This window comes from Chenopodium album, chromosome 24 (genome assembly GCF_948465745.1).
Source record: "Chenopodium album chromosome 24, dcCheAlbu1.1, whole genome shotgun sequence".
NCBI lineage: Eukaryota > Viridiplantae > Streptophyta > Magnoliopsida > Caryophyllales > Amaranthaceae > Chenopodium > Chenopodium album.
The window spans coordinates 31,110,803-31,254,981 of record NC_137857.1 but is presented as its reverse complement, the minus strand read 5'-3'; the positions used below and the strand labels follow the sequence as shown (position 1 = coordinate 31,254,981).

The window sequence follows — 144,179 nt, the reverse complement described above, 5'->3', positions numbered from 1 at the left end:
AGCGGAAGCGGGACAAGTATGGGGCGCGTTGCAAGGCTATTGGCTATGGTTTTCTTCCTTTCTCCTTATCTTCATTGGGGGAATTAGAGAAGGATGCTATTGCATTACTAATGAGCGGGTTCAGGCGTTCGCTAAGACTCGGGATATTGGTGCTCGTGCAGCTGCTCACATCTTCAACAGGATCGAGTTCGCTATAGCTAGAGGGGTGGGGGGCCAGATTGTATCTCGGCTCCTCACCAATTTCTTGTAAATTGATTGACTTTGTAGGTGTTTTGAATTATTTATAATAATAATAATAATAATAATAACAGTAACAGTAACAATAATTATAAGAATAAGAATAAAACAAAAGTCATACAACCTACAAGTGTCATTGTCTCGTGGCCTTGCAAAATTTTTGGTAGATTATTATTTTTGTAAGGAAATTTACATAATCGGACTCCTTAATCTTCACAATTTGAAAAATCTATATTTTAATCCAAAATTATATTCATAAGAAATATTGTTTGAATCCATTAACATCAATCAAAAAAAATTAAATCAATATGATATAATTTTGAATCAGTAATATACAAATATTAAAAAAAAAAAAAACATAAATTAATCTAAATAAATTCATTTCTAAATAGTTTGGACCTAAAATTATTCTAGAATCAATATGATCTATTGGATAAAATCTAACCAAAACTTTTATGCAAACTAATATGTCAAGGTTTTTATTTTTATTTTTTATTTTTATATAAAAAAATTATATAAATTAGACAAGCAAATAATAAAGCTGACATTTTGTCACTTGTTTTTATACTCTGTATATAATATATTGATGATTGATTGATTTGACATTAACGTGTTTTGTACTTCATATTAAGCTTTAACTAGCCTTTTGACCCGTTTGATGAACGGGTTATTACTAAGGTTATTTCTTGAAATGTGCTGCATGGCGTGTTATATGGAACGGTGTTGTTTTGGAATTTAGTTAGGTATATATACGAGGTGTTCCGAACGGAGGATTGAGAGAGATTTAGAAACGTCTCACAGGGACAGGTTGGTCATTTTATGCGGGATTTAAATTTTGTCATTGTAGATTCAGTCGTACAAAATACACTCTCAGTGGTACAATATGTAATTTAGTGGTATTTCAAAAAAGGTTCAAATGTCCTATATATTAGGCTATCAAATAATACCATTAGAGCTTAGTGATACAAAATGCACTTCCAATGGTACTCAATATAGTTTTAGTGGTACTTAGAAAAACACCCAGTGGTACAAAATATACTCTCAATCAATAGCCGTGGTCTCAATTTTTGTTTTTGTCTTCTTTGCACGTGAAACCAATTCTAACGAAAAGGTGGGCCTAACCCCATCCTTTTTTCACTCTCTCTATATCTCTCTTCCTTTCTCCCTCTTCCTAGTACATTTGTTATATTATTTTATGTTGTGAGACATTTTATTTTGTCTCACAACCCTCCTAATATACTTACTCGTATATATACATAGTTATTATGGGGTATAAAATGATGTTAGTTTAAGTTATATTTTAAGTTTAGGATATGAATAGACTAATTTATATGTGTACTAATTAGTTTAACTTTAATTTATTATATTGGAAATGAAACACTATTTTTTTACTTATTGCAAGTTTAAATTCAGAATGCATAAAGGCTTAAGAAGGGAATATAAAAAGGAAATATTAAGGGGATGACACGTGGCATATGAGTGATTATGGTGACATGTGGCTTAATATAGATTAATGGTTTGAGTTTTTAAATATTAACTAGTTTGATGCCCGGGCAATGCCCCGGGTCATTTTTTTTATATAAAAAACTGTAGTAAATTGTTTTAAAAATAACTTTAATAAATTAAAGGGAAATCTATTTATGGTTTTATAATTTAAAAAAAAATTAAAAAAAAAAACATTTTTTTATAGAATTTATTGAACATTAACAAAATTCATTATGAAATATGCAGTAACCTAACTTTTATACTTCATATTAGTTTGTTTTATCTGTTAAATGAATTTTTATCTACCATTATAAATTTTTTCAAAGTATAGATGAGCAAACAAAAGAATGAGGATTAAAAAATTAGCATTTATGAGCATTAATTTTTTGTGAGGGAAAATTGATGATTAGTTTTAATATGACATGAATCACATGACCTTACATCATTTATCAATTCATGACGACATGTGGCAAAAATGATGACACGTGGCATGATTACAATTCTTGCCTTGGGTTTTAATATATATATAGATATAGATTATAGATATTGATTATAGAATAGATGTGTTTCCTAACATGGTATTATTAATGCTTTAACATGTTTTCTAATGTGGTATTAATTATTATACTACGTATTAAGCTTTAACGTGTTTTCTTGTTATGTGGTATTAATTAAAACTTTAAGCGGGTCTGGTTTGTAAACTAGTATATGGTTGAATTGATATCAAGCAAGAATGAAATTAAACCATAGTGGTATGAGTTTGGAGCTTAATTCTCGATATCATATGTTTGATAAAAGTGTAGAATGAATTTTTTTTTTCTTTTTATTGATACCTAAAAGGTTAGGAATTGAATAAATCAAGCCCATCTCCTACCCTAGGTTTCTATATCCCACACCTACACGCTTGAGGTATGAGTTTGAAACTCTTAAAATCATAAAACAAATACGGAGTACAAAATATGAGTTTAAACCATTCTAATAAACCCATACCTTATATTTAATTAAATTGTAGGTGCCAAACATCCCCTAACATTTCCTAATGTCAATACGTCATTAATTTTTGTGCTCCGTATTAAGCTTTAACGTGTTTTCTAACGTGGTATTAAAGGTTGTGAATTTATGAAATGTCACATTATTTAGTTTCTAGCTATGACTATTACATGTTTGTTTAATGTTATGGTTTCTATTCACGTAATCATATATCGTACGGGGATAATCTAGTTTGAAAATTAAATAAATATATGAGAAATTATTTTGAAACAAAGAGAGTAGGTAATAGCTTTAGGTACAAAAGCAAGAAAATATTGTTGTTTTTGCATTGAATGAATTATGAATACTATGTATGGACTATTTAGTAGTCACCAGTCAGTAGTCTTTAATTACAAAGTCAAGTAGTTAGTTGAGGCGGAATAATAAAGGGAATGATTTAGATATACTTCGCACAAAGTATAAGCTTACAAAATGCATATATGTTTGTGTCATATAAAACGAATTACGAGTATCATTTATCAATTTAAGTTTTATATAGAGTTTCATATCGTATGTATATACTCTATACCCAATCCATACATTGACAAAGTGATTAATATAAAAACTTTGCTCAGGAGATCGTACTAAAATTGGGATCATAAAATGTGGAGATTGAAGGTAGGAGAAGGTGCAAATAACCCTTACTTATACAGTACTAATAACTTTGTTGGACGTCAAATTTGGGAGTTTGATCCCAACTATGGCACACCCGAGGAGAAGGAAGAGGTAGAGGAAGCACGTCGTAACTTCTATAACAATCGGTTTGAAGTTAAGCCATGTAGAGATATTTTATGGCGTCTTCAGGTACATTTTATTGTTTGATACTCTCTCCGTGTTTTTTTAAGTATTACAGTTTGACCGACACATAGTTTTAGGCAATTAATTGACTTAAATAAAATAAAAAATAAGTGGGATTGTTAAAATATTAAAAAATTTAAAAGAAAGATAAGTAGGGTTTATAGTTTATTGAAAAGTAATGAATATGAGAGGAAAGATGAGTGTTTTCCATAGATAATGTTTAAAAAAGCTAAAATTCCCAAATTACACCCTTTTACAAAATATTCCCTCCATACCGTCCACATAAGCAAGTTTGTTGTGTTTTTATTTTTTTTAAAAAAATATTCAATCAACACAAAACCGCTAATTCAATTAGCGGTTTTATAAATTGTGGAGATTATTAGCGGTTTATATGTGTATAAAACTGCTAATTCAATTAGCGGTTTACTAGTAAATGGTGAAAAATATTAATTTAAATGCTGAGTTGGACGATATGGGGGAATTTTTTGTAAAATGAATGTAATTTGGGAATTTTTTAATCTTTGAACAATTTTTATGGAAATCACTCAAAAAAGATATAATTAAAAAAAGTAGTAGTGGGTTTGGGTGGGGACTATAAGAGGAGAGCGCTATAATAATTTAATGTAGATTTTTGCCAAAAAAGAAAGTGTAACACTTACTAAAACACAGTCAGATTTGTTAAGTATAACACTTACTAAAATACGGAGGGAGTAATAAGATTGAAAGAATTTATTTATTTGGACAATTTTCAAATGACCACAATTAAATTTTGGTCATTGTAATATTACATTAAATCAAATCACAACTATTTATTTTTATTAACTAATATGCACCGTCGATATGAATTATTTTGTATTTATTTTTTATTACAAAAAAAAAAAAAAAAAGAATCACGTTCTTATCAGTTTCACTCTTTGTTTAGTTTGTTCACTCAATACTTTTTCCTCTTTAATAATCCTATTTGATCTTTGTTCGTAATCCAATGTGTTGCGAATCTTGCGATGGGACAACGAAATTGCCACATACAATGCTATTGTGGATCCGCTGGTCTGTTTGTTTTCTTTGTTGCGATGGGAAAGCTACCTTTTGCTTGATTACAAATTTACAAGTACTTGATACATTGGCAATATTGAAATTTGAAAAGATACAGCAAGTTTGGTCAATACTTTAACTAATAGACAATTAATTTTCAAAAGAACAGTTTAAAGTACATTTCTGAGTAAAAGATTATACTACGTATATAACAAGCTAAGAGGTACACGCTATCAACCATGTGTATTAGCAAATCTAAGAGGTGATTTTCCCACCAAAAAAAAAAAAATCAAAAGCAGTTTTATTTTTCTATGGGGAGTGGTGCAGTTATTATAGAGTAGTTATGATTGGTATTTTTTAAAAAAAATAATTTTGCTTGGATTGGGGGTAAAACATTAAGGGGATAATAAAAGTCAAACTTGAAAAAACAAAAGTAATTAGAGGTGTTGTTATAGGAGACATGATGCTTACAAATGAAATTAACTCGTTGTGCCATGAGGAAAAGAGAGAGATGGAGGAATTATTACTCTCATAATGAGGGTAATGGTTACCCACCTTCCCCCTAATGTAACTATTACCCCCAAAATGAGGGTATTGATTCCTTTTTTTTCACTTCACACCATACCATCACTACATAATCTTCTTACAATCACACCATCACCATCTCCTTCTTCCCTATTTTCACATTCATTTTGCTTAATTTGACTTTTATTACCCCTTAATGTATTACACCCAATCCAAGCATGCCCTTAATCTTTAATTGTAGATAAGAGAGGTGATTTTGCAAATTGAAAGGACATTTTGGGAAAAAACAAATTTATCAGCCAAGAAATCCTTTCTCTTTATATAGTACTATAGTATAAATCCAGTTCGGATCAAAGAAAACAAAGAGGAAAGATTAAAGAGAAGTATAAAGGAAAAATAAAACTAATAAGAACGTAGAAGTTTTCTATTTTTTTCGTTTTTTTTGTTTTTTTAAATAAAAAGTAAACCATATCGACGTTTAAAATTAGTCCATTAAGATAGATGAATGTGATATGATTGAATACAATGGCCACAATTTTACTATGGCCACTCAAAAGTCATCTTTTTACCGAACATGAAGTAAGAAAATAAATCACATACTAAAAGGTAAAAGAAGATAAAACCGAGCAACGTTGAAGCCGACACTAGTTAGCAATAAGGTGAGCTTGATTAACTTCTTCATTCCTTGTTGACTTTCAGAATAGCACAGTATTGGAATGAGCAGCCTATTTTTCTGATTCCGTCTATCGTCCAATGCATATCCATACTTCCCTTTTTCTTATGTACGGAGTAGTAGGGAGTGAACTAACATCGCTGAGTCGGTGAAGATAGTTACCGAGCGAAGGCCACACTCCAAACTCCACTTTAAAGCAGATAGACATGCTATACCTTCCGCATGGAGGGCCGAACTTGCTATGCCATAGTTGCCCGGTTGCCCCCTGCATCTCCAAGATGCGTCTTAGAACACACATATCTTCATTTCCATACAAGTAAAATTTATAAACACGTGATATTAATAAAATATGCAATGAGCCAAATCTAACAAGATCATTCATGACTATATTATCTCTTATTGATTAGAGATAATTTACAGTGAAAGTTATAAAGTTTGACCTAAAAAATGACAATGAGCAAAAATTAAGGAACATAGGAACCCTTTTATTTATACAATAACTACTACTTATGCAATTAATCATATGAACAATAGTTCCTAAGGGAGAAAAACTTCAAGCAAACAATACCTCAAGTGAAGGTGGAAGAAGGGGAGGAGATCACGTATGAAACCGCGATGACAACATTAAAAAGAGCAGTGAATTTACTCACAGCCCTGCAGTCTGACCAAGGCCATTGGCCTGCTGAAATTGCTGGCCCTCAATTTTTCCTTCCTCCCTTGGTTAGTCCCCTAACAATACATGTACATCTCATTTTTTATGTAATTCCATCATTTTATAATGAAGTTTTCAAGAGTTATAATGTAATAACATGTACATAAACATGTAATGTCATGCAGGTTTTCTGCTTATACATTACTGGGGATCTAAATTCTGTTTTCGGGCCAGAGCATCGTAGAGAAATTCTTCGTAACATCTATTATCATCAGGTCGGTGTTGGTTTGAACATGGAAATAAATATAACTTCTTAAGAAAATAATGGACTAATCATAAAATTTATTATAATAGAACAAAGATGGAGGTTGGGGATTACATATTGAAGGACACAGTACCATGTTCTGTACTGCACTCAACTACATTTGTTTGCGAATGCTTGGAATCGGACCTGATGAGGGCGATGACAACGCTTGTCCTAGGGCTCGTAAATGGATCCTTGACCATGGTAGCGTTACTCATATCCCTTCTTGGGGAAAAACTTGGCTTTGTGTAAGTCTAGCAAGTCGATCATATAAATACTACATCTTATACTTTCGCATAAGTCATAACGTGACTATTTTTTTAATATGTGTGATTCATTCACTAATGTGATTGGCAACAACTAAAACATATTTCTACCATTTTAGATACTTGGCTTATTTGATTGGTATGGAAGTAATCCAATGCCGCCTGAGTTCTGGATCCTTCCATCTTTCCTCTCTATGCATCCAGGTATTATGTTTCAAGATACATGCTAGATATCTTATACTCCGTAAGACCGTAACGTTATGTACTTATGTTTAATGCTAGCCAGTGATTATAAATATAAAGCATTTTTTTGTGAGAAACTACCTTATGTAAGTCAATTTTTATGAAAATATATCTTATTAAAAAACTTTGTAAGAAGCTACCTTATAAAATAATTAATGTTGTAAAAAGCTAACATTTGCCAAATTATTGTATTGTATAAGAGACATTTAATGACCTATATTCAATCATTTTTTCTCCTTTTTCCACCCAATTTCTCCATTTAACCCCTAATTCCGATCCCCTTCTCTTTCACTGTTAAATTAAGCACATGATGACAACTTAAAACATTTAGTTTTTATAAGGTATTTTCTTATAACAATTTTTTTTATAAGGTAGTTTTTCACAAAATTTAATATATATAAGGTAGTTTTTCATAAAAAGTCCTAAATAAAAATTAATTTCTTTACGATTTTTTTGTACCAAATTTGATGTTATGCAGCAAAAATGTGGTGCTACTGTCGAATGGTTTATATGCCACTGTCATACTTGTATGGGAAGAGGTTCATAGGTCCGATTACACCTCTCATTAAGCAACTTAGAGAAGAGCTCTACAACGAACCCTTTGATCAGATTAGTTGGAAGAAAATGCGTCATTTGTGTGCACCGGTAAGATTATATGGCTTGGCCTTTATGCATGATTTTCAATATATTCGTAAAAGTTTTGTGTAACTTACTCTTAATAAACTAATTAATTACTATGGCGATTACAAAATAATAGGAGGATCTCTATTATCCTCATCCATTGATTCAAGATTTAATTTGGGACGCTCTTTACATCTTTACGGAGCCTCTCCTTACTCGTTGGCCTTTCAACAAGTTGATTCGAAAGAAGGCACTCGAGGTTACAATGGAGCACATTCATTATGAAGATGAGAACAGTCGTTACATAACCATGGGATGTGTTATGAAGGTATCAATCGAAACATACTTATAAGTTATAATTAATGTACAAGTAGCTAGCATAGTAGCATGGGTGTGATTAGATAAAATAGTACTTAAGATATCAATTAAACATTGTAGGTTTTATGTATGTTAGCCTGTTGGGTGGAAAATCCTAAAGGGGATCATTACAAAAAACACCTCGCTAGAGTCCCGGATTACATTTGGATTGCTGAAGATGGGTTGAAAATGCAGGTAATTACCATCAAAGAGGTTTTATTGAATAATACATGTACATGAAATTTAAAATTAGTTCTCCAAAATTATGTTACATAAAAAAATGAAACGTGATAATAAAATATAAATGCAGAGTTTTGGAAGTCAAGCATGGGATTGTTTGTTTTCTATCAAAGCATTACTAGCTTCAAATCTTAGCCTCGATGAAATTGGACCTGCTCTTAAGAAAGGCCACTTCTTCATTAAAGAGTCACAGGTAATTATTTTCTATTGTCAAGTGAAATTTTCATGTGTACCTACCAATGGCTCCCTACAAGCATCGCGCGCGCAATCTGTTGGTAAAATGACTATTACAAAATATTGGTTCTAGAAATATTTTTTGTAAAACGACTTGATTCTAATTAAGCCTATTGTTGATAATGTATAATTCACCACAATACGGAATAAAGAGTTAAGTGATCAATCTGTTAGGAATTGATTTTCCTTAGTTGTAATACTGTATGAACAAGTATATATATACAACCTAACGAGAGATTAGAGCCGATAACATTGGCCCATTAGCTATACAATATTAGGCTTAACACCCCCCCCCCCCTCAAGTTATTGGAGCATGCAAATCACAGATGTCAAACTTGCCAAGTAAATACAGAAATTGGTTTTTGCTCAATGCCTTTGTGAAAATATCCGCTAGTTGATCCGTTGTCTTCACATACGACGGACTAATAATCCCTTCCTAAATTGCATCCCGAATATAATGACAGTTAATCTCAATATGCTCAGTGCGTTCATGGAAGACCGGATTCTGCGCAATATATAACGTAGATTGACTATCACAAAACAAGCTCATCGCACGCGGATGCAAAACTCCCAAGTTGCTGAGTAGTGCCTTCAACCATTTTAACTCTTCAGTGGCCTTAGACATCGAACGATACTCTACCTCAGCAGAAGATTTAGAAACAGTATCCTGCTCAACCACCAAGAAACACCAACCAACCAGTAATCGAACGTCTCCTCAAAGGATAACTAGCCCAATCCGAGTCACACCAACCTGTCAAATGTAAATCGCAAGCTGAAGTCAATAGAATCCCTTGGCCCGGACAACCCTCTAAGTAGTGAACCATACGAAGGGCTGCCTCCCAAGTATCTTGACGAGGTTGTTGCATAAATTGGGATTGAATATGAACTCTATATGCTAGATTAGGTCTTGTGAAAGACAAATAGATCAAACGACCCACAAGACGCCGATACATTTCGGGGTCTGCAATAGGATATGGTTTTGCTTAATTGAAGTACCTGCCGTGCGTGCCCCTAGTAAACCAGACTCTGCAATAATATCAAGAGTATATTTCCGTTGGCACAAAAATATACCCTCTGGACTACGTGCAACCTCAATACCAAGAAAGTACTTCAATACACCCAAATCTTTCATATTAAAACAGTCACTCAAATATGATTTGAATTGTGAAATTGCAGAAGAAGTATTTCCAGAAACAATCAAATCATCAACATACACGAGAACACTGAGATGAACCGACCCTTGATTCAGAGTAAAAAGAGAGTAGTCAGAATACAATTGTGTAAAACCGTACCTTTTGAGAGAGCCAGCTAATTTTGCAAACCAACATCGTGGTGCTTGTTAAAGACCATACAAGGATTTCTTTAGACGACATACCAAGCCAGGTCGTGAGCCATGGAATCCAGTGGAGGCTTCATGTTCACCTCCATTTGATGCAATTCCCAATTTTTCGCAGCAGCAATCGCTAAGAATGCCCGAACTGTGACCATTTTAGCAATGGGAGCAAATGTTTCATTATAGTCAATACCATCAACCTGATGATTGCCAAATATAACAAGGTGAGCCTTTAATCGTTCAACTGTGCCATCATAATTATGCTTCACCTTGTAAACCCATCTACACCCGATAGCTTTCTTCCCTGGAGGTAATTCTTCCATTAAGCAAGTCTCATTATCTTCCAAGGCACAAATTTCTTTTTGCATAGCTTCTTTCCACCCTTCGTGTTGCATTGCATCTTTTAAATTACGAGGCTCAACTGTCATGTCTACTACTGCAATAAATACATGGTGTTGCATAGAAAATTTATCACGATTTACAAAGTGTGCTAAAGGATAGAAAGTACCTGAGGAGCGCGGAAGGAGTGGTGAGCTAGGAGTGATAGATGGACTCGAGAGAGAGATAGTATGCGCAACATAGTCACGGTGCCAGCCCGGAGGACGTCGATCACGTTGACCACGACCCAAATCATTAAAAGAAGAAAAAAGAGACCCGGATCAGACCTGGGGCTGCTGTTTGGAGGAGCACCAGCAGCAGTAGCGCTGGCAGAAGCACTAGCAGCTGCACTGCTGGTCGCTGTAGCAGTTGTAGGAACATTGCTGGCAGAAGCTAAGTAATAGCTGCAGTGTTGCTGGCAGCAACAGTAGAGGCAGGGACAGTAGTAGCAAGATTGGCAGAAGCAGAAGACGCAGGGGCAGCAGGTTTAGGGGCAGTGGCAGCCGCAGCACAGCTGCGGTTAGAGCTGGGTGCCACATGGTGGCTGCGGTCTAGCCTGCCACAAGCAATATAAGTAGGGGAAGCAGTAGCATCATGAGCAACAGAGGCAGTAGCAGAACTAGGAGTTGCTTCGTGGGGATCGGTGTGAGCAAGTGATGTCTCACCAACCTCTAAAACAAGCTCCAAGTCATCCAAAAAATCATAATCAACTTCATTATTGTCATGGGACACTTCGCCATTACCCACATGAGAATTATCCGAACCACCATTAATCACAAACAAAAATTTATTCTCATAAAACTTAACATATTGTGAGACAAATATTTCAGCTGTTTCGAAGTCATATAACTTACAACCCTTCTTACCATAAACCATAAGGATATCCCACAAACACACACTTCCTACTCCTAGGTGCAAACTTATCACCCTTAGCCTTTTGATTGTGAGCAAAACAAAGACAACCGAAAACTCGCATTTCATAAAAAGTAGGTTCTTTGCCAAACAAGACCTCATACGGTGTTTTATTGTCTAGTAAACGGGAGAGTATGATTAATCAAATACACCTCGGGCGTATCTAGTTCAATTGGCAAATTGCCTTGAAACATTAGTGCACGACTCACATTTAATATATGTTGGTGTTTACGCTCAACCTTGCCATTTTGTTGTGGAGTACCAACATAAGAAGTTTGAAATAAAATGCCATTTTTATCAAAGTAGAGAATCATGGGTTTATTTTCCGTACCATTGTCACTCCGGACACAATTAACAGACACATCAAATTGAGTCTTAATCATAGAAAAAAATGAGCAGGAAGAATAATAAACCTCAGTTTTATCATTCAACAAATATACCCAAACACCCTTAGAATTAAAATCATCTACAATAGTGAGAAAATAGTGTGCACCACAAGTAGACAAAGTTCTATACGACCACCACATATCACGATGTATCATTTCAAAAATTTAACTAGCACGACCATCACTTATAGGGAAGCTATCTCGAGTTTGTTTAGGTTGAGGACAAATTTCACATGCCTTATGTAAATATTGACTATGAGAACCTCGAATAGTAGGAAGTAACTTGACAATTCTTTTTGACGGATGTCCCAAATGGCGATGCCACAACTCAGATATAGAGACCTCCGTCCGAACCCGTGACCGCACATACTTTTGGAAGACGCCGGAATTAGTAGAGTCCATCTATTCGTTCACCTCCACCAATCAAGCTCCACGAATTTTGATCCTGTATAGCACATAAAGAATTAGTGAATTGTACATAATGGTGAATGTCATCAATCAATTTAGACACCGAATTCAAATTGCAATTTAATTTAGGAACAAATAGGACGTGTTCAAGAATAATTCCATCCGCTAGGAAAACACGACCCTCCTTTGTAGCAACTACTTGAGCTCTGTCGGGAAGACCAACGGGGAGTTTGAGAAACGCTATCAAACTAACGATTGATATTACGAGTGTTTGGCAAAAAAAGCGGTTGCAATACTAAAATATATCAAAATTAAAAAAATATTAATTAAAAAGTAATAAAAAAAGAAATTTTGATTTTTTACCACCTCCAAATAACCACTAATTAGCTTTTATCACCTTCATAAAAAAAGTTTTATTTTACCACCATATAAAAAAAAAAGTTGGCTTTTACCACCAATCACCCCCAACTAACAAAAACCGTCCATAAATCCGTTAATGGGGCCTACCATGTACACGTATCACCATATTATTGGGTGTAAACAAAGAAAAATAAATAAAAATTAAAAATTAAAACCTTCCAAACCAGCCACCGTTGCAGGTACCCCTTTCGCAGCGCCCCCATTGCCAAACCGGCTCCCAAGTGCCCACACAGCCGGTCTGTTTCTGGCATCCCTTCTTCTCCTCTGACGGCCTCTCCTCCTCCCTTTCCCCTTCCTTTATATGACCACCGACCTCGCCTCCCCCTTCTCCTCCCTTTTCTGACCTCAAACTTCGATCCCCTTCCTATTCCAACCCCTTTCCAGCGAATTACGACCCTAGCTCGCCTTAGCCCCAACATCGAATTCCGACCCCTTTTCTACCTACCGAATTCTGTACACTTCTAAAACCCTAGCCACCACTAAATTTCAACCTCCTCCTTAGCCACCACCTAATTCCGACCTCTCCATAGCCCCACACAAATTCCGACCAACCGAGGTAGGGTTGTTTTCGTTTCCGGCTGATTAGCATGGAAGATCGAGGGGGATGAAGAGGAAATGTCAAAGCGTGGGCCCTACTAACGGATTCTTGGACGGAATTCGTTAGTTGATGGTAAAATCAAATTTTTGGAAAATTTGTTGGTGGTAAAATACAACTATATTTTATGGAGGTGGTTAAAGCTAATAAGTGGCTTTTTTTGTGATGGTAAAATAAAGTCAATTTTTCCTAATATAAATTTGTCAAACTCTACCCGCTACTTCTATACGCTACTATTTTTAACGCTTGAGAAACACTACCTCTATCGCTAACCTCTACTAGAATCGCTACCTAGCCAAACACTTTTAAATTTTTTTCTAGTAGTGTTTTGACTAGTCAAAACGCTAATCGCTACCTAAAACGCTCAACCAAACAGTGCCTTATTCAACGTTGATTCTCACAAAATTTCCTAAGTTGCCTAGAATTTTATATATAGTGGAAGATCTACTCTATCACTGCCAAAATTTTCAATGAATAAAAACTGTTTTTTTTTTTTTTTTTTTTTTATATAGTGTCCTGGTCTACTGATATTTTTACAGTACATGTGGTCATTTGAAATATGACAGCCATAACATTTTAATAATAAAACAATATGATCGGTTCACTATTATAATAGGGATACTATTAGTCTTTTAAAATCTACAATACAAATATATTTTTTTGAAAATTAAAAGGAAAAATTGCGGAAAATAATACAACCTTTAGCCGGTTCTTTTTTAATAATACAACCTTTCAATTAATTATTAATATTACAACCTTTGGGGGGGGTGTTGAACTTTAACAGGCAAAACAACTTGTAACTTATTGGACAGGTTACCCATGACACGTTTTGTCATGTAATTGGTTTAAATTTTATTTTAAAAAATAAATTTTAATTAAAATTGTTTAATTAACTTTTAATAAAGTAATTTTAATTTAATCTTTCAAAAAAAAATTAATTTACAAAAAAAATCACCCACCACCTTGCACCACCACCTCTCCCCTGTTTTCTTCACTCCCCTACCATCACCACCCAACCAACAACAGCAGCACCAAACCACCCCCGCATCTCCCTCACAACCCCACGTCCCTACTCCCTCACTGCCACCATTGGGCCAGAATTAACACCACCTCCAAGCACCATCAATAATCATCTCATGAATCGCCTCGCCAACCACCACAACAACTCCCACCATCTTCGCCACACCAACAACAACAAGTAGAGCAGCCACCACGACTGCTGCCTCCAATCGCCACCAATCACCGCCAACAACCACTAACCTGAAACCACCTATCCCCAGCATCAGATCATAGCAGCTCCACTACTGCACAAACTTGCATCTACCAGCCACCAAATCTTCTCCCTCACTCATCCAACATCGACCACATTAATTGCAACTAGCCAACAACAATTCTCAACTATCGCTGCTCGAACACCATTGCAGCCGCATAAACGAACCTCAATTAAGCCCCAATTTGATTGGAACTGTTTGCGGGCGCGCATCCATACATCGCAGCCTTGATTTGATGCTCGATGATTGCTGTTGAGGATAAATGGTGGTGATCCAATGATGATGATTGATGGTGGAGCTCGGTGAAGTGCGGTGGAATCGGGGTTGTGGTGGTCGATTTTCGCGATGGGTAAGAGGAGGTCGTGGTAACAGGGGGTAGGTCGGTGGTGCAACAGGTAAGGGGAGGTCATGGTGAGCTGGACGCCGGCTGTCCAGTTTCTGGGCTGGGGAAGAGGTTAGTTGCGTGAAGGGGAGGGGGAGAAGGAATGGTGGTGTCGGGGTGAAGGTGGTGGATTTTTTTTTTTATAAAAGTTATTTTTATTACTTAATATATATTTTTAAAATAAAAAATATTAAATAAATTTTTAAAAATCAAATTAAATTAACAAAACCAATAAAATAACGACACGTGGCATGATAACCTGTAAAAACAAGTTACCAACCAGTTTTTGCCTGTTAAAAATGATGAACACCCCCCAAATGTTGTAATATTAATAATTAATCGAAATGTTGTATTATTAAAAAAGAACCATCCGAAGGTTGTATTATTTTCCGCAATTCTTCCAAATTAAAGTCTAACATAAAAAAATAAAAAATAAAAAAAAGATTTTATTGACTTTTACCACAAAAAAAATCAAGGAATTATTTTTACCACAAAAACTTTGATAAATCTAACGGTGATAAAAAAAATCTTCAGTTTTCGTGTGCAAAACATGTTCTTCAAAGGTTTAGGATGGCATTTTGGCCCTATCAATCCAATTTAAGGTTAAAATTGACAAAATTGATCGAAAATGCCTCATTTCGCGTGTTTCATGCAATTCAAGGTATCTTAAACACGAAAAATAAGGCATTTTCGATCATTTTTTAATCGATTCTGGCCTCAAATTGGACCCATAGGACCAAAATGCTCCCCTAAACCTATGAAGAACATGTTTTGTGCACGAAAATAAAAGAACTTAAAAAATTTCGTTAGATTTTTTATGACAGGTGGTAAAAAACAATTTCTAATTTTTTAGTTGGTGGTAAAATAAATCTTTAAAAATTTTGGTGGTAAAAAACAATTTCTTGATTTTTTTTGTGGCAAAGTAAAAAACTTTTAGAAAAAGTTATTTTTTAAGATTTTATAAAAAAGAAAAATTAAATAAATGAAACTAAAAATTGGATAAATATAAAAATGTCGAAAATAGTATTTTATACCAGAAATACAGAAATTTAATTTGAAGGAAAAAAATAGTCAAATATAAATTATACACAAATTTTTGTATTCGGTCTGTTGTGCCGTGCAACATGGGTTACCCGAGTTTCCTACTCATGGGTTACTCTAGTTGGCGGGGTTACTCGAGTTTCTCGGTCAGGAGTTACTCGAGTTGCCGGGGGTGCTTAAGTTTCTCGATCAGGGGTTAATGGAGTTGCTGAGGTTACCATAATTGAGTTTCTCGGTCGGGGGTTACTAGGTCAGGGGTTACTCGAGTTTCACGGTTAGGGGTTATTTGATCTGGGGTTACTTAGGTTGTTGGGGTTACTTAAGTTACTCGATCAGGGGTTACTTTAGTTACTCCTAACCGAGTAACCCCTCAAGTAATCCCTGCCTGAGTAACCTATTAAGTAATCCTTGACCAAACCATTCGAGTAACCCCTCAAGTAGCTCTTGACTAAGTAACCCCTCAAGTAACCTATGACTGAACCCTCAAGTAACCCCTAACCGAGTAACCCCTGATTGAATAACCCCTCAAGTAGCTCCTGTTGTATGTAGTCTTCAATAAGTAAGTTTTTGTGGGAGCATTGTCCCACATGGAAAGAATATGAAAGGTTGGTCTTGTTTATTAACTAGTGTGTACTATGTGTATTATGATTTGTGAGCCTTTTGTGTGGGCTTGATCATGGGCTTGTTAGTAGATGATTAGTAGTATATTTATCAGAATATTTACTAATCATAGACTAGCACTTAGCACTTTGGCACGCGCGTGACGGTTAATTAATTATGACTAACATGTGCTAATTAATTAATTTTTATTTATTTTTCGGATAATATAGGGAGGCAGTTATTTTTGGGATAAAATAACTGTCATGCTTATCTCTATATAATTGTTTCATTGGCAGTAAAAAAGATTATCAGTTTCATATTCATTCAAAAACGTTCTTCCCAAAAACATGTCCATGGAGACTGAAAATTATGCTGTGTTTTCATTCAAAGAAATAGGATAATCCTGGGGGTAAATTAGCGTAGGAATTCCCATCAGCATCTTAGTGGGGGGCTAATATTATCCTAAGGACAGAGATTAATCTCGTCCTATTCTATTTTGTATTTTCATTGTAATTAGTTTTCTAATTTTCTGTAATTGTAATTTCTAACAGCTCCTGATTGAGTAACTCCTCAAGTAACCCATGACTGAACCCTCAAGTAACCCTGACTGAGTAACCCAGGACCGAACTCCTTAGGTAACCCTTGACCGAATCACTCGAATAACCCTTGACCGAGTAACTCGAGTAACCCTTGACCGAGTAACCCCTAACCAAGTAACTCGAGTAACCCATGACCGAATAACCCCTCGAGTAACCCTTGATCGAGTAAACCTCTCTAGTAACTCCTGTCAGAACCTCGCTCTCAAGTAACCCATGACCGAGTAACTCGAACAACTCCTGACAAAAAAAACTTGGGTAACCCCTAACAAAAAAAAAAACTCGAGTAACCCCTGCCGCACCAAAAAGTTGCTATAAATTGTATAATCATTACTCGTAAATTATTATGACAGTCATATTTCAATCGGCCACCATAAACTTTTTAAGTTTTTAGTAAATATGATACGTACGACTTAGCTAATGTTGTTCATGTTTATGTACTATATAAAATAGGTTAAGGACAATCCATCGGGCGACTTCAAATCTATGTACCGCCATATCTCCAAGGGATCTTGGACTTTCTCTGACCAAGATCACGGTTGGCAAGTCTCTGATAGTACAGCTGAAGGCCTCATGGTACGTATGACCCCTAAACAATTCAAGTCATACTAGTAAATTATAATTTAAACAAAATTTAATTTGTATATGATGTTTTCTTAGTTATATTCAATTAGTTATATAATAACCTCGGGTTTCTTCTATAAAATATAGTGTTGTCTAATGTTTTCAACATTACCCCCGGAGATTGTTGGAGAAAAGATGGACTCCGAGCGACTTTATGATTCGATCAATGTTGTGCTTTCTCTACAGGTAAAGAATGTTACTCTGTATTCTACTCAGTATAACTATAATTACTACCTCCATTACATATTATTTACAACGATTTGACATAAAGTAGAGAGGGAAAATGTCTAATCGTTGCAAATAATATGTAACGGAGGTAGTAATTTGATTGATATGAGGGTTTAACAATGTAATATGGCAGTATTATAATTAACTGTCAGTCTATCACACACCTAACTTTTAATTTACTTACAATAGTTACATATATAAACTTTTCCAAAATACTACCTTGAAATCTAAAAGGTATCTTATAGGCTTAAAATACTAACATACATATCACTATTTTTCGTCTATTGTCAAAATTCTAAAAGCTATGAGTACTTTGAAAAACTATAAGCATTTAGATCACGGTCAAGTGGCCAACAACTAAAACGTTACACCACCTCGCTAAATATATAAGTACATTTGTTTTTCTTATGCCATAATTCAATGTTCCTTTTTTTTTTCTTCTTTTTTTCACACAGTAGCAAGTGCATAATAATTCAATGTTACTACGGAGTAAGCAGTAAAAACCGTACGGAGTAAAAATTATGTGGGCATCAATTATTTATTTATTTATTTATTATTTATTTTAATTATTCTCAGAGTAAAATTGGTGGGGTAGCTGCTTGGGAACCGTCAGGGGCTCAAGAATGGTTGGAGGTGAGTACGTTATTTTCAAGCAACTAAATACTGATTGATCCAAGTACTAACAATGTTGATAAATTTTCCAATCATTAAATATGATCGATCTTGATATGAATTGATTTGTACAATCGATCTCCAGATTTTGAACCCAACAGAATTTTTTGAAGGCATTGTCATTGAATATGAGTGAGTATTACCTGTAAATCTGTAATTTAGTGTCACAATTTCTACACTATTACTATGAGTATTTTTCTTTCATTATTATGAAGTGATTTTTTTTCTTTCTCTTTTTTAATCGATTAGTATATAACTAATAAAAAAGAATTATAACAGTTATGTAGAATGCACGGGTTCAGCAATTCAAGGTATAGTTATGTTCAAGAAGCTATACCCAGACCACAAGAAGAATGAGATCGATGATTTCATCGTAAATGCAGTCCGGTACCTTGAGAACACCCAACATCCCAATGGAGGATGGTATGTTATGATGAAACTTGATTACAAAATACTATACAAATATTAATAAATCTGGATGATTCTAGCGTAGTCGTCAACTACGGACGACTACAGACGACTATAGTCGACTACAATAAGAGATTAAATCTGAACCGTTGATATTATTTATTGCTTAATCTTAGCCTTCGAATATTACATTTTTAAAAAAAATAAAAAAAATCTAAGTTACACATCATTTAAATCATAATAAGTCATCGACCAGTCAGCAAAGTGTTGTTTGGTTCATTACTTGGAGAGGGTAAATTTTTTTTTTTTTTTCCCAAACTATAATATTATAATTTAATTATAAAAAACCATTCAACATTATAAAATTGAAGTAAATCGTCCAAAATAATAATTAAAAAAAATACATTTGTATTTCTTCATCCCCATTAAAAGCTTCATCCCTATTTTGATAGCTTAACTCATCTTTAATGGCGCACTTTACCTTTAATCTATTTTAATGGGGTATTTCAGCTTTAACCTCCCATCCTTGTTTACTTGTTATTCATCCAAACCACATCAAAAAATTAACAAATTTATATATGGAATTAATAAGATTAATGTTTTAATCACAATTATGCTTCAAAATAAAATTACCAAATTTTATATATATTGTATCTGATTTACCATTGATAATCTTTGATATTCTCAACGATCATTTTAAGCCGATTATTTAGCAATTATACATCCATTTCAAATGACATTATATCCAATTAATTATTTGTTATTATTTGTTATGTATATTGATTTGTGATCTAAAAGGATGTTATTGATTTTTTTAGTTTGTATCACCGTACCATTGATAAGCTTTGAATATCTCAAGTATAAGATATGAATTTGTGGTTAAAAAAAAAAACGACAATGCAATGTAGTGTTTTTTTTTTTGGTAATAAAAATAAATTTATGGTAAAAAAAAAAAAAAAAATGAAAATACGCAGAAGAAGAAAAAAAAAAAAAGTTCTATCTCTTCAATCCTTCGTATCAATCATTAACTTCAGTGATTGATTCCAATAAGTATCAATCTTATTCCTTTATCTTTAGTAAATAATTTCTATTAGCTGTAAATTATATCTTTGACTTTATTCTCCTAATTTGTAGCTCTTGGTAACAAACGTAGAAGTTACTCATTGAATAATGGTGATATTATTTTTGTTAAAAATTATTTGTTAAAATAGTTTAACATATTAACATATACATATACATATATATATGTATATATATATATATATATATATGTATATATATATATATATATATGTATGTATACATATATATATGTATATGTATACATATATATATATGTATATACTTGAATGCACATAGTATGTAACAAAGGGCGGCGTAACTAGGCGGTCCCAAACAATGACTAGTTAGTCCCAAAATAAAACATTAAAGATCAATTTGCCTTTAATCGAACGATAATTATCAATATTCATTATACACACAAGAATCCTAGTAATTTTGATTATTAGGGCTTGTTTTAATTGACTGGACTGAACTGAACTGAATAATTTATGAGAGAAGAAATTAAGATAAGAATTGAACTGAACTGGACTTAATGAAACTGAACTGAACAGAACTGAAAATAAGCTGAAGAGAACAGACCCTTATGTTCAGTTCAGTTCAGTTCAGTTCAGTTCACATTCACTTAATTTCAGTTCAGTTCAGTTCAGCTCCAATCAGTTCAGTTCAATTCAGTTCAGCTCCAGTCAATTCAGTTCAGCTCCTAATTTCCTTCTCTCATAAAATATTCATTTCAGCTCAGTTCAGCTCTAATCAGTTAAGTTCAGTTAAGTTCAGCTCAGTTTAGTAAATGTGAACAGAACTGAATAATTAGGGTCTGTTCACATTCACTTAATTTCAGTTCAGTTCAGTTCAGCTCCAATCAGTTCAGTTCAATTCAGTTCAGCTCTAATCAGTTCAGTTCAATTCAGTTCAGCTCCAATCAATTCAGTTCAGTTCAGCTCCTAATTCCTTCTCTCATAAAATATTCATTTCAGCTCAGTTCAGCTCTAATCAGTTCAGTTCAGCTTAATTTAGTAAATGTGAACAGGCCCTTAGTCTTATTTTTCGCAGATAAGTTCTTCTAACACGCTTTGCATCATGAGGTGGAGCAAATTAATGAAAAAAAGGGAGTAAGATTAATTTGCTAAGGGCCTACTTTACTGTTCTCTTCAGCTTAATTTCAGTTCAGTTCGATTTAGTTTAATTCAGTTCAATTCCTAATTTCCTTCTCTCATAACCTTCGACTATTTTTTTATTGGGCTGTATAATACTTAATTAGGATTGCCTAATTTGATTGTAATAACCTTCCTATTTTTTTTTATTGGGACTCTATAATGCTTAATTAGGACTGCCTAATTTGATTAAATTATTTTTTATTGGGACTCTATAATGCTTAATTGGGACTGCCTAATTTTATTAAAATAACCTTCAATTATTTTTTATTAGGACTCTATAATGCTTGATTGGGACTGCCTTATTTGATTGTAATAACCTACGTATATTCTTATTTGAGACTACATATCACTTCTTCCATTCTTTTCATCATCTTATATTCTGTTTTGCTATATGTTCATTTTTTCTCTCTCTTCCTTTTTACTCTTTATTCCTTTTACGATACAATTTTATTTAGTTTATCACTTCTTATGTCATCACGCACGTAGCCCACACAAAACTCTATACGTAATAATACCAATGTATTTAAATAACTTCTCTCTCCTATATAACAAGTAAAAATATATATAAACTCATTTTTAACTTACTACTTCATTTCATATAAATAGTAAATGTTAATATAAAATATAAATTTTTTTTTTTAAAAAAAAAAAAAAGAACAAAGGGAGTACCTAATTTGATTGTAATAACTTTCAAATATTCTTTATTAGGACTCTATAATACTTAGTTGGGAATGCCAAATTTGATTGTGACAACCTTCAAATATTCTTATTAGGACTCTACAATACTTAGTTGAGAATTCCTAATTTGATTGTAATAACTTTCAAATATCCTTTATTGGGACTCTATAATACTTTATTGGGATTGCCTAGCTCGATTGTAAAAAAGTTCAATTATTTTTTATTGGGACTCTATAATACTTAATTGAGACTGCCTAATTTTATAAATTGTAATAAACATCAAATATTATTGATTGATACTAAACATTACTTATTGGAACTAACTAATTTGATTATTACCGTATAATATAAACCATCAATATAGTTCTGATAAAGGTTAACCAAATGTAAATTACAATTGAAATAAGTTTTAATAAGTTCTAGTAATAAGTTGATTAAAGTAAGTTCAGATAAGATAAGTTCAAATAAATGAAAATTAGGTGAATAGAACACTTTAAATATTTTTTTAAACATTTTACTTTGTATTATTTTTGCTCGATACATGTAAATGTAATAACCAAATAATCATCACATTAAAGAAGAAACTAAAAATAAATGTTTGGTGTTATACAATTATAATTCAATAAATCACATACACAATGTACACGTCAATTATATAAGAAAATAATTATATTAATTTCTTTTAAATTGTCTGTTATTAAATATTAGTATAAATCAGAAAATTTGTACGTGAACCGTCAAGATTACCAATTTATGTATTTATAATTCTGTATATGTTATAACTACTATATACCACTAAGGGCCTGTTCACTTCAGCTTAATTTCAATATAGTTCAGTTTAGTTAACTCCAATCAGTTCAGTTCAGTTCAGCTCCTAATTAGTTCAATTTAGGGCCTGTTCTCTTACGTTGAAATTCAGTTCAGTTAATTTCAGTTCAATTCAGCTCAGTTCAGTTCAGCTCCTAATTTCCTTCTCTTATAAAATATTCAGTTCAGTTCAGTTCAGTTCAGCTGAGTTCAGTCCATGAGAACAGACCCTTAGTTCAGCTCCTAATTTCCTTCTTTCATAAAATATTCATTTCAGCTCTATTCTGTTCAATTCAGTTCAGTTCAGCTACAATCAGTTTAGTTCAACTCAGTAAATGTGAATAGGCCCTAAAGTATCGTAATGCAAAGTACCACTATTAAAGTTAATTTAATTTAATTTTTTTTTTTTTAACTATTAAACTTTAGCTAAGATAGTGTATTGTTATCAATCTTTATTTTAAAAAAAAATGGTGTATTGTTTATTGATTTTATCAGAGGATCTTGGCTCACATCTTATTTCCCACAATATATTTATGCCACTAATGTAATTTTGCAACTTTAAAAACTTCTATTTTTCATTGAAGTAATTTCAATTATATTGCTTTTTGAATTAATTCATTTATTTTTAATAATTTTTCATTGATATTTTAAAATTGAATTGAATAAGTTCAAAATTACAATAATTATACGAATGCAACCACTATAACAAGATCGGACATATTTTTTATTGAATTTCATGCTAAATTAATAACCATAACCTTTACATATGATGACCATTAGATACTCTATGTACTCGGTATATATATATAGTTGGAATCAGTTCAATGAGAAGGTTGAGACGGATTAATATATATAGTACAATTTGTTTTTTTACCAAATATGTAAATTGTTTCAATTTTTAAGTGAATATGCAAATTGAATTTTGGAGTTAGTAAAAAAAAATAGTAAGAAAATAATATAAATTAACTACCCAACTAATATTTTTTTAAATGAAAAACTACTTAACTAAAACCAAAGATTTAAAATAAATTTAAAACTAAAAACAAGAAACAACGTATACTTTTTTAAAAAAAAAATAAAAATTAGTGAGATAAAAAAACTGCCCATAAAAAAAAAAGATAAAAAAAAATTGAACAAATGTAGTTAAATTGGATAATTTCTTCAAAAAAAAAAAAAAAAAATCTTTAGCTGAATAAATTTAATTAAATTTTGCTGTACAAAAAACGTAATTAAATTTGAACTAATAATTTTTTTTGTATTACTTTAATTGAAAAAAAAAATTAGGAAAAAATATATTTTTTGTGGAAAAGATATTTTTTGGTTTCAAAAAAAAAAAGGAAAGATAATTTTTTATGTAAATCGGTTAAATTTAGTTATCAATTACATTTAGAAAAAGATTATTTTTTTTTTTTGAGTCTTCCCTTAAATAACGCTTCCTCCTAATATATAGGTTTCTTTATTTTTTTTTTCTTTTTTTTTGGGGACATATATCTTTATTTCAAAAAAAAAAAAAAAAAAAAAAACGCTTCTTTTATTTTTAAAAATAAACACTTCTTTTTAATTTCGGTTTTTTTTATCTTCAAAAAAATGAAAAATCATTTTTTGTTTTTTGTAATTAAACAAATAAATTAACTTTTTTATTATTTATTAATATAATTGTAACAACTAAATTTAATATAATATCTTTACCTAAAAAAACACCCCATAATCAATACAGTATAATATTTGTTTCCCAAAACACGCACCTAATAAAGGTTTCTTTTTTTAAAAAAAAAAATTATATAATATTATTCATCTTCAACCTACAGTTATCTTCAACCTTTAGTCATCTTCAACCTTAATATTTAACAATGGTGGGTTGCTATTCAAAAACAAAAAAAAACAAAAAAAAAAAAAATTGCGGATGAATCATGAAATTATATCAAAATGAAGCACAATGTAATTTTGACTAATACTGAAATAAATATTATTCGAATCTTTAAATAAATATTTAAGTGAATTTTTAAACAATGATACAAATAAATAAATTGATTATAATTTATGAAATTAAACTAAATATAAGAATTTAATTAATTTGAGCTAGAAGAATGAATGTTGTATGTTGAACCTGAAGGTTTTAGATGATATAGGTTGAAGATGAATATTTATTATTTGGAAGTTTTTTTTATTTAATTTTTTTTAAAAAAATAATAATAAATAAATAAACATTTGAATCAAAAAAAGTTAACCAAACAAGATTTAATGACTAGATTGTGAAAATAAAGAATTGATGACTAGATTTGATGACTGTTTATTTGAGGTGTCAAATTGGACGCCTAAGATTAGTCAATTAATAAATAAACGGTTGAGATTTAATCTCTTATTGTAGTCGTTCATAGTCGTCCGTAGTCGACGACTACGGTAGAATTTTTATAATAAATCTAAGCTATACATGCCATTTGTGTATTAATGTATGTATATAGATGGGGTACATATTTAATGTTTGTGCACATTGTGTACGCGTTCTTATAGATAATTTTAATCTGATTAATAGCACTAATGATACGCAGGTATGGAAAATGGGGAATTTGCTTCATATATGGGACGTGGTTTGCTCTTGGAGGGCTGGCAGCTGCTGGTAAAACATACTATAATTGTGTTGCTGTTAGGAAGGGTGTCGAATTTTTGCTTGCTACACAAAAAGAGGATGGTGGATGGGGTGAAAGTTATATTTCATGTCCCAAAAAGGTATGTTATTAACCTTGTAACTACGTCTAATGCAAATTAGTTGTCACGTTGTTAGTATAAAACTCACTACTTAAATGAATTGTCTTTTTGCACATACATATAAAACAGCCTATAGAAGACATATAGGGCTCGGTGTGCTAGTGTTGCGACCTTCATGCTAAACCCTTGCCTTATTTTACAATTGCACACATGTTTCTAAAGAGTTTAATAATTCGTTTGAACTTGATAACACACAAGTCAATACTTTTTTCATTCGTTAACTTGATTTTTGATTAACGATTTTGATTCGTAAACCACAGGAATTTGTACCAATAGAAGGAAATTCCAATTTGGTTCAAACTGGATGGGCTTTAATGGGTCTACTTCATGCTGGACAGGTATTTTCATAATTCTATTAATATAATACTACATCAAACCTAGCTCTTCATACTTTCATATATATTAAAATTCGTTCCCTAAAGTATTACTATGTATTAATATGGGAATTAATGACGATTCACGTGTCGTTCAACTTCACAACTATTATATTTTTACTTATTGGCTCTTAAACATCGGATATAGACAAATAATCCTTAAGACTACACTTAATTTGCCTTTTAATTTCATTTTTGTTTTTTCATCTTAAACTTGTATATATTTTCATTAACAATTACAATAATTAAGTAAAATAAACAATTACATGAATTTATTCAAATTTCCTAATCAACACTTCAATATTAGGCGGAGAGGGATCCAACTCCTATACATCGTGCAGCAAAGCTTTTGATCAACTCACAACTCAAAAATGGTGATTTTCCTCAGCAGGTAACATAATCAATCTCCTACAAAAATCATAAATTTAAATTTTGTCATTTCGCAAGTTACATATTAATTAATTTAATTACAATATATTATATGTTAATTTATTCAATTTTACTCTTGTGATTAAAAATTAAGGAAATAACAGGGGTGTTCTTGAGGAATTGCATGTTACATTATCCAATGTATAGGAGTATATTTCCATTGTGGGCACTTGCAGAATACAGAAAGCGTGTTCCATTACCTTCTATTAACGCTGCCTAATCGAGTTTATTTATTCCTATCAATATTGAAATTAATGTTACAATAACTTTGCCCAACAATAAATTTTTTTATTTAGTATGTATAATATAAAAGTTGTAAACTTGTAATTACATAAAGTTATACTTTAGAATAATGAATAGATTGAAGAAATGTCTTGTTAATCAAATGATACGTGGAAAACAAATGCAAGAGTATAGTACTCGTCTGTGGATGCATTATTTATAAAAGTACAATTGTTTTTACGTACATTTTTTTTAGTTGACACTGTTTGATTATTGCACTATTCACAAACTTCACTTTGACTAGCTTTTGTGATTTATATCTACGATGAAACATAGTCATGTGGGTTCTTTTATGAGTCATCTCAATGTATATTTTATTAATATCCCCTTTTATAATCTTACAATGTTTATAAGGGTCGTCACCACCAGAAGAATGTTGGTTCTCTAATTGATTTAATAAGGCCCTTTGGGCAATATCTATAATAATAATAACAGTACCGACAGTAAGAACAATAGTAACAATAATAGTAACAACAATAACAATAATTATAACAACAATAACAATAGTAATAAAAAACATTAATAGTAACAATAGTAACAATATTAGTAATAATAATAATAACAATAAAAAAAATTAATAATAATAATAATAATGATAATAATAATAATAATAATAATAATAATAATAATAATAATAATAATAATAACAACAACAACAATAACAATAATAATAATAACAATAATATTAATAATAATAACAATAATAAAATTAATAAAAATAATTGGACATGCATTCCTTCCCTTCTCATTTTCTTCACTTGGAAAGGAGGTTGTAGCGTTACTGAAGCGGGAGTTCTCGACGACTCAAGACATCGGGGCTCGTGCTGCTGCTCATATTTTTACTAGGATATGCTTTTCTATAGCTAGAGGAGTGGGCCCCATATTGTATATATCTCGGCTTCCCACTAATTTTTTGTAGGTTGTATGACTTTTGTTTTTGAGATATAATAATAATAACAATAAAATAATAATATATATATAAATATCCTAAATTTGGCAACTACTTTACAACTGATTATTATTATTTTTTTAAAAAAAAGGATAGCTTTACAACGTAACTTCCCCACTACTATCAGTTTTCTTTCACCCACTACTATCTAATTAGCAGTGAACTTCCTTCTAAAAAACAAAATCAGAGAAAATCATTAAATGTTCGACCTTCCCTCATCAAACTCTAATCTTTTCACTCTTCACGTAAAATGAGATCTTTTCAAACTCTAATACAAGTATACAACACAACTTTAAAGAAGAAGTTTAAAGTGGGTACAAGCTAAGGTAATTGTTTATTTTTTGGTTTTCGTATACAATTTTGATTTCGATAAATAAAGACTAATCATCTGATCTTCATCTTCTTTTATATGTAGGATGTCGGTTGCATATGCTTCTTTCATGTATTTGAATCCGTACTCTAAATTTTGGAATGTGAAGGCAAGGATTACAAGATTATTCAACATGTTAAAAATAATAAAAAAAAATTTGGAAGATGGTTCTTCAAGAAGCTACGGTATGTAAAATTTATTTTATATTTTTCTTTACCATGCATTCTTATTTGGAAGTTTTGATTTTTACCGCCTCTAAAAAATTACTTAATTGATTTTACCACCTCCATAAAAAAAAAAGATTTACTTTACCAACACATAAAAAATTAAAAGTTGGCTTTTACCACCAATCACCTCCAACTAACGGATTCCGTCCATAAACCCGTTAGTAGGGCCTACCTTGCATACGTGTCGCCATATTATTGGGTAAAATTTAAAAATAAAATTAAATAAAAAAACAAAAAAAATTTAAAAATCCCCATCCATCGACCGGTGGTTGTTGCCACTGTCGGGACCCCCACTGTCAAACCGGCTACGACCAGCCCTACCACCTAACCGTTACGACCAACCCCCACCACCTAACCACTACCAGCCCCCACCGCACCACCTTACCGCTACGACCAGCCCCACCACCTAACCGCTACCACCGCACTGCACAGCCACAACCACCGCACCGATTTCGACCCCTTTTCCACCAATTTTCGACCTCAAAATCCTAGCCACCAGATTCCGACCACCCATAAAGCCTCTCCTAATTCCGACCACTCTAAAAACCCTAGCCACCACCAAATTCCGCAATCCTAAAACCCTAGCCTCCACCTAATTCCGACCACCTCCCTAACCCACACCCAAATTCCGACCAACCATAAAGCCCCTCTTAATTCCGACCACTCTAAAAACCCTAGCCACCACCAAATTCCGCACTCCTAAAACCCTAGCCACCACCTAATTCCGACCACCTCCTAACCCACACACCAAATTCCGACCCCTCCTTAGTCCCACACGAAATTCCGACCAACCGAGGTAGTCGATTTTGTTGCTGGTGGAAGATGAAGAAGAAACGTCTAAAAGGTGGGCCCTACTAGCGGATTCATGGACAGAATCCGTTAGTTGGTGGTAAAATCGAATTTTTGGAAATTTTGTTGGTGGTAAAGTAAATCTTTTTTTTTTATGTAGGTGGTAAAATCAATAAATTCATTTTTTGGAGGTGGTAAAAGTCAAAAATTCCTTCTTATTTTATTATTTTATAAAATATAATATATGATTGAGTGGTTAAGTCAGGATCTATGAAGTTTTACCGTTCATTTATTATCTTAAGATAACTATCTAAGCTTTTTGATCCATATCATCAAATAATCTATCAAACCAAGTTTTACCTTGCATTTGTTATATTAATCCACAATTACATACTTACTCTTTTTTTTTTTTTTTTTTAAGGGCGTTGATAATTTTATTGGCAAATTACAAGAAGGTTCAGTGTATTGTTTTGAAAGGGTTCAAGTTATTCCAGCGGATGATTACGAATAGTTCAAAATCCGTATCAACTCAACATAACTACAGAAACAGAAATATCCATTGTTGATACTGACATCGAAGACTTTCCAAAGTACTCTTACAACTTGGTACTTTACATGGTGTCAACTCATTCAAATGCACCGAAGGAATTGTGATAGGTTTTTATACTACCTTTCATACTATTTTTTTTATTAAACTATTAATTTTTGGGTTTTTCTACATTATAACCCTCCAATTTTCCGTTTTCTACGATGTGCCTTCCCTTTTTGAGAAATCTACACTGTAACCTTAAAATACATTTAGTTTCTATACGGTAACCTTGCCGTTAACAAATCCGTTAGTGGGGCCTACTCACCATTTTATAATATTTTTTTATCAATTTGCGTGCTGAAAATGGTTCCGTTAAAGGTTTTGGGGGGTATTTTGGTCCTAAAGGGTCCAAACTGAGCTCAGATTTAGCAAAATAATAACACAAATGCCTCGTTTTGCATATAAAAAATGTCTCCATTTGCGTGTTTACGTATTTAATATGCAAAACAAGACATTTGCGTCATTTTTTTTGTGAAATTTGAGCTCAATTTGGACCCTTTAGGGTCTTTAAGGGACAAAATACCCCCAAATCCTTTAACGGAACCATTTCTAACATGCAAATCGATAAAAAAATATAACTAACGGAATTTATTAACGGCAAGATAACGGCAAGGTTACCGTATAGAAGCTAAATGTATTGGTTACAGTGTAGATTTCTCAAAAAGGGGGGCACATCGTAGAAAACGGAAAGTTGGAGGGTTATAATGTAGAAAAACCTTTAATTTTTTTTTAAAGAATATATTCAATAATATTGCTTTAATTAATATTTTACCCTTTTATGTTTGTCTAGAAAATAGATGTTGTGGGACTAATCATATATGCAAGTGAGATTCATCGAAATGAAATTACCGGTATCATTAAACAGGAGATTATCTAATAGATCAAAGGTACGTAATTCACATTTATCAAACTGGTATCAAGCAAACAACAACAATAATAATCGGCTCACTAAGGACCTATTCTCTTTCGTTCACATAATATTCAATTAATAGTTCAATAAAAATAAGTTAAGTTCAGTAAAAGTAAGTTTTATAGTAAAAATTAGTAACTCTAATGAGCATGGGCGGATTTAGGGGGGGGGGGGTTCATTGAACCCACAGATTTTTTGGAAAAAAATTATAAGTTTTAATTTTTTTTTTTTCTTAAAAAAAAAAAAAAAAAAAAACAGGGTTAAAACAGTTTTTGTGAGGTAAATAATCTGTTGAGTAAGTTTGGCGCATTGGTTAGAGCTGAAAGTTAGAGCAGTGAGATGCTTATAATTCCTAGGTTCGATTCTTACTGGCCCCATTTTTAAGTTTTTTTTTTTTTTTTTTTCAGACAAAATAACATTAAAAAAAAAATGTTTATTGGGGACTTGGGATTTTTGTTTCATGTGAAGTATAATTTTTTGCAATAGAATTATACTTTAAAAGTAGTAGATTTATAAAAGTAGTAATGTTGTAACTAGTATAGACTTTAAAATTGAAAATAACAATTATTATATTGTTTATTTTGTGTATTATTGTAGATTGTAGAGCTTTTGTTACCAACTTACCATGAGTTTAGAGTCATTTTGGTTGTTTTAAAAAAAAAGTCTTTTTTGGAAACGTGCCGAGGATTTGCAAAAGTCCACTACTAGTTCTTCACCTAGTTCAAGGAATCCTCCGATAGAAGAAGATATTTTGTCTCCTATTGATGATGCGGATATTGAGTCGCAAAATTTGAACTTACGTATTGAATATTTAACTAATATATTATCATCGGTTTTTTTTTTTTTAGATTTCGAACCCACGGTTCAAAATTCCTGGATACGCCACTGTTAACGAGCAAATACAACATAGAATTAGTTTTAATAAATTTATTTCAATATTAAAAATTTAAGCTCACCAATAAAATTTAAATTAAGCAAAAAAAATAATTTATATTTATTTTTTGATAAAAATAAAGTTCAACGAAAAAAAAAAGGCGAACAGAAGATGAGCTTTTGGAGGTAATAAACAATGTGTGGACTCCTCAGAAATTTGATTACACAAGTGAATATAAAGCAGAGGAAAAACAATAATAATAACTGGATAAGCCCCGTGCGACGCACGACATAAAAAAATTCATTGAAATAAATATATATTTTATATATGTCCCTTATATGAGATAAATTATAGAAACATAACTATTAATTTCCATTTGCTATGATATATAGATCTTATTAATTTTGAGAAGAGTAAAAACTTAAGAAAACTATGCATTACAGGGTACTCTATAACCGAGAGTAATTATATTTTGAAGTCAGATAGTCACTCATAAATTTATAATATAAAATATGGAGTATAATAATAATAATAATAATAATAATAATAATAATAATAATAATAATAATAATAATAATAATAATAATAATAATTGTGTTACAAAAATATTGTTATAATTTATGGTAAAAAAATAAATAAGAATATGATGTAAGCAATTAATTTAGGCGGGAAAAATTTTAACAACAGCTTGACATGTATATAATTTTAAAAAGTGATGATGTTAGCGGTTGTTATTTTAGTTTATTTATAGATTAAAAAAAAAAGGTAATTAACAATCTCCAGTCACCAATGAATCAATGATAACAAAAAGGTCATATTGATTTAATGCATTTCAAAACATAAACTCGATTGACGTGACATTGAAAAAACTCCAAACAATCGAAGACAACAATATCGATCAAGAGACTATAGTTCAAGGGGTGGAGAAATGCATAAATGAAATAGAGAAAGCATTATATTGTCTACAGTAGGACCAAAAAGTATTGGCAAATTTATTTCATTTTCTGATGTTCTTTGTACTCGAGTAAGTTTGCTTGATTAAAAATTTATATGAAATTATAATGGGCTGTGTATCCTCTGAATATAACACCTTAATGCGTGTCTAACACTATTTTTTGCAAAAATATAATATGTTTGATATCCTTGATTATACGAAGAGCTAGTATATGTTAAAAAAGCGTTCCTAAGGAAAAAAAATACATGCAATGTCAATCTTTCTTATGGACCATAACATGTCAATAATACATCCACACAACTACTACGTAATACAGTAAATGTAATTCTTATATTCTCTAAACTCATGACCAACCGTAATTAAGTTAGAAATCTTACACCATTTTTTTTTCTCAAAAAAATTATGTAGATATAACTCAGTTTACAATTAAAAATCTAACCTTAATTTGGGATCGTTTTATTTTGTATTTTTATAAACATAATGGATTAAAGGTGTACAAAATATGTATTCATACACTATGTATTGTATATCCAATATATTTAAAATTTGTCTTTGTACAAATCTTATCATTAAAAATCATAAACTCCATAGTAGCACTAGTTGTAAAACCGATAACATAAAATAGTAAAATACCATGTACTAATGAGAATGACTATGATGGCGTAATCCAAAAGAAAGATAATATAAATGAGTCAAAATTTTGGTAACGATTGAGGGACGCACGCCTATGACTAGAAACTTGAAATTAGTGAGGGATAATAGTCAACAACAAGATGCACAAATTATTACTTAATCATAGTTTTATAATTAAATAATTAAAATGAAATTCCAAAGGTAATTTTAACTTAGATTCCACCAAATACAGTGATAAATTCGCGGGAAAAAGGCTACAAATTCCCTTCGACGGTGACAGTTACAACCGGTAAAAAAACGCCGGCGGCAAGACGTGGGTGTAGGGCCCACCTTACACCTTAAAGATTGGATTTTTTAATAATTTTTTTGATAAAAGGTTGCCATTTGGAATTTTGGACCGCCAAATTTAATATTTTAAAAATATAAGTAGTTGGCATAAAAAGGATTAATTATAAAATAAATAAACTAAATAAAAATGAAAAAATAAAAAAATAAAAAAATGGGAAAATAAGGGAAAAACATGGTAGCGACCTGAGATTGTTGGAGGATGAGAGAGAAAATCAAGGGAATTAGAGAGAGAAATAAGAACAAGATTGAGGAAAAAATTTAGCCCTTTCGAAGGCTCATTTTTTTTTTCTTTTGAGTCTTCATCAAAGGGTAGTATTACCAAATTCTTTAATTTTTTTTTTCTTTTCAATATTTACATTACAAAATAAAATTATTCTTCGTAAATTTCCTAAATTTCGTTAATTTATGACAACCCCAGAAAAATTGAGACATACCCATTGAAGGAAGCAGCTAAAGTTTCAATCTTGGTTATTCTTGTGGCCCCCTGAATTCAGGTAAACCCTAAAAATTCTGTCTTTTTTTTTTTTGGTTGCCTTTTTAAAGGATTGCTTGTTTATGGGTTTATTCTAAAATTCCTTGCTTTCATGTTGAAATGTGGTTTTGATGCTATTTTGTGGTACCCATTTGATAAATTTGAAAAGGGTTTATTTTTTAATCTGTTATTCTTGCACATTTTCCCCTACCTTGTTTGCAGAATGTGCCCAAATGTGGTTAATTTCTTAACTTGATCCTAAAATGTGGTTTATTAGCTATATTGTGATACCCTTTTGTTCAATTTGAAAAGGGTTTAATTTTGTTTTTGATGCTTGTTATGCATAATTTAACTTTTTTTTTTTGGTTAAAACATAATTTTACTCTGATCATGCATATTTTGGTGGTTGTCCTAGGGGTGAAATCGGTCGAGTTGCTGGTCGTATTGTTCACCGAGTAGTGGTTCTTTGTCTAACCTAGACTGCAAAAATGAGGGGCACAGAAATACTTGTTAAGTTCAAGAAGAGGCCGGTTTTCCGGGTTCATATTGCAGCTCTTTAGCCTGTTCATACTTTGTAATTGCAACTCATTGTAGCATTTGTATAAGTCGTGGCAGCCGGTTGTAGATTTTGTATAATTCTTTAGTTAGTGTTTGTTTTCTGACCAGTTCTTGGTCATTGAAGTGAAATCTGGCGATTTTGTACAATAGCATTTTGTATAGGTGCTGGCTGTTGGGGGATGTTCTTTGTAGCCCCACCGCTCCAGCGTTGTGTTGAACAAGCGATGGGCGGAAGATGGAGGACTTTTAAGCTTCATTATACCTGTTTTGTGGTTTTGATTCTCAGTTTGGGGTTTCGTGGCTCGTCATCCCTCAATCTTGAAGGTAAGCTTAAGATACTTTATGACCTCTACTACGTATTTTGCAATGTTCCAATCTGGCTTTTGGTTTAAAATTGATGATTTTGTTGTAGGATCAACTTTGTTAAAATTCCGTTCTAGAATAGACTCAGATCCCTATAATTCCCTTGCAAGTTGGAATTCTGAAAATGATCACCCGTGTAAATGGAAGGGTGTCCATTGTGTCGACGGTAAAGTGCATATGCTGTAAGTTCCGGTTGTATTTACTATTATTGTTTTGGCTTATATCGATGGTATATTCTGATTTATTGCCTTAAAGTTTGAAGTGCTGTATTCAACTTTGACATTATTAGTGTTAGTACTCAGTAGGTAAGAGATTATTTTTATTATTGAATGAATTTCTCTTTTCCCTTGCAGAGACCTGAGTGGACTTTCTCTGGAGGGAACTCTGACGCCTGAGCTTGGGTACCTTGACAATTTAAGATCTCTGTGAGTGGTTTAATCCTTGAATTAACGTTCAAATGATCAAAAACTTCAGAATGATTTCCAGTTGTCACCATTTTGTAAGAGCTGGTTTCTTCTTATTCTATTGGAAGATTTGTAATTCTATTTGCCTTATTGAACAGAATACTCTGTGGAAACCGCCTCTCAGGGGCCATTCCAGTGGAGTTTGGATGTCTTACCAAGCTTGAGGTATTGGATTTGAGTGGGAATTATTTGACCGGAGTGATTCCAGCAGAGATTGCCAACATGGTGTCACTGAAACGATTGTAAGTGCCTTATTGAAAGTTCTAGAGATAAGTTTTTGGCTTGAAGTGTAAATAACCATACTCTTTTTATTGCTACAGATTGCTTAGTGACAATAACTTTGAAAGAACCATCCCTCCTGAGCTTAAGGAGCATAGCTTGTCTGTGCTGCAATTTGATGAACACCTTGCATCTGTTACCAACAGAAAATTTGGCCACCGGTAAGGATTACATGCAGATCAAGATTTTCTGGGTAATTTAGAACTAGGGTTTCTTACTTTCTTTACATGGTTTCCGTTGTACAAGCTCTTCTTTGCTGGTATGTGCTTAATTTGTTACCTAATCTGTAATGTGCGCACTAGCTGATTCTAGCTAAAAATGTATAATTTCTACATCAGTGTATTTTCTCCTTTTATTTCTGTACCTTTTGGCACTTTTGTTTACTTTGAGACCCCTTTTTTTCAGTTCCATTTAAATATTTAACACACACCCATCCCATTATCATTCTAAGTATTTTCCGTGTTACCATTTGGTTCTCTGCCTTTGTGAGCAATTTTCTTTATTCTCAGTCTTGCATTTTCATGCTATCATAAGGATTGCATTCTGCAGTATCTGATCACTATTTTTATCAAACTGACCTTATTTTCCCCCTGATTTCAAGGCCAAAAGTTGCGATGGAGTCTTGGCTTGGTCGTGGAAGTAACCAAATTGGTAATCTGGAAAGTAAGTCAACATAAGCTCCACAGTCCTGATCTAATTCTTATACTATAAATTGCTGACATGTTTTTTTTTTCCCGTGTAAAACAGCTTCATATGAGCCAAACATGCTTCAAAATGTACAGGTGCTAGCTACTGTTACTCGTCGTAAATTAATTGATCAGTCAAATGTTGAAGCTTTACCGGCTAAAAGCAGTCCTGTTTCTCAAGTCACCTCTCAACCAGTTCTAAGTAGTAGTGGGTCTTTTCCAGCCTTAGTCAAGGAGAAGAGCCAGTCTCGATCACCCTCTTCAGTGCCTTCTGATTCTAACTCACAGCAGGAGAAAACACCTGCTCAACCTGCCCAATCCCATGCCAACACAGGAAGGCCTTCTCAGAAGGTTTGGGTGTTCGTTGCTATTGGTCTTGGAGTGTTATTTTTGCTTGCCGTTGCTGCTGCTTTGTATTTCATGTGGAGAAGTCGAGGTGCAAGGCCTATAGGCCCCTTTAAGACTGGCATTAGTGGGCAATTACAAAAGGCATTTGTTACAGGTGAACTTTTCGATTCTTTTCACGGGCATTTGTACTAAAATACATGGCTTTGTTTTTAAGGGTCTAAATAGCATCAGTGAGGCATCCGTGCATCACCATCAAATGGAGATTACAGTATGAGCCTGAGGCTGCTGACCGAGTCTGATCTCTAGTGTAGGCATAATGTTATTTGTGAAATCATAATATTACGTATCATCATAAAATGGTGAACTAATGACAGAAAGGAATGAAAATAATCGCACTTTTTGTTAAAATTAATAAATTCTCTCCCCTGCAAAAAAAAAAAAAAAAAAAAAAAAAAAAAGAAGTTGATGGTTCTCTTGACTGGATATGATGTGATAATGATCAAGTACTTGTATGTCCAAGGGAACTTTTTACTAAGTATTCCCCTGTCAAGCTAACTTTCATTAATATAGCCCTATAATCTGTGGAACCTCTTGCATCTTTCATCAATTTTTATTTTTTATTTTTATTTTTTTTGGTTGTATTCTGAGAAGATTATCCGGGGATGGCTGTCTTGCTACAGGAGTCCCTAAGTTAAATAGATCAGAACTGGAAACAGCATGTGAGGACTTCAGCAATATAATTGCTACTTTTGATGCTTTCACAATATACAAAGGAACCTTATCAAGTGGAGTTGAGATTGCTGTTGCATCAACTCTTGTCAAATCTTCAACTGATTGGTCAGATGCTGCAGAATTGGCATACCGGAAGAAGGTTTGTTGTCTGAAAATGCTGAAGCTCAAGGCGAATTTTTTAATCCCTTGGTTGCGAATTGTGCGTGATTTGACAAAACTAACAAAAACATGCTTATTGAATCTCTTCTTGTAATTAACAAGTACCTGAACTTGATGCAATCTTGTGAACTGGAAATTCACTATCGAACTATTAAATAAATTAACTGATACCTACAATTATGATGTAAAAATAATTAGACATTATAAAAAGGAATGAAGAACAACAAATGGGGTAGAGGGACTATGTTTATCAATAGTATTCATCATCTGACACTGTCTTGTTACAGATTGAAACATTGTCGCGAGTGAATCACAAGAACTATGTCAATCTTCTTGGTTATTGTGAAGAAAATGAACCTTTCACTCGAATGATGGTGCTTGAGTACGCCCCAAGTGGTAGCTTTTTTGAGCATCTTCACGGTAACTTTCCTTCTCTGCTAAAACTTGAGTGCTGTTCTGTCACTCCTATGATACTTTGTAAAAGGTTTATAATTTGACCCTCATTTTTTCTACTCTTCACTCAGTCTGTTATTTTTGTGCATGTGTGTGCAGTTAAAGAAGTTGAGCATCTTGACTGGAATGCTAGAATGAGGGTAATTATGGGAGCAGCCTATTGTCTCCAATACATGCATCATGACCTAAATCCTCCAGTGGCCCATATGAACTTACGGTCCTCTATAATCTACTTGACTGATGATTATGCAGCCAAGGTACACCTTCCTTATACATGTACAAATGAATCAGCTTGCACCCGTGCCATGCTTTCTGTCTCCTTTTCTCACTGGTTTTTTTTAATGTCATTGCTTTTGTTGACCTAGCTTGTGGAGAAGCCATTTGATGTTTTACCTGAAGCTAAGGTGTCAGGTGAAGATGGTTCAAAGCCCTCTGTATCGACTAAAACTGCTGACCTACGGCAAAATGTGTATGAGTTTGGCATATTGTTGCTTGAAACCATCACAGGAAGGCTTCCATACTCGGAAGATCAGGGCTATTTGGTAGACTGGGTATAGTTCTGATCCAAACTCATCATCGTATACTACTCTTTTCTCATATCACCTTAGTTTTAACATTGGTATAACCCAATAAATTTAGAAGGACGATGCATCTCATACATTTTTACACTATCATGCCTCGGAATAGCTAGGAGTCATTTCGCATGAATTTTCAGAGTTTTCTACTGTATTTTATTGTTTCTAGGAGTCATTTTGCATGAATTTTCAGAGTTTTGTATTTTATTGTTCTAGGAGTCATTTTGCATGAGTTTTCTATTTTATTTTCTTATGGCGTGCTTGTTAAGATAAAGTTTTTACACATTTGTATATTCTTGATTTTCTATATCATCCTTGTTATGAAAGATGAGACTTATATTTCTGTCGAATAACCCCGGTCTGCTTAGTTCAGAATCCCTTTTCTTTTTCTGCATCACCAATCCGTTTTTGTGTCCATACAGGACTATGGATAGACTCGCTGTTGCTCACATTATATCTATTGGGTCTTGCAGGCTTTGAAGTACTTGAATGACAGAGAGAATAACAAGGACTTGATCGATCCAATTCTCAAATCTGTCAAGACTAACGAGCTAGATGTCATATGCGATGTTATTTTGCAGTGCATTAAACCCGAACCCTCACGTAGACCCACGATGAAGGAAGTCACAACGAAATTAAGGCAAGCCATTCCTATTACACCTGATGCTGCAGTACCCCGGCTCTCTCCCCTTTGGTGGGCTGAACTAGAAATCATGTCTGTAGAGGCATCTTAAATTTGTCCTTTCCTTTTCTCTTTGTATGCTTCAAAGATGTGCCTTGCTTGTTATATTGTAATCATATGCAAGAGAAATAGACCCACCCCCCAACTGAAGTACAAGAGGATATGCGCGGTTCTACCTTTTAGCTCTGTAATTTCTTGTGATTAATTTTTTATTTTTTTTCATTCATCTCCTCTTACTAGTACATTCTATGCCCTTGTTTGAAGGGAGGCATGTATCTTGTCCTCATGGATCATGTAATAAAAAGGTGACTCATGGGGAGGGATGACCGATCCAATCTTGACACACTTGGCCTGGCACCAACCAAGCTGAGAGAGTTAGCCTTGATTTTGGCCCTTGTACAACTTCGCTTGGACTGATCCACCTAGCACAAGTCCGAGTGACCTCGGAGACTATCTGGGCATGTATTCAGATATCCTCATTCGACTTGCTTTGAAACCCAGCCCATCACTTACTATGGTCACCTCTTGTAGTCATGTTAGTAGAGGGTCTCAAAAGAAAACTATTGCCCAACTTAAACTCTAACTTAACCTAATCCAAATCAAACCTGATAATGAAATTAAATAGGTTGATCATGTCACTTAAACAGGAAATAGATGTTGATCCTAGAGCTGTTAAAAACCGACCCGAACTGGTGAATCCGAACCATTTCAAACTGTTCCAAAAAGGAACCGAACCGCTAAAAACCGTAAACCGACCCGACCCGATTTTTTAAAACCTGAAACTGAACCGATCCGAATGTTTGAGAACCGTTAAAGAACCTTACCCGTTATCAAGCCGAACTGATACAACCCGAAACCGAAAACAACCCGAACCGAGTACTTCCAAACCCGATAGCAACCCGACCCATTGTAAACCGAAACTGTTTAAACCCGGCAAAAACCCGATAAACCCAAATCGTTTACTACCTGTAACTGGTTAGGATTGAACCGTTTATAACCCGTAATAAGTTATGATCGAACCGTTTACAAGCAGTAACCGGTTATAATCGAACCGTTTATAATTCGTAAGTCCGTGACCCGTAATGACCATGGAGTTTTTTTTTTTTTTTCTTTTTTTTTTTGGGGTATATTTTATCAATAGTTAAACAAAAGGGTTTAATTTGAATTACAAAGTATTTATATTGAAAAGGTTTGGAATTTTGATGTCATTGAAACTCTTATGTTAAAATATTATCGTTGGAACACTATATTGTATTAAAAAAAATTAAAAATCTAAATCAAAAACTTACTCTAGATTTGTTATTATTATTATTTGATCCTTAAAATCATTATATAAAAAAGGAGCATAAAGTTAAATAACTGATTAATACTCCGTATGATCTACTAGAAATAACTAATTAAAGAATTTTGAGGATATACTAGACGATATACGTTAACGAAACCCGTTTAAAACTGGCAAAACCAGTTGTCAAACCGACTGAGTTCAACTTGAACCGATTACAACCCGAACCGATTACAACCCGACCCGATTAAGACCCGATATGTGTTGACCCAAAACCCGGTTTAAACTGAAAAACCCCATTTTTAAACCGACCGAATTTAACCCGAACCGATTATGACCCGAACCGATTATAACCTGGACCGATTAGAATCCGACCCGAAAAGAAACTGTAATAAAAATAAACTAAACCGAACCGACCCGAAATTATATAAAACCGACCCGAACTAACCCGTTAACAATTCCAACCCGTTATAAAGCGAAAACCGATAAACCGATAAACCGAACTCAAAACTGAACCGAAAACCCGATTGACACCCCTAGTTGATCCAATTCAGTTTAGGCCTTTGTTGATTCATTTTATTTTGTTTAAATTATTTTATTGACTTAAACAGGACATAGATGTTAAAAGTACTTTTATTTTTCTATTAATGTTTTAAATGTGTATAATTTTGTCCGAAATTTTTTGAAAACACTTATTATCCTTTCCGTCAATTTAAGTGTGATTTGACTTTTGCACTATTTACATATACCACTTAGACCAATATTTATGGTTTATACACAAGATCAAACACATTATATGAACACCTATTAGAGTTGTCTCAATGCATAGTTTTCGAATATTAACTTTGATGATTTATACATTATTTATTAATAATTTAAAATATTATTGATCAAAATTTCACATTGACAAATACATCGGTCAAACTAAGGGCCTGTTATGATTTACTGAGCTAAACTGAACTGAATTGTTTATAAAAGAAGTAAATCAAGAATTGAAGTGAACTGAATTGATTGAAACTGAACTGAACTAAACTAAACTGAACTGAAATTAAGCCAAAGAGAACAAGCCTTAAGACACTTATAAAAAAAGCCAAGAAAGTATAGGTCAATTTTAGTCAAATAAGTTAAAATAAGACAAATCAAACCGGACTTATTTTGTGTCCTAGTACACGAGAGGGTCATATGCAATTGCCCACCGGAATCAAGAGTATTGTGAGTCATACCGGAATCGAGAGGGTCAATAACATCAACTTTTCATTAAAACAAAACAAAAAGGGTACAAAAACTAGGTAAATAGGTTGACCCTTGAAACCAGTTTAAGCCACGAGTCACCTTCTCAATCCACATGGCATACCACCACTCTTTACTCCTGCCACGCCAACACTCTCTTTCTGCCACATTTCATACCTTTTAACTCACCCCATTGGTCAATGAATAACTACACCTCCATTTGTAAAAAATTATTGTTAGAGTTCTATTTTCCAATTAATTTCAAAAAATCAATTTCTTTTTATTAAATTATATAAAAATATATACTTTTCCATATATTTTGCAAGTATTCAGGAGGAAAAAAGTGAACTTGTTATATAAAGTGAAAGTAACAACAAAATGCATGAATCCTATAAAACAGAACTTTGAAGAAGTGAAGAACATGTTGCTTCCAAATGTGAAAATACTAGTGTTGATGGCCAAGTGGATTAGATTTCTCTTCCATAGTGACAAGTGTCACTGTAAATAAAACTTGTAAAAATTTATTGACTTTCTACTATTCTCATGCATGAGTCTCACCTCCTTGAATTGTTTAGGTTAAAATCATCTCAATCAATTGGTTATTAAATTGATAGTTAATACTCATCATAGATTTATATTTACTCTATCACGTCCTCTTATATAAAACTCATTGAACTTGTAATGTGGATGTAGTATGAGTCCGGCCTATAACAATAATCAACATTTAATATTCCACTTAAGAGTGAGGTGGGATGAAATTCAAACTCTTAACCTTTGTGTCACGTTGGGAGCTAATACCACATTAAAAGATCAACCTCAGCCAAAAACACTAGCCAACGATGAAATTATTAAACCAAGTTATTAAGTTATGTGTATAAACATGACTTTGATATCATGTTAAATGACCATATTGATCAACTAAAAGCTTAAATTTATGCTTATGATTAAAGTTTAAGATCGGTTTATTCATATACTCTATCAATTTAAAAGGTGTTTAGTTCATCCTTAAATTTGTTTATTTCACGAATGACCATACGAGGCAAAATTATTAGAATAGATTAAATTTATTTTGTTTATGTTAAAGTGTCATTGTGTATTTGTGTACATATAATTGTAATAATCATAATTTTTTAAGGTTTGGAAAGTACATATTTAAATGAATCTCATTTGATGGTTTTTTTTTAATTTTTTATTTTATTATTAATTATTATTTTTCCTGATAATCTTGTTATGTCCCTCTTTTTTTTTCTTTTTATTTTTTTTATTAATATCGTACGATTCCTTGTGAAGATTCATGTTAGCCGACCCCAAATCATTTTAAGACTAAGGTTTTGTTGTTGTTGTTGTGCATTTATATAAGTTTGCGACTATATCTTGCCTTTTGAAGTTCAGACGTAAGTATTTAGACATACATTTCTTAAAATTTTTTGAAATTTCATACAAATTATATATATATATATATATATATATATATATATATATATATATATATATATATATATATATATATATATATATATATATATATATATATAGGTGGGTGATGAAACAGACTTAGGCCTTGCTCTTTTGAGCTTCTAGGCAGAGCAGAGCCGCAGAGCATATTAAATTTCAGTAGAGCAGAGCAGAGCCGAGCCGAGCCGAGCAGAGCATATTTCAATATTATTATTAATACTATTATTATTATTATTATTATTATTATCATCATCATCATCATCATCATCATCATCATCATCATCATCATCATTGATTTAGGTGAATGAAAACATAAATATATGTGTACCATATATAGCATTTGTTAATATTAGAAAGAAAAATGACAACGGTTTACTTATATTTATTTCACAAAAATTTTAAAATAAAATGATTTAATGAATAATAATGATTTTACTTATAAATTTGTCTTAATTATATATTTTTAACACTAAAAATAATACTTGAAAACAAGCTCTTTTTTTTTAATTCCTAAATTGTATGGAAATATTTGAAAAATAATTCAACTCAATGAACTAACCATCAATACCCACATAAAATATTTCTATACATTGTGATTCTAATATCAAATATTTATAAAAGAAAATTTTATTAATTGTTATTATTATTATTTATTTATTTTGAAAGAATTATTATAATTATTAGAAATTATTAATTAATAATAATATTTTATATTAATTCTTAATAGTTTGAATTATTAAATATTATTATTGATAATTATTATCATTAATTATTATTATGATTAATAAATATTAATTATTATGATTAATAAATATTAATTATTATTAATATTAATAATTAGAAAAATTATTTTTTATATTAATAATTATTATAATTATTCAGAATAATAAATTAGTATCATCAATACAATATTAATTATTATTATTGAATATTAATTATTAATATTGTTATTATTAATTATAATTTGAAAATAGAGCACAGCAGAGCAGATTTCTTTTGAGTTGAGCAGAGCAGAGAAAAGCAAATTTAATTTGAGCAGAGAAGAGCAGAGCAGAGCAGCTCTAAAGAACGGGGCCTTACTCAATACATTGTTTTTTTTTGTAATGATTATTGTTCAATTTAGATGAGTCTAAGTTTAGTCAAATATCTTAATCATCAGATAGATCGGAAAATTAGATTTGATTAAATAAACTAAACATAGCCTTAGCTTTGTGGAAAGTGTAACTTCTTAAAATCATATAGCTACAAACTAAAACAATCAAATCAAATCATGTCAAATGAAAATGTATTCCATATGTGTCATTGTACTTGTGCTATTTGATAAAAAAAAAAATAAATTTACATATCATGTAGTATTTGACATATTAGAGCATGTGAATTGGAGCAAATGTAGTATTGTTATATTTTTTTACCTTCAAATATTTGGATCCATGATTGAATTAAAATTCAGCTTGACTTTTCTTTTCCTTTTTTTTTTTAACTGTTTTTTCTTTAACATGCTTTTAAATTTTTAAACCCAATTAAATTTATTCCAAAATATTAAATAGGACATGATTTTATTTTTTTGTTTTTAAAAAATTTACTATAAAAGGCAGGCTGAACAATAACTTGGCCAGTCTTCTTTTAAAATTATAACTTTTTTTTTTACAAGATTATAACCAAAATTAAAGATTAATTGCTTTATAATTTCATTTAAAAATAGATAATAAGGTATAAACAAATTTCAAACATTATAATAGTGAACGGAGGGAGTAGAAAGCTAAATTGTTACTATGTTACTATATATGTCTATTAAAGAATTAGGTCATATAAGTAAGTTCATATTTTGGTAAGAAAATCACCCAAAATCAATTTAATAAACCAATATTATTGATCATCACCACACTATTCCTACCTTACAGGAACGGTTTGGGGAGGATCGAAAAGTCATTTTGATTTTAACAAATAGAATTACGTATGAATGTTGTCCGGTTGTGGTAAATCACCAAGGTTTAATTTAATGCAATCAACAATATTCTCGCATTCTCATTCCCCCACCTAATGGGAACAGTTTCAAGGAGGGTCAGGATGGTGTGCATGTCAGTTTAATTTTAACTACCAGTAACAGAATTATGTATGAATGTTGTCAAGTGAATTACGTAAGAATGTTATCGATTAGTGATCAATCACCAAAATCCAACTTAATGCATTTTCTCATAATCTTGATCCTCCACCTTAAAGGAACAGTTTCGAAGAGGGTGAGAAAGGTGTATTAGTTTGTTTTTAATTATCGGTATTAGAATTAAGTATAAATATGTCAAATAGTGGTGGAAAATTAGGTTTTTCGCTATAGGGTTGAATTTTCATATTAAGTAAAGTTTATTATTTGGCAATAAAACACTATTTTATGTACTTCATTTTAAAAATTAGGCCTATTTATTTCACTTGATATTTAATTATTAAATTTAAATTAGGTTTTATCATTATAACTATTTTGACAATATAAAATTTAATGATATTAATTGAATTTTTTTTTATATATTTATTTCCGGTGTGTGTTTGTATGATGTTATCAATGCAAGTTTAACTTAATTAAAGTTAATATTTTCTACGGGGTAACATATATAAAAATGATTTTGCATGTTGAAAACAATTATATCAGTACATAACTTCTAAACAAATCAATTAATGAATTGTAATATGTAATATTCAATTGCATATATGTAATAAATAAAAAAAAAAAATTTAAAAAAATGAATATAATAAATCTAACATTGAGGGAATGTTAAACAATTCACAAACTATTTAGGCCATATTCTTTTCACCTTATTTGCCAAGTTAAAATTATTTCGGCAAATTCAAGTTTATCTTCCAAATAAACGAATTTTTGTTAGTCTGGTGGCTTGTATGTAAATATATTAAAAATGCGTGGTCATTTATTCAATACTTTTGGTGAGCTATCCAATTTGGTGAGAAAATTACACATGTAGTACATGAAAAGGCGCATGTACCCCTCCACTTGTATTGAAAAAACGATTATACCCCCCCAGATAGGGAATTAACTGGGCACAGCTCAAATTATATTTAAATTAAAATTGTATTTACTGAGAATAAATTATTTTTTGCTGAACCTAATTATTTTTTGCTGAACCCTTATTAATTTACAAGCTTTCTATTGTATTTTCTATATTTTAAAGTTATTGATTTCATTTTGATGTTAGTCATATAGGTTACGAAACTATTAATTGAAATAAAATTATTTTTTACCGACTATTATTTCAGGTGAACATGAGTACTTAAAAGTTATTGGTCATTTCATAACATATCGACTTTTGAAATTTAGATATAAGATTTGAAGATTTCATACAAATTTTTTAAAATAGCTCAAAATAAGCTAATTTTTCGATTAACTCAAAATAAGTCGACTTTTATAAGATATCTTCACAAAATGATTCACAACTTGTTAGATTAAATGGTAACCGGTTATAAAGGTAAAGTAAGACACATGTCATTGTTTGGTTGATCTTAAATTAATTAAGATTTTTTTATTAATTATTAATATTATTTCAATTAACATTTAATTAATTATATCAAAAAAACAAAAACACTAAAAAAAAAAATCTTAGCCACCCTCTCCCTATCAGCGACCGACAACAACTTTTAACAATTGACCCGTCCCCTACCCTAAAACGCAAGTACGCAACGTCTAAACCCTAAACGCAACCCCCAAAACCACCTTAAACGAAACCTAATTAAAATCGTTAAGGAAAGTTTTGGGGGGATGGGTTTAGCCTTAGGGGTAGTGACGTTTCTGGGTTGGGGGAGGGGGTCGATTCAGGGTTGGGGGAGGGGGTCGATTCAGGGACAGGGACGGGGACGGGGACGGGGGTGGGGGAGCGTTTCTAATAGGGGAAAGAGAGGAGGGGTGGTGTCGCGATGGGGTGAAGGAAGAGGGAATGGGAAAAGGGGGGTTGGGGTGTCGTGGGTAGAGTAAGGGAGGGGGTAAGGTCGTCGACGCCAGGGAATGGAGGCTGGCAGTGGGTGGGGTGAGGGGGTGGCTGGTCTTTTTTATAATAATTTGTTTATGTAACATAATTATTATTAAACATTTAATTAAGTTGTATAAATTATTTTAATTAAAAAATGACTTGTTTGGTAAGTTATAAGTCATTTGACCTCTTAAACGAAAATATCTCTTAAAAGTTGACTTATTTTAAGTTATTTAATAAGTTGACTTATTAAGAGCTAATCAACTACGCAAAAGTTGACTTATTTATGACAAATTTTTCATTAGAGAAAAGGTAGTTAAATGTAGGATCCAGTTACTAATACAAGTAGAAACATGCATGAGTTTTGAATATGTTACAACATAAACTCTTAATACAAATAATACAAGCAAGCAAGTAGAAGAAACACGAGCGAGTTTTGAATATGTTACAAGTTACAACTCTTAATACAAATAACACAAGCAAGCAGAAGAAACATGAGTTTTGAATATGTAACAACTCCTAATACAAATACATAAGTGAATAGTTTAGTAAAAGTATAATATATAATTGGTGCAAATTACGACACAGAAGAAGCCACCTGCCACCCTTTTAAACTAGACGGCTCACAGCATGCTGCGCGTAAGCCATGCACTACAGTACTCTCACCTCCCACCTCCTATTTATACCCCCTCTTTTTTCTCTCTCCAAATTACCCAAAAATTCAACCTCAAATAAAATATCAATTTATAATGAATACTAATTTAATTTTGCCATTGAAATATCCTTCTGCTACTTCTACTACTTCTATAACAGAAGAGAAATTCTGTGCTTACTATGAGAGTTGGCTTAAGCAACTCGAACTTCATCTTCAGCAGCTTGTTTTAGGCCGCCACCCGAATTACGACGTCGTGGTGGCGACCTTAACAACTCACCACAAGGAGTTCTACGCGGCCAAGTGGGCCGCGGCTAAAGAAGATGTATTGTCGTTCTTCTCGCCTCAGTGGGCTAGCCCACTCGAGGCGGCTTTCACCTGGGTTACCGGGTGGAAACCCTCTACTGCGTTTCGTCTTGTCGAGTCACTCCGTAAGACCCGAGCACCGCTCACTAGCCTGAGTCTGCTCACTGATGAGCAGGCTAGCAGTGTAGCGGCGCTCGGGGCGAGGATTAAGCATGAGGAGCAGAAGGTGGAGATGGATTTGGAGAGGCTGCAGATGGCTATTTGTGATTTGAAGATGGTGGGGTTGGCGAAAATGTCGAGTCGGATGGATGTTAACGAGCACGAGCCGAGCCGAGTCGAGGGTTTGGTGGGTGTGGCTATGAAAGGGTTGATGGATGGGATGGAGAAGGTTATGAAGATGGCTGATTATGTTAGGCTTAAGACTTTGAAGGGGATTTTGGATGTTCTTTCTCCAAGGCAAAGGGTTGATTTTTTGGCTGTTTTTGCTATGCTTCAAATTCAAATTAGGAAATGGGGCAAACAGAAGGCTGCTAATGATACCGCTAATAAAACTACTAATGATACTACTAATGACACTAGTGCTGCTATTACTGCTGCTAATAATAACGGTGATACTACTACTAGTACTATTGATAATATTGAAAATGTTAACCTTATTGCTCTCGTTTAACCGAGAGATTCTTATATACACCCTGGTGCAAGGTTCATTCATCAATGATATCTTTTTGGTCATTTTGATGATTACCGCTCCGTTTAAATCATCAAATGATGAGAAAAAAAAATAACCTTGAATGTACTTTGTACTTGGGCTTGGGCGTATATAAGAATTATGAAGTTGAACTAATAATTTGAGAATCAGGTTAATCTAGTTTTAATGTTCTAGCTAGTACTAATTTTCATCTAGTTAAGTATTGGTCCTTAAATTTGGATCATAATAAGCAAAAACAGCTAGAAGCTAAGTTTCTCGTTGAATGTAATGCTATCTCCGGTCCTTGTGGTATTAGTAGTGTTGGAATAAACTCTAAATAAATAAAATTAATGTTATATATAAGTATCTAGCTAGTTTGAATTTGTATTACTTTTACTATCTCTTTATTTCAAGTCCATATTTATTTAACCTTTTGGTTTAACACTTTAACTACATATATTAGCCATTTTTTTTAAAAAAAAAATCATTTTTATCTTATTATAAAGATAAATAATATTGCTTAAAAAGGGATTGGTTTAAGTGTATCTTAATATTGATTGTTTTAATTTAAACATTGTTAAAGACATAAATGGTACAAAAAACAATGATAAAAACACTTCATGTATGATACGAAATACTCTCTAATACTATAGTCGAAACCACTCAGGCTCATGTTTATTTTATATCTCCACTATTTCATGCATGAGAAGTTAAATTATTTCATCTTTCATGCATGATGAAAAGTGAGAACTATGAAAAAGGTTCTCAAATTTGCCAAGTGTTTTTCCTCTTGCGTGCTAACTAGTAACTACTACGTACGAAGTATTACTCTCATCTAATACACCAATATCCTAAAAACATGTTGACCATTAATATTTTTTTGTGTACTCCCTCGTTCCCTAAATTACATTCCTCTTTGGAAATTTACATGGGAATTAAGGAGGGAAGAATAAAACAAATAACAATAATTAGATAATGCAATGGGAAGTACAAATATAGAATAGTTATTACTCATGACATGTCATCAATCCTTTGCAAAAAAAAAAAAGGACCAATCATATTCATTGTAATTTGGCACAAGGATTATGAGTGAGATTAGGAAAGGATGAGTGAGAAAGCATTAAATATAAAACAGAAAAAGAGAGTTGATTTACTAAAAAAAACTTACCAAAAATAGAAAGGAGGAATGTAATTTAGGGACGGATGGAGTATAATTATTATAAGGGTAATGTTATATGTGGCCCTAAGGGCTATATATAAGCATTTAATACATTCTTTAAAATGGTATAATATTAGGAATTCATGACAAAAACACGCGTAAATCAGTGTAATTAGTGTTTATATTTTCATGATTTCCTAACTTTACACAATTTTCTAGTGTGTATTTAATGCTTATATATAGCACGTAGGCTATGTATAAATTATTACCAAAAGTTAATATCTTAAAAATGAAAAATATTTGTGTAGACCTAGTTCACAATGATTTTGTTGTGGACTTAAGGTTCTTACTTTTTATGCACGCAATTGTTGTTATGTTGAACATAGTATTAATAGTCAATATCGTGACTTGTGTGACTTTAAATATTATTGTGAACCTGAATTACAAACGTGTTAGCCGACGTTACGTTAAACATTGTGACCCTAATTTTAACATAAAAACGTCTATTTTTCATATTGCTGATGATCAGATCAGTTAAAAAAAATTAAAAAAAAAGAGCCTCTTATGACCTTTATAATAATAATGGATTATTATTTAATACATAATAACATTTATTTTAGCATAGTAAATTTTCTATATTAATAAAATGACCATCTAATAGTAGTGTTCTAAAATAAATTAATGTGAACTAGGTCTTTTAAGAATTTGTATTTAAAAATATATTTATGTCCAGGCAAATTTAACAAGATCCAAATTGAATATGATTTTTGTTATATAGCATCCAAACTACAGAATGTATCTCTTTTATTTTATAAATTAATAATCCCTTGATTGTATGTGTCGGATAATCCATTTTTATTTGATAAAATCACCTCTTCCTTATTTCAATTTTTTATAAAAAATAATAATTTATTTGTCTATATTTCAGTTATTAATCTAATGTTTAAAATACAATATTCATGAAACTATATAAATATAGGGAGGGCCATAATTTAAGATGTTAATATTAAAAAATCGAGTTTTTTTTTATTCATTATTTGTGTTAACCTTTTAAAATAATTATTAATTACTTTTGAATTTCGGTGACTAAAATTTCTCTAGTCACCAAAATGTCAATTATGGTTTTTAGTGACCAAGTTGGTGTCAATTTACTTTTAGAGACAAGGTTGTGTCAATAAGTATATAAATAGTATATATAGTTAAGTTTGTGTCACTAAATGTAATTTTGCTTATCTACAAAGAATATTTTTTTTAAACAAAGACAATTTATATTTCACGCTTGTCATTCAAATTTTTAATCATCAATTAGTAGTGATTATGTAATATAATAAAGTAGTAATTGAAAATTATACATTATTATGTACACAAATCTAAACTTAAAATAACTTTTCACATAATAAATTATTCTTAATTGTTAATCATCAGAAATAGTCAGAGAATGCATGTAGAGTAAGTAAATTGAACAAACCAAATTTTTTGAATAGGAAATTATATGTGGTCTTATCAAGAAAGTTTCTATCTCACAAGTTGCAACTGATGAAGTATGAAACCACTAAAGTTAGGTTACTTGTAACATGTTATCAGTAAATTATGTGATTTGCCAACTAAGATATAGCTGGCAAAAATAAATAAATATCATGCTGCATGCCCTTCAAATGGTTAGGACTTACTTGTAGAAAACAGACCGCTTTAATTATCGGACAGTACTACCTTACAAGTTTCAAGGTTTTATAGTATATCTGTTTTTTTTTTAAATTTATTTATTATGTATAATATAGAAGTATTATTTGTAAGACATAAAAAATATTCCTTTGTTGCACATAATAAGAAACGGAGATAATATATATCTTTTATATTATATTACTTTGCATATTTTTAATTTAAACAATCAATATTATTATTGAATTTGTGATTTATAATTTTATACCTAAAATCATTAATTAGTCTTGTATCTTGTTAGATTTATTACAATTTTATTTTTGAAATATAAAATTTTTTATACAAATTTTTTTAATTGATAATTGAATATATCTTTATATATTGCACATATATTGCACATACATTATTGCACGTATATTTCATGTCGTATATAAACAAATTAGGTGTGAAGACTATGAGATTAGGAGTAAGATTTTTTTATTTTTATTTTTATTTTTTTTTTGAAGAAATTAGGAGTAAGAATTCTGAGTAGTAATTAAATGTATTTGTTTGCCCAAAAATAAGTGTAACCCAAATTTTAAAATATATCGATTTATTTTATTGGAAATATTTTTTAAAAAAATTTGATAAGCAAGTGTAATACTTATTAAAGATCATAGGGTAACTTCTTTTTAATAATAAAAAGTAATTGATTTTAGGCTACAAAGATATTTTAGTCAACTTGGTCACCAAGTTCGTTGACTCCTAAATCATCCAAAACTATTGATTCATATTTTGCTATATATACTCTTTCATTTATTAGTTTTATAGCTGGATTCATATCATCAGAAACCCAAGAAAACAGCTTGTTGATCATAAAGAAACGAAACAATAATGCTACAACCTCGTCTTCGTCTTCCTTACCAACACCAAATTCATCTCCAACAAAACCTAATACCGAAGATATCCAATATAATCCATTTTCACAATTAAAATCAAAAAATCAATTATGTGTAAAAATAAAGTAAGACAAATATATATATATATATATATATATATATATATATATATATATATATATATATATATATATATATAATTTTAAAAAACTTAATTCATCATACCAACTAACATACATGCAATGACAAACATTGTTACAAAAACGTGACAACTAAATGAAACAAAAGACGACCTTGTTATATTAGATAAAGTGAGTTTCGATTAAAAAAAAAAAATAAAAAAAAAAAACACTTTTATGACCAAACTTAGATGGTTTACTATATAAACAACTATTTTTGTTATTTGCTAAAAGAGTACTTTTACTAAGCTAATTGAGTTAAAACTCGCTATTAATTTCAAAAATAGAACCATTCTGATTAGTTGATTGAGAAATTTTAACCATATGATAATTTTGTACTTGTATTAAAATTTCTATAATTTGCATCGATCCCCAGCAAATCTAATACTTGTTTCTTTATTTGCATTTTACATGTTAAAGTAACAAAATAACTACTCCCTCCATCCCTAAATTACATTCCTCTTTGGAAATTTACACGGGAATTAAGGAGAGAAGAATAAGACAAATAACAATAATTAGATAATGCAATGGAAAGTACAAAGATAGAATAGTTATTACTCATGACATGTCATCAATCCTTTGCAAAAAAAAAAAAAAGACCAATCACATGCTTCTAATTGAAAATTTTTAACCAATCATATTCATTGTAATTTGGCACAAGGATTATGAGTGAGATTAGGTAAGGATGAGTGAGAAAGTATTAAATATAAACAAAAAAAGATAGTTGATTTACTAAAAAAACTTTACCAAAGATAGAAAGGAGGAATGTAATTTTGGAATACCAAAAATAGAAAGGAGGAATGTAATTTAGGGACGGAGGGAGTACATGTTATAGGCTACCAAGCATTATTATATACTTCGTAGATAAGTGCAACAACTAATATCCACAATCCAGACATATAATAATTATTCCGTTCCACAATGATGTTCCTGTTTGAAATCTTTGACTTTTTTAAGAAAGAGAGAATCTTCTAAAATTCTCTTAATCTATAAGAATAAATATAGTCATGTGGGATCTAGTTTGATTCGTCTTGATGAGTAGATTATTAATATCTAACTTTTATAACTTTTGCTAGTGTGAGATTAAAGATATTTGCGGTCAAAGTTGAGTAAAATTTTGCATCGATTTACGAAACAGGAACATCATTATGAAACGGAGGGATTATAGACTTATAGACTTATAGGAACATCATTATGAAAAGTTGAGTAAAATAATGTAGCCAATTAGTTAGATTAGCTCTTAGAAACAATATAATGTACCAAACATGGCCTTATAGACTTATATAGTTATATGGCTTATAAAGGCCTACAAAAATCTCATGGCCTTATAGACTTATAGTAGAAGTCTGGCCTACAAAAATCTCATGTTATATCACTTATAAACGACTAATGATGCACTACATTTTATCAATCTAAATTTTAATTTTAATTTAATCTTATATATATATATATATATATATATATATATATATATATATATATATATATATATAAAGGGGAGTTTTTTTTCCGAGCTTTAAGAGAGCCACGTAGTCTTTAATTTTCTTAGCGCGCCAGGTAGGATTATAAATTTTAGTTGTAGCCAACAATCAAATAAGAGATTATTGTTTTTTTTAGAATTAAATAATTCAAATGTCACGTAGGTCAAATTGGTGAATGAGATTTTTAAGTTTAAACTAATTAAATATAAAATATTATCTTTTGATACAAGGAATTTTATCTAAATATGACAAATTTTAGCACATAAATAAATAAAAAAAAAAGTTTAAAAAAATTCAAACAAATCATGCATCGCACGAGCTTCATCTAGTACTTGTATATACTAGTACTTATTTTTTGATAATTTGATATTCTGATATGTGATTTTTATTACAAATATGCTGTTATTAAGTAGTTAATTTATAATTATTTATATACTTTAATTTTCTCCCCTTTTATTTTTTAGTGTGTATATATTTTTTTTTATTAAACCTACAACCGTACCCACACATCATTTTTTTTCACAAATTCTTGATTAAGGCGATATTTCATTAAGTTAACGAGTTTAAGTTATCGTAAGGGCATGCTTGGATTGGGGGTAATATATTAAGGGGGTAATAAAAGTCAAACTAAGCAAAATGAATGTGAAAATAGGGAAGAAGGAGATAGTGATGGTGTGATTGTAAGAAGATTATGTAGTGATGGTATGGTGTGAGGTGAAGAAAGAGGAATCAATACCCTCATTTTGGGGGTAATAGTTACACTAGGGGAGGGTGGGTAACTATTACCCTCATTTATGAGAGTAATAATTCCTCCATCTCTCTCTTTTCCTCATGGCACAACTAGTTTATTTCATTTGTAAGCACCATGTCTCCTACAACAACACCTCTAATTACTTTTGTTTTTTCAAGTTTGACTTTTATTATCCCCTTAATATTTTACCCCCAATCCAAGCATGCCCTAAAAGTTATTCCAGTTGTTACCCTGGTATACTACAACAGTTATCATTTTATTAACATAAATGTTAACCTTAAAAAACAATGATAATATATTAAATAAATCATATTAGCCTTTATAGCATGTATTCATTAGAAATTACACATTAAAATACAATTAAACTCATTACAAATTGAAACTTACCCGCCGTATACAAAACTTAATGCATATTTTTACACTCTCGCTCCTACTTTAATTATTCATTATTATTATTATTATTATTATTATTATTATTTCTCAAAAACACACAAAGTCATACAACCTATAAAAAATTAGTGGAAAGCCGAGAAACAATCTTGGCTGCCACTACTCTAGATGTAGCAAAACCTATCCGGCCTAGTAAATATATGAGCAACAACACAAGCCTCAATGTCTTGCGTGGTCGAGAATTTCTGAATCCGCCTCAGCAATGCAACAACCTCCTTCTCTAATTCCCCAAGTGAAGAAAAGGAGAAGGGAATGAAACCATATCCAATCGTCTGACAACGAGCTTCATACTTAACCCGCTTTCGATGAGCTGCATCAGCCACAAACCGTCCTGGAATAAAGTAGAAGACCTTGTCAAATCTACACAGACATCGCGGCCACGATCCCAGGAATAATGTAACACATCTGCAGGTCTGAGGGCCTCGTCATTCCCTCCTGACAACCCAAATGGCAACCTCTTTCTTTGCTGAAATCCTAGAACGATAGCAAACATCGACAAGGGTATCCCGAACAACATTATGTCGATATTTAATACCCACGATACCAGCACACGACACCGCGTGATCACCGAACATATCCCTAATAAAAACCCTTGAATAAGCAGAGCACGACATTGAGACAGAGAATAATGGAACACCCAATCGGTAGGACAACACACATCAATAAGTCCCAAAGCCAAGCAAACGTGTGATCTCCCTGCTGCGATTTCCACAATGCTGATAGTCGAGGAGATAATGAAAAGGTGGATTCCGCAGAAGCGATAACCTTCGTAATATATATATATATATATATATATATATATATATATATATATATATATATATATATATATATATATATATATATATATATATATATATATATATCTCTGCCAATTTCTTCATGAATTTTGGGGCAGCGACCTCACTAGGATTATTCAAAAAATCAGACTCCACCGTGCCATTAAACAGACTCAAAGCATCTTCAAAAGCTCGACCAAGACCATCCACCATTGCACAAACTATTATTTATTTTCTTAATTCTTGAGCAAGCAGTTATGAAATGGATCGGATCATTCGGATGTAGTACAAAGTATAATTCTTCATATAAGATAATTGAGTTTAAAAGTTTATAAACTTCGATCGTCAAGTTCAATGCAACATCATAAAACATTATATTTGCTATTCTAGAATCATGTTAATCATTTTGCACGATCTCCTTCAATTGTGCCCTAGATTAGTCCACTCAATCAACATTTAATAAGACCAAACCATAAGTTGAACTAGCATAATAAAGGTAAATAATAAATCAATAAATAAAAATTGGAGAGTAGCCAAAGAGTTGAACTAGCATAACTTGATCAAAAAATAAATAAATTAAGGACTTGTTCACATTTACTGAACTGAGCTGAACTGAATTGATTGGAGCTGAACTGAACTGAACTGAACTGAATTGAGCTGAAATGAATATTTTATGTGAGAGGGAAATTAAGAACTGAACTGAACTGATTGGAGCTGAACTGAACTGAACTGAACTGAAATTAAGTAAATATGAACAGGCCCTAAATTAAACTAGCATAAACCAGAAGTATTAGGTATACCACATATAAGTCATCACATTTCTTATCAAAAGTTATTTAAAAAAGAAAAAAGATAATTAAAAACTCCAAAGCAATCAATTTAATATTCCAATTAAAACATCCTAATTAACAGCCACAAATTACTACCATAAATAGAGCAAAATCCAAGTAATAATTACACAAAAAGAACGGTCTTATTTTGACTATAAGCCGCGCTTTTACCATCCACTAATTTCGTATGTTTTTTTGTGATAAACAAACACAAATTATAACATTTTCTCTCTTGTAGGGAAAACTTTGATTGAACATCCTTTCTTTCATTGCCCTTCCCTTGCCTTCAAAGCGTATCGCTTTCTCTTTATCTCCTCTCCTACAATCATGAACAAAATGGATGAATTCGATTCCCAAATTACGTCCAACAATCATAACTCCCTTTGACAATCACACCCTACCACAAAAAAAAAAAAAAAAAAACAAATAGAAAACAAAAATTTTCTAAGGGAGTTTGATCATAACATCTTATGAAAGAAATGGAGAAGAAAGGAACAATTTTGTTCCATAAATACGAGTTAGGGCGGTTGCTAGGGCAAGGGAATTTCGCGAAAGTTTACTATGCTAAGCACATTGTCTCGGGCCAAAGCGTAGCCATCAAAATTGTGGACAAAGAAAAAGTCTCAAGGGTTGGAATGATCAACCAAATCAAACGAGAAATTTCGGTTATGAGGCTCGTTCAACACCCTAACATTGTGCAACTCTATGAAGTCATGGCAAGCAAAACTAAAATCTATTTTGCCATGGAATATGTCAAGGGTGGTGAGCTTTTTAACACGGTTTCGAAAGGAAGGTTACAAGAAGATCAAGCTAGGAATTACTTCCAACAACTTGTAAGTGCTATTGATTTTTGTCATAGTCGTGGGGTGTACCACCGCGATTTGAAGCCTGAAAATCTTCTTTTAGATGAGAATGGTAATCTCAAGATATCTGATTTTGGGTTAAGTGCATTGTTAGAGTCAAGGAGGCAAGATGGGCTACTACACACGACGTGTGGTACACCAGCCTATGTCGCGCCAGAGGTGATCAATAAGCAAGGGTATGATGGGGCTAAGGCCGATATATGGTCATGTGGGGTCGTGTTATATGTTTTACTAGCCGGGTTTTTACCATTCCATGAAACAAATATTATGGACTTATACCGAAAGGTTAGTAGAGGAGACTATAGGTTCCCAAATTGGTTCCCATCCGAGGCCCGGAAACTCCTATCCAAGATACTTGACCCGGACCCTTGCACAAGGATAACGGTTTCCAAGTTGATGGAGAATTCTTGGTTTCTAAAGGGGTTCAAACATGTTAATGGACCGGATGAGCTCGAAGCTTCTCCTATAACTCCTAAGGATGTTAGCAATGTTTTTAATAGCATTGATTTTGGAAGCACTAGTACAAGTAATTCTCCTAAGAAAGAAGATGAAAATGTAGATGATACCGAAAATGTAGGTCCTATGAAGCCTACATGTTTAAATGCTTTTGACATTATCTCCCTATCACCGGGTTTTGATCTATCCGGCCTTTTCAAGAAGGACAGCAACAAGCACCAACCCGAGGCTCGATTCACTACTTCCAAGCCCCCCTCTATGATAGTCTCAATATTCGAACAGCTTGCTCATATAAATAAAAAGTTTAAGATTCATAAGAAGGATGGAATGATGCATTTTGAGAGCAACAAAGAAGGAAGAAAAGGTCCACTAAAAATTGATGCTGAGATATTTGAGGTAGCACCAATGTTACATGTACTAGAGATCAAGAAAACAAGTGGTGACACAATCGAGTACAACGATTTTTGTGACCGTGATTTAAGGCCTGCTTTAAGGGATATAGTTTGGGGTTGGCAAGAAAGTAATGCACCACCATACATTGCTCAGCAACAAGTGCAACACCAGCCAGAACAAGCTATTTAAGGGAGTTTTGTGAGGCTTTAATTTTCGAGATTGAAGTCTTTCCCATACACGGCTAAACTCGGGTTCTTGGCAGCTGATTGAATCAATTTTGAAGCTTTTGATAAGTTGTTGAAGTCCCTTACATGCTTCTTTGATTTCTTCCACAGTTTATGATGGTTGAATATTGAATAGTTTTTGTATGTGTGAGAAAAAGAAAATACCTCATTACTAGAAGCTAAGCCCACAATGTGTAATTGTGTATATACACAAAATAAATTAAAAACAATGTTATGGCTGTAAAATATCTTGATATAAAGCGCACATAAATTTTCCACTTGTGTTATTTTGTTGCTAATATTGCTGCTTATATAGCTAAATTGGGTTCATTTGTGGAGCCAAATTACAGAGGGATGGGAAATTATAAGACAAGTTTAAGTGGCACATTCATATTTTTCTCATATTTACTCTTTAGTAATAATATTCTGAATAACACAATGTATACAAATTATGTTTAAATACAAAAGTTTAAACAAAGTTTTAAATTTAAATAAATTATGATAAAATAATCTAGTAATTTTTTTTAAGTACTAAAGTAAGTTAAAATTACACGACATCAATCATACCATGTGAAGATTGAAAGATTGAAATATACGGTAATATTGGTATCAAAATATCTCTAATGACATAATATTTGAAAATATTTGAAGAACAAAAAATAAAATATTCAACTTAGCACTTTAAAAAACATGCAATTATGTAAAGATTAGAAGAATTAGGCAGTAGAAACTTGTTTCTCTTATTTCATGATCAAAGCATATTTATACAAGTAGGCCGTAACCTTATCAAACTAGGAAACATATTATACTTTCCTAAGATAAGCCTAACTATATATCAAATAAATATCTTTGCCTAACAAATATATTATATCATATCTTTTCCTAATACCCCTCTCAAGTTGGAGCATATAGGTCACAAATGCCCAACTTGCTAAGTAAATGCTCAAATTGTTGTATGCCCAAAGCCTTTGTAAAAACATCGGCCAATTGTTCCTTAGTCGAAACATATGAGGGAGCAACCAAACCTTCTTGAATCGCATCCCGTACAAAGTGACAATCGATCTCTATGTGCTTTGTACGTTCATGAAAAACCGGATTCCTGACTATATGTAATGCAGACTGACTATCACAATAGAGGGGTATAGCCTTTGGATGATGTACACCCATACTCAATAATAGAGCTTTGAGCCACTTCAATTCATAAGTAATCGCAGCCATAGAGCGATATTCTGCCTCTACAGATGATGTAGAAATTGTGCCTTGCTTCTTAGTCTTCCAGGAAATAGGAGAATTCCCCAAAAATACCAACCAACCTGTGAGAGAGCGCCGAGTCATAGGACAAGCTGCCCAATCAGAATCACACCAACCAATCAAAGATAGCTCACTATCTGAGCGAAGTAATATTCCCTGTCCCGAGGTACCCTTCAAGTACCTTATTACTCGCAATGCAGTTTCCCAGTGCTCCTGTCGTGGCTCATTCATAAATTGTGATAAAATGTGCACTGCATAAGCTAAGTCGGGACGAGTAACTGCCAAGTATATGAGACGTCCCACCAACCGACGGTATTGCTCAGGGTCATCTAAGACTGCTCTATTTGCGCGCCCAAGGTGATGATTTTGAATCATCGGAGTTGGCGCAGGCTTACTACCCAATAAACCTGTATCATTAATAATGTCTAGAGCATATTTTCGTTGGGAAAGAAATAACCCTTTAGAGCTACGGGTAACCTCAATACCAAGAAGATATTTAAGAGCTCCAAGATCTTTCATATGAAAACATGAACTGAGATAATCTTTAAAGGCCTTAATTGCAGCGGAATCATTCCCAGAAATCAAAAAATCATCAACATAGATCAAGATATTTAATTGTATGACACCCTTAGTATATGTAAAGAGTGAATAATCTGAGTATGACTGCATAAATCCATACCTCTTCAAGGCGGTAACCAATTTTGCAAACCAACATCGAGGCGCTTGTTTTAGGCCATATAAAGATTTTTTCAGACAACATACCATACCAAGAGAATCAGATTTGAATCCCGGAGGGAGCTTCATGTAGACCTCTTCATTTAAGTCCCCATGTAAAAATGCATTGTGTACGTCCATTTGATGCAGTTCCCAATTCTTAGAGGATGCAATCGCTAGAAAAGCACGAACAGTCACCATTTTTGCTACAGGTGCAAAAGTCTCATCATAATCTATCCCTTCAACCTGATGATTGCCAAAGATAACCAATCGAGCCTTCAATCTTTCAATACTACCGTCGGACTTGTGCTTGATTTTATAAACCCACCTACACCCCAAAGCTTTCTTATTTGGGGGAAGGTCTTGCATAACCCATGTACCATTATCTTCTAAGGCACGGATCTCCTCTTGCATAGCCTTACACCACCCTTCATCTGTTATTGCCTCTTTGAAGGATGTAGGCTCCTTCCCTGCTGTAACGGCTGCAATGAAATTTCGGTGTTTCACAGAAAATTTGTCACAACTAACATAATGTGCTATACGATACGACATACCTGAGGGAGGTGGAGTGTTGGACTTAGGTGAGACGGGGGATGGACTTTGTGTGAGCACTGTATGAGCGATGAAATCTTTATGCTTGACATTAGGAAATTTCTGCCGACAACCTCGACCCATAATCTCATCGTTCTCGCCCACAACAACCTCTGTAGGAGGCGTAACCACAGGTTGGGTGGCTGCCCCCCTGTCATCGAAGGGGGCTGCTGCTGTTCTAGCTGGACAGTAGCATCCACGGCCTGCCCGTGGCCTGGGTCAATGTGTCGTGGGTTGGCCGTGGCTCCTGCTGTTGGTCGTGGCAAATCATGCTCATCGTCCTCAACATACTCCAAAAAATCTGTGCTAATTCCCACCTCATGTTGTGGATTATCAGGCACAAAATTAGTAGTAACCGCATCCAAGTAAGGGAATATATTCTCAAAAAATTTCACATCCCGTGACACAAAAAATTCCTTAGTGTCTAAATCAAATAAACTCCAACCCTTCTTGCCAAAAGGATACCCAACAAAAATACATTTCCTACTCCGACTAGCAAACTTGTCACCCTTTGCACGTTGATTATGTGCAAAACATAGAGAGCCAAAAACACGTAATTCCTTAAAAGACGGTGGATGACCAAACAACACCTCATAAGGAGTACGTTTATTTAAAACACTAGACAGAGTTCTATTAATGACATGGGCGGCCGCTAATACACACTCATCCCAAAAATCAATCAGCAAACCACCTTGAAATCTAAGTGCACGAGCAACATTTAAAATATGTTTATGTTTCCGTTCAACCCTCCCATTTTGTTGAGGAGTACCAACACACGATTTTTGAAACAATATCCCATTAGCCAAGAAGTAATCATGCAAACAGTTGAATTCGGTTCCATTATCACTACAAACAATTTTAAGTTTTTGAGAAAATTGTCGTTCAATCAGAGCGATAAAAGACATAAACATTCGAAAAACTTCCTTTTTATCAATTAATAAATAAACCCAAACAGCTCTAGAGAAATCATCAACTAATGTCAAGAAATATCGTGCACCACAAGAAGAGGGTTGATCATAAGGACCCCACAAATCACAATGTACTAACTCAAAAATTCGAGTTGATTTATTTTCACTTATAGGAAAACTACTCCTAGGATGCTTAGCACGATGACAAACTTCACAATCTTTATTTAAACTACAAGTAGTATTACTAGAAAAAGGAAGCCACTTCACTACTTTCCCGGAAGGATGACCCAATCTACCATGCCAAAGTTCCAACGAAGCCGAGCTATCCACCGAATGTGCCGAAACCTCTTGTATCAGTGTCTCTGCACGCAAGTAGTAAAGTCCATCCCGTCGTTCACTCGTACCAATCACCTCCCTCGTTTGTAGGTCCTGTATAGCACATGTAGACGAGTTAGTTAAGACACAACATTTCAAATCATCACTTAATTGGGACACCGAAATTAAATTACAATTCAATTTAGGAACAAAGAGGACATTATTAAGGGTGATAGTTTTTGTAAGTTTAACATCACCCTCCTTTACTGCCATTACTTGTTGCCCATCCGGAAGACCGACAGGAAGTGGGGTTATGGTCATATATGCTATGTTTCCGGTGACATGATGCGAGCAACCTGTATCAATAATCCACTCACCATTCAACCGATTCGAAGGAGGTGGAGGAGTACCAAAAGCAGCAACTATGGACTGCCACTGTTCGGCAGAGAACCCAGCAGTTTGTGCGCCAAGAGATGGTGTAGGTTGAGAGGTGAAGGGTGTGGCGTGAGCTTGCACAACACCTCTGCCTCGACCAGCAGCAGGAGGGGCAGCCTTTCCCTTCGCTGCAGTCTTCGAATCACCAGGAGAGCCGTACTTCTCCAAGTACCAAGGGGGCACCCCATGAAGCTCAAAACAGGTGGTGTTGTCATGACCCATTTTGTGACAATAGGTACAACTCAAGGCTGCCTTTTCAGCTCTACTAAGACGAGGTTTCGCCCTATTTTCCATACGCACAGCAAACCCTGCAACCTCTGGCTTTTCGTCCTTCACTTGAGAAATTCCTCGGACTCGTTCTTCCTGTGACACTTGCTGATACGCTTTATTTAAGGAAGGCAAGGGGTCTTGTGAGAGTATAGTGGAACGGAGAGAGGCATAATAATCAGAACATATGCCTAGTAAAAATTGTTGCAGACGATCATTCTCACGCCTCAACTCATGCTGCCTCCCAACTCCACAAGTGCATTTTCCACATTTACAACTTATTAGAGGCTCATACTTGGCTATATCATCCCACAAAACCTTCAATTTGCCAAATTAAATAGCAACAGACATTGTCTTTGGTTGCTCACACCTGCTAATTTCCGCCTTTAATTGCTGAATACGTGGTCCATTGACCACACAAATAAAAATGCTCGTTCAAATCATCCCACAACAGTTTCGCATTGTCATAATTTGATAACAACGATTTCACTTCCGGGTCAATTGTATTCATGAGCCACGAAACAAGCATACAATGTATCGTGACCCAATCGTCTTTTGTAGCAGGAGGTACGATATCAGTGATTGTACCATCAAGGAAACCGAATTTTCGGCGAGACGAAAGAGCCACATAAATCGCGTGAGCCCAATCATCGAAATTTTCAAGCTTTAGACGCACAGGGGTGATGAACTCACCAGGTTTGTCCTGTGCACCGAGATAGAAAGGGGAGTTAGGTTCAATCTTTGCCGGTGGTGGCGGTGGTGGCGGTGTGTCACCCATAGTTTAGGTTAAAAAAAACGCTCCGATACCATGTAAAGATTAGAAGAATTAGGCAGTAGAAGCTTGTTTCTCTTATTTCATGATCAAAGCATATTTATACAAGTAGGCCGTAACCTTATCAAACTAGGAAACATATTATACTTTCCTAAGATAAGCCTAACTATATATCAAATAAATATCTTTGCCTAACAAATTTATTCTATCATATCTTTTCCTAATAAATTAAGAAGGTCATTGTAAACCATGTAAACCTGTTTTCCTATTTCATACACACTATTGTTTCAGGTGTAGTTCTCGAGCTAGACTAGTGCTTAGAACGTACTCTGAAACTTAACTTACTGCGGTTTTAGATGTAAGATGTAAATAATAGAAGATGAGTGATAGAACGTGATTGACTAATCCCCTCTTCATTGTACTTGGCTTGCTATATATATTTATAATGGTTTAATTTCTTACGTTATGGGCTGGAGTCTGCTGGAGTCAACTGTGAGACTGAGCCCCTGAGATATCTGTGAATACGAATGGATTGGGATGAGGGCGCACCTATCAGGTCGTACTAGGAGTATGGGTCAGCTTTGCATCGCACAGAACCTAAGCTAGCTAAATTCATTTGCACCAAAAAGAAAAGAAAGAAAAAAATCATATTGCACACATGATATTTGCTTTTGAACCTTGATATATCTGGGCAAAAAAGCCCAAATAACTCATGCCCAAGAACCCAATCCATCAATAGCACAAAGTCCAACATACAAATATACAATGCACCGTTTCTCTTCTTAATATTACTTGCTCAGATTCCCCATGGGTAATACCAAGATATTTTTGTATTACTCCTCCGTCCTATTATTAATTATCTACATACTTTCACTTTATATCTTATATAACATAGTAAACTTTCTTAAATACCCTTAAAATTGGTGTCCACATGTACTTTACACATGACTTTTCAATATTGTCCACACTAGAAAGAAAAAAAAAAAAAAAAAAAAAAAAAAAAAAAAAAAAAAACTATATTGTACTCTTTATAATTATTGTCAAATTTCGATGTACATCACACATGCTTGTTATACTTTCATCATTTACATTGAAATTCGTGAAATATGACTACGAGCACTTAGTAATAAGATTAATTGACACATGATTTTGTCTTGTATCTAAAAGTGTATATGAGATGATATGTTCGCGAACTATTAATGCATAACCTTGATGAAAACTCGTTTCTGAAGTAACAAACAAGCATGAACAATGATATTAAGCTTGTCAAATAAATAAATTAAGCTTGAACACCGTGCTTGACTCGATAATGTTCATGAACTAGTCATTTAAAGTTCATTGATAAGCTTGTTCACACTCGATTATAACTCGGTTAAAGCTCACTAAAGCTTAAAAATTCTTTAAAACTACATACTTCGTATATTAAAAACTAATTAGTATATTTATATACTTGTATCTTTTACTTGTACAAATTTGTAAAAATACAAATTATTTCATCCTTAGCATATAAACTCCAATATTGTCATTTTCTATAGGAAGAGTGAAAACCTCTTACATATTAAATTAACTGAAACTTAAAAGAAATCATTTTTTGTTATAAAATATGTTAATAATGGATGGTCATTATAGCTTGTAAATATCACTTTTATGACTATCTTAAGTATGGTTGTAATAGCACCCTTGTAATCCTCCTTTGTCATTAGGTCACATTAATCCTCTCATGAATGGACTCTTTATTGTTCATATAGGTTACAATGTTCTATCATGTATATATATATAGGTGACTAATGAAATGGATGAATAGAGACATAACACTATTACCTCTCTACATCTCTCTCTTATTCTCCCTTTCCCCTTATTTTATCCTCTCATGAATGGACTCTTTATTGTTCATATAGGTTACAATGTTCTATCATGTATATATATATAGGTGACTAATGAAATGGATGAATAGAGACATAACACTATTACCTCTCTACATCTCTCTCTTATTCTCCCTTTCCCCTTATTTTATAATACGTTATCAGCACCATACTCTAAACGAAACTATTATATTGATCACTCCGTAAGTATACTAGCCAAGAAAAAAGGTGTTCATTTTATATCATTAGTTAACATGTATCAAATATGATGCTAGGAATTGTCCATGCAAAGTCATTGTTAATGGATGTTTATCAAATATGATGCTAGGAATACGTGTTACGTGATCTTTTAGGAACATGTGCTTAAGTATGCTAGGAATTATCATGATGCTAGGAATTCTTATATGCCTTCGGAATTCTTATAATTAGTTAATTACTTTAATGACATAGTAACATACATATTATTATGTGAGCAAATTACTTTTCATGTCTTGTTATAGTCTTTCTTCGATCTTGTGTAGTCTTATTATGTATATTGATTATTAATGTATCCTTTGTTTTATATGACTATACTGTTTTATTATGTTATTTATTATGAGCTGTAATTATGCCATATACCTTAATTTGTGATACCACATGCTACTCTAATTGTTGTTGTATTATGCTTTTGTGCTTGTACGAATGAGCTTAGCCATGTTATTTTATTTGTATACATTTTTATTATCAACCATTATGTTATGATATGTATATGTTTGATATTTTATGAGATCTAATTTTGAATATTATTTTATATAGTGAAATATGTCGAATCTTGCCAAGCTTGAATTTGTGGCCCTTGATATTACCGGAAAGAATTATTTATCATGGGTGTTAGATGCTGAAATACACCTAGATGCTAAAGGGCTTGGTGAAACAATCAAAGAGGCTAATAAGGCAACAGCTCAAGATAAGGCTAAAGCCATGATTTTCCTTCGCCATCACCTCCATGAAGGGCTCAAAAATGAATATTTAACTGTGAAAGATCCACAAATCCTTTGGAGTAATCTAAAGGAAAGGTATGACCATCAAAAAACAGTGATACTCCCTAGAGCTCGTTATGAATGGTTGAATTTGAGATTACAAGATTTTAAATCTGTTAGTGAATATAACTCAGCTATGTTTAAAATAACTTCTCAATTGAAATTATGTGGAGAAAATATTACTGATGCAGAAATGCTTGAAAAGACATACTCCACTTTCCATGCTAATAATATTGTCCTGCAGACACAATATAGAGAAAAAGGTTTTAAAAAATATTCTAAATTAATATCTTGTCTTCTTGTGGCTGAGCAAAATAACGAGCTTTTAATGAAAAATCATGAATCACGTCCTACTGGCTCTACTACATTCCCTGAAGCGAATGTGACAACCCATAATGGAAAAGAAACTAAAAACAGAGACCATTCCAGTAGTAGTGGTCGAGGTAGAGGTCGTGGTCGCGGTCGTGGCCAATGGCGTGGTCGCGGTCGTGGGCGTGGTTTTAGTGGATATGGTAGAGGCCGTGGAGGTCATTACACAAATTATCATTCCCACCAGAAGTGGGAACGTAGGGATGATAAAGAGAAAAATGAGACCAATATATGTTACCGTTGTAGAGGAAAAGGCCATTGGTCTCGGGTTTGTAGAACTCCAAAGCATCTTATTGAACTTTATCAAGAATCATTGAAGAAAGGAAAGAAAGTTGAGGCAAACCTTGTTCTTGAAGATGGTGAAGGTGATTTTGATTTTGGCAATGCAAATCATTTCGATGTTGCTAATTTCCTTACTTCCCCGGAAGGGAATAATTTTGATTTCGGCAGTACAACTCATTTAGAAGTTGGTGATTTCTTCAATGCCCCGGAAGGGAATAATTAAATTTATATTATTTTATGTCAACTTTAAGTATTAGACTTTTTCTAGTTATTTACTTATGTTATTTTCTATGGTTGTAATAAGGACTTTATATGCTTTATGAATTTATGAAATATTTGGGTGTTTTTATTGAATTATTTATTTTATCATCTTTATTTTTATGCTTAATATTTTGACATATATTTTATTTCATGAAGAACATGGATATTACTCAAGTTCAGTTTGCTATGAATGGTGAAGAATTATGCCTTGCTGACAGTGCAACTACTCATACAATACTTAGAAATAAAAAATACTTCTCTACATTAATGATGAAAAGGATTAATGTGAGTACCATTTCGGGTAGTACAAATATTATTGAGGGCTCCGGAAGAGCCACTATAAAATTGCCTTGGGGAACTGAAATTAAAATAATTGATGTTTTATACTCCCCATTGTCTCAAAGAAATTTATTAAGTTTTAAGGATATTCGCAACAATGGCTATCATATTGAGACAATCAATGAAGAAAATAGCGAATTCCTTCAAATCACAAAAATAACTCAAGGCACAAAACATGTTTTGGAGAAACTCCCTACATTCTCTAGTGGTTTGTACTACACAAAAATCAATACTATTGAAACTCATGCTATAGTAAACCACAAGTTTACTGATAATTTTGTTGTTTGGCATGACCGGTTAGGCCATCCCGGTTCAATAATGATGCGAAAAATAATTACGAATTCATGTGGACATTCTTTGAAGAGCCAACAGATTCTTCATAATAATTTTTCATGTGCTGCTTGTTCAGTAGGCAAGTTAATAATTCGCCCATCACCAGCTAAAATTAATTTTGAATCAATTAGTTTTCTGGAACGTATACAAGGAGATATTTGTGGGCCCATACATCCCCCATGTGGACCATTTAGATATTTTATGGTTTTAATTGATGCATCAACTAGATGGTCACATGTGTCCTTGTTATCAACTCGTAACCTGGCGTTTGCGAGATTACTTGCCCAATTGATTAAGTTACGGGCACATTTTCTAGATACTCCTATTAAGACTATTCGGCTTGATAATGCTGGTGAATTTACATCTCAAGCTTTCAATGATTATTGCATGTCCATTGGGATAAATGTTGAACATCCTGTAGCACATGTTCATACACAAAATGGTCTGGCTGAGTCATTAATTAAACGTCTTCAGTTAATTGCTAGACCATTGCTTATGAAATCCAATCTCCCAATTTCTGCTTGGGGACATGCAATATTACATGCAGCAGCACTAATTCGCATTAGGCCAACAAGTTATCATAAGTTCTCCCCATTACAATTGGTTTATGGTCAGGAACCAAATATTTCCCATCTAAGAATTTTTGGATGTGCGGTTTATGTTCCAATAGCTCCACCACAACGCTCTAAGATGGGTCCTAAAAGGAGGTTGGGAATATATGTTGGGTTTGAATCCCCGTCAATAATTAAATATCTTGAGCCTACAACAGGGGATTTATTTATGGCTCGTTTTGCAGATTGTCATTTTAACGAGTCACTTTTCCCAACATTAGGGGGAGAAAAAAGAGAGCTGGAAAAGGAAATTAAATGGAATGAATTATCATTATCCCATCTTGATCCTCGAACTAAACAATGTGAACTGGAAGTTCAAAAGATAATTCATTTACAAAGTTTAGCGAATCAATTGCCAGACTCGTTTGCTGACCCAAAAAGAGTGACCAAGTCACATATTCCAGCTGTAAATGCTCCATTTAAAATAGATGTCCCGGAAGGACAAAATAAATTTGCTAATGAGTCTAAATCACGTCAGAAACGTGGAAGACCAATAGGTTCCAAAGATAAGAATCCTCAGAAAAGAAAAGGAGCATTGATTGATGATGGTCAAATTGAAGAAACAATTTCCGAAGGATCTCCAGAAGAGAATTTAGACATGATACAGGAAGAAATTCAGGTATTTGATAATGAAGAAATTTCAACAAACTATATCATGTCTGGAATTACATGGAACCGAAATCAAATCGACGTTGATGATGTTTTTGCATGCAATGTAGCATTAGATGTCATGGATAATAATGAGGATCATGAACCAAAATCCATTGAAGAATGTAGACAAAGAAATGATTGGCCAAAATGGAAAGAAGCAATTGAAGCAGAATTAAAATCTCTTAAAAAAAGAGAAGTATTCGGACCTGTAGTCCGTACACCTGAAGGTGTAAAGCCAGTGGGATATAAATGGGTCTTTGTGCGAAAGAGAAATGAAAAGGGTGAAGTTTTAAGATATAAGGCACGCTTAGTTGCACAAGGATTCTCACAAAGACCTGGTATTGATTATGAGGAGACATATTCTCCTGTGGTGGATGCAACTACTTTTAGATTTTTGATTAGTCTGGCAATAAGAGAAGGACTTGACTTACGTTTGATGGATGTAGTCACAGCTTATTTATATGGCCCACTGGATAATGACATTTACATGAAGCTCCCAGAAGGATTCAAACTGCCAGAAGCAGCAAAATTTAGTTCTCGAGAACATGTCTGTATTAAATTGAACAAATCTCTTTATGGATTGAAACAATCTGGGCGTATGTGGTATAACCGTCTAAGTGAGTATTTGTTAAAAGAAGGTTATAAGAATGATCCTATCAGCCCATGTATTTTTATAAAGAAATTTGGATCGGGATTTGTTATAATTGCGGTGTATGTTGATGATTTGAATATCATTGGAACTCCTGAAGAGATTTCAGTGACTGCCAATTATTTAAAGAAAGAGTTCGAAATGAAAGATCTTGGAAAGACAAAATTCTGCTTGGGGTTACAAATAGAGCATCTAGAGAATGGAATCCTTGTGCATCAATCAACATACATAGAAAAGGTTCTTAAAAGATTCTCTATGGATACAGCACATCCATTGAGTAGCCCTATGGTTGTAAGATCACTTGAAGTAGATAAAGATCCATTCCGACCTCGGGAAAATGATGAAGAGATTCTTGGTCCTGAAGTACCATATCTTAGTGCAATTGGAGCGCTAATGTACCTTGCAAGTCATACACGACCCGACATATCATTTTCAGTTAATTTATTAGCAAGGTTTAGTTCATGTCCAACCCAGAGGCATTGGAATGGAATAAAACATTTACTTCGTTATCTTCAAGGTACGAAGGATATGGGTTTATTTTTCCCAAAGTTGTCCAAAGAAAATTTGATTGGTTTTGCAGATGCAGGTTATTTATCTGATCCTCATAATGGTCGATCACAAACTGGATATGTGTTCACATATGGTGGTACTGCCATTTCTTGGCGTTCCATGAAACAAACCATTGCAGCTACTTCTTCCAATCATTCTGAGATTTTAGCAATTCACGAGGCTAGTCGTAAATGTGTATGGTTAAGGTCAGTAATTCAACACATAAAAGAAGTTTGTGGTTTATCATCTGGGAAGGAGGCACCGACAACTTTATATGAGGATAATGCAGCTTGTATTGCTCAACTTAAGGAAGGATACATCAAAGGCGACAGAACAAAGCACATCTTACCCAAATTTTTCTTCACTCATGATCTTCAGAAGAATGGAGATATAAAAGTATTGCAGATTCGTTCAAGTGAGAATTTAGCAGACTTATTCACTAAGGCTCTTCCGACAGCAACATTCAAAAAGTTAGTTTATCGTATTGGATTGCGTCGTCTCAGAGATCTTTAGTGATATAATAATGAGGGGGAGTAATTGCGCGCTGTACTCTTTTTCCCTTATCCATGGTTTTTTCCCACAGGGTTTTTCCTGGAAAGGTTTTTAATGAGGCAGCATATATGTGCATTATTCTATTTTAAGATAATGACCATCCAAGGGGGAGTGTTATAAAATATGTTAATAATGGATGGTCATTATAGCTTGTAAATATCACTTTTATGACTATCTTAAGTATGGTTGTAATAGCACCCTTGTAATCCTCCTTTGTCATTAGGTCACATTAACCCTCTCATGAATGGACTCTTTATTGTTCATATAGGTTACAATGTTCTATCATGTATATATATAGGTGACTAATGAAATGGATGAATAGAGACATAACACTATTACCTCTCTACATCTCTCTCTTATTCTCCCTTTCCCCTTATTTTATAATATTTTTGTGTTTGTAAATTTTTTGTGTTTATAAATTAAAGGAGAGAAAATCTAAGGATAATAAATATAATTCTATTGGGTCCCACTAGTTGAGAGAAATTGATTAATATTAAGCTTTCTTAATAAGAAATGGAGCAAATATTTAAAAACAACCGAAAAAATGTGGAGCAAGATTTATTAAAAACAGAGGGAGTACTTGTATAGTACCCGTTCAATTGCACGGTTTTAGAAGCTTTAAGTATCAAATCTCACCAAATCAACTAAGGTTAGCTTAGTGCATAATAGTGAAATACTTTACATTAATTTGTTTCATTACAATAAATCGTACCCAATTTTATCACAGTATCGCATATCGTAAATATAATTCAATGTTTACCAAAAAAAAAAAAGTTGGATACAAAATTTTTTATGATCTTTATAAATTTTTGAATGATTTTTTTGTCTTCTTAAAATATACTTCTGTAAAGTAAAAAATTTTAATAATTAATAATGTGAATTTTATAAAATATTTCTTTAAAGAGTATATTTTATTATATTTAATTAACCAGACCCGTATCTTCTATTTTTCAACCGTATTGCATACTTGATTCGTGTTCGTACTCGACCCTATACCCGTAGTAATTCATTTTCCATGGGTACCTCTAATATCATAGTACCCGTACCCGTACCCGTACCAAACACGCAATACACACCCGTGTCCTTATGGGTACTAAATACATTGATATATAGTTTTATCATATTTCAAAATAATTTTGTTAAAACTTTGCTTTAAATTTGATGAATTTTTGAATGATATTTTTGTCTTCTTAAAATGTACATCATATAAAGAAAATTTAATCAAATACTATTGAAGATTTTATAAAATATTTTTTTACAAAATATATAATACCATACTTAATTAGGGCCTGTTCACATTTACTGAACTGAACTGATTGGAATTAAACTGATTGGAGCTTAATTGAACTGAATAGAGCTGAGATGAATATTTTATGTGAGAAGGAAATTAAGAGCTGAACTGATTGGAGCTTAATTGAACTGATTGAAGCTGTGAATTGAACTGAAATGAAATTAAGCTGAAGTGAACAGACCCTTAGTCGTACCCGTATCTTCTAATTTTTAAACCAACCGTATTACGTACCCGTTTTGTGTTCGTACTCGATCCCGTACCCGTTTGAGTGCAACCTAGTATTTCATTTCTTAATTACATGTGAAATGAAAATACCAATCCAATTCTTGGTAAGGTAAGTATTTTCTCTTTGAAATTTCTTAGATTTAAATGAGATTTAAAAGTGAGGCAAAATTGGCCTCAATAGCACCAACTATAGGTTGGGTGCAAAGAATAGCATAACCTTTACCGGGTGCACTCTACAACACAAAGTATTAATTTCGGTGCAAAAAATGTCATAAATGTCACCGGAGACTGGATATTCTGCCGGAGAAGTATATTTTTATTATTTTAATATTTTAAAACTAAATTTACCCTTTTTATTTTATTTTACTGCAAAAAATAAATCCACTAAGAGGAGAAAGACATTGGGAGCAAGTGGATTTTCCCTTGCATCCTCCAGGTATAAAGGGGGGTGTTGGTAGACCAAGAACAACAAGGAGAAAAGCACCTCATGAAAGAGAAGATAAACCCGGCAAGCTAAGTAAGCATGGCATACAAATGAAATGCAGCTTGTGCAAGTCAACCAAACATAACAAGAGAAAATGCCCTATGAATTCAATAGACATTGCATTAAGCTCTAAACAAAATGTAACCACTTGACTTTTTTATTTTTTTAAATTTTTATTACACCAAATCAATCATCTCTGCAAACATGTACTTATCATTTTCAATGCACAGGTTATTGAAGCAACCAACCCGCAAAAGAAAGCAAAGTCTCAATCAGCTAGTAACGTTGTGACCAGGAAGTCCAAGCCACCAACCAATACAGAATCTGCTCCAAAGGGTAAAATTTGTTTTAAAATATTAAAATAAAATAAATATACTTTTCCGGCAGAATCTCCGGTCTCCGGTGGCTTTTATGACATTTTTGCACCGAAGTTAATACTTTGTGCTGTAGAGTACACCCGGTAAAGGTTGTGCTATTCTTTGCACCCAACCTATAGTTGGTGCTATTGAGGCCAATTTTGAACATTAGCTTTTCAGAAAGTGAACATAGGCATAAAAATGTGTGATTTTCGATTTCTTATGTGTTGACTTTGTTATTAACTTCGATTGATTAGGTTATACTACCTCCGTTAACATTTAGTTGCAACTTTGAGGTATTATTTGAGAGACATAAAATATTCCAAAGTTGCAACTAAATGTTAACGGAGGTAGTATATAATTTTCTTAATTCTAATGATTTGAATTTTATCTGATTTTCTGCATTTATATTTTTTTTTATCAATGAACATAATCATGCAAAATATGAACATATGCATGGGTTCCCTTAAATGTGAACATTAGCTTTTTCATAAAGTGAATATAGGCATAAAAAATATGAACTTATGCATTTTAGAAAGTGAACATAACATTTTAAAATATGAACGTAAGCATTGGTTTTCTTAAAGTGAATATAAGCATTTAAAAGGTGAGCGGATACGTAAAAAAAATATGAACATAAACATTTAAGAATGACAACATATGCATAAACAGATTGAATTAATATTTTATAAACAACACTACATATCTAAATTATGAATATTTGAAATTATATATGAACATATAAAATATTATTATGAATATAATGAATTTAATTATGAACATAACAATTTGAAGAAATAAAAAATAATATGATTATGAAACATATGCATTATAAGTATTAAATGTTCATTTTTTACAAGTTCATTTTCGGTTATTAAATGTTCATTTTTTTTCATGTTCATATTTTTTTACTAAATGTTCATATTTGTTTACTAAATGTTTATTTTGTAGAGCGTAGTATTGATTTTTTTTACGTTGTTGCACCTATCTAAGGTGCACCAACACCTTAGACTGGCGCAGCCAAGACCAATTGCATCTGGCCAAAAAAAGCCCAATATACTAAGCATAACTCTTTCATACCCAAGAACACAATCCATCAATAGCACTAAGCCCAACATACAGTATACACTGTCTCTATATTACTAGCTCAGATTACCTATGTGTAATACTAAAATATTTTTGTATTACTCCTCCGTCCTATTATTAATTACCTACATACTACCACTTTATATACATTATACTTTGTATAACATAGTAAACTTTCTTAAATAGCCTTAAAATTGGTGTCCACATGTCTTCACCCATGGGTTTTCAATATTATCCCCACTAGAAAAAAAAAATTATTGTACTTTTTATAATTATTCTCAAATCTCGATGTACTTCACATATGCTAGTTATACTTTCTTCATTTACATTTGTGAAATATGATAAACGAACTCTTAATAATGGGACGGGAGGATTTATAATTAAGTCTTGCATCTAAAAGTGTATATGAGCCGATATGTTCGCGAACAAGCTCGATGTAAAACTCGTTTCTTAAGTAACAAACAAGCTTGAACAATGATCTTAAGCTTGTCAAATAAATATATTAAGCTTGAACATCGTGTTTGACTCGATAATGTTCATGAACTAGTCGTTTAAAGTTCATTATAAGCTTGTTCACGTTCGATTATAACTCGGTTAAAGGTCACTCAAGCTTGAAAAATCTTTAAAACTACATATATTAAAAACTAATTAGTATATTCATAAACTTGTATCTTTTACTTGTACAAATTTGTGAAAATACAAATTAATTCATCCTTAGCATATAAACTCCAATGTTGTCATTTTCTATAGGAAGAATGAAAATTTCTTACATTTAAAATCAACTAAAATTTAAAAGAAATCATTTTTGTGTTTTTAGAATTAATTTACTCCCTCTATTTTTATATACTTGCTCCATTTCTTCATGCACGGAGTTTTTGAAGAAATTGGCGAAAGTAATAAAATATGAAGGTGGGATTAGTGGAAGCTGGAAGGTAAATTGATGAAGAGAGAATTTAAAAATAATAAAATATAACTCTATTGGGTTTCACTAGTTGAGAGAAATGGATTAAATATTGTAAAAACTTTCTAATAAAAAAACAGAGCAAAATTTTAAAAACGGCCGATAATAAAAAGTGAATCAAGCAAAAACGAAGGGAATATCACACTAACTTTAACTCCGTATAATATGAAGTATATAAAAGGAATCACCTTGTTCCCACTTCCCTCCCACCAAAACAACAAAAGAAAATTGAACAAAACCACTTTCAACACTTCAAAACACAAAAAATTACAAAATCAAACCTAACACACTACTAGCTTTTACTCACTCCAAAACAGACAATTCCATTTAACACACATAAATACATTCATTCATTCCCTCTCATCTATTCTCTTCTTCTCACTTACCCCAAAAAAACCACCAATGGAGGAATGTCATCACCTCCTTCCCCTCCTCCTCCTCATTCTCTTCTCACTCATCACCGCCATTAACTCCACTTGCACCTCCACCACCACAAACACCACCACCTCCACATCTCCTGCCGATATCGAACTCGTCCTTAAAGCCTTTAGCTCCGTCTCAGGGTTCAACTCCACCCTCTTTCGCCACCAATACAACTACAAATTTACCACAAACACAATTTCTAATACTAATAAAAGATGTTCACCCCCACCAACAATAGTAACTCAACTTAACCTCTCATTTCACAATTTAAGTGGCGCCATTTCTTGGAAATTCCTTAAAAACCTTTCCAATTTACAAACCCTAGATCTCTCTCATAATTACCTCAAAGGGTCTATCCCTAATTGGGTTTGGTCCCACTCTTCTCTTCGAGAAGTCAACCTCTCTTCCAACCAGTTCGGGGGTAGTATTGTCATTCCACATTCGCCATTTTCAGAGCTTCAAACTGTTAATCTTTCTCGTAATAGGTTTACTAAGTTGGCTAATTTTTCTGGGTTTTTCAATTTGACTTCTCTTGATGTTTCTCACAATGATTTGAGGGTTTTGGATTCTGGGTTTTTAAGAAATTCGACAAAGTTGGAAACTTTGGATATATCTCATTGTAATTTTTCTGGGAAATTAACACCCATTATCAAAAATTTGAGAAATTTGAAATATTTAGATGTTTCGAACAACAATTTAAAGGGTAAATTCCCATTAGATTTTCCACCATTGGAGAAGCTCGATTATCTCAACATTTCGGTTAACAATTTCAGTGGGAATTTCTCAAAGGAGAGTAAATATTACCATAAATTTGGAAAATCTGCATTTTTAAAAGCAGGAAATTTCAATTTTTCCAACAATTTGGTAACAAATTCGAAAACCCCACATCATAAAACGGTGAGTAGAGAGAAACCCATGAAAATAAAACAGGGGAAAAACAGAGGAAAAAAATCAAGAAAAATGGGGTTAAAATTCATCATAGGAGTGTCGTTTGGTGCAGGAGCAATTGTCGTTTTGATTTGTGCTTGTCTGTATCTCTTCCACAGGAGAAGAATGGTGGGGAAGAGTAAAAAAAAGTGGGTAATTTCAAAGCCAATTCAAAGTCCATTTAAAATGGATAAATCAGGGCCGTTCAATTTCGAGACAGAATCAGGATCACAATGGATGGTTGAGATTAAAGAGGCTTCATCTGCTCCTGTTGTGATGTTTGAGAAGCCTTTGATGAGTTTGAGTTTCAAGGATTTGATTGCTGCCACGTGTCATTTTGGGAGGGAGTCACAGCTGGCAGAAGGAAGGTGTGGGCCCCTTTATAGGGCTGTTTTGCCAGGTGAGCTACACGTGGCAATTAAGGTGTTGGAAAATGCTAGAGGAGTTGACTGTGATGAAGCTATTGCTATGTTTGAGGATTTGTCAAAGCTTAAGCATCCTAACTTGTTGCCTATTTCTGGTTACTGCATTGCAGGTTAGTTTGTTGTTTCTTCTTTTAACCTCTTTCTATGTTTATACATGTCTTGATGAAGTCAAATTGGTGAAAACTTGTGTGCAACGCGTGTATTGTATACTCCGTAGGTGGCTTTTTTCGATATTTAGGGGAAATTATCAAGTATTTAGTCGTAAGATTGATTTTTAATATAATGATCTGCGATGCCTGTTACTGAAAAGTTAAAACGTGTTAACTGATATAAAATGAAAACTATGTGTTAATACATGACAAAGTTATGTGTCCACGGCCATTTCACTATTTACCTCAGTCCTTTTAAGTGTTGCACATATAAGTATTATTTTTCTTATGCTTATAATTGCACGGAGTATTAGTTACAACGAACGTACAAGTCCCTACTTCCTATGTATATCTTAAATTCTAACAACTATGCATAATTCATAATTGCATTTTAATGATAGTTCACTATCTAAATTATACCCCGTCACAAAACATTTAATTGGTTGAATTGAATTGAATTGAATGATTGAGATTTGCATTGTTGTGTTACTCTAGTGTTGTATATGAACTTTCAAATTTTGGACCTACGTAGCATACATTAAATGAGCTCACGGAGAAATACTGTGTTGTACTACCTCTGAAAATTGTCTTACTATATAGATTTATTGCATGGTTGCATAAATCACGTTACGTAAGGATAGTAAATACATGCAGTGCCATCATTACACTTCGAAATATGTGTCGTATTAGTTGAATTTAGTTTTATTTTTTTGTTTTTGGGCATACCTCTTTCCCTAACTTCTTTTGTACATGTGATAACAAAGTCGACCTCTATGAGGCCTGTGACTGTGATGCGCGCTAGATTACAATGTTGAGTAGTAAGTTTATTCAGAAATCGATCACGATCAATATACTCCGTATAACTTAGGGAAAACCTTAGCTTGTGACTTTGATGTGCACTAGATTACAATATGGAGTAGTAGACTAGTAGTATGTGTAGGGAAATCGGATAAGTAAACTCCGTATACCTTAGGAAAAACCTTACGTGTATATATAGGCAGATGTTAAATAACTTATTATCAAATCGGGGTGGTGTTTTACAATAAGGTCTTGATTGTGTTTCGGTGTTTAGTTTGTTTCATGCTTACAAAAGTACTTGGTATTGGAGATACTTTACATAGGTTTATTAGAAGTATAATCCATGAGCTTTACATGCAATTTCTCCTTTAAACTATATCTTGTCTAGGAACTTTAGAATTTGAAAACAAAATCTTTAACTTTTGGTATTTTTATTTATTTATATAGCTAGTGTAGGTCAAGGGTGTATTTATTGAGTTTATTCTCATTATCATCACTAATTAAGGGAATTAGTCATTCTTTATTCATAAATTAATAAAGCAAAGTTTCTTTTAGAAAATTAGTGGAGGGAGAGGGATGAAGAATAATTTAGATAGGGTCTTGGTGATGACTAAATGTCTTTTGGTCATCAATCTTTTTCCTTTTTCCCTTTATCTCTTTCCTTCATTATCAAAAAATAATGTTAAGGTTTATTAAATTTTGTGAATAAAAAATGACCAATTTCCCTTGTCAATTGCCATTGATAAAACTGAAAGAATTCCTCAAAGAACATGTTTTAACATATATTTTCATAAATAAGAGCTCCAATCCTGCGCTCTAACCAAACTTCGCGGCACCTCTTGAAGCAACACTGCTGAAGAGGGGCCGAGACATGACCGATTGACCGATTTCTTTAGTCATAAACTCAGATTTGTTTGACTAGGCTTTCATCTTTGATGAAGCGTTGTAGTGCCAAGGAAAGCTAGCCTGAGACTTGTGAGTTGTGACTTTTTTGACAGACATGGTGTTATCTTTATTGTGTATAGTCTAAGGATAGATCATTTCGTACTATAGCTACAGACCAAATTAAGTCACATGATACATACCACATTATTACGGAGTAGTTTTTAATTTTGAAGAAACGGTCTATAACGAGTAATAAGCTAAGTTTTGTTGATGTCTTTAGATACTACTTGTGTTGAGGTTTAGTTGCTACGTCAAACATTAATCACATTAGTATTTCGATATAGATGTAGTCTTTAGGTACTATCAAGTATCGACATTGATGACTAATTTTGGATAGAAAGAGTATGTTTGAACTTTCAAGTGTGTAGCAATATAATGACATTTTTGTTTTGTATAAGAATGTAGTTATAACTATGACATTAAAATACGTCTCTTTGTCACCTTAAAACAATTTGGTTGATACAAGTCATTTTCACTTGTATAATGAGTCAATAAGATCTTTAATTTGTTAAGCAAAACAGATTATTGTTTGTTCATAGTATAGCCTAGTGACAAAGACTTGTTTATTCTTTAGATAATTTAAACTATGACATGGAATCTTTTGGGGTTCATCAAGGTGTTCTATCTAGCTACTACTTTAAATAATTTACCCAAATTAAAGTTTACTTATCTAAGTTATCTTGGTCACTAATTAAATACGAAGTATAAGAAAAGCATACAATAGTATCATGTAAAATTTTGTTAAATTTATTTTGTCATGTATTTTCATGTGCAAATTAACTATTTGTAACATTATTCGTACCTAGCTAATTACAATTCTGTAATATATAGCTTAAGGTAGTAGGACAAACACACACTGTGACATGAACGTACAGTTATTTAAAATCGGAGAGAGTACTAGAAATGTTGTTAAAATCTATCTACGAGCGAGCTTGTAGCCTTAAATAATTCTGGTAGTGAAGAATCTAAGATGGTTGGGAGGCAAGTGAAATTAAATTTGAAAATGGCCTTCTATATGTTGGTTGAGTGAACTTGAAGACACTACATTTAATTTTTTTCCTACCCTATAGTACCAACACTACTACGGCCTTGAATTCATTGTTCCTTCTCCATCCTATAATTGTCAGCTCTCATCAATGCAATTTTTTCTTGTTTTATCAACTCATAATTGTTACTTCATTAATGCTGTAATTATTTTCTATTTTTTTCTCATATTGCAATAATAATTTTGCCAGGGAAGGAGAAGCTAGTATTGTATGAGTACATGTCTAATGGTGACTTGCATTCTTGGCTACATGAGCTCCCACCTGGTAGACCTAATGTCGACGATTGGAGTAATGACACGTGGGAGCTCCAAAATGACCCCGAAGCCACTCCGGATATTAATACTGCGTCACCGGAGAAAATAAATTGGCTCATGCGTCATAGAATCGCGCTTGGGGTGGCTCGTGGCCTTGCCTACCTTCACCATGCACAGTCTAAGCCCGTGGTCCACGGCCACCTCGTGCCCTCGAATATCCTCCTCACTGATGACCTAGAGCCTCGTGTTGCGGACTTTAGCATGCATCGAATAGAAAATGTTGGGTCCGCCGAGGATGATGTGTATGGGTTTGGTCTAATTGTGATCGAACTAATGACTGGTCAAACAATTGACTTAGAGACTGTAAATAAAGTCAGAAGAGCAATTAGGGATGGCAATGGATCCAGACTCTTAGACCCAAGACTCAGACTAGACGATTACTCGGCCAAGGGAGCGGTCGAGTGTCTACGAGTTGGGTACTTGTGCACGGCGGAGAACACTAGTAAAAGGCCTACAATGCAACAAGTTGTGGGTTTACTCAAGGATATACAACCAAGTTAGCTTTGTTCCATCCGAATTGTTTGAGTTACACGCAATGCAAAAGCGCGTGAGAGTACGTAGAAATCGAGGGGACCAAAATTAGTAATTTTACTCTTTTTGCTTACGGTCCCTAACGAGAATTACTCTTTTGCCCCCACATCTTCTTTCATAAAACAAGGCGATTATTCTTCAGGTGACTTTTGCACGCGCTCCAACACCCGTGTGGCGCGCATTACCGTAATTTCATAATCCAAGTTTTAGGACATTGTTATATTAATATTGTATCCTTCATTTTTGCTTAATTATGGGTTTTTATTATTTTATATTGATAATTCATCAATTAAATGTATGTATAGAACAAATCGAGGAGAATGTAAAAATTAGTTAAAAAAAAATTGTGGACAAAAAAGAGTGGGAGCAAGGTAAGATAAGGAATGAATCCCACTAATTGTTTGTCTTTTTGAAGTTTGTATGAGAAAAAGAATTTTCAATGATTAATTCCTTTTTCTCATTTTGTGCCATTTTAAAATTAGCGTCTTTTTTGGCTTTTTGTCTTTCTCAGTTTCCTTTTGTTTCTTTTGGCTTGATTTATTCGTAGAATCACCTTTAAGAAATTTCAATTATGAATAAAAAAAGTTACAATCTTGAATGATTGGAAGTGATAGGACAATTGCAATTTTAATATCATAATTATGAAATATAATGAGTAAAAAGTTGTATTCTTTTTCCCGCTTTTGGGTCTAAATAATTATCACTTAAAAGCAATTGAGTGTAATAATCATCCTTCATATTTTTTATGTACCTCACAAATTGCAAAAATTACTATATTTATTCGAGAATAATTGTTTAATAATATATTTTTGAGTAATAACGTAGCAATTTTTATGTAATGATATTTATAATGATGACAATTTTCAAAATTGTACATAGTGAGGTTAAAACTCAAAATAAATGTATGGAGTATAAGTTTAAGTAGGTTCAAGTACTCGTGCTTGGTTTTTGTAACAAATTATGAAAAAGCTCAAATTTTACAATAAAATCTCCATAATTTTAGTATTAAAGTAGTAGAGATCAATTAATTCTATTATGAGTATATGAGACTATGACTACGATATAGTAACTCCAACCCTGGATGGGTTGGATCTATATAATAATATAAGAACTACTAAGTATATATGAAAGATTAATTTTAAATAACATAATATATATGTATAATAACTCTATATCAATTCAAATCTCATAAGCAAGTCCATCAACAAATTTTACTTTAGGCAAATAAACAATAAGGCCCTGTTCTCTTCACCTTAAAAAAATAATATTAAGTAAAATTAATTTCAGTTCAGTAAAAATAATTTCAATTCAGTAAAATTCAGTTTTCTTAAAGAAGAATTATAATAGAAAATCAGTAAAAATAATTTCAGTTCAGTAAAAATAATTTAAGTTTAGTAAAAATAATTTCAGTTCAGTAAAATTAAGTTCAGTTCAGTAAAAATAAGTTCAGTTCAGTAAAAATAATTTCAGTTCAGCAAAATTAAGGTGAATCAAACAGGGCCTAAGTTTATAATTAAAAAAGGGCCCTATTTACATAGTTATATCCATTATTGACGACAAGCTAATTAATGATACCTAAATATTGTGATACAAAATTAGAGAGATTTGAAAAAGTGAATATGCATGTTTAAAGAGCTAAAGTTACCCTAAACAAATAAAGAAAGCATGAAAAAGAAAGAAAAAGAAAAAAAGTAATAAAAAAAATCACAAAACACCCAAAACAATAGTAAAAATTAGGGAGTACTAACAACTAAATGAACCTATCTTATCAAAATAAATTCGGAATTTCTTTCATTTCCTCTAATTCTTTTTCTTTTTCTTTTTCTTTCGATGGAATTGTTAAAACTTTAGTCTTCTTTATGTTCAAAAGAAGACCACTTTAGATCTCCTGTCTATTATTTCAGTTTTTAACAGAACTTCGAAGAGAATATTGTTGTTAGGGAATTGGGACCGTTTGGATATTTACTTTATGGTTTCTTTCCAAGATTATGATGCCAATTTTTAGATGAGGTAGGCCAACTTGAATTGCTATATTGGCTCTAAGCTTTTGGTAAGCATTAGGTTTTAGAATTTGCTGACTCAAAATCTAACTAATAACCTTGTTGCTATGTCAATTGTCCCATGGATTTCTGATAATTTTGTACCCTATTCATTCAATATAATTTAATGATTTACGAGAGATTATATTTAAAAATGAATAAAAATTGTGATATGTGTCATTGTTCGGTTGATATTTTGTACTACATAGATAAGTAGATTACTTCATGCGGTAGGCCATTATTTAATTAGGTTGACAAAAGGGTTAAGATGTATGCATCACACCGCTTGTCAACCAGGTCTTTTCTTTGTACACCTCTAGGCTCTAGCTATAAAATTTTAAATTTTCTTTATCTATATTAAATTACGAGAATTGGTTTTAAAAAATAGGTGATAATGCATTAGCTTAAGAATGTCTAGCTCTAGTAACATTTTATTTATTTATTTAAATATTGTTGTTATTGTTTGCTAAAATATCATAACTCATATGCTCATCAAAAATTTATCTCTACTTGGTATTCCCTTTGTGTTGAAGTATATCCTATCAAATAACACATGTAAACGTCCCACATTGATAAAAGTTGAGATAGTCAAACACTTTATTAAGCTAAGGGCTAAACCTCCTATTGTAATATGGTTTTGGGATGGAATCTCCTTTGAAATTGTGAAGTGGACTCTCTCTCTTGATTTGGCGGGTGCAATCCAGATCCTTGTTAAGGTTATCACATCTTTTAATTAAAAATACTCGTAACTAAGAATTAGCATTGAACACTTGGTTGCCTCGGAACAACTCTTAAAGGGAGTTTGAATGTTGTGTAGTGGACTAGTGGTTGCCAAAAAAAGGGGTGGAGAATGGTGGGGTGGTTGCCTTGACAATGACTAAGATGATAATGAGCCAAGCCAAGATATTTCAATGGGCTTGTTTTCAAATATAGCTCAACCTTAACCCTGATTCAGTTAAACATTTTTACCAACCAACAACCAGTCATATTATAATTTATATTATAATATTTATAATTTTCAAACATTTATATCTATTACATTAAGCTAGCAACTTCATTTAACAAAATAAATGAATAATGATTTGATCTAGATTCAAACTCGCAACCTCCAACAAATAAAGGTTATATACTTACCATCTCAACCACTATTATTAGTGTTTTAAATTTCACATAATTAACATTATACATTCCTTTCTAATTAGAGGTTATTCAATTTATTTATTCTTCACAATTTTAGAAAACAAATACATATGATGTTAAAAAAACCGTAACATCCAAGGCAATAACGCCCGGATCAAACACTAGCTATACAATCAATTGAACATAATTATCAAATTAAAGAAGTAAAAAGTGCAAATTAGCAATCCGGGGCATTACTCGGGACACACACTAGTTTTTATTAATACTTGTAATTCATGCATTTCAAATAAAATAACAAAATTAATCTTAACTACGATAGATGTTCATTGTTCCACATCACTAAGGGTCTATTCTCTTACGTTGAAATTCAGTTCAGTTCAGCTGAGTTCAGTTCAGTTCAGTTCAGCTCAATTCAGTTCAGTTCAGTTCAGCTCCTAATTTCCTTCTCTTATAAAATATTCAGTTCAATTCAGTTCAGCTGAGTTCAGTTCAGTTCAGCTGAGTTCAGTCAATGAGAACAAGCCCTAAGTATAGTCTAGTTTTGAGAAATTTGACATTGTGGGATCAATCTCCCACTAGAAAAACTTTGGAGGCGAGTGTATCTTAACTCGAGAAATTTTGACTTGTGCGAAGTACCAGCATACAGTCAGGAGGTATGACATCTCATTATGTTAGTTATGTACCCAAGAATTAAAAATAAATAATCAAACTTACCAAGTCAGAGCTTCTAAGCAACTTAGGACCAGACGACCACCAGGCACCACCACTTAGTCGAAAAATGCTCCATTATTATACTAAGTCGTAGAAAATTAGAAATGTCAATAGATAGTCAACTCTAGACAGAAATTTTCCATTATAATTTGTACATGTTTGACAAAACGATAAGTTTATAATTCTCATCAATACATTTGACAAAATGTTAAGTTTGCTATTCTCATCAAACACTTGTAACTAAAACTAATTAAATAGCTTTACATGTAGGTCCAAATCTACGTATTTTATTAGAAAACTGTTTTCAATTTAGACTTCATAGATACCCTTTTGAATTTCATGAAAACATTTGCAAAATTGCAAGCGAATTTTATTTTATATTGTTGATGATGGAACAGAGGGACGACTATAATTATCAACCAAAAAAATAATTTATGACTTACTAAAGTAGTCCCTTAAAACTATCACCATAGGCTAAACAAAATTCTAAATTATTCAGGCCCAGCTGTTAAAATAGAACCACCGTTCATAATTAAGCAGGAAGCCGCAAGTGTTCTTCATTTACTCGCGCTTTAGATGAGTTAACTCTTCCATGGAGATTATTCCAAATTTACAAGGGTGTTGAGGGTCACGGAGTAACATTCTCCGAGATTTATATTGGAAGATGATGGAACATCATGGTATAACACAGATCTCACAATTTCCATTTAATCTGGGAGTCATGGTCTACTCGTCTCGTGTTCTATTTTGTCCACGATGCTAAAAAATTAGGATATGGCATTCTTGTGCCAATGTGCTTTCATTTGTATTGTGCTTCATCCACTAAGCATTGCTCAATCATTCATATTACAGGTAAATGCACTTATAAAGTTACAAGGGGCGTTGCCCCAGTTCTCATAAATTTAAACAGAAATAACACAATTCGTATATACAAGCAGCTCAGAAACACGTGCTTGCCGGGGGAAAAAAAAATGGCACAATGGCTTAATAAACCTCATTTCTTCTTGCCAGATAAATCATATCAGGGACAACCTATAACCATTTTCTAACTAATTTGCTTTCCCTGATTCACACAAACCAATGGGTCAATTTCAGATACTGAAGGTAAAATTACCGTTAGTTTTAGGTAGTTCAACCTTAACGGAAAATTCTTGCAAGCCTCCTCGGTACCATGATAACCAACAATGCTAGAGTGCTAGACCTCCTAGAAGCTTATCTGTCATTACCATCATGCTGAGTTTTCACCAATGCACGACAGTAGACGGATTCATAATATTGGATTGGAAACAATCTCATTGCTCTTTTCTGATGTTCTTGTTAGTTGCTAAAATTATAGCCAGCTTTTAGCAAAACAAAGGGTTCATGTTCTCCTCTCTGCCTTCCTATCACTTGATCTTCTCTCCTCTGCTTCCCGCCGTTTTTGTTGCCTGAAATTTTATGAGAATCAGATATTAGCCCAGCGTACCAGGAGTCAAAGTCAGTTAAACCATGGTCAGCCCAGCAAATCGCTGTTAACATACTACACGAAAGCCATCTTAAAATTCTACAGCTGGCATAAAATCCAATCTTCATATCAGGTGAACACAAGTACTTCAAGATTCTACTGTTACTCGACAAGAAGCCTTGATATAATTTTATTTGACTTATGCTAAAACACAGCGCTATACTGCTAATCTGCTATACCAGATGCATAAATTTGAAAAGAAATATTGATCAAGTCACATGGACACTTGAACAGTGCAATATCAAAGTATAAGACCTTTTTTTTTTACTTTGATCCTTTTAGGGGAGTAGATTAAAGAGGGTCCACAAAGCACTAGAGCAGAGATATTCCATCCAGGAGAGTTTATACGTGCAGTCATGCAGTGTGAATTAAGCCCATCACTTATCCTACTTTTCTGGGACTGCCAGAAATAACCCCGAAGAAAAAGATGATCAGCATGCCACAGATGATTAAGGACAAAGCCTCTTGGAGATTTCATTTACCAGGCTTCAACAAAAACCCTTAATAGGTAAATACTAAACATCACATGTGGTTTTCTGCCATGGATATCTGTTAGAGCTCCAAAAAGAACCAGAATTCAAACCCCCTGTGACAAAGAATCAATATTATATGGCTCTATGCAGCTATACTCTATGATACAATCATCACAGTAAGAGCCACAAGGGCTATCACAAGCCATACCTACATTACATTTTTACCACAATTTTAGGTAACTATCACACTTCGGATAACTAAAATGATACCTTGTTATAACTTTAATCTCATTAGCGTCGAACAGACAGCCAGACTAACACAGCCTTTTAATACCCAATCCTCATCCATATTGATACCTACTATACACTCACTACAATGGGATTTAGGAAGCTTCTATCAATCAGTCTCAAGCCCATACAGCACATCACAGGAAACATTCTCATTCTTGATCAATCTCCTAAATTAAAGAAAAGTGCCAATACCAACAGACTCTGCAGTAATACCCTAGAAAAATTATCACTTCAATCATTTGATGTCAAAAGGAGCATATACACAATCCAAGGCTCCAAGCAATTGTCATTTAAATATGTATATAATCCATCATAAAAACTGCAGACTTCTGTGATGCAAGCCTATTTTGTTAGCTTCTATTAACTAATTCACATAAAAGCCAGGTTACAGGATGTCTATTAACTTATTCTCCAAGTTGTCACCACTCACCAGCATAAAAACGGTAGACTTTAAGGATGATTTGAGATGCGCCTTGCAAAAAAATTCAATTCCAAAAAAAAAAAAAAAAAAAAAAAAAAAAAAAAAAAAAAAAAAACCAACAACAACAAATTAACAGAGAGTGAATAATGATCCTGGACCCAGACATGAGCCACTAAATTAGAAATTGTTCAGTACATACTTGATCAACACAAGCATTAAATTAAGCACACTATTAATACCTAGTTTGATATGCCATTATTGATAGAAATGTAGAATTTTCGTTATCCATGATAGAAGGCAGAAACTACATTGTGATGATAAGATATAGAAAATATAGGGATATGTATTCCCAGGAGAGCATGGACCACCAATAAACCATAGGTTCATAGGTGCCTGAATCCCTCCACAATGACGCAGCATCATTTTCCAGTCAATGGAATATACCTCACCCGAAATGGCAAAATAATTTTGCAATATCAAAGTTCAAACAACTCTCAGATAGTACTGATACTCTATGAAGCTTAGAAACACTTTAAAGCCTGAATTTTTATTTATTTTTTTTTCAAAACGTTTCAGAAACTAACAGCCCAGAAACAGGTAGAATATACTTTTTCTTCATAATATACTTGTAGTCCCTCAATCCCACTATTTGTCCACATTGAATTTTCACAAATATGATGAAGTGCGCTTACAAGAGTCAATTTTAACCTCTTTTTATTTTTGTGGTAAGAAAGTTAAGGAAATGGGATTGGATGAATATCACCAACGAACTCAACGAAATAGGAATAAGTTTTATAAAAACCAAAATAAAAATTATTAAAAAAAACGGAAAAAATCATTAAGACCCGGGGTAGTATAAGTCCTACTTCTTCCAAATACAAGATTCATTGACAATAGTAAACCATAATTATTGCCGAAAGAATTAAAGATTCTTCCTCCGATCTTTATCAGTTGCCTCAATTTGACTTATAATTTATAAATTAGTCTCCAACTCTCCATTAACCCTAATTTGTGAAATCTGTGTAGGAAAATATCAACCTTTTACGGTCTTGCTAAAAGAAAACTAAAAAATCAAACTGTCAGTGCATTGTTAAGCATCAACTGCAAATGATGTAATCACTAAAAAATGCAGGAAGAATAATTAATGTTTAATTGCTACTTCTATAATTGTTTCCCTGTTCCAGCAACCAAAATATTTTCAACCCTACATAGTTTGATAGTCTATATAGCATAACACTTTGTTGGAAATTTACAAAAAAAAAAAAAAAAAACCTTGTCATAACTTGATAAAATTTATTGTGTCAGGCATATTATGTCTTTTTCTTACAAAAAGAGGTATTTCATATCCATGTCATAGTCATATTGGACGAGTAAACACATTTAGATTTCCTCACCTTCATTGGCCTACCTAGCGCCTTGCTCAGCTCCTTGGAACTCGAAGCCTTAAAGGTATATTCAAGATCCTACTTTGCGAGTATCATTATTATGACAAAAATGTTTTACGTGTCTAAACAGCCAAGATACGATTGATATCAGGATTTAAGAGATTCAATTTTGAAATCAATTGAAGCACAAATCTGTAATGCACTATGAGGCATAAAAAATCTAGAAACACTAAATCATGCACGCCAATGAATAAATGACAAGCAGCATAGGCAACTCACGCAAAAGCAGCATATCCAGCTCCAGCATTAGCAGCAGAAAGGAGTGCTGCATGTGCTCCAACTGCAGATAAAGAATCCTGCCCACTGCCCGTCACATTCCTTCTATCGCCATCCACCTAAAACCAACCAACCATTTAAGAACAACTCAATAAACTTCCAATTATAGACTATAGATTGCATGAAACCTTATCCCATTTCGATTTCTTGTTTTGTCGACCCTCCCGTGTAACATCAGCTGAACCTGACAGCGATCCAGAAGAAGGCAGATTGGTAACTCCTGGAGACCACCATTAGCAAGGACACAATGTCAATTCCAGCTTAGAAAATACAAGAAACCAGTATATTTCATAAAACATATTGACGAATAGATCAAGTATCTGATTTCATCTATTCTCAATACTTGCATAAGTTTGATTTTCATATATGTCAACACACAACGTAGACCACTAATAGCTTTAATCAAATATTTGGGGAAGAGAGAGGGGAGAAAAAAACTATAAATAGACTGATAATTTGAAGATGTAAATTAAAATTAACCCACAACAATTAATATAACAACAGTTAGTCACATGTTAATAGTAAAATGTGGTCTATTTTAGTATATGAATAGGGTAAAAAGTCAGAATGATGCATGTACTCAGAAACAAAGGAAGTATAAGCTAACACATTTGTTATAACACACTAAATGAGCACCTGGGCTAGGCATAACTTTTTGTGTGGCAGAAACCATTCCAGCTTGTGTTCCCCCAGAAATAAAGTCAACCTTCTGATTTTTCTTCCTCTCTTGCTCCTTTCTTTCCATCTCACGTTTCATATCAGCTTCTGTTGTCAGAAAATAGGGAATAAGCACATGGGCTCCATGGATATGGCAGCATAGGTAGTAAATGCAGGCTTGTAAAGTTAAGAGAAGGGGAAGATTGTAAATAATCGCAAATCACATCATTCTACAAAGAAGCTAAAATGTATCTAGCTGACTAAAAACTTCAATAATAGCATTTCTTACAGTAACAGCATTAGGTTTTATGTTTCAAGCCTTTTGATATTGAGAAGCGAATGCAATTAATAAACACCAAATCAAAGTATAATTCATGCAAAAAAGGAGGGCTATAAGGCATATCGCCAAAGAAAATACAGCACCCAAGATATCATGTACAATTACATACATACGCATAAAACACTGATGGATCATTAAACCCAGATGCACATCAATCTGAAACCTGAATCCTTGAAACATTTCATTTACAAGTATAAGTTCAATATTGCCAAAACGGAGAAGTTGCCTGGCTAATCTAAAATTTTTTCACATGAATCATCAAGAAAATACCAAATAAAAAGGAAGAAAAGAAAAGCCGTTCAATTACATGTAAGACAGATGCAAAAAAATATGCTCTAAGAGATTGTTAACCACCTATTGCATCAAAGTAGTCACTCTCATCATAGCCATGTGGATCGAATACATCTCTGCTAAAGCATGACCCTATCTCATCAATATCTTGATACCTCACAGCATGGCGTAAGAAATCAGGGTTTCGATAGTCTTTTCTATTGCGAACCTCTACATTGAAGCTTTTTCCTTGCCTCTTCAGCGCAAGAAACCTATTGATCTTCTCCTGCAAAAACAAAAAAAAAACTTAACATAAACCTTTGGAAAACAGAACAGGATCCTTGGCTAACACTTGAGCAAATTAGAGATAATTACAATTAGACTTGGGAAAAGTTAACCCTACCCGAAACAAACCCAAAAATAGCAGATTATGATTGGAAATTTCAGTTTATTAAGTGAATGGGTTGGCATAGTAGAGTATCTAAATTAAATAACGAAAAGGTAGAGCCAACTACGGATATAAGAGCATAAACAATCATCAGACTCCTATTATTTCAAGAGACCCACATGAAAGCATTTTCAAAAAGTATAGTCTAATGCAATAAGGCCTAGTTGGAGTGGAAGAGTGGGACGGGTTTTTTATGTGATCCAACGGACCCATAGGATCAAAGTGGGTGGGTTGAAGTGGAAGAGTGCGACAGGTTTTTATGCGATCCCGGCGTACCCCATGAATTAAAGGGAAAATTCTATCAATTGGCAATAAGACCTGTTTTGTTATATGGTACAGAATGTTGAGCCGTAAAGCATGGCCACGTGCATAAGATGAATATGGCGGAGATACGTATGTTTACAAAATGAGAGAGAATCGCTTAAGATAGTCTATGTAAGAAGGAGACAAAGTGACACTCCACTAAGGAATTGCAAACTGTTAGGATCGCAAAAAGTAGGGGAACACCTAAGAAAACTTGGAAGAGGGTGATTGAGAGTGACGAGTGCTCTGACGACCGAGGAAAATATGTTGTTGGATAGGCGTAGAGGGAAAAAATTCACGTCAACAACATATATACTTTTTAAATTTCTTTTTGTATTTAACATTATTATTTTAGCCCCCACTAATGTTTTATGAACTGTATTATTTTCCTTAGCTAAAGGTTTCTCAAACCTTTATTTTTTTACTTCAACGTTTTAACCACTTCTTTAAAACTTTCTTGAATTTTATCTTTGGTTCTCTTTTAAAACTCTTGTATTTTTTTCTTCAATGCTCTTTCATTTGCTCAATTTACTCACCTTTTTTTCAAACTCTTTCAAATGATTATTTTGTTATGTCCGTTCCTTTATAATCGTACAATATTTTACAACGATTCATCTTAGCCGGCCCAAAATCATTTAATATTTTACGACGTTGTTGTTGTTGTTCTTATAGTCTAATGCAATTAGAATTTAACATTCTTTTGTTTAAAGCTTTGAGCAGCCACGGGAGTATTATGTGACCGATGCATTCCCTTACAATAGAAGGACAGAGTGCCATAAAACCGGTGTTGCTCTATGGTACAAAATGTTGGACTTCTAAAAATGAGCATATTAAAAAGATGGAGGTTACAGAAATGCGCATGTTAAAATGGATGTGTGGGAACACTCTAAGAAATGAAATCAAAAATGAGGTTATCCGCGAGAAAGTAGGCGTGGCAGGAGACAAACTAAGGAAACATCGTTTGCGTTGGTTTAGGCATGCAAGATCGAGACCCGAGGGTGCACCCGTGCGAAGAGTGGAAGGGACCAGGGAGGGGTTAAACGAGAGAGAGGGTGACCAAAATTGACTTGGTTGGAAGGAGTTAAGAAGGATATGAAGCATATGAACTTGCACGAGGATGAGGTATTGGATCGTAAGGGATGGAGGAGGAAGATTTTTATGGACGATCACACGGAATAATCATATTTGGTTCATGTAGCCGACCCCGTTTATGGGATTAAGGCTTTGATTGATTGATTGTTTGAAGCTGATTGATTGTTTGAAGCTTTGAGCTTCTTGCACCATGTCACAAGCGGACAAGCGTGATTGGTCCTTTTGTTTATGCATCATATATGAATCGGAGAAATGAAAATCAAAGAGCACAACCAATGCTTCTCCAGTGTAACACAAGCAAGAATACTGCTCAATTTTCACCATGACCAATGGAGTATCCTCCTTAACCATTACCACTTACTTATGCTCCCTTCTGACCTCCCCTTACCTCTCTAAGAAAAGTTACTTTGGAGACTATCTATTAAAGTAATCAAGCATCTTTTAATGCTTAGAAAAGTTACTTTGGAGACTATCTATTTAAATTAATCAAGCATCTTTTAATACTTAGAAGTACAATTTTAAACCACCAAATTGGGCCCAACATTAATGTTTGCTATCCAATTATTTGTTAAGACTCGTAGATGATGAAAAAAAACAGCTTAAAGATGAGAGATTAAACATGTTATGGGACTGAGTGGAAGTAGATACTGACCTGTAGCTCATCTGAGCACATATCTTCTGGTGGTGGTCGCAGAAATTTTTGTAATGGGTCAGAACCAATTCCGTCTTCCCCAGTGAGATTGACACCTTCCCCAACCATAGCTTCTGATACTTTTGTCACACTATGATCAAGTTGTAAAACATCTACATGAGCAGACAACTGAGGAGAGTCAACCGGATTATTTGATGTTGTGATCTGTACAGTTGTCTTCTGCTGAATATCTGCCCCAAAGCACAAAACATACTTAGTTAATTATTTGGATACATCATACATGATTTTAATACTAAACAAACCATATACACTGCATCCCTTCACGTTTCAAACATCAAAATTACCATCATGTTGCTATTTTAAAGGGGAAAAAAATGAGAATCTGTAATATTTCTAGCATTCTAGTTTCAACCTAACTGATTTTAAGCAGGAAACAACTCTAAGGCTTAAGTTATGTTACTAAAACTTGCCAAATACACACTCCATACCATGAGTAATTGTGAGCTCTTCACCGTACGTGACTCGACCAGCACTCGTGCCCAATATCTCTCCATCCTGAAATTAAAATACACTGCAACTCATTCATTAACCATAACAACATAAGAATCAAACATTCATATAAATTAGAATATAATGCACCAAATCATCCTTCACTTCTTACTTCTTCTATAGTACTAATTAACAAATAAACATTTTCCTCATCATCCTCACCATAAGAGCACCCTCTGCATTCGAATTGCAGACGATTACGGTTAAATAATCCTAACTCCCACCAAATTGACATCATAAACAAATTCAACAACCAAATTCAAAACAAAAATATAGAGCTATATCATACCTCAGGAGACATAGCAACATCATCATGAGCATAATCAACAATTGTCGGCTTCTCTCTCCTCGGCCGCGACACATCCGACTCCAACGCAGAGCTCTGAGCCTGCACCGGCGTCGGCGGCTTTAAATTACTCCATTTCATAGTCGAATTAGAGGTGAATCGTGTAGTTGTAGAGCTCGTAGTAGTGGTAGAAACTGCATTAGACGCGCCAACTTCATCATTCAGTTTCATATCTTCGTCTTCATTGTTGTTCGAACCTCGCAATTCTTCTCTTTGCTGAGATTCAGACTCTCTATCCTTTTCAACGTCCTCCATGTCCTCATCTTCATCTTCGTCGTCGTCATCTTGGTATAAATTCAGCAAATTGAAAACCTCAGGTTCTTTCTTCTTCGATGCCATGTGAGAGATTCTAGGGTTTCAGAGAATCGAAATTTGAGTTGTGAATTAGGGGAGAAATTAGGGTTTATGAGAGTGAGTGTGAAATTCAGGGAGTTGAACTGAAAGAGAAAGATATTGAATTTGAATGATTAACAGTAATTAAAAAACAAGACAAGATCGGAGAAGATTGAATTAGAGAGGATCGCCTGATTTCCGCAGACCTTATACGGAGTAATAATTTTCGCACCTGCTCTTTCCTATGAGTAATTTCCTATCCCCCAAAGTGTTGGCAAAGTGTTTAAACTTTGGCGGCCCTTGATTTAATAAATTGATTCCCCTTTTTTGTCTTCAAAAAAAAAAGTTCTGACTAGGGTGCTAATCGGGTGAGTCAAGAGACTCAAGACTATGGTAGCTCGACTCATGTTCGTTTAAATTTGTTCGAGCTCGAATCATGCTTAAAACTTTATGAGTCGAGTTTTGATCGAGCTAAGCTTTGAACAAACAATCTTTACTTATTATTATCCTTAGTTTACTTGTTTTCTTTATTGTTCATTTTATAAATTATAATTTTGCATCTGGTTTAATTTTTTATATAATGAAAATACTAAATTGTTATTGTGTGATATCTATGAAGAATATATTTATGTTTATATAGAAAAGAATGATCGAGCTTGTTCACGGACATATCGAGCCGATTATGGCATAACTCAGCTCAACTTATTAAGGTCTCAAGCCGAACTTAAACCCGAGCCGAGCCACCGCGAATCAAGCTTTTACCATACCGAGCTCGAATCGTTTACAAACAGGCTCGGCTCATTATCACCCCTAATTTTAACAAATTTAAATTCTTATTCCATGATAAGGAGAATTGAACACTCAACCTCTTATAAGAAAATGGTTATCCAGCCATCTAAGCTAATTACCAATCATGTTTAAAAGCATTAAAATAAATGTGTATAATTGCAAATCACAAGGTCTAATCAAAAACGAAAGAAAAGAGACTATAAATATACTTACATCAAGTTTAATTAAGTAAAAAGCCGATGCAACGCCCTAGCCACACACTAGTTAGGTACTGTAAATTTTTTTAACGATTTAAAACCCACCCCTTCCCCACCAGCCTCCCCTCACCACGTCACGCCGCCTAGCCCCCACCCCTCCCCTTTTCCCACCCCAATTAATTCTATCTTCCTCTCATCTCTTTCTCACTCATCTAACACAGAAAAGAAATAGGGTTAGGGTTTTCTTCTTCTTGATCTTACAAGGCTACAAGTATTGTTAATAAGTCTGTCTTATGTACAACTGCCCACACCATATGACTAGTTGTAAAATAACAAAGTAACTCTTATAACATTGATCTAGCAATCCTTGTAGCACTTACCAAGTAACCCCTATACAACTGACTAAGTAACCCTTGTAATGCTGACTGAGTAGCCCTTATAACACTAACGAAGTAACTCCCACTATGGCTGACCACACCGTGCCTGCCACATATATGACTTTGTGATTGTCGATGTGCTATATTACTAATTTGCTTCATATAAAATATTAGTTAGAGTTCTTAATATGGTTCAAAATTATGGTTGGTTTGAAATAATAAGTTGGGTTGAAATTATGGTACCATGACATGTTAAAATCAGGCTGGTTTATATTTGGGCGGGGTTAATATCAGTTCAAGTCAAAACAGATAGAATTAAATCGGGTATTTATCCGGTCAATTTAGGGTTGGGCTGAGTTCAAGTCACGTCAAACCGGTTCGATTTGAGTTCAAGTCGGACAAAACCGGTTTCAGGTTGAGTACATGATGGGTCAAATCTGTGTTGGGTTTAGTTCATATCGTGCCAAATTAAGTTCAAGTTGAGTTCAAGTAGGTTATAAAATCGGATTTTGGTCCTAAATTACTCAAATCAAACGAATCAGTTACTATTTAAAATACGAGTAGATGACTCTTTTCGGACCGGGTTGGTTTTGACACCACTCCTTCCCTTGAGGGCTTGAACAACTCTATTTGTGACTTACGAGTTACGAGAGCTCGCGGTCTAGTAAGATAGTTCGTGCCCAAAAAAAAAAAACGAGCTTATCGGTGAAAAGCCGGAAAACTCCCACACAAAAATTCTAATAAGGGCATTTCTCCACTGCCAAGCATCGGAAACAACACTCAACGCCGAGGGAGGAGAGAGAAAGATTCACAAATCGCCATTAACAGCTCTCAATCAATTTCTGGTTTCCTTTTCTTCATATTTTAGGAACTTTTCAAATCCAGTTCAAAGAAAAATCATCAACACCTAAAAAAGAAAAAGGGAAGTTTTTCGAAAACCAGCAAAAATGGTGAAGACGACGAAAGGAGGCAAAGTCATGAACCCTACTGATGCTTATCGGAAGGAGCTTCGTAAAAAGGAATTGAAAAGGGTTAGTGTTTTTTCCCCCTTTTCTTTTCAATTTCTTTTATTATTCCTTTGTTTTGAATTCTAGGGTTTTCATTTTGAATGTTTTGATTTAATTTTAATTTTTGCAATTTTTGTATTGGTTTTAGTAATTTTTTGTTAATTTTAATGCTTACTGTTTATGTACATCTAAAATAAATTTAGTTGATATTTGAACAAAATGGAGGAATTTGTGTTGCATTGTTCGTGCCAGAGTTTAAGAACTTGTTGAAATGGTTGCTGTGAACTGGTGTTGTAAAATTAGGAGAATTTATGATTATTGTGATATTATTGAATTTTGGGGGATTGAATTTCTTACATTTCATGCTTCTGAGGAGGAGGAGGCTATTGATTTATGAATTGGAGGAGATTGGATAAGTTGATCACGAGTATAGAAAGTTGAAGTGCGATAATGAAGAATTTCTGTTGTCTTGTTTGTTTATCATACTTGGTGTTTGCTGTTTGCTGTGTTGAAATCATTTTTCTTGGAATTACACTTGCAATAAAATAGAGTCATTACCATTACCTTTTTCACTTGTACTCCGTAACATTTAAGTATGCGATGAATGGTGGAAACCGGAGGTTTTTGGGAAACTTTGGTGTGAGTTTTGATTTGTGATTAATACTTAAATAAGATTTGTAGTTCAAAGGAAGACTTTTTTTTCACTTAAATGTCAGTTGTAAAGAAGTTTTTTGGGTAGAGCAAATACATTCACTTTTGACTATAAATAATTTGGCAATGGGCTCTCTCTCTTTTTATTTTTATTTTTGATATTTTGTAGTAGAGGGAAAGAAATAGATGCCTTTTTGAGTGTCTTATGTAGCCAGTGGAGTATGGAGGGGCTTATTATAGGTGAATGTTGTCTGTTCGCCATTTATGCCGAATGAAATGTTAGCTAGGAAACAACTTGATATCAGTGTTTGAAAAAGCTCGCCTAAGGCGCAAGGCGATCAGGGATTAGCGCTTAATTTGGTCTGGGCGAGGCGTTTGGGTGAGGCGCACTTGAAGCAAACTTCAGCCAAAAAATTTTAACCGCCCATATACTGCGCCTCACTTAAAGAGGCGCACTGAGGCGCTCTATGATTGCACAATCTAATTTCTGCTCTCCATTTGAGCCACCCAGAAGAGTCTATAGTCCCTTAGAAGTATTACTGCTGTACTTACCTTTAATTAGTAAGCATGATGGAGCTAATAAATTATGGATCAGGAAAAGACAATTTTTTCTGGCAGATATAAAGCTATTTAGTGTTAGTAGGTATATCCAGAAAATCTGTTAGAGAAAACAGATAATCTTTCTGTTTGTATATTTGTAAGTGGTGCCTAATGCTAACAATTGCAAGATTCCCAAGTTTGGTTGCAGTTGCTGTACTGACTTTCACCCTCAGGTACCTGAAAATTGAAATTGTCGAGGTAGAGTTTGACAGCTTGTAAATGATATAGTCACAGAAGATGTGGACACCGGTGTTGTGGTTGTCATGTGTGTAGATGGAATTTTGGAGAGAATGACATTTGTGTTGGTTTACTGCTTTTGTTTTAGATATGTTTGTAAGATGGATCACTGGTTTCAAGGTGTATTATGATGAATATTTTCTTGATCTTTAATTTGTATATAAATAAAGCTTAAGCTGTCATGATTTATATGATATGTTGTCATTGTACTACTTATGGGATTAAGGCTTTGATTGATTGATTGTCATTGTACTACAATCTTGATTGTATGCAATTGTTTAGATTATCCTTCTTATGACTCTTATCTTATATCTATATGATTATTGGCTTGGACAGAACAAGAAAGAGAGAAAAAAGGTTCGGGAGGTTGGTCTTTTGAAGAAGGATCCTGATCAGATCAAAGATCAAATTCAGAAGTTAGAGATGATGAGTAAGCTGACATTACTGAAATTATTTGCTTCACCAGATATTGAGCAAAGTTTGATGGTTCTCATGCTTTTGGCCCTATCCATTTCCTCTATGCTTTAATATATTACTCCCTCCGTGTTTTAATATTTGCAACACTTCCCTAAAATGGAAATATCACAATACCTAAAACACACTATAATTAGAAAGTTTTTGTGGTAGAAAATTGTAATATTATCCTTATTTAATGCTCATGGTCCACTTAATTATACTCCTAACAATCACTCAACCCCATATTAAGTGTGTTACATCATGTGAGACCCACTTTTCTTAAATACCGTTAAAAAGTATGTGTTGCAAGTATTAAAAACGGAGGAAGTATTTTTTTGAACTTTGAAAGCTTATATCTATTTGTGTTTGTTTCTTTTTTATGTGAAGGAAACTTCGTAATAGATTGTTCACATAGCAATCTTTTCTGTTTGGATGTGAAAAGCAGGTTTCATACAAGCACAATAAAAAAGAAACCCAATATATCAAAACAGGATGTTTTTTAGAAAGCCCTGTAAGCGTGGACTTAAATAGAACTTAATACACCACTTGCTCCACAAAGTATTCAATGAAGATTGAAGAGACCTGACCATAGATTATTTTGTCATTTTGCTTCAATTATATCATCTTCAAATAACTGAAATTTATCGTACCACAGTATTCTTGCTCCTTACACCTACCAAACTTTATATAATAAATCTGCAATTGGTCTTGAAGAGTAGCAAGAGCAATCCATGTATCCCAACAATCGTAAGTAACCTCTGTCAAAGTAACAATGCCACAAAACAATGTTAGAATAGCTGATTTCAAATCTTCTTACTTTTAAGACATTAAAAGAACACGTGAGGTGAAAGATCCTTATAAGGTCTATGAGCCTGTAGATAATTAGAAATATTGAACTTTCTAGAACTAGTAACCAAGTCAAAGCTTTCACTTGCATCTTTACACTTAATGTTCTGATTTTGCTTGCAAGTTGTCCCTTCTTTGCAGTCTCTAGTTGTTTTAGGATGCTTTCCCTGGAGAAATGTGTTCCGTGACTTTTGTCAAAGAGAGTTCTAGCAGGTTTTAGGCATTTGATGGTTGGTATGGGACTTCATCATGATCATGGTGATAAGGCTAGGAAAATTAAAAGTTTCTTGATATTTAGGTCTCCTACTGTATTGCTTATTTACTTTTATAGTATATATCTGGCTGGTAGCCTGGTAGGTTGCTGTCACAGGAACCTACAGAATTTCCATTTCTTAATGGCGTGCACTTGCCATCTGGGATTGAGAACTTTATTGTTGTAGATATTTTTGGCTCTCTGCAATCTTTTATCTGACTAAATTGTTTGTTCTTCCCCCCCCCCCCCCCCCCCCCCCTCCAAAAAAAATGCACAGAGGCTGAAGGTGCACTTGACAAAGCTAGAAAACACAAGAAAAGGCAGCTTGAGGATACTTTGAACCTTGTTATAAAGAAGAGAAAGGTATGTATGTATATGTTTGTCCTTTTTACTATCTATGTTATTTGCCTTTGGTGCCTCTATGTCCCAAGGTAAACATTAGGTATCTTGATATACCTATAGTTTTCCTTTTCAGTTTGAGGACACTTTGAACCTTGTTATGAGCAAGTATTTTTAGTTAGATGAAAAAGGAAAGGGTAAATGATACACCCTCAGAATCTTGTTACACTTTGGTCCCGACACTCTTTCATTTAATTTTAAAAATACCCTACTAATGTCTATCACATCTACTTTTTCAATAAAATAACAATTGATAACAAACAACCACTTGTCTCTTATAGCCTTGTGCAAAGGTAACACAAATTGAGTGCAATACTTTGACGGATGGAGTAATAGCTATAATAAAGGAAAAATAAATTAGAGGGGGATCAAAATTGCTTATTTTTATTTTCATTTTTTACAACCTAGCAATTGTTTCATTCATGAAAACAGGTGGCCGTGAAGCAATATTAATACTATAATAAGAATGGGTAAAAGAAGCTGCTGTAATATGTGGGATTTGAACCCAAGACATGAAATGTTAATATAAGGATCAATGTGGGCACTCTTTGCCTATTTACCAGCTGTGTTGCATGTGATACATGAGCTACACTTAGGCACACTATCTTGTCATTCTTATTTGTTTGTCCCTCCCTGAAACTTCTCTTGCTGTTTTATAAAAAAGGATCCTCTAAAGGGATTTCATACCGAAGAGATGTGCTACTTGCGAAATACTTCTTCCATCCCAAATTAGGTGACACGTATTTCTTTTTGGGAAGTTTCTTGTTGGTTGACTTGTTTCATTTTGAAACTTCACATAGGAATAAAAAGATAAGGATACCCTATAAATGCTCGCTTTCGCTACTGCTCTACTTTAACCAAGCCACTGCCGGCCTGTAACCCCTTGACTCCGAAGCTGCCCTTGGTCAAAGAAAGAATTTTATTTTCTTTCAAATACCCATACCTCCTTTATCATTGAGCCGTCATCTAGGGGTGGTGGTGGATGAGTAGTGGATGAAGTTGGCAGTGGACTAGATAAAGGTGAGGGTGGAGTGGCTGGTTTGTAGGTTAAGGTAGGAGAAGGACAAGAATAGGGGTAGGTGGTTATGGGCCTTTTTATATTTTGGTCTATCTTACTTCCTAATATGCGTGCCAAAAAGAAACGGTTACTAATTTGGAATAGAAGAATTATGAAACATAGAAATGTTTTGAAATGGAAATGAGGTGTTGTAAACAAGCTACCGGAGTGCTGAGACATTTTGGGATTTTGAATTGTCAATATTCCATTTACATATAGTGTTTGAAATGCGAGTAATAAAGTTTGGCTCTCTACCCTACAAATGTTATGTAAGGGAAGGAGAAAAAACTAGTTGAGTTGAGTAATAAAATCTTAACTAAAATATAATGGCCATTATTTTTGTTTTGGGTTATATCATATGCACCGTTGATTGCGGTGTGCATTGGCCTTGGCCTTTTAAATCCAAGCTAAAATTGTCCTATTTTTGGAATTGAAGCCCAAATGGATCTGAACCATTATTTGAACTTGTCGTTTTGGTCTACACTAAATTGTATACACCTAGGTTTAAATCTGTGAGGCCACACTCTTTTGCTAGAATCGGAGAAACCAACCCATATATTGTCATGAATTCACATTTGGGGCAATATCGATTAAAGTCGCATAGCTTTATATTATTGGGCTTTGATTTTCTACCAAACCCTCATGGGGAGACCTTAGTTCCTACATGGCAAAGGCAATGAATGGAAAAAAAGGGATGTCAAAATAATTGACTTTTGCATGAGTATTTTAGACAGACAAAACAAGAAAACAAATTTGTCAAAAAGTACTTTATAAAATTAGGGTTTGTGAGAAATTATTTTGTACTCCATCCGTTTAACTAAGTGTTACTCACTTGCGTTTTATGCAGTCTCCAATAAACTACTTTGACCATCAAGTTCTTTAATTGTGCATTAGTAAAAATTATACAAAGTAGATGTATTGAAAATTCATAACAGTACTAATCTAATAAGATCAAACTTGATAATGTTTTTTCTTATATGTACACAATTAGACATGTCAAAATTTAAAACTTTGACCTTGTGAAGAGTAAATGGGTAGAACTCAGGAAAATGGAGGTAGTATAAAAAATTATCGTAATAAACACCTCCCTCCGTCTTTTTATAATCGGTACATTTGGAATCTTTCTTTGTTAAAGCTTAAAGATTAAAAAGTGATAGATGGAGTACCTTTTAAAGCATTTTATGATGTAAGATGTTGACCCGTGCTGATTACAAAACCATAAATGAGGCATTTTCCCTCTTTTTATCCCCCCCCCCCTCTTTTAGCGCCATCATCTCTCTTCTTATTTTCCTTCTTTTCTCCCTCTTTTTCGTTTACTCCTCTCTCCACTGAACATATTCTATGACCTCTTCTCCATGATTCATTACTATTCTATTTTAAAACACTAAACAATTTTCTCCTCCTTTCTTAGTAATGTGTAATGATTGTTTATGTTTTTTTTTTTTTTATTATTATTTTTTTTTTTTATATTGGAGGAATATGCTACATATTCATAATTAAAAGCCAAAACCCATAGACCAAATACTTGATCTGCATACTTCATGATGTGAATCTAGACTCCTTATGATTATCTTTACAACTTTATTTAGGTACTCACTTGGTTTTACCTTACTCAGTAGGGGTTTTGAGGAAGGGAATTGGAGGGGAGAGAAATAGAGGGATTAAATTGTAAGAATTTGATCTCTCCAACAATGAAGAGATTTAGAAGGAAAACTCATCAGTCTTCCCTCCCCTTCCCCTCCCTCTTTATTCAAACACACTGTAAATGTTGTCAAAGGGAAACAGGGGCTTTGATATGACATCTCTATCCCTTTCCTGAAACTCCTGTACCAAACAACCCCTTAAATATGTATATGTTTATGTTTGGTAGAACATCTCAATTTGCTGTGTAAGTGCACCTTATTTTTCCCTGATTAATAAATGCATGAAATCATACTGTGTGCTGGATTTTTTTGTTCTTTTCATATTTTTATGACCTTGGAATAACTTGAGATGATATGATGATTTATGCTTTTGTTTGGCAGGAGTATGAAGAAAAAATGAAGGAAAAGGGTGAGGATCCAGTTATGTTCAGGTACTTCTCCTTTCATTTTGTTTTCTTGTTACAGTTATGTATTAAATTTTTTTCTCTGATACAAGGTGAATCTGCTGCAGTCATTTGGGACCTGTACAGAGACGGACTTCAGCCGAAGAGGAGGAGAGAGCAAAGCATCCACAACCTGAAGTAAGTTATGCTTGATCCTACTTTCTTTTTGTTATACCCTCTGTTTTGCTCTGATAGTCTTGCTTAAGAGATCATGTTGAACATATAGTCTATAAGTCTTGGTTAAAGAGGATGCATTGTCAATTATATCAGTAACGTGAAATGTAAATGGACATTGGGAGTGAAATTAAGAAAATTAGGCATCAATAGTGGACAGAGGAAATATATTTCGTGACTTTCTAATTTTGAATTACTTCTGCCTGTTCCCCCTTATTTATTCATGTTTTATATGTCGTTTGTTTGTGTGGACCTATAGGATTCTGTATACTATCATCCAACGTTGAATCCCACAGGAGCTCCACCCCCTGGAAAACCTCCTATGTACAAGTCTTCTATAGGTTTGTTCTTTTTCTATTAGCACCATTTTTATTATTATTGATATTGTTATTGTTATAGTTATAGCTCTGTTTATGGTCTACTCCTTGTGCCTGCCCCCTTTTTATTCTTACATTATATAATGGCAGGGCCTCGGATTCCATTGTCAGAAGCTTCCTCGTCAAATGGTGCTGCATCTTCTGTAGATCTTGATGGTGTTGAGTTGCCTGCACCGCCTCCGCCACCTCCTTTGCCGAATATGGGTGATCCTGATTCTAGTCATGACACTGATATACCTTCATCTCTGCCTCCACCACCTCCACCACCGATGCCTCCGAAGTCTTCGGATTCAAATTTGGCATCAGCATTGCCTCTACCTCCACCTCCTCCACCACCTCCTGGCCCTCCTCCTAGAGAGCTTATTGGAGTTCGTCCCCCACCCCCTCCGTCCACTCAGCCACCACCACCACCTGGTATTTCGGGAAGAGAGAGGGATGGCACTACTTCAAAAGATTTGCAGGTAATTCTCATTCGTGACTTTGGCAAAGATCTCACTATCCCTGCAATTATGCTGCCTTCCCACCGTTTTGGTTGGAGGTTGGTATTTGTGGGCTGATGTCGTGATACCCATGTGTTATAATTTCAGAATTGAATTACCAAATTGACTGAAGGATCAAGATGTACTTGAACCTGCAATTATGCTTCCCTCCCTCCTTTTTGGTTGGAGGTGGGTATTGGCAGGCTGACATCGTGATACCCTTGTTTATTAGTTCAGAATTGAATTACCAAATTGACTGAAGGATGTACTTGAACCTTACATTGCTGCCTTATGTTTGATTGAAATTATATTGACTTGTACTTAAGCAATGCTTGCTTGGTTTAGTACTTGATTCACGAGGAGGTTTCAATAATGAGAAGTTATTGATATTGAATGGTAATTCTTTGCAGGGGTCTAATATTCTCCTCCCTCCACCACCTCCACCACCTGGAATTCCCCCAAAATTTGCAGGGAATCAATCTGGTGTTGAATCTGATGCCGTAAATCAGGAAGTGGGCAATGATCTTCCAAAAATGGTCCCACCACCTCCATCACGGCAGCCTCCATTATCAGGTATGCCTGGAGGCCCAGGACCAGCTGCACTCCCTGCATTACAGCCTGATGTGCTACCCCCAGGCATTTCAAGATTCCCTCCACCTCCTCCACCAGACACAAGGCCACCATTATCTGCTTCTGGATTTCCAGGGCAACCTGTACCCCCTGGAATTGCACCACTTATGCCTAGGCCACCTTTTGGTCCTCCCCCTGGACCACCTCCTATGATGAGACCTCCACTTCCTCCAGGTCCACCACCTATGATGCTACAGGATGATTCAACTGCAATGAGGCCAACTGTTCCACAGAAACCATCTTATGTTAAATCAGCTGCACCCACAGTTGTAAAGAGGCCTCTAGCTCAGCACACACCAGAGCTCACAGCTATGGTATGTTTACTCTGGCTTGAAGTAGAAGCTGTTATTCTTATGAACCTTGCAGTCACTTGATGAATTGCACTTTTGGAATGTTTTCTGTTTTGCTTAGCATTATTTTGGTTGGATAGAGGTCTGGGTGGATTCTTTTATTTGATTTTGAGGTTTGGGTGGAAATTGATGTGTTGAGCAAAAAGCTTTTTGGCTGATTAGATCTACGATTGTAGTATTTGGACTATGTGATATCTGGCCGTGGACAATCTTAGGAATAGATGATTATTAGTAGCTGTAATAGAATAAATTTCTGAGTTTGTTTAAATGAGCTAACAAGACAAGAATAATAAAGATGGAAGCTTGATATTAATCAACAATGGCTGAAACTTTAACTACAAAAAACAGCTTTAGTCTATTACTCTCCACTTAGTAACTTGAGGCTACTTGTCTCACTTACAAAACATCACGAATCACATGCATTCTACTGCCATGTCACTTCCTAGTTATAATCAAGGACTACTACAAGTTAACCTAATATTAATTGAGCTAAATGAGCTAACAAGACAGATTAATAAAGATGGAAGCTTGATATTGATTAACAATGGCCGAAACTTTAACTACAAAAAACAGCTTGAGTCTATTACTCTCTACTTAGTAACTTGAGGCTACTTGTCTCACTTACAAAACATCACAAATCACATGCATTCTACTGCCATGTCACTTCCTAGTTATAATCAAGGACTACTACAAGTTAACCTAATATTAATTGTGTTTGTCACCTCTCAATCAGAGTATTATGCCTGCAGAATTCTTGTTGCTCCCTCCCTTAGTGTTTCATTGATTAGTTTTGTCCACCTCTGTCGTGTTGTCCTCCTCACCCCCCCCCCCCCCCCCTCTCTCTTGCTGCTGCTTGTCTCTTTCCCCCCCTTTGTCATGTGTGTCAAGTTGTTTCCTCCTTTGAGTGTAAACCCGAATTGGTAGCTCGGGTGTGCTGTGTGCATACTGAGTCCATTATAGGAGTTTGCCTTCAACATGATGGCAGTTGTGTTGTCTGATACAATGGATTTTACGGATAATACTGCTGTTGAAGTGCTTAGCTTAAGCTTTTGTTAGACATATTAGATTTACAATTGCAGCATATGAGTTTTATGATACCTGAGTTGGTAAAATATTCTCAGAAAAGTTAGTTTAGTTTGTATCATATTGAACTAGTGATGTAACTTTTTATACAAATTGGAAATTAAAAACTTATTGTGTTGTCTGATACGATTGGTTTTATGTCACTGTTGTTGATTATCATACTATAGCGTAATTAGTTGGTAATTTACTTTTTATAAGATCAAAAGTAAAACATCACTGTTATGGATCATATCTAGACAAAGCTCATTTTTATGAACTGGCTACAGGTTCCTGCATCTGTACGTGTTAGAAGAGAGTCTGCTCTTCCAAAGCCAAAACCAAAAGCAATGACAAGCACACCTATCTCCCAGCAGCCCATGACTTCTGCTCCAAAACCAGAATCAGTAGCAACCACATCAGCACCAAAAGCACCAAGCATTGACGATTCATATATGGCTTTCTTGGAGGACATGAAAGCCCTTGGTGCTCTTGATAGTTGACGTGAATATTATTGGAAGCGATTCTTATTGTCTTAGTCTACAGGCTCGTTTATTTGGGTACTTCTCTGGTTAGCTGTATTTAAAAGCTTCTGTAACAATCTATTGTAGCTGAGAGTTGTGGTTCTAATTTTTGCTTACAGATCCCTGCCAATAGAGAACTAAAAGTCTAAAACGAAATAATTTCTCATTTAATAACAAAATTCTTCTGATTCTAGTTCTCTTACATTTTGTGTATTTTTGTAGTTGGATTGATGTTCTTCTCAGTCAACTTATATTGAGGTCTCTGTTATGCTTACATGATATTTATTTCAGTTATAAACTCTGATTGACAGAGGCCTCGTTTGTCTACATGATTCTCGTTGCAGTTATTTTAATTACACCCTTTGTTCCTTTGGTCACTAGTGTACCCATTTTTCTCTCTCTGATCATATTTTGTACTATGAAATTATTGGTATAAGCTAATATGAATGTTTTTTTTGGTTTGATAAATTAGCATACTACGAAATGAGTAATTATTTTCCATTATTTTAAAGAAGCCTGCGGGCTTGGATCAGCTCATGGGCTAGGATTGTGCTTGGTCTGGGCCTATACAACCCTAAAGGCCATAGGTTAGGCTCACGGCCTAGCTCAACCTATCTCTGGATCGAGTATTTTTTATTTAATAGTTGAGCTTAAGATACTATCTTTTGTAATGGCTTTAATATTAACCTATAACTTTTCTGTTAAAGTTGCATTATCTTTGACGAATGTAGTTTTTGACAACTTTGATTAAACTTGTTTTATGAATGTACTTCTGAAGTTGAACTTGGTTTGAATTTAAGATACTATGATTTTGGCATTGCCATGATTTTGTGCTTACCTTTTGTCCAAAATGACTATGGTCGTAAGTGAATATTCAATATTGTTTATTAAACTTAGTCAATTGCCAACTATATTGGGGATACTAATTTACATTTCTATACCGATCTAGCACTAATTACTATTGTAGCAATTGTCAATTTCAAAATGAACACTACTTGATAATAGACAAAGAAAGCGACTTAAGCTCGTTTCCCTCTTTGATTTTGAACAAGAAGGGCAAATTATTGCCCTATTTGAGTTGTTTTAACGGGTGGAGAAAAAGTAATTGCCCCATTTGATTAGAGTGTGTTTTATTCACCTGATTTTTACTTATCTGAAGTTATCTTATTTTATTTAAATTTACATGAATTTATTAAACCTTATCAAAACTTATTTTAGTTGTAATTTATACTTGATTAACCCTTACTAGAACTCATTTTTCTTGAACAAAACTTGTTACACCTGAAGTAAGTGAAAACAAGGTAAACTAAACAGACCCTCATTCAAAGAGGCGAAAACTTTTGTCCACTTTGATCTCATTCAAAGAGGCAGAACAAATCTCAACTTCTTCAAAGCTAATAATGACACTAATAAGGCAACTAGCTGGTAGAAAATTGTTTCAATGAATAGTACTCCCTCCGTCTCATTCTTACATGCTTATTTCTCATTTTGCACGGAAATTAAGAAAGTTAAAAATTCCTTAAAACTAATAATTGGGAGTATAAATATGCATGTGGGGTTAGAGAGAGATAGAGAGAAAGAAAAAGTGGTTGGGAATTAGGAGAGAAAAAGTATTGAGAATTGATGTTAAAGTACAAAAAAAAAAAAAAAAAAAGGTGACAAATCATCAAAAAGAGAATAATATTATATTAAGTACAACCTATAAATAGAAATAGGCATTTAATTTTGGTCACCCAAAAATGAATACAGGCATGTAATAATGGGAAGGAGGGAGTATCCAAATATCGTATTTTCATAATTTTTATACGTATGTGTGAGTAATTAAAGATATATGCATTGAAAATCGTAAAAGATGCAGGTGAGTCGAACAAAAAGGGGTGAATATAGTATAATTTTAAAATATTAACTTTTACAGTATAAATTTTGTGTCATAAAAATTAAAAATATTAATAATTAAATTTATGTACGAAGTATTAACAAGCGTAAATAAGGAAAGGTAAACTACTCCCTCCGTTTTTAAATATTTGCTCCATTTCTCTTGGACACGTATGCTGATGCTAATATTTAATCACTAATATCTTTAATTATCAATAATTATAAATTCTAACAATTGAAAATTAATAATCTATTCATTGAGATAATTCCAACAAATATCCACAAGACTATATATTTTCTTATGCATAAATCACAAACATTAGTCAAAGTAAGACAAATGAATAGTGTAAAAATTAGAAATAAAGCAAGTATTTAAAAACGAATAGAGTAAAAACAAACAGAGAAAGGGTAGTAGTACTCCCTAACTCCCTAGTATGGACTATGGAGTAATTAATATAGAGACATACCTAGTAAACATGCCCCACTACCAAAGGAAAATAAATGACTAAGACTAAAAACTATTTGTACTTTGACTATCTTGTCAAAATTTTAAAATAACTAAAAATAATGACTAGACAAAAACCCACAACATTGGTCATTGGGTCACAAATCAAGGAAAAAACATCTTTTTTCTTCCCTAGTTTTGCCATGTCACCTTCTTTGAGGAGTAAATTTAGGAATTTAGGATTCTTGCAAAAACCAAAACTCTACAATTAATTAACTCATCCCTCCTTAAATATGTTTCTAAGAATATTAGTGCATGTGTATAGTACTACTAGTCTACTACCATCAGAAAAAGTGTGATATTAAATGTGAAAAAAGGCAGTAAAAGCAACGGTAACAAAGGGATTTGGCAGTTCCTTAAAGGGTAATTTGGGAATTTTTCAAAAGCTAACGGAAACCTTTCACATTGTGGAAAAGTGGGCGGCACTTGCTCTTCTTTGTGCTTGTATATAATGCTTCACTATTTGCAAATTTGTTTACTCTCTCTTTTTTTTCCTTCCTTTAATTATTAGTCAGTTTTTTTTTTTTTTTTTCCCTTCTTTTAATCTAATTGAGTGTGTCATTTTCTTTTGACTTTCATTGTAACTCTCATTCTTCTCCTTCCTCAATTTCATGTAACTATCTCTATCTGTATTCCTTTCTACTTGAACTTTTGCGTTCAGGGCCGATTTTGACAATTAAAAGGCGAAACGATAGTGTTTCTTACTACTAGAGGAGTATCATTTTTCTTCCAAATTGAAATTTTAAGGGAAAAACTAAAGGTGGTAAAAATGGAGCCTTTAAAACCTGAGGAGATAAGTCACCCACCAATGGATCAACTTCAAGGTTTAGAGTATTGTATTGATTCCAATCCTTCTTGGGGTAATTTTTCCAAATATATCCTTTTAACTTCATTTATTTATTTTTATTTTTATTAACCAAAATTAAATGCCCATTTCAATAATGCTCGTATTATTAAACATGAAGTTTTAATTAATTAGACAATTAATGGGTAAATTTAATTTGATTGGTTTGGAACAGGGGAAGCTGTTGCTTTGGGTTTCCAGCATTACATCTTGTCTTTAGGAACTGCTGTTATGATTCCTACATTCCTTGTTCCTTTGATGGGAGGCTCTGATGTAAGTTTTATCTTATTTATTTAAACCTTGTTGATTAATTATCATGGGGTTTTGTTAAAAATTCTTAAAATCATTTTTTTTTTTTTTGGTAAGAAAAACTCTTGAAATCAATTACAAATATTTTTTTTTAAAGAAAAAATGAAGTTAATGTGATTTATTTAAATATGAATGTAGTGGCTCATAGTAGAGTTAAATAATAAAATTAACAAAGTTGAAGTATGTTTTAAGTTGTGAATGCTTGGGTGACAGGAATGTTTGCTAATTAAGTAATTATAGTATTATACCATGAATAATTTAACAATAACGTAAGGATACATGTTTTTGTACAACATAAGTCGTGTTTCTTGCACCGAACCTAATTATTGGGGTTTATGTTACGAGTACATTTTTAAGTTTAAAGACACGACTAATTTTATTTATCAAACATGAAAAAACCATTATTTTTATTTTTATATACATTAATTAGACGAATTAAATAAGAGAATCAATTTTGATGAGTACAAATTGGCTTGCTAGTGGAATTAGTTGGTTATTGTTGTTGTGTGAACGCATGAGTGCTAATACATAGACATGGTTTTATCTCTTAACAAACTTGATAATGTAGGGTGACAAAGCAAGAGTTGTGCAAACACTACTATTTGTTCAAGGAATCAATACTCTACTACAAACCCTGTTCGGAACCCGGCTACCGACCGTGATCGGAGCGTCGTACGCTTACATGGTCCCTATCATCTCCATCATCCATGACTCTGCCTTTACAAGGATTGAAGATCCACATATGGTTAGTGTTTGTGTCATCTTTTGAAGATCTTCCAATCTTTTTATTTCTTACACCATTGTATAATGTAACATAATCTTTAAGTACTAGTTGAGGGCCCTTTGTATCATAAATAAAAGAAAGTAATAAAAGTAGATTTAGACCCACCTATGTAATTGGCTTTTAGTAAAGGAACCAACTTTAAGTTCATGAAAGTAAAGTAAGTGTATCAATATACTTATATACTTGCTTGTCTATGAATATGCACATAAGATTCCATATTTTTTTTATACCTTAAAAATTATGTGATACTTATCTTCAATGTCACTTTTGGAAAAGGTTAGTCCAATAGGCTATGGTCATCACAAGCCTAGAAAGCAACAAAATGATGCCCAAATTTACACTTTTACCGTATGATATGATGTGCACATATTGTTGGAATTCCACTAATTTTTTTTACTATGCTAGTACTAAAATAATTTCATTATATTATATGCTTGAATGCTTGATGTTTATGTGTGTGTATTTATTTATTGCAGAGGTTTAATAGTACAATGAGGGCAGTCCAAGGAGCTTTAATTGTGGCGTCAAGTCTTCAAATTATCCTCGGATATAGTCAATTATGGGCTATTTGTTCAAGGTTAATTTTTTGTTTTATTTGTTAGTAAGTAACTAAGTATAATACTCTAGAGTCTAGACTGTTAGCACCCACAAGACCATGAGGCCCCGGCGATTCAAGCAATGTGACATAGGGGGGTCGAGTAGTGATAAATCAATCTCCAAGATTACCGTAAGCTTAATGCCCTAATCCTGTTCACGCGGTTGCACCCATAGGCCCCGGGCATTGAAATAATGCAACATAGGGGCCAAATAAATCAATCTCCAAGATTTGTCCTATCTCAATAGCATGTTTGTAGCAAATTTTAAAGTGGGCCGGGTGGTCTAACACGAAATACTACCTAAGTACTTCGTATTATTTCCTCTATCTCTTTCCATTTACAGACTTACAGTTACCTGTTTAACTCGCGGTCTTTTTAACAGTGCACACTTAGTAGGTTGTCCCGTCTAAGAACAACTTTAGTATCCAAGAGCAATTGTGGGTTCTTTGGACTTTTGAAGTCGACTCTGTAGCTAAGAGTGAACAAGAGCTATTGTCCTATTGATAATCTATGTGAACTTAAATGTGAAATGGAAGAAATAAATTAAAATGTAATGTTGTAATTAACAAACATTAGTTTTATGGTATGACAGGTTTTTTAGTCCATTGGGAATGGTTCCAGTTATATCACTGGTGGGTTTTGGTCTTCTTGACAGGGGATTTCCTGTGGTAAGTACAATCAGTCTTTAATCATGGTTTAAATTTTAAATTAACATTCATTTCGAAATTAGTTACTGGTCTGCTTTAGAACCAAATATATCATTTATTTTCTAACATTTTAATATGGTTGTATAATTTTCAGGTGGGACGATGTGTTGAAATTGGCATTCCCATGCTTATTTTGTTTGTTGTCTTCTCTCAGGTATTTTGTCAAATATTATTGGAACCATTGTATGATTAGGATAGTACTCATTTTGTCCAAAGTTTGAAAATTTGTAACTTATTTATAATCTTTAGTGGACATTATTGGGGCTAATTGAATATTAGTGGCTTCCACTAACAATAACTAGATAAGCTTGATATGATACACAAATAGTTAAACCAGTGAAAGTATTTGAAAGCATGCAACATCTTGACTGTTTAGCAATGAGTAAATTGTTTAGATCAAAAGATGGGACATATACTCCCTCGGTATCTAAAGGTTCTTCCTGTTTGGACTTTGGACGGTGGTTGTCTGACAAAAAGAGTCAAAATAGGGAAAGCTTTTAGCAACATAGGGAGTAAGAGTGTAAGACAGTAGAACTTATTTATTTTTTTCTTTGTGCAGTATCTGAAGCATTTTCAGGTGAGGAAGCTGCCAATGCTGGAGCGCTTTGCTCTCGTTCTAGCAGTTACTGTTATATGGGCATATGCACACCTGTTGACAGCTAGTGGTGCTTACAAACACCGCCCTGCTAAAACTCAAATGAACTGTCGAACTGACAAGGCTAACCTTATCTCTACTGCACCATGGTAAGCTAATGACAAGAATCTGTCTCAGTGTTGGGAAACTCCTTACTGTTATAATGTTATGATCTGCACCATAGCCCACACTTTTGGGAAAATTCTCATTTATCCCTCGATTTTTGCTTGTGTAGGATAAAGATCCCATATCCTTTACAATGGGGTGCACCTTCTTTTGACCCCGGTCATGCATTTGGAATGATGGCTGCTGTACTAGTCTCACTTATTGAGGTAGCATATAGAGTCGCTATAAATTAAGCATTACAAACTTGTAATCCTTCCTGTTTATGACTTGGACATGATTATAACGCGTGTAATTTCTTCTTTTATAGTCAACTGGAGCTTTTAAAGCAGCAGCTCGTTTAGCAAGCGCCACTCCCCCACCAGCTCATGTGCTGAGCCGCGGTATAGGCTGGCAGGTAGGTTATATATAATGTCTTCCTACAGCCGTTGGAGGATGCCCTTTTCTTGTGTGGGTGTGTGCTTTTACTGATATACCGTAACGTTCACAGGGTATTGGGATCTTACTCAGTGGACTCTTTGGAACATTAAGTGGTTCTGCTGTCTCTATGTGAGTTGCTACATGCATATCCCTGGTTTTCAGCTAATGCAAGCTTCCTAGCTATAACTAAACATTAATATAAAATTTGTCGAATATAGAGAAAATGTAGGCCTGATTGGAAGCACTCGTGTTGGAAGTCGCAGAGTTATACAGATTTCTGCTGGTTTCATGATCTTTTTCTCAATATTAGGTAAGGCCAAAACTACCTTCTTATGTCTCCTATAAAAGACATCATAAATCTGCCAATAGATTCTCAGTTTTTCTGATTGATTCCTACAGGAAAATTTGGGGCTCTTTTCGCTTCAATACCTTTCACTATATTTGCTGCAATGTACTGTGTTTTCTTTGGCCTTGTTGGTAAGTCACACAATCATTTTGGATTTGTGTAGTGGAAGTAAACAACAGAGATTTATAAACTGATTTACTTGGGTTTGTTGTTCGTTGATGGTTTTCCAGGTTCCGTCGGGCTATCATTCTTGCAGTTCACAAATATGAACTCAATGAGAAATCTCTTCATCGTAGGTGTATCTATGTTTCTTGGTCTGTCTATTCCTAATTATTTTAGAGAATTCTCGGCCAGTGCTCTACATGGACCTTCTCACACCAGGGCTGGATGGGTAAGAACATTATTACCACTTAAACCTCTACATCTTGCTAAATTTTCTTCTCCAGTGAAAAATAACTCTAGTTTTGGTGGTTGTTATTGCAGTTCAATGATTTCCTCAATACTATCTTCTCCTCTTCGCCGGCAGTGGCGCTGATTATCTCAGTTCTCCTTGACAACACCCTTGAATACAAGGATAGTGCTAAAGACAGAGGAATGCCATGGTGGGTCAAATTCCGGACATTCAAAGGAGACAGTCGAAACGAGGAGTTCTACACCCTTCCCTTTAACCTCAACCGTTTTTTCCCTCCATCATAAAGCGTGGTTGAGCCTTAAAGAGAGGGGCCTTAAACAGAGGGGACAGAGGAGTAGTTTTAAAACCCTTAAACCAATTTTCCGCTCCATCATAACCCCCTTAGAAGTAGTTTAGTACCATAGATAGCATTGTGATTATTATCACAATCCTGGTGATGATGGAGAAATGTTATTATCATAGAGTAAATCAAGCTTTGCTCTTTGGCCCTTTCGGCCTTCCCCAGCAATTGATTTATGTATATCTCAACTCGGTATTTCGGGTTCAATTCAATAATAGAAATTATTTATTTGTTCTTTTTAACCAAAGTCCACACTTCAGCAGTATCTTCTGACATATCTGACTACTGATGACAAACAGCACTTTTATCTCTTGTGGCATACTATATATAGTCAATGACTGAAGTATCATTTTCACACCAAGAATAAGGAGGATTGCCTTGAACTTTATATTCATTTACTGATTTACCCAAAAAATTAAGTGTATTTACATCAATGATCTAGTATAAAATGTTGGGGGAAAATAAAAATCAAAACTGCCCCCTCCCCCCTCTGACCACCCGAAAACAAAAGGAAAGTGTGGAAGAGAGATTTTGCTTATCTTGGCTTATTCATCAGGTTGAATGGTTGATTTATTCACAGCAAAAGTCAGGTGAAAGTCTAGTGAGCTTTGCACATGCATTCGGGGCTCCTAGGTTGCCGATATATGCTTTGTCCAAATCGTCTCACGTGAACCCTTTGACCTTCTTCTATCATTTTTGTTACCCTATACTGAAAACTGTTCCATGCTATGGTGTCATTATCTAACAATATTGCTGATAGCCTCTTCTTGTTTGGCCGCAAGGTAGGAGCATGACCGCCTCCAAAATAAGTGCGAAACCCAGATACTAATGATGATAGTTGGCTTCCCGAGTCAGTCATGCCAAAAACATCAGCCGTTGCACATGCAATGAAGTCCAGTGCAGCAAGCTGCAGGTGATGATTAGAAAACATAAGAATCATATTGATCAGGCTGTATGTAAGCCTATAGGCCAAAATGTGTGATTAGTCAAGATGGTGTTTACTAAACCCTTTTTCTAAAGGAATTAACATATACACATAACCTGGCCTAGATAAGTGTGCTTTAGCTGGATGTAATTTTGAAACGAGTGACTTCTTGGTAAGCTGCTTGAACTATGCATTGATTCATAATGATTATATGCATTGATTCAGAATGATCAAATAAGACAAGTTGGTTTGTATAGGCATTTGCAGTGGTTAATTTTGGGATCTTAAATGTGGCCAATGTGTTAATTTTGGGAGCTCTGACCTGTGCCAAAAGTAAAAGATGCCTGGGTTCTGGATTTGTCGATAACATTTTGGAGATTAAATTCACAACTGAGTAAACATCCATATATATGTGGCGTGACCTACTTTCAGGTAAAAAAAAAAATGCAACAAAACTATACTGAAAAAAAAGGATGTTTTACGTATAGGTATCACTGAAACAGCTTACCTGAGAAGAGAAATTCCTAAAAGGCTCGAGTTCACTGGGAGCCAGAAGATCTTCCTTGGTTACCAAATTTGGATAAAGGCTGCTGAAAGGCTTCATCCTTGACTTTCCATCATAAATTTGAGATCCAGCAAGATATATGTACGTGCGACGCTCGAAACCAAGACCAGCAAGAAGAATTCCTGCTTCCTCTGGTGTCAAGGGACACCTTCCAGAGATTCTCAATTCTTCAGGAGACACGGGCCTGTACACAGCATCAAGAGATAGAGATATATCAAATTAAATGAGGGAAGTAATAGACAACTGGCTTAGAACAAACGATCTAACATCTGACAGAATGAGATTGCTAACATACTTCAACCCCTTAAGTCGTTGAAGGAGCAATGGGAAATGAGTTTCTCTGTAAGCTTGGAGTTCTTTTCTCTCAATTTCTCCACCACCAAATTCACAAAAGGAATAAGCCACCATATCCACTTCAAATCTCAGATGTAGAGCAAGATACTTGGAAGGACCTTTACTCATATTATCCCTTCTTGAGTCATTGTCAGGCATAAAGTTTCCAAGAAGCTCCTTGTCTATCCGATTTCTTGATGAGTCATATTCCCTAATCCTTCTAACTAATAGCGATCCAACTTGTTGGATTTTGGGCACAAACCTCAAAGCATGAAAATTGCATTTACACCTCAATTTCTGGAATAAAGATAATAAATCAGTATGTAAAGAACTTCATACATTTGATGAACTAATAAAAGTAACATACTGAGAGCTAATGATCAGGGATCCAAACTGTAAAAAAGATTCAGTTTTCACTTTCCAGAAAATTTCCAGCAGCTTAATTTAAATTTAAACTTACATTATATCAGATTTCAGAACCTCAACAGCAAAGAAAAGCAGGTTATTTCACAAATGAAGCAAGACACAAACTCTAATTAAGAGCACTTAATCTTAAGGATGAAATCTTGATTATTTTCCACAGGATGCAAGAAAAGTAGTTTAAATTCAAACTAACCAAAAGGAGACATGAACATAATGCTAGAGTGCTAGACGACCATGGTTTTGTTACATATGTAACATCTTCACATATATGTTGAAAAAAACATATATAAATACTTTGAAATAATGTTATTAACCTGAAGGTGAGGAGGCAGTGGATCAAACCCAAAACGGTTTCCAAAGCCAAGTAAATGCACAACGCCGTTTTGCAGGAGGATTGGAAGTACAAGTCTCATATAATCAGCTGGTGTTGCCTCCTTATCAAGATCTGCATCAGTAACCTAAAAAGTAAAGTAACTTGAGAAAGTATCCACAAATTTGTAGTCCAATTAAAGAGATTGAAGATTGAAAAAAGGCAACAAATAAAAACAACTTACTACACTACCAATTGCTTCAAGGTCTATTGATCTCAACTGTTGAGGGAGTTCCTTGGTAATGAATATGTCATCCTTCAATGAGTTGATGAAATGCTCTTCTTGATAAATATCACCAAACTGGCTGTCAATTTGTATTATTTCATAGCACAAATTAGCAAAAAGTATTACGAAACTCAACATACATAGATTTAATCTAAAAGATTCTTGTGTAATGGTAACTAACACTTCCATCACTGAAAATAAAGCCTATAAAAACAAGGGTAAACTTGACAAGCTTGGTGATCTTTTGTCTTAGAATGGTGAATTGCAATACACAACTCTCAGTAATGATCCCACTGCATGGAGGTGTTTATAAAGATCATGAAGTCTAAATGTTTGTCACTATAGATTATCAGAAAGGATAACATCTTTTTATCTAAATGTTGCCAGTTGCCACCTCCCGGGTAAGTGCTTTGGTGTAAATTTGACAAAACAAGTTGGGAAAAGAGGAAAAACATTGTAATAAGGTGACAAAGTAAAACCAATGAACTCATGTAAATTTTTAATTTGAACATTTTAGAAGACGCCAATGTCTAATTTTTAAATTCATCATAAGTACAGAAGAAAATAAGTAAAATAGTCTGTTTTCTTCCACTATTTACTTTTTTTCAGGGAGGAGGGAGGGGGGGGGGGGGGGGGGAAGCGAAGGGGTTGCATAAGGGAGAGTAGAAAGAATTAATAGCTTAATGCTACAAATATATGTAGCAGCAACTCAGAATCGCACCTTGGATCCTTCCAAACACTGCTATACAGAAATCTTGGGAGAACTAAACTTGCATTGAGTAGTGATGCAACTGCAACTGCATTGCAGACCTGAAGACACCCAAAATATTCCATCAAGTTTCTGGTTTTTGAAACAAAATGTTAAACATCAGACAGGTTCCTTTCTTTTTATAAAGAGGAAATATACACATTTGCTAATGGTATCCTTATCAAACAGGTTCCTTTTTAAGGACACAAGAAATAAACAAAAAACTAAATGAATCTACAGTTACTACGACACCCCAGTATGTTGTTGTACCCCAAATCTGACATGACATACAACACCTCAAACACACATGGATACAAATGTATGTTAAGATCTTTAAGGATTAATACATACTCCGTAATAGAATCACATAAAGATTTCTGTATGTGTCTGATACAGTGATACTTCTATTGTGTCTGATACTCTGATGTTTTGTTACCAAATTGATAGTAACTTCATTTAACAAAGGATTATGTTTTAATAAATTATTTTGTTACCAATCTGATAGAAAATGTGTTCATGTAAGAAACAAGTTTTCCCAGCCTTGCACAGCAATCAGGTCAAGTCATTGTTTAGGTGAGTCTAAACATTGTGCATATAAAACTTAATTACGTACTTAAGCAGCACCTTTTCATTGTACTTAACAACGGAAAAAAATGCAGTACCTGATTTTTAGAATATAAAAAGAGAGGGCCCGAGAATCAATCAAAGAGTCCCAAAACTCTTTCATGGCTCATTGTTTAGTGAATAAACTAGTTTTCTTAGGCCTTGTTTAAATCTCCTTATATTCGCTTATTTCAGAAAAATAAGTCCATATTAGGGTTAAAAAGGGTTACCCAAGTTCAATTTACAAATAAAATAAGTTCTAATAAGGTCTCATAAGTTCTCGTAAATTCAGATAATTTCTGATAATTTCTAGGTTATTATATAAAATCATCATGACGCTGAAAGCAACATGACAGAGTGACAGACAATATAAATCAAAATTCGGAACTTAATATCCATGAATTTTCACATCTTATTTTCTTAAGAAAGATCATTCTCTTTCCAATATAAACTTGTATAGGTGATAACTAATAAGTGCTCATCTGCCTCTCTTTGGCTCTTGCATTTTACTACTTTCATTGTAATTTCAGAGTCTCCAAATGTTTATATTCTTTATAATAATATCAAAATTTAAAATATTTAGCAAAGCAATCACTAGATACTGCTATTCTGAGTACAGTATTGGAAACTTAGAAGTCAGAACAAAGTAACTCACTAATATGAAAGCCAAAAGGTTAGCAATATAGGCTTCACACAGCACATTAAGGGAGCCAGATATAGATAATGGATAAACTGGAAAAAGATCATGTTGTTTATTGTCATTTTGGCAATGTTTCTAAACAAATACTCAGTCAAGCCCCTAGCCTCTTGGGAGGTGAAGATACAAGCAGCTTTCCCGATCAGCAAAGGGGGTATCTTTAGAGCAATAAGTACAAGATAGCTGCCAATAATCTTATAGGAAATCAGTTAGTTATGTTCTAACAGCCTAAGAAGTTGGATGAGATTGGAAAATAAAGTGAGTTTGCACATTGCACTTACGGCAACTCGTTGTTGATTGAGACCACCATTTGCACTGACTAATATAAATCCATTGCTATTTTTAGGACTTCCTGTACCTCGAAATTGGAAAGGAAAAGAATCAATTTTAGCTTAATAAATTAGTACACAAAAAAATTCCAACATAGCAACCCTAATAGATCAAATTCTCAGTTAACACATGCATCCATCTAGCTGTATTTATTGCTAAGCTGTCAAAGGAAGTTACTAGATGACCAAGAGGCTTGAAAAGGAAGAATTTCTGTACAGTGGGTGCAATTAGTAAGGTAGCATAGAAAAATGTAACTACCTTGACCCTCTGGCCTTTGCACGTCTGCACAAGGTTTCCACACTGCTGCTCGCGAAGATAGTTCTTTCCACGACTTACTTGGCAAACGTCCAAACTCTTGCTACACCATCAATATATGCACACAATTTATCAGTAATTGAGCATGAAGGCAGAAAAGAAACATATGAGTAAAGGATTTTTTTTTTTATTTTTTTTAAAGGCTCTAGTGTAGATGCTGAAGCAAGACCTGTGCAAGACTAGTTGAAGCCAAGTTCAGAAGACGGCCATACATCAAAGGAGAACTTTCTTCCTTGCTAGAATTACCTCGTACATCCTTCCATGAACATATGCAAAATCAATAAGATTATTGGCATCCCTTTAGTTACGTCCCTAAGCATTACAAGAAAATTTTCAAATACACCAAAGTGAAAAACTACTACTTAATTGACAACATGAGTGGCAAGGGGACAAATACATTGAAGTATGAAGTTAAAAAACCAAATAAACGAAGAAAATATTTTATTCCAACAGTAAAATGATTATCCTAAACCCTGGTTTCTGGAGAGAACCACCAGACAAACAGAGACAAAAGTATGAAGGTTCACACACTGTAGTATAGTGAAGGCCATCTGGTGTTATTGCAGTAGGAAAGAACCATAGACAAGATCTAATTTATAAGGCTAGTCCATTTATCTTTGGAATATTTTATAGAAATAAGGAAGTCAACTAGTGAGATCGACAGATCATTGAGCCTCAGACAGATTAATTCGGAAATTATCAACATCTAAAACCATCATCTGATTGATATAGTAATTATTGATGCCTCGAAGTCAGCAGCTATCAACTCAACTATTACAAGTGATCAATCATCCCACAGCCTAATGTAGGAATTTATAGGGTCAAAAGACAGTCATCACATAAGTAAACCCTCACTTTTGTCTTTGGCCAACTTCTATGGACCATCAAATGTAATAAATGATTAGCACAAAACAGCATTATAAGCTATCTTTTGACTAAAAGCGGCTAGCGTAGTTACTTGTGCTAAGAAAGACCAATTAAGAGTTCGTTTTACAGAGGAAAAAAAAAACATCCAGATCAAAATAGTTCATTGAGCTTACCACAAGCTGAGAAGATCACCTATTGCTAAAATATCAGCTCCAGTATTTCTATTTTATTCAAAAATACTTATAGCTTGCCTATACAATGAATCGGAAACCACTGTTTTAATTAAAGTACCATTGTGGTAACATTAACAAAAGAGAATCCTTGGCACTGATGAGCATGCTCTAGACTCTTGTACATCCTTCCTAATGCTAGCTAACTTGCGGGAGGGGAAAAAAAGGCTAGACACCAACCCACACCAAGGTTACTACACTAAGCCTTCGTAGTATAGACAACGACTAGGAAAGGTTAGCATCTAGAAATTCCTTTTGGTACTTCTGTAGTTGTTACGTGAATATATTCTTGGAGGATCTTGCAGATGATTTACAGGGAGAAGCATGAAACCGCCATAGATTACCTCTAAGTTACAGATTCCATCCTCCTATTAGTAGGCTTCTACTTAATAATCTGGTCTTTGTTTTCCAAAAAAGAAAAAAAAAAAAAAAAACTGGTCTTTTTTCTAGCTAACTTATGACAAGAAGTTTATTCATGCCTCCTAACTAATAAGCTCTGTTCCTCTCAGAAATTAATGTTGTAATTTCTATAAAAAGAAAATAATTAAAAAAAATCCGATCAGAAACTAGAGTGTGGAGCATATAAAGAAAGTCAGAACTGCGGAATGGAAGAATAAGGCCAAATCTCAATTCCGAATCTCCAGTAAATATGTTACTAATTTCTCAAGACTATCCAGCATGAAAATATATATCGATCGATTGATGATAAAAATAACGAAGTTTGGTACCTTTGACGTGTTCCTTTCTAAGACAGAGCTTTTACGAAAATTCATAGAACTGAAGTCCGCAAACATAAGGGAATCCAACCAAATGAACAAACCCATCAACCCAAATGCAAAACCAAACAACCTTAATTGCCTGTGAAACCAATTATGCCTTTTCCCACCATATACACCTTTACAATTTGATTGCTTTGCTGCCATACTATTACTACCATATATACCACCAAAGAGAAAATTCTTGCACCAATGATATTCTGATCCTAACACCCTTCTACCTGAAAAATGATTACTATTGGCTGGACCCTCGGAACACCTCGCTGGACACTCTCTCATCCCAAACAAGAAATCAACATTAGCCGGATGAGGATGTGGACTCTTTGGTGATCCAAGCTTCCCCATTTCACTTACAATCTCTCCCTAAAAAATCCAACAATCTAAAATTCTCGTTCGTTCTTCCCCGAGAAAAATCAATAGCACAACAAATTTCCCTCCTTTTCACAAGTGGGCATTTCTATTTTCACACGCCTACAAACTCCATATACCAATTCAACAAAAAAGACTTTTCACTTGAATTTTTATTCACAAACTTTGAATTTTAATATACAGAAAGTGTCAAATTAGCTGAAACAATAACATCAAACTGACCTAAGCAAAAATTCAAAGTGAAGCTACAAATATTCATTAGGTAGATAGACAACGATATGTGAGTGAAATTCAAGCAACAAATCGTGAAATAATTAAATAAAACCTAATTGATTCGATTGCAATAAACATGAATTCATAAATTAATTTAGAATTACGACTCACCAAATTCCAAATGTAGGTGGTTAGTTGGGTGGCTTTGACCGTCCAAATTGATAGCAATCGGGAAGACGAAGGCGACGAATGAGCGTAAAATAGAAGAAGCAAACCCTAAATTCCGTCATTTTCCCCCAATTTGATTTGGGATGAGAAAATTAGGGTTAGAAATTGAACTGAAATCAAAGGAAGAAGATGAAGAAGAAGAAATTAAGAGAGAATTTTTTTTAAAATAAATAAAAATTGTTTTTTAATTGGAGCGTACCAAAAAAATTGGAGCAGTTGGCGGGAACAAAGAACAACGGCAACAACTTCTTTTGCTAATGTTAATCCTTGTAGAACTCCAAACTTGCATTTTTTTTTTTTTTTTTAATTATTTTTTGAAGTGATTTCTGAATTTTCTGAAAAATGTTTAACAATGGGTTTTTGAAAATTAAAAAACCTAAAATTGTGTTAAAATAGTTGACGATTTTTAAGGTAATTGTCTATTTTTACTCCTTTCTAAAAAGAAAACAACTACTAGTTTGAACGTGGAGTGGAAAGAAGGTAAAAATTTTGACAAAGTATAAAACATACAATGTACTACAAGTCTACAAATAAAATTACTTAGTATACTTAACAAAAGGAAAATTTAACAATTACCACCTACAATTGTTGCTATTTTAGCAATTACCACCTACGGTTATTTTTTTTTTATTTTTTTTTTTGAATTTTACCACATACTATTTTTTAAAACATCAAAACTTCTCACCTACTTGGCTCTCAGCTCAAATGTAACGTCATATGGGGCCCACTAACTACATTTTCCCTCCATTTCTTTCTTTCTCAATTGATTTCTCATTCCCTTGTATTGTACTCCTCTCAAAATTGGGAGAAAACTTCAATTCGTGAAATAATTAACATGAATATGCAAATTAATTTGAAGTTTTTCCCCAATTTTAAGAGGAGTTCAATATAGGAAAATAAGAAATTGAGATAGAAAGAAAGAAAAGGAGAAAAATAAGGTGAGAATGTAGTTAGTGGGTCCCGCATGACATCACACTTCAGTTTATAGCAAGTAGGTAGGAAGTTTTCATGTTTTAAAAAATAGTACCCGTCAAAAAAAAAAAAAAAAAAAAAAAAATAGCAGGTGGTAATAATAAAAAAAAACAAAAATTATAGGTGCTAATTGCTAAAACACCAACAACAATTGTAGGTGGTAATTGTCAAAAAATCCTTACAAAAATTACTCGTATTTTTTCATTGTTGAGGCATGCATATTATTTATTTATTTTTACTATTGTTAGGGTATCTATAATTGAAAATCAGAAAAACTTTAAGATGCATAACATGGCAATTAGCTTTATTTTGTAAGCAAGTTACATTTTTTTCCCAAACAAAAAGAAGCGTCTTATTGATCTAAAACTCACATGATTCAACCATTCAAATTAATGCGGCTTAGTATAGGCATGGCCCCTTGAAGATTGAAAGTGGAATGTGGAGGGAAGAGTACATAAATCAAAATGTGGAGAGAAATTACAGGAACCTTCACTCCAAATTGGTCCATTGGGTAAGAGTAAGGCAAACAAGCTAACGTAGTTTTGTTTTAGCTATTTGCATTACAAAGATAAAAGTGTTGTGTGCTTCTTTAAATTTTCTTTGTTCCTTTAATATTGCAATAATTACAGTACTATTTTTAAAGATATTTCACAAATATTTCAACATCTCTATTTTTTAAAAGTTTTTATTTTTTTATTTTTTTTTATGCTTATGAAGTTCTAACTACACTCAGCCTCATGGAGTCATGGTTGTATCTTTTTGCTTCTATTAACACATGACCAATTTGTCTGGGTGCTTTTGTTTTTCTCTCTTCACTGTTCCCCTTTCTTAATTTACGTGCCAAGTGCCCAGCCAGGCATATCTTCACCTGAAATAAGGAAATCGTTATACAGGTATGAAGGAAGAAAACTTAAACTGTAGTTGATAAAAAAAAAAAACAGACCTAAATTAAAATCAAAGCTAACATCAATATTTAGTGCAATGCTTGACTATTGTGACCAAGTTAGAGTATTATTGATGACTTCCTTGTGGACGTAGGTTAAGTACTTTGACTTGATCTCTTCATCTGAAATAAGGAGATCTGGTCTGATTTAATAAGGTTTGATCTATATATATATAACATATGGTCTGGTATGATCTGATTAATTAGTTTAGTTTGACTAAAGTTTGATAGATTTTTAATAAGAATCTATATAGAAAAATATCATCAAATTGAATTTTGTTAGATTCGTCTCATCATGTACTTTTTTTTTTAAAAGGAATCTCATCATGTACTTTTTAAATATGTAATTTTCATAATTTGTTTAATATGCAATTCACGATATTTAGTAATAAGTAAATGATAATTAAAAGTATCGATCTTAAAGTTTTTGGTCTAGTCTGATTTGATCTGAAACAAGTTGAAGATAACAAGTGCTTAAAGTTGAAAGCTGAAACAAGGCATATATATATATATTATCAATAATGGGCTGAGAAACTACAAAGGCATTGCAATACACAAAATATGTTTATTACCAAAGATTATTTCTTTCGCAAATACATTTAAAGACTCTTCTTTGCAATGTTTAACCATGATAACATAAGTATGAGACTAATTACAATATCAACTTTTCAAGTATTAGCTAGGTGAAACCCTCATTTGCTCTAAAATACTAAGGCCTCGTTCTTTAGAGCTGCTCTGCTCTGCTCTGCTTTACTCTACTCTGCTCTGCTGAAATCTGCTCTGCTCTGCCCTGCTCTGCTTAAAATTAATTCTTAATATTGAATTATAATAATAATAATAATTAATATTTAATAATAATAATAATAATTAATATTTAATAATAATAATAATAATTAATATTTAATAATAATAATAATTAATATTTAATAATAATAATAATAATTAATATTTAATAATAATAATAATATTTAATAATAATAATAAGTATTAATATTTAATAATAATAATAATTAATATTAAATAATAGTAATAAATAATTAATATTTAATAATAATAATTAATATTTAATAATAATTAATTTTAAATAATAATTAATATTTAATAATAATAAATAATTAATATTTAATAATAATAATAATTAACATTTAATAATAATAACAATAATAAATAATTAATATTTATTAATAATAATTAATAATAAATAATAATGATTAATATTTAATAACAATAATATATAATATTTAATAATAATAATAATATTAAAAATTAATATTTAATAATAATAATAAATAATAATATTATAATAATTAATATTTAATAATAATAGTAATTATAATAATGATAATAATAGTAATAATAATATTAATAATAATAATAATAATGATGAAATCTGCTCGGCTCTGCTCTACTTCAATCTGCTCTGCTCTGCTGAAATCTGCTTTGCTTTGCTTTGCTCTGCTGTGCTCGGCTGAAATCTGCTCTACTCTGCTCTGCTCTGCCCTGCCCAGAAGCTCAAAAGAACAGGGCCTAATTATCAAATTATCTCGTCAATTTTTTTAAAAAAAAATACTTATGAAATTTACAAACAAAAAAGTTATCAATCATATCGAACTACAATAACCTGCCAAGAAAATGGAAAAATTTGATTTTACACAAGGGGAAAAAGTAATTTTGACTCACTTCAAAGTTAGTTGTTTCTATTGATTAAATGTATACTCCCTCGATAGATATTTCATTACTTGATCCACTTTCCTTTTGCGCCCATATTTTTTACTTGCTACATTTATTTTTTTCGGAAATCTTTCACAATCAATAATCAATAATCAATAATAATATATACTAAAAGTCACAGGTGTGTCCCTATTTTATTTTATTTTCTTTAAAAAAGACTATTTAGGAAACAAATATTATACATAAATAAGAGAATAAAAAAGATTTAATATATCTTTCCACAATTCATATTATACCATATAATTGTGAAAAAAAAAATCCTAACATAATTACATATATAGTACTCCATATTATGTACTACTCTACCATTATTACAACAAGGATATTTTTTACAGGATTTTTTTTTTTTTTTTGAGGATTTTTTTCTTTTTAATTATTTATGAAGAGCTTGCTAAGAAAGCTATAAGTAATATTTTAAGTCAATTTATTATTGAAAAAAAAAACCGCATAAGAGAGAATGAATAATTGTATGTAACAAAAAATCTATTTGCGAGATAAACACATATTGTTAAGAAATTCATTTGTTTAACAAGAAGAAAATGATATACATTTGTTGGTGAAATATACTGTATTTTTTATAATTGTATATTGTATTAATTAAATATTAGTTATTTGAAAATTACTAACCTAGTATTTTACTAATTTTTTCTTTCTTAGTGGACCCCAACTATCATACTTCAATATTCTATATTTTCTCTCCTCCCGACTATCATATTTTATTCTTTTACCAACCCCACTTCCTTTATATTTTATTGATTTATATTATTTCTCCTAAAATTTCATGCATGGAGAAATGGAGCATGTAATAAAATACGCAGGGAGTATTGTTTTAACGGTTTGGGAAAAATGATTCTCAATGAAAAGTAGTTACAAGAGAAAACACACTTTGTAAAAATAGTTTTCTTTTGTTTGAGACCTTACAAGAAATATTATAGAGGAAGGGGAAAATTATGAGTAGACGGGATGGAGAGGATGGATAAGAAAAGAGGTAAGAGATGTAAGTAGTAGGGAGAAAAATGTGGCTACTTCCTTTGAAAAGGTTAACATTTCCTACTCTTGGAAAAATTATATTCCACCTTAGTTACAATAGTATAGACCTGACAATTGGTCGGGTATTAAGTCATGTCATTTCTAGTCTACTATGCCTTCAGGGCGGGTTAAGGTTGGTTTGAATCAATTTAATTTTGGGTTTGTTTATTCTGGTTAATGGATAGTTGGGTTGAGTCAAGTTTCGAGTCACTTCGATTTAAGGCCTTTTAAAAACGGGTTTAGTTTAAAGCTAAGACACCGGGTCATGGTTGGATCAGGTCAAGTGCGGATTGGGTAATTTCGAGTCAAATAAGTTCTTAGTTGTGAATTCGAGTCAAGTTTGAATCGTGTCATTTTGAGTGGACCAAGTCAACTTTTGAATATTTTGGTGTTTTAGATATTAAATTATGGAGTAATAAATTGAGTCATTTAAGCTTAGACCTAACCAATGAATTTAATATCTATGAAAAAGAATACTCTAAATTAAATGTGCAATTTTTACACTTACAAGTTACAACTTACAAAAGTTAATTATACGTAAGTTTAATTCAAGTTGTTTTCGATTTGCATATCGGGACAAATAATTAGGTTGAAACAGGTTCGAGTATTGTGTAATTTTGATTCGTATCATTGTCGAGTAATTTGAATTTGTGTCATTTTAGGTTTCGGGTCAAAATTGGATCGAGTCAATTTGAGTATCTAGTAACTTTTAGTTATGATTAAATCGGATCAGGTCGTTTCAGATATTTGGTCAAAATTCAAACGAGGTTAAACTCTAGTTCCAGATCAGGTCGGTTAATCGAATCTAAGGTCAATTTTGCTAGCATAAACTCAATATACATATTTTGATTTACTGAACTGAACTGAATTTAAGCCGAAGAAATATGGCCTCATCATTGGTATTCGTATACGAGAATGTAAATACGAATGATGTGCCCGTCAAAAAAAAAAAGAAAACTATGAATGATGTGTAATGAAATTATGAAACATGAGTCACGAATTCCCCAAAAGAAAAGAAAAAAAAAAGAAAAAAAAGAAGGGGGAAAGGGCAAGAGCTGTAATCACATGGGTATTGTCGTAACTGGGGTCTTCCCCTTTTCTTTCTCTCTCCTCCTTCCGTCGCCCTAAACTCCATTTTTCCATGCTTTCTTAACTCCTCTTTCTCTCTCCTCCTTCCTCCTCTCTCCCAGCTTCCATGGCTGACGATAAGGTACTCTCCTCCTTCTCCTTCTCTCTCTCACTCCTCCTTTCTCACGGTTTCTCTAGATTCTCTCTCTATGTTTCAGATCTAGGTATTCAAACTCCTATTTCTCCCTGTTTTGTGGTTCATTTCAGATCGAATTTTGTGTTTTTCTTAGGGTTTTGCTTCCGATCTATCAATGGATCTTGTTTTTGGTTTGTGTTTGTGTGTAATTTTGTTGATTTTGAGTGAGTTTTTGTGTTTTGTGTTGTTGTTTTGATGGATTTGATTTTTGTTTATTCTGAAATTGCTGTTGTTTTTTTTGATTTTTAGCTGGAATTTTACTTGATTTTTGCTGAATTTGTGACTGTAGATCTGAAATGTGCTTGATTTTAAGCTGTTTATGTGTACAATTGCAGGATTTTCTGATGTTTTGATTTTTTTTTTAATTTTTATTTTCATAGAATTATCACTACCGCAGCAGTACTTATGTGGTTGATTTGCATTTGTTTAGCTGAATTAGATTAAATTCTGGAATCTGATTGAGTGTGGTGTTGATGTTGGAATTTAAATTAATTTTGCTGTTTCAGGAGCTAGCTTCGACGGTAGAAGACGGCAATGGTGCTGTCACAGGACACATTATTTCAACTACAATTGGGGGTAAAAATGGAGAACCTAAACAGGTATGTTGTATGCTCTATTTTGAAAATTGGATCTCGTTTCGCTTGTCTCGAGTTATAATTTTTTTGGCCTTTTTTAGAGTGATGGTTTTTGATTCAAGTAATTGAACGAGTCTAAGTGATTTTGGATTCTGTGTTTTATCTGCTTAGCTTCACACCACTGATTCTGCAGTTTTTGATTATTTTAGCTATAATCATGAGTTGTGCTTCTGTTTTGTGCTTATTTTTGTTCTAGGATGTAAGATATTTTATGATGTTCATGCTTTAAGATGTGGATTTGTGCATTATCATTGAGTTTGTAAATTGTTCAGTTACATGTATATGCTTGTTTAACACAATTTTTGTTCTGACAGACAATTAGTTACATGGCAGAAAGAGTCGTGGGCACTGGATCTTTTGGAATTGTATTTCAGGTATATATATAAAGATTGTTAAGACATATTTTGGTCCTGAAGCGAAATAATTATTGATTTTTCCCTCTAATGACGTCTTTGTTTAGGCTAAATGTCTGGAAACCGGAGAAACTGTAGCAATTAAGAAGGTGTTGCAAGATAGAAGGTATAAGAACCGTGAGTTGCAGTTGATGCGCGTGTTAGACCATCCGAATGTAATCTCGCTCAAGCATTGTTTCTTCTCAACAACTAGTAAAGATGAGCTTTTCCTCAACTTGGTGATGGAATATGTCCCTGAGACCATGTATCGGGTTTTGAAGCACTATAGTAGTGCTAATCAAAGAATGCCCCTCATCTACATTAAGTTGTACACATATCAGGTATGTTATATTTTCATGTCGGGATGCTGGTTTTCTGTTTCGACTGTCATATTTAAAGTACAATCACATTGCAGATTTTCCGAGGCTTGGCTTATCTGCACCATGTTCCTGGAGTCTGCCATAGGGATTTAAAGCCTCAGAATGTTTTGGTATGTTATTTTCCATTAGTTCTTTCCAAGCTTAATCAAAAAATGAGCTGAATGCCTGAATTTGATGTAATTGATTCCTGCAGGTTGATCCTCTCACCCACCAAGTGAAAATATGTGATTTTGGAAGTGCCAAAGTTCTTGTATGTCAAACCTCCCTTTCTTTTTTTGTTTATTACTATCTACATTTGTCATAATGTGTTGGAGTCTCGAAATTTTTGTTGTAGTGGTTGCCGAGACATGTTTTCTCCTTGTTAATTGTGATCTGTGCTGTGAACTTTGTCGGATTAAAATACCTATATTGTTTTTTCTATTCTATTTATATACTTTATGTGTGTGATTCTTTTTCTTTTTATACATAGTGAACGTATGAAAATGGCGATGATTGGTTCTGTCTGTATTCTGTCTAATTGCATTGTTATGATGGTAGCATTTTAAATACTAATTGCTTTCTCTTAATAAAAAACTCTTGAGAAGGATATTTTAACTTTCTCTGCCTCTTATTCTCCTCCATTGGGACCCTTAAATATGGTGTTTTAACCTCTTGTTTTTTGTCCAAACAGGTTAAGGGTGAAGCCAATATTTCCTACATTTGTTCTCGGTTTTATCGAGCTCCTGAGCTTATATTTGGTGCTACTGAATACACATCCTCAATAGATATATGGTCTGCTGGCTGTGTTCTTGCTGAACTTTTGCTTGGCCAGGTGAGTACATTATGATAGCTGAATTTCAATTTGAGGATTTCTTCTAAGCATGATCTGTGTTTGTATGGAGAATGCTTTTCATTTTCTGCTCTTTTGTTTTTCCAGCCATTATTTCCTGGGGAAAATGCTGTCGATCAGCTAGTTGAGATCATCAAGGTACGCCTAAAAGTTTCATTGAAAGGTTGTTCAGCTTGTGGAAAGTTTACGGTCACGTTGTGACTTATTGCCTGTTCTTTTCTGTTTTTTGACTATCTTTACTTTATATATCTGAAGGTCCTTGGTACACCAACACGGGAAGAAATTCGATGCATGAATCCAAATTACTCTGATTTTAGGTTTCCCCAGATTAAAGCAACTCCTTGGCACAAGGTATATTACTTGTATATGTGCTTTTTTGTATTTGCTGTTGAGTTAATTTTGGAGGTCATCATAGATTCACAGATGCTGCATGCCTGCATACTTGTGTCGGACTGATTTAGCTTATCCTGTTGAAACTTCTATAATCCTGCACATTTGTCACATGTTATTAAATAATTGACAGAAAGGAAGAGTTTATTGGAACTGTGCTCAGTTCTCAAGAATCCCAACCCTTCCCCCTCTCTTCTTAAGTTGAATTTTTAAGTTTAAATATCTGTTTTGATTCAGGTGTTCCACAAACGCATGCCTCCAGAGGCCATTGATCTGACTTCAAGGCTGCTTCAGTACTCACCTAGTTTACGCTGCACTGCTGTAAGTTTGAAAAGTTTCTGTAACCAATTATATTAATGCTTTATGCTTTGCTCTAATTTGAATATAATTATCAGAATCAGTCAATTGCACTTTGATCATCTTATTCTCACGACTTGTTTTTGTGGATTATTATTCATCTGTTATATCTATTAAGATTTCAGTTCATTAGTATTAATACGATTTATCTTACTTTTGTACCAGTTGGAAGCATGTGCACATCCTTTCTTTGATGAACTCCGGGAACCAAATGCTCGTCTTCCTAATGGTCGCCCATTGCCTCCTCTCTTCAATTTTAAACAGGAAGTATGTTTGTTTTTCTCATGCTTATGTTTAGTTCAGTTATTGTTTTTGCTTGATACATTTGGCTGCTGAAACTATTATAAGTTAAAAATTTGAGCACTTACATGACAGTTGATAATGTTGTACCTGGATAAGGAAATTCAGGTGCTGTTTATTGTGTTTGGTTTTTTGTACATTATCATACTGAGTTGATGATATTATTATGAAGGATTATTTAGTAACTTGGACCATCTTTCACTGCTGAGGAGATCATTAGACTTTCTATTTCAACTGGAGAACTGTATTATATGTTTTATCTTAAATATTTGTTGTGAAGAAAATTGCATGGATGTTTTGCGGTTTTTGCCTGAGATTGTCCAGTGTAAATCTAAGCCAGATACTTTCACTTAGGGCTTATCTGACATTGTAGCATGTATATTCTCTCACTCATTAGGCAGAAAACCTTAGGCTGTCTTTTGGAATCATGCAGTCTGTGATTATATTGCTTTTAAAACTGTGCATTAAGAAACTAGTAGTATTAAAAAAATTCCGAAATTTTGAATGATAAGAGTTCCTAATTTTGGTTGCTGTTGTTACTTGTCGCAGCTGTCTGGAGCTTCACCAGATCTTATTAACAAGTTGATTCCAGAGCACGTTAGGCGACAGTATGGTCACAATTTGATGCATCCAACAGGGACATAAATATCAATATAGCACATAGATGTTTTTTGCTGGTTGATGAGTGAGATCCTGTGGAAAACCGTGATCAAGATCTTAGTCTCAATGTATGGAGGCATCCCTATATAATTTTCTCAGCCAGAACGAGTGGGCAATCATGTAGCTCCAACTGCCTCTGCTTGCTTAACTCTCGTGCACTCGTTCTCACCGCCAACGCGCTTTTTTGTCTGTAAATTGTTGATAGAAAAGGTCAATCTGATAATGTACTCATTGAAGTTAGTAGAGAGGAGGTTGTAATTGTTTATGGCTGTTAGGAAAGACCGCTGAAGAGCGGTGGAGACAGAAAGGTGTAGTTGGTGGGTGTATTTTCTTGTCTGTTTTGTTTATTCAGTAGTTTTTCTATCTACATTGCATCAAATGCAGACCTTGGACAGGGAGAAGTGTAGTACCATTATTATCAATCGTCCTGTGAAAAGTAATGTTTGCTTACTATCATTCAGTTCTTAAATCAGTATTTAGTAAGCTCATTTTCCTGTTGCATAAGTTAATCTCTGCTTTGCAAATTGAGTTTCGAATCACAACTTCGATTCATCTTATTTTAAGTAGGTGGTTCTATTGCTTGAGTTTGTTCACGACTTTAAGATGGACAAACCCACTGCTGATGTTGACGGTAAAAGGGGGTAAAGGAGGCGGATATGTTTGCTTTGAGAATCTTTATTGAGATACTTATATGCTTCCAAGTGTATATGCCAAGTTGTGATTTTGTGAATTGTGATGTGGTAACTTAAAAAGGTCACGGGGCATATTCACATTACATCATCCAAGTCAAGTAAGGCATATGATATGGGAAAGCTCTTAGATTAAGATGTTATACACTTTCTCCGTCGTAACTTGGCTGGCACACTTGTCAGCTACTCAGCTTAACACCAATTTTGACTAATAATATTTTCAAATTTAATAACATTTGGGGGTATCTGCTTAGAAGATACCCTTTCCCCTTTATCCTTGCTACGACCACCTACCCTCATAAACCCCTAACTCGAAAAATCCACCTCCTTCCACCACCACGAAAACCCCCTCCTTTTCACACCTCGAAACGACCAGGGAAGGAGGGGGGTTGTTTCATAGTAGGAGAAGGGAAAGAGGAAGGCTGTGAGGGGTTAGGGTTTAGAGAGAGGTAGGTGGTTGCGACGGGGGTAAGGGGAAGGGAGGGGGTCGACCGACGGGGGAGGTGGTCGTCGGGGGTGGGGGGGGGGGGGTCTAGGCGGCGGTTTAGATGGGGGAGGGGGGTTGCTAGCAGGGGAGGGGTGGCGGTGGTTTTTTTAATTTTAATAATAATAATAATTATAAGAATAATAATAAAAGTAATTAATATTATTTAATATTCAAAAACATTAAATTAATTTTTTAAAAATCCAATAAAACAATGACACATGTCTCATATAACTTGTTAACCCGGTTACCAACCGGTCATTACTTGTTTAAGAGGATACCCCAAATGTTGTATTATTCAGAATTGTTCAAAAGGATGACTTAATTTTGGTGGACCGCTCAAAGGTTGTCTTATTTCTGACAATTTTTCGTAATTGTTTTATATGTAGAATAAGCTGTTTTGTTTTGGAATTTTTGCTGTATTGTAAGTAGTAGAGGATTAATAAAAGTCAATCGATCTGCAAAGTAAAGGAAAATATCAATCATTTTATTACATAAAAAGCAGTCAATTACTTGAATATTGTCTATAAATAAATAAAAGTGAATTTATTAATTTATGTCCATTAATACAATCAATCAATTAGTTTATACCATCAAATTTTACTAGCATCAACTATATATATATATATATATATATATATATATATATATATATATATATATATATATATATATATATATATAATAATAAAATTCAATAACTAATAAAGGAGTGAAAGAGAGGGATGCCATTTCTTTCATAAATACTACTTGTACTATTAATTTAACTATCTAAGCCAATATATTAGTATTGATGTTCATATGTTGACGAAATAATTCAATCAATTAAACTCATTCTGTCTACCATATGTGTTAAAAATTCGGTCACAATTATTAGTCGGGTATGAAACCCAACGACCTACCTCCACCCTTTCATATACGTGAAACAATTTGTGCATTGCACATGCCAAAAGGCTAGTTGATTCAATTCGTGCATTACACAAGCCAAAAGGCTAAAATAATGTTCAGCTTTCATCTCCTTAATTCTTTACTTTTCACATAGAAATTTACATAATCATTGATAATAAGTTAATTGTCTTTAATACAATCCATGCATTGCACAAGTCAATAGACCAATTGATTATCTAAACGTTATTATTGCTTAAAATCTCAAATCACATGAATAAAGTTTAATTTTCTTACCGTTCTTTTTTGTCCACCAATCGTACTTGTTTTTATAATGTAAATTTAATTCAATATACTAAAACTCTTTGTTGATCAAAGTGTAATACTAGCACTTTAAAAAAAGGAAAAAAAAATGATGTACAAAAGATACTAAAACAACAAATATTGTATTCACTTACATTCTAGAATCCAATGCCAACAAAACAAATATACATTCAATCATAAAAAATTTACATTCTAACTACATACACTATGCTACTTTTTACTACTCCGTACTTTTGATAATTGAGACGACATATCTCCCCTCTCAAATGAGCCCATTCTTCTTACTATCAATAACTATATACTAAAAGACACACCAACAATGACACGTGTCAATTTCTAGCGTGTCCTTAATATTTTTGTTTTTTTTTTTAAAAAAAAACAATCATTTTATAAAACTTTTATATTTAAGGAAATTATTATATACAATAATAGTTGTCATAATTAACCATATAAAATAATTAAAGATCTTTTACATTCTATAGATGAGTTCACAACTATTATAGGTATGAATTTTGGCAACATTACCATATAATTATTTTTAAAAAATGCAATCTTTGTGAATTTTTTTTTAAGATATATAATCTTAAGAATATACTAGACAAGAATAATTACTAAATTAGGAAGAAAAAAAAACGTATAAAATTTATACATACTTCTTTGATTAATTGTAAAAAATAAAAAGGATACATCAATTTTGTCTTTGAAAAATCAAAATGACGGGCATCAAATTAGTCGATAAAATGAATGTTAGCGAATGATTATTAGCGACCGTTTTTAAAATCAGTCATTCGACATAGTTTTAATATACTCATTCGACTAAATTATTAAACAACTCTTTAACGTGATATTAATACAGGTATTAAATATTTTTGTAAAGACATGATATAAGAAGAAAATAACTATTTTTTGGTAAAAATTTGCTCACAATAGTTTTAGAAATTTTTAAATTAAAAATAATGTTATTTAATGATGAAAATTAAGATATACCGTGCATGACACGGGACCTAACCTAGTACCATTAAATTATCGAGTCGATGGTTTCAAAAAGTGACCTATTCAAGTGCCCATTTTTGCAAGGCATAGGGAGTAACACGAAGGAGTGAGTACCACCAAATGCCAATGACTATATTGTATTGTAGGACACCCTTGTTCTCCACTCTACCAGATTCTTAGACAAATTTGACACTAATCATTCAAATCTCGAGACAAAATTATCTTTGTTTTTGAGCTAATTTTTCAAACCCCAAAATCCAAGGACACACACCCTTATGTTTCGTTTTCTTACTCCTTTCAGTATCATCTGATAAAACTTCTTTTATTGGCACCATTTTCCTTACAAACTGTCGTTTTTTCTGCAACTTTTTTTCAGAAAAATCCAAGATTCTAACTTTTTGACATTACACTCTCAGTTCTTACTCAAGATCTATCAGTGCTTCCTTTTTCCCCATTTTAGTGAATTTTATATTTTTTATGATTGTATTTTCTGGCCATGGTTCTGTTTTTGGCAGTATTTTTGTGCTTTTTTGATGTGATTGGAGCTGCTGATAGTAATCTTTCTCCAAAGGGTGTCAACTATGAAGGTTTGATTCTTAAACCCATTAATTTAATCATATTTTTTTCCCTGATTTTTTTTTAATTTTTTTTATTTGGGATTATTTCAATGCTTGATGTTTAGCTTCAAATACCCTTTTATTGATTCTTTATTATTTGCTGAGTTTCTGTAATTTTTTTGTGATTTATATGAAATTTTTGATTTGGGGTTACATATATAGTGGCTGCATTGATGTTAGTGAAGAACAAAATGAGAGATGAAAAGTACCATGTTCTTGATGGTTGGGATATTAATTCAGTTGATCCTTGTACTTGGTATATGGTTGCTTGCTCTAATGATGGGTTTGTTATCTCTCTGTAAGTTGCATTATTTTCCAAGTATTTCTTTTTTTTCCTAAAAAATCACAATATTATTTTGAAAATTTGTATTGGTTTATGCTTGAATTTGTGAATTTTGTTTTTGTGGGTTTTTCACAGTGATATGGCTAGTATGGGATTGTCAGGAACCCTATCTTCTAGTATTGGAAACTTGACTCGACTTCGCTCAGTGTAAGTTCCTTTTTATTTGTTAAGGACAAATATATAATTAGGCAATAATATTGACAGTTATGCTTCTATTTGATTGAAGAATGAGGAGCTGTTGTTTATGAGATGTTTGTTTCTTCATGAATGCTTCTGTACTTTCTGTTTTTGGATTACAATTATGTTTATTTTGTACATTTTCTGAAATTTTTGGCACATTAAATGAGATCAGCCCCTTCACGAGAATATGTAGATTTTAATGAACCAACAGTCTTTACCATTAGACAGTAGTTGATTAGTTGATAGTTCTTGCCGGAGATTCCACTGTCGGCGTCATTTAATGCATCTTTGTGTGCATAGTTTACAGTTGGTTTTATCTGTTTGAATTTTCTTATATGGTCCCAACCTATAATTTAATTGTTTAAATAAGGGGAGTATGAGTGCTGTCATGCTGATAATAGAGATGAAATCTAATGTATGTGTTCATTGAAATGCATTACATGCTCACTGAAATTGAAGTATGAAATTATTACAAAGGATATTTTTATGCTGAGATTAGACTTAGTTTCTCTTCCATTTCCTTAATTTAGTACTTGTACCTAATATGACGGATCCTAGAGGTACTTTCTGCTTTGCCTTTAATCAGTTGGTTGTTGATGATCAATTGATATACATAGACAGGGAAAAACCATTTTTCCAAGTTTATTACTTTTCTTACCTGCAAGTATTATAGCTTTGAATTATAATTGCAAATCATATTGCTCCGTAGCATTTTCAGCTGCATGCAAACTTCTATTGACAATAATATTTCAAACCTTTATAGTGTGTTTGGATAACATTAGAAGAAGGAAAAGAAGGGGAGGGAGAAGAAGAGGAGGGGAGGGAAAGGGAGGGGAGAGAAGAATGGTGAGTTTTCCTTCCAAATCTCTCCATTGTTGGAGGGATCATTTTCCTACAATTTAATCCCTCCATTCCTCTCCCCTCCAATTCCCTTACTTCCTCATTTGTTATCCAAATGGAAGATATCACATCTCTCAATTTCTCTCCCCTTCTTTTCCTTCCATTTCCTTCTATCCAAACACACCGTTAGGCAGGACATAAACCTGAAGAGAATGACGATTTTCTTTAATAAAGGCAAAATAAAGATGTTTTAAATATGATGGTTGCTGAATTAACAAAGGTGGCCTAGGAAATAACTTTATTTCCTAGGCTAATTACATATTTACATCTTGAAACTGCAGCTTGCAGCTGGTTGGCAGAACTTGTCTAATTACATTTTTGTTCTACAGTTCGATGCAGAACAATCAGCTGTCTGGTCCGATTCCAGATGAGATTGGGAAACTCGAAGAGCTTCAAACTCTAGACCTCTCAGGTAACCAGTTTAGTGGTGAGATTCCTGACTCGATTGGTTACCTCAGCCGTCTAAATTACTTGTAAGTATAGCTTTAAAGTTTTGTTTTTTCACCTCCCTTCTAATGTGACCTTTAATATAAACTCTTGTTCAATGTGCAGGAAATTAAGTAGAAATGAATTGTCTGGACAGATTCCAAAACGCGTTGCAAATCTTTCAGGTCTTTCATTCTTGTATGTCTCCGGTCACTAATATTGTTTGTTAATCTTCTGTATGTTTATTGTTGGCACTGAAATTAAATTATTCATGGCAGGGATTTGTCATTTAACAATCTCACAGGTCCCACGCCAAGAATACTAGCAAAAGCATACAGGTATAGGACCTTTCTACTGTTAAAACTTGTTGCATTTCTCTACTCTACTCCATAGTAGATCCATGTTTCTACTGCTGTATTTGTTTTGTTTTTGCGTGTACTTTAGTGTCAGTGCCATTTTCGCTTGATTAATATCAGAAGTTTGTGGGTTCAATTTCTTTGTGATTATCTGAGGTGGACATTAACACTTTGTATCGTAATGTTTAATCACTATGTATGATTGTATGTTACACAGAAATCATATTAAATTGTTCACTAATGCTATCAAGTTTTCTTCTCCTCACTATCAATGAGTTATTATGAGTGACAAATTGCATTTATGTGCAGTGTGACAGGGAACACATTTCTTTGCTCTTCTTCTTCTTCTTCCCAAGTTTGCATCAATGGAAAGAAGCCTGAAAATGGTAGCCACTCTCTCTCTCTTTCTCTCTCGCACACTCACACACACGCGCGCACACACACACACAGAGATTTACTTGTGTTACCTTATCTCTTTCAGACACAAGTCATACAGCTATCTCAAAATCAAGTCATCATCGTCGGTGGGAAATCCCAGTGGCTGTTGGTGTTGGCTGCACATTTGTGATTTTGATATTGCTGATTATTGGATGGGTCCACTACTACAAGTCCCGTCTTCTCATGACATCATATGGTATTCTCTGAAGCTAAAATATTTTTTCCTTTTAATTTATAATTTATTTGAGTGTTTATATGATGATAACTATGGTGTGAAAGCCTCTGATTATTGGAATATGCAGTGCAGCAAGACTATGAATTCAGTATTGGTCATGTGAAGAGGTTCTCTTTTCGTGAACTTCAAGCAGCTACAGGAAACTTCAATCCCAAAAACATACTAGGAAAGGGTGGTTTTGGAGTTGTCTATAAAGGCTGTCTACCAAATAAGACTATGATTGCAGTTAAAAGGCTGAAAGACCCCAGTTTCACTGGTGAAGTACAATTTCAAACAGAAGTGGAGATGATTGGTTTAGCTTTACATCGGAATCTTCTGCGTTTATATGGATTTTGTATGACACCTAATGAGAGATTGCTCATATATCCTTACATGCCAAATGGAAGTGTTGCAGATCGGTTGAGAGGTTGGTCTTTATTTTCTTTCTTTATCATCTTTGATCATGATTAGTTTCTTCTAGCAATTAATTTTTATATTCACCTTCACTTTCTTGTTTGAGTGAAATAATTAAAAGTTTTCACCCGTAAGCTTGCAGTTCAGACTGGATATTAATGAGTAAATGATTTGCTTCTTTATATATTTGTTACATACTGACATGGACTCGAGTTTGAGCATAGTATTGAATATGGTTACTTGTCAAAGTTTCAGAATGTAACACTTTCCGAAATTTTACATGATTTTGACCTAAATTGATACCAGAAAATGATCATACTTGGGTTTAATTGTCACATATCCGATATAGATATGCATATAGAAAGATGAATGTGTGTACTGTCTCTTTGTTCAACTGTGTATTAAGAACAAAGTCTACAAATTATGCTGTAACAGTAATCTTTGACTCTGTGATGTGGATCTTCTTTCTAGCTTGCTCAATTCTTTTTATGAGAAAACTTGCATTGTGTAAGTTCTGATATGTAAGTTCTCTTACCATTAGATGATAAACATCATGTATTTATTTTCAGACCCATGTGGAGATAGGCCTACTTTAGATTGGAGCAAGCGCTTGCATATTGCTCAGGGAGCTGCCCGTGGACTCTTGTACTTACATGAGCAGTGCAATCCAAAAATAATTCATAGGGATGTGAAAGCTGCGAACATCTTGCTTGATGAGAGTTTTGAAGCTGTTGTGGGAGATTTTGGCCTTGCAAAGCTCTTGGACAGGAGGGATTCTCATGTCACTACTGCTGTGCGTGGTACTGTTGGTCATATTGCCCCAGAGTATCTTTCAACTGGGCAATCCTCGGATAAAACTGATGTTTTTGGATTCGGCATTCTACTTTTGGAACTTGTTACAGGGCAAAAGACAGTAGATGCTGGCAAAGGTCAGGCTCAGAAGGGAATTATGTTTGACTGGGTAAGTTATGTCCGATTTTCAGTTTAGATCATTTTATTTGCATTCATATTACTTCCCCTTGGAAAGTAAGCTATTTTTTCCCCTTGGCAATAAATCATGTTGGACTTGGAAGTCCATGCAAACTGAGAAAAGTAGGGAAGAGGATAAGGAAGTGATTCACATGTATACAACTCCCAATATCCTCCCACCCCCTTTCAGGCTTTCAATGGCCTGGCTCGCAAAGTGGGGTTGAGTTGAATCGGGAGGAATTCAGTCCAGTATAAGTTACCTACAAGGCTACAAATACATCTTACCTACAACAAAAGTAATGTGCATACTGCTCACTAGTATGTTGTCTTTTTTTTCACTTCTTTATAGGTGAAGGCATTATATGAAGAGAAGAAGTTGGACGTGCTTGTTGACAGGGATCTAAAGGGATGTTTCAATGCTGATGAGCTAGAGAAAACGGTGGAATTGGCTCTTCGGTGCACTCAAGCTAATCCTAGTCTCAGGCCAAAAATGTCGGAAGTTTTGAAGATTTTAGAAAGTATTGCAGGGCAGTCTGTACATGGAGATGAATTGCATGCCAGAAGCTCTCTTCCGGAGGAAAGATCTTGTATTACCAGTTTCTCTAGGAATTACAGCGATGTTAATGAAGAACATTCCTTTGTATTCGAAGATATTGAACTATCTGGCCCTAGATGATTCCTATTGTAATTATTGTATGTATGACTGTCCAATGATTTTGTAAATTGCTTCTTGTCTCTAAGTAATAGATCACATTTGATTCCAAATATTTCATCAAGAAATTGAATTTAAAGGCATAATCATCATTTACCAAGTAGTTGAATTTACTATTTCCATCAATGAGGTTTACTAAAGTTCTCAAGGTAGTTTATTTTATTGGAGAGTTTAATATCAAGCACTAGAACAAAGGTCGTTGGCTGTAAAATTCCAGCTTTCTACCACGCCTCCTCGCATATCCATGCCCCCCAAGGGCTACAACAGTTGTTGGCCATGGCGACTGATAATTGCCATTCATTCCTAAATACTCGCTGTTTGGGTCCAATTTAGTCCAATTGGGCCTAGTCATTAAATGATCCAATTAAAAGCCCAAGGTCAAGGTTCAACTCTCCAATTATGCTAAAGTCAAGATCAGTCCACAAGGCAAGTCAATTGGGCCAAGGCCCACTTCTCCCATATATGCCAAGGTATAAAAGCCATCAATATCACATTTGTACATAGATTCACATTCACAAAAAAGCCTCAAGCAATTAATTCTCTTGCATAGCTTTCTCTCTACACATTGTACTGACTTTAGCATCGGAGGGGCCTTTCTCGGCAACACCCCCGAGGCTAGTTTACGTGTGTTTGCCGTGCAGGAAATCCTCGGCCCAACATCACTTGGACCGAGCCCAGTCTTCACCATTTCACTGGACCTTCGGCAAGGTCCCATTGTTTTCACCCGAAACAATTTGGCGCCGTCTGTGGGGAAGACTTTCAAAAAATCTTTAAGCCAATTTCAATCGTTCTACCTCAATCTTAGTTCCAATGGCTAAGAATCGCAAGAACAAAAACGACGGTGCTTCTCCTCTGAGAAAGCGCCGAAAGTCATTAGGAGGGGGTCCCTCGGAACGCCCCACTTCTAGCCTGTCTCCTCCTCGGGATAGGAGCCCCTCCGCGGGACCCGACTCTCATGAGGAGCCTAGGGAGAGATCCGAATCTCCTATCATCCAGTCCAATCATCCACCGAGCCCGCCTCGGTCAAATGAGGACAACCGGTCCAGTCAAAGGACCCAATCTCATGCCCGGAGCCAATCCCGGAGCATTCGCACCTACTCTCGCTCTCAGCCGAGGACACCCTTGACAGGGCCCAACTCGGAGGAGGTGGCGAGAGCCTTAGCGGTCCTCATGGAAGCCATGAAGGCCCAGAACATGCCACCTCCACGCGACCGAACCCCTCCGCAAACCAGAAACCAGCGGAGGTGCCTCGGCCAGGAGGGGGGAAACTCTCCTCTTTCAAGGAGCTTGGCGAATGGGAGGAGGATACCTGGAGAACCGAGAGGGAGAGAAACATGAAATCTCACTTCTTCAGGGAGTCTTCCATTCAGCTCACCACGAGCAGAACCCATAAAAGCAGCAGTTCTGCCTCTCGGCCAGAAACTGCTCGCCGAAGCGTTCACGACCGTCTCGGCGATAGGGAACGGAGCGTGCACAGCCGCCTTTCCTACCCTGTAGCCGAGGCCCAGACCTCCCAGCCAGGGACGAAGACCACTTCTACCTCTCTGAGAGGGCGGAGCGCGGTCCCTTCGGCTGGGAATAAAGGCAAGGCCTTAATGCTGCCCTCCAGTTCTCCATTCGAGCAATGGATACTGGAATCTCATGTGCCGACGGTTAAAATCCCGTCGCACATTACTTATGATGGAACTTCGGATCCGAAGGACCATATTGCCTCATATGAGGCTCACATGCATCTCTGCCCCAGGTCCGAGGCGACTTGGTGCAAGTATTTTTCAATCACTCTCAAGGGGGTCGCGCAAGCGTGGATCTCCAAGGGAGTTAAAGAAGGCTCAATTACTGGGTGGGACGACCTGTCCTCTAAGTTCAAGAGCAAGTTTTCCACGGCAAATCACCGAGAGAAGACTACTGCAGAGCTTATGGGCCTGCTGCAAGGTGAGGCCGAAAGCCTCCGAGACTACCTGACTCGCTTCAGCAACGAGTCATCCAGCATTTCTCAGCTGGATCAAGGGCTGGCAGTTTTCGCCCTTCAGCACGGTCTCAGAACTGGGCCGTTCTCTGACTTTATGGTCATGAATTCACCCAGGACCTTGGAGGAAGCATTGAATGCTTCG

General features: G+C 33.7%; 10 protein-coding genes and 1 pseudogene across 13 annotated transcripts; 9 read left to right on the top strand and 2 right to left on the bottom strand.

Annotated features, from left to right (window-relative positions):
• Positions 1-3,199: 3,199 nt before the first annotated feature.
• LOC145612411 (beta-amyrin synthase 1-like) lies at positions 3,200-26,610 on the top strand. The gene is made up of 18 exons (XM_081667786.1): positions 3,200-3,555; positions 6,314-6,499; positions 6,617-6,706; positions 6,786-6,983; positions 7,121-7,205; positions 7,723-7,889; positions 8,002-8,193; positions 8,304-8,417; positions 8,533-8,655; positions 17,472-17,594; positions 17,730-17,828; positions 18,447-18,503; positions 18,628-18,674; positions 18,822-18,965; positions 25,201-25,378; positions 25,678-25,755; positions 26,099-26,182; positions 26,315-26,610. Exons 1-18 carry the CDS (start codon positions 3,355-3,357, stop codon positions 26,438-26,440), a joined length of 2,292 nt encoding a protein of 763 aa, XP_081523912.1. The 5' UTR covers positions 3,200-3,354; the 3' UTR covers positions 26,441-26,610.
• Positions 26,611-33,284: 6,674 nt separating this feature from the next.
• LOC145610404 (protein MALE DISCOVERER 1-like) lies at positions 33,285-39,262 on the top strand. 2 transcript variants are annotated; one of them, XM_081665749.1, is made up of 14 exons: positions 33,285-33,455; positions 33,565-33,640; positions 34,034-34,500; positions 34,589-34,721; positions 34,893-34,964; positions 35,102-35,245; positions 35,324-35,443; positions 35,884-35,945; positions 36,030-36,470; positions 36,997-37,187; positions 37,495-37,627; positions 37,760-37,917; positions 38,026-38,211; positions 38,709-39,262. In XM_081665749.1, exons 3-14 carry the CDS (start codon positions 34,356-34,358, stop codon positions 38,967-38,969), a joined length of 2,046 nt encoding a protein of 681 aa, XP_081521875.1. In that variant the 5' UTR covers positions 33,285-33,455; positions 33,565-33,640; positions 34,034-34,355; the 3' UTR covers positions 38,970-39,262. The 2 variants fall into 2 exon arrangements, with proteins under 2 accessions (XP_081521875.1, XP_081521876.1); XM_081665750.1 differs by lacking the exons at positions 33,285-33,455; positions 33,565-33,640 and adding an exon at positions 33,732-33,856.
• An 8,339-nt stretch (positions 39,263-47,601) lies between these two features.
• LOC145610814 (protein DOG1-like 4 pseudogene) lies at positions 47,602-48,480 on the top strand (annotated as a pseudogene).
• Positions 48,481-57,134: 8,654 nt separating this feature from the next.
• Positions 57,135-58,565, top strand: LOC145610813 (CBL-interacting serine/threonine-protein kinase 20-like). Its single transcript, XM_081666101.1, has one exon. It carries the CDS (start codon positions 57,135-57,137, stop codon positions 58,563-58,565), a length of 1,431 nt encoding a protein of 476 aa, XP_081522227.1.
• A 17,386-nt stretch (positions 58,566-75,951) lies between these two features.
• On the top strand, positions 75,952-81,712 carry LOC145610112 (calmodulin-binding receptor kinase CaMRLK-like). The gene is made up of 2 exons (XM_081665375.1): positions 75,952-77,618; positions 80,636-81,712. Exons 1-2 carry the CDS (start codon positions 76,136-76,138, stop codon positions 81,259-81,261), a joined length of 2,109 nt encoding a protein of 702 aa, XP_081521501.1. The 5' UTR covers positions 75,952-76,135; the 3' UTR covers positions 81,262-81,712.
• A 4,242-nt stretch (positions 81,713-85,954) lies between these two features.
• LOC145610118 (uncharacterized) lies at positions 85,955-94,835 on the bottom strand. Its single transcript, XM_081665382.1, has 8 exons — positions 94,192-94,835; positions 93,842-93,908; positions 93,354-93,583; positions 90,943-91,144; positions 90,228-90,356; positions 89,720-89,811; positions 89,535-89,650; positions 85,955-86,608 (listed from the first exon to the last, which is right to left on the bottom strand). Exons 1-8 carry the CDS (start codon positions 94,585-94,587, stop codon positions 86,542-86,544), a joined length of 1,299 nt encoding a protein of 432 aa, XP_081521508.1. The 5' UTR covers positions 94,588-94,835; the 3' UTR covers positions 85,955-86,541.
• Positions 94,836-96,592: 1,757 nt separating this feature from the next.
• Positions 96,593-107,403, top strand: LOC145610115 (protein EARLY FLOWERING 5-like). The gene is made up of 9 exons (XM_081665380.1): positions 96,593-96,975; positions 98,776-98,869; positions 100,272-100,357; positions 103,475-103,524; positions 103,605-103,674; positions 103,970-104,051; positions 104,178-104,548; positions 104,977-105,510; positions 106,896-107,403. Exons 1-9 carry the CDS (start codon positions 96,892-96,894, stop codon positions 107,106-107,108), a joined length of 1,584 nt encoding a protein of 527 aa, XP_081521506.1. The 5' UTR covers positions 96,593-96,891; the 3' UTR covers positions 107,109-107,403.
• A 2,501-nt stretch (positions 107,404-109,904) lies between these two features.
• Positions 109,905-115,212, top strand: LOC145610116 (nucleobase-ascorbate transporter 2). The gene is made up of 14 exons (XM_081665381.1): positions 109,905-110,369; positions 110,529-110,626; positions 111,231-111,407; positions 111,923-112,023; positions 112,635-112,710; positions 112,844-112,903; positions 113,309-113,493; positions 113,619-113,715; positions 113,817-113,903; positions 113,997-114,055; positions 114,145-114,236; positions 114,326-114,403; positions 114,503-114,663; positions 114,756-115,212. Exons 1-14 carry the CDS (start codon positions 110,279-110,281, stop codon positions 114,966-114,968), a joined length of 1,575 nt encoding a protein of 524 aa, XP_081521507.1. The 5' UTR covers positions 109,905-110,278; the 3' UTR covers positions 114,969-115,212.
• Positions 115,213-115,407: 195 nt separating this feature from the next.
• LOC145610113 (O-fucosyltransferase 8-like) lies at positions 115,408-123,445 on the bottom strand. Of its 3 annotated transcripts, none has more exons than XM_081665378.1 (10): positions 123,186-123,445; positions 120,729-120,815; positions 120,503-120,602; positions 120,196-120,272; positions 118,588-118,676; positions 117,825-117,945; positions 117,585-117,728; positions 116,810-117,144; positions 116,458-116,698; positions 115,408-115,931 (listed from the first exon to the last, which is right to left on the bottom strand). In XM_081665378.1, the coding sequence occupies exons 2-10, from the start codon at positions 120,771-120,773 to the stop codon at positions 115,623-115,625; spliced, it is 1,461 nt and encodes a 486-aa protein (XP_081521504.1). In that variant the 5' UTR covers positions 120,774-120,815; positions 123,186-123,445; the 3' UTR covers positions 115,408-115,622. The 3 variants fall into 3 exon arrangements, with proteins under 3 accessions (XP_081521504.1, XP_081521502.1, XP_081521503.1); XM_081665376.1 differs by lacking the exon at positions 123,186-123,445 and adding an exon at positions 122,385-122,893; XM_081665377.1 differs by lacking the exon at positions 123,186-123,445 and adding an exon at positions 122,385-122,893 and having other exon boundaries at positions 120,196-120,266.
• A 5,503-nt stretch (positions 123,446-128,948) lies between these two features.
• LOC145610119 (shaggy-related protein kinase eta) lies at positions 128,949-133,580 on the top strand. Its single transcript, XM_081665383.1, has 12 exons — positions 128,949-129,127; positions 129,688-129,780; positions 130,131-130,190; positions 130,277-130,549; positions 130,624-130,698; positions 130,782-130,838; positions 131,259-131,399; positions 131,505-131,555; positions 131,673-131,768; positions 132,045-132,128; positions 132,330-132,431; positions 133,014-133,580. The coding sequence occupies exons 1-12, from the start codon at positions 129,113-129,115 to the stop codon at positions 133,107-133,109; spliced, it is 1,143 nt and encodes a 380-aa protein (XP_081521509.1). The 5' UTR covers positions 128,949-129,112; the 3' UTR covers positions 133,110-133,580.
• Positions 133,581-136,605: 3,025 nt separating this feature from the next.
• Positions 136,606-142,161, top strand: LOC145610114 (protein CLAVATA3 INSENSITIVE RECEPTOR KINASE 4-like). The gene is made up of 11 exons (XM_081665379.1): positions 136,606-137,086; positions 137,279-137,414; positions 137,535-137,606; positions 138,869-139,012; positions 139,092-139,163; positions 139,244-139,303; positions 139,631-139,707; positions 139,803-139,955; positions 140,062-140,400; positions 140,957-141,348; positions 141,706-142,161. The coding sequence occupies exons 1-11, from the start codon at positions 136,996-136,998 to the stop codon at positions 142,030-142,032; spliced, it is 1,863 nt and encodes a 620-aa protein (XP_081521505.1). The 5' UTR covers positions 136,606-136,995; the 3' UTR covers positions 142,033-142,161.
• The last annotated feature ends 2,018 nt before the right edge of the window (positions 142,162-144,179 follow it).

Coding starts and splice junctions, on each gene's coding strand:
- LOC145610813 (XM_081666101.1), top strand. CDS start 57,135: ATGAAAGAAATGGAGAAGAAAGGAACAATTTTGTTCCATAAATACGAG.
- LOC145610112 (XM_081665375.1), top strand. CDS start 76,136: ATGGAGGAATGTCATCACCTCCTTCCCCTCCTCCTCCTCATTCTCTTC. Junction 77,619..80,635: donor TTCTGGTTACTGCATTGCAG/GTTAGTTTGTTG, acceptor TAATTTTGCCAG/GGAAGGAGAAGCTAGTATTG.
- LOC145610114 (XM_081665379.1), top strand. CDS start 136,996: ATGGTTCTGTTTTTGGCAGTATTTTTGTGCTTTTTTGATGTGATTGGA. Junction 137,087..137,278: donor AAAGGGTGTCAACTATGAAG/GTTTGATTCTTA, acceptor TTACATATATAG/TGGCTGCATTGATGTTAGTG. Junction 137,607..138,868: donor TTGACTCGACTTCGCTCAGT/GTAAGTTCCTTT, acceptor TTTGTTCTACAG/TTCGATGCAGAACAATCAGC.
- LOC145610113 (XM_081665376.1), bottom strand. CDS start 122,777: ATGGGGAAGCTTGGATCACCAAAGAGTCCACATCCTCATCCGGCTAAT. Junction 120,816..122,384: donor TAGAAAGGAACACGTCAAAG/GTACCAAACTTC, acceptor TGTTCATGGAAG/GATGTACGAGGTAATTCTAG. Junction 116,699..116,809: donor CAACGACTTAAGGGGTTGAA/GTATGTTAGCAA, acceptor TGCTGTGTACAG/GCCCGTGTCTCCTGAAGAAT.
- LOC145610115 (XM_081665380.1), top strand. CDS start 96,892: ATGGTGAAGACGACGAAAGGAGGCAAAGTCATGAACCCTACTGATGCT. Junction 103,525..103,604: donor GAGGATCCAGTTATGTTCAG/GTACTTCTCCTT, acceptor AATCTGCTGCAG/TCATTTGGGACCTGTACAGA. Junction 104,052..104,177: donor TATGTACAAGTCTTCTATAG/GTTTGTTCTTTT, acceptor ATATAATGGCAG/GGCCTCGGATTCCATTGTCA.
- LOC145610118 (XM_081665382.1), bottom strand. CDS start 94,587: ATGGCATCGAAGAAGAAAGAACCTGAGGTTTTCAATTTGCTGAATTTA. Junction 91,145..93,353: donor TGTGCTCAGATGAGCTACAG/GTCAGTATCTAC, acceptor TTGTTTTTGCAG/GAGAAGATCAATAGGTTTCT. Junction 89,812..90,227: donor AAAAGTTATGCCTAGCCCAG/GTGCTCATTTAG, acceptor GGTGGTCTCCAG/GAGTTACCAATCTGCCTTCT.
- LOC145610119 (XM_081665383.1), top strand. Junction 130,839..131,258: donor TTGGAAGTGCCAAAGTTCTT/GTATGTCAAACC, acceptor TTGTCCAAACAG/GTTAAGGGTGAAGCCAATAT. Junction 131,556..131,672: donor AGCTAGTTGAGATCATCAAG/GTACGCCTAAAA, acceptor ATATATCTGAAG/GTCCTTGGTACACCAACACG.
- LOC145612411 (XM_081667786.1), top strand. CDS start 3,355: ATGTGGAGATTGAAGGTAGGAGAAGGTGCAAATAACCCTTACTTATAC. Junction 17,829..18,446: donor ATGTTGTGCTTTCTCTACAG/GTAAAGAATGTT, acceptor AATTATTCTCAG/AGTAAAATTGGTGGGGTAGC. Junction 26,183..26,314: donor ATGGTGATTTTCCTCAGCAG/GTAACATAATCA, acceptor TTAAAAATTAAG/GAAATAACAGGGGTGTTCTT.
- LOC145610404 (XM_081665749.1), top strand. CDS start 34,356: ATGTTCTTTGTAGCCCCACCGCTCCAGCGTTGTGTTGAACAAGCGATG. Junction 37,918..38,025: donor CTGATGATTATGCAGCCAAG/GTACACCTTCCT, acceptor TTGTTGACCTAG/CTTGTGGAGAAGCCATTTGA. Junction 38,212..38,708: donor AGGGCTATTTGGTAGACTGG/GTATAGTTCTGA, acceptor TGGGTCTTGCAG/GCTTTGAAGTACTTGAATGA.
- LOC145610116 (XM_081665381.1), top strand. CDS start 110,279: ATGGAGCCTTTAAAACCTGAGGAGATAAGTCACCCACCAATGGATCAA. Junction 111,408..111,922: donor GGATTGAAGATCCACATATG/GTTAGTGTTTGT, acceptor TATTTATTGCAG/AGGTTTAATAGTACAATGAG. Junction 114,404..114,502: donor TGTTTTCTTTGGCCTTGTTG/GTAAGTCACACA, acceptor ATGGTTTTCCAG/GTTCCGTCGGGCTATCATTC.